This window comes from Chelmon rostratus, chromosome 23 (assembly GCF_017976325.1).
Source record: "Chelmon rostratus isolate fCheRos1 chromosome 23, fCheRos1.pri, whole genome shotgun sequence".
In the NCBI taxonomy this organism is placed as follows: Eukaryota; Metazoa; Chordata; class Actinopteri; order Chaetodontiformes; family Chaetodontidae; genus Chelmon; species Chelmon rostratus.
Window position 1 is genome coordinate 15719910 of NC_055680.1, and position 101073 is coordinate 15820982.

The 101073-nt window shown below is 42.5% G+C and overlaps 3 protein-coding genes and 1 long non-coding RNA gene across 5 annotated transcripts; 1 reads left to right on the top strand and 3 right to left on the bottom strand.

Moving 5' to 3' along the window:
- Positions 1-8686: 8686 nt before the first annotated feature.
- Positions 8687-17895, bottom strand: rasl11a (RAS-like, family 11, member A). Its single transcript, XM_041965084.1, has 8 exons — positions 17366-17895; positions 15971-16027; positions 15733-15815; positions 13369-13409; positions 13160-13289; positions 12896-12971; positions 12177-12253; positions 8687-11089 (listed from the first exon to the last, which is right to left on the bottom strand). Exons 1-8 carry the CDS (start codon positions 17523-17525, stop codon positions 10943-10945), a joined length of 771 nt encoding a protein of 256 aa, XP_041821018.1. The 5' UTR covers positions 17526-17895; the 3' UTR covers positions 8687-10942.
- A 1674-nt stretch (positions 17896-19569) lies between these two features.
- On the top strand, positions 19570-35681 carry usp12b (ubiquitin specific peptidase 12b). Its single transcript, XM_041964711.1, has 10 exons — positions 19570-19704; positions 24927-25007; positions 25103-25186; positions 25984-26113; positions 27163-27452; positions 27662-27738; positions 27919-28002; positions 29291-29488; positions 30950-31028; positions 34564-35681. Exons 1-10 carry the CDS (start codon positions 19657-19659, stop codon positions 34663-34665), a joined length of 1173 nt encoding a protein of 390 aa, XP_041820645.1. The 5' UTR covers positions 19570-19656; the 3' UTR covers positions 34666-35681.
- Positions 34306-41297, bottom strand: LOC121626289. Its single transcript, XR_006007944.1, has 3 exons — positions 41194-41297; positions 41001-41039; positions 34306-34873 (listed from the first exon to the last, which is right to left on the bottom strand). It is a non-coding gene; the product is annotated as an uncharacterized LOC121626289 (long non-coding RNA).
- Positions 41298-41973: 676 nt separating this feature from the next.
- On the bottom strand, positions 41974-100763 carry arhgap36 (Rho GTPase activating protein 36). 2 transcript variants are annotated; one of them, XM_041965195.1, is made up of 12 exons: positions 100549-100763; positions 69208-69364; positions 62491-62559; positions 50402-50715; positions 47210-47435; positions 47067-47122; positions 46370-46520; positions 46106-46254; positions 45663-45839; positions 45231-45319; positions 44930-45156; positions 41974-43839 (listed from the first exon to the last, which is right to left on the bottom strand). In XM_041965195.1, exons 1-12 carry the CDS (start codon positions 100654-100656, stop codon positions 43517-43519), a joined length of 2046 nt encoding a protein of 681 aa, XP_041821129.1. In that variant the 5' UTR covers positions 100657-100763; the 3' UTR covers positions 41974-43516. The 2 variants fall into 2 exon arrangements, with proteins under 2 accessions (XP_041821129.1, XP_041821130.1); XM_041965196.1 differs by lacking the exon at positions 100549-100763 and adding an exon at positions 78688-78823.
- Positions 100764-101073: the final 310 nt, after the last annotated feature.

A 101073-nucleotide genomic window follows, 5' to 3' on the forward strand; every position in this document is an offset into this window, starting at 1 on the left:
CAGTGCTGCTGTGAAAGCTAGAGGGCAGCATGACACAGAAACACCGTCTGGCCTCTTCACGCTGTCTCCCATACAGAAAACTGTTGTGTGTGCAGTTTTCTGGAGGAAAACAGACATTTCTACTTGAATCAAGTCCCCTCTCCTTCAGTATAATGGGTGATATAAAGTTACATGCCGTTGCACAATGTGGCAGAAAAAACTGCACATTTCTGCAGGCTAAACGTCACTGTTCTGGCCTTTTCGTGGGTCTGAGGGATTTAATTTGATTATATGACTCAGCATTTTGCTCCCTTTTTTTACCAGGCTCACCCTCTCCTTTGGGCTTTGCTCGGCTGCCATTATTCAGACACATTTTAACATTTTCGTCCCTAAATGTCAAAAACAAAAAGCGATAGTCAAGAGATAAGAAAAAGCACAAGTAAAGGCATCAAAATGTGGACTTTCTCTGAGCGTCTACATGAGAATAAATTGCTGCCGTGTGTTTTATGTTCCTAGACATGAGGTTTGGATAACAGAGTTGTAACCTGTATCCTATTTTATATGACTATATCATGCTCTCTCCCACAGTCGGCCAACATTATGTCAAGACCAGAGACAGATCGGTCCAGATGTGGAATCCTGACCTGCCAGATGAACCATCTGACTCCACTAACGCTGCTGTGCACATGTAAATGTATGCTGCTCCAAAATCCTTTAAAACCATTGATTTGCTCAGTTGTCATAATGTGACCTCAGAATGGAACCAGTTGCTGATGAATGCCAAGAGATGTGATTAAAAGCTCCAGAAGAAATCAAGTCAGTGAACAAAGAGTTAAAGGGGAACTCTGCAGCACTGTGGGGGAATTAGAAACTAGAAGCAGCATTAATATGAAAATATGTAGGATAAAAGAATTACATATTTCATGAGGTTTCCAGCTGCTTCTAATTCCTGGTATGTTTGATTTTGCAACATCAAAGGAGGTTTTAGCCATTTTTCTGTCCATCACAGAGTTCATTTTGACTCTGCTGAAGCAGGTCTACAGCAGAGTTCAACCACAGGTGACTGTACATCCAAACGGTCTGCTTATATCCAGGTGTTGACAGTCTCTGCCATAAGCAGCTCTTTGAATTGATCACAAGCTCTTTCTTTTCTGAATGGCACTAATCTTTATGAAACGGCCACTTAGCGGTCACTGACGGAGGGCCCCATTCTCAAGACTGACCGGCACCGCGGTGCGCTGAGGTGGAGGCAGGGGGCTCAACGGGGCGTCAAACAGGACAAAACAGGTTTTCAAATTCCATCAGTGGTGACAGCATCTGAATACAAGGCGCCGGTAACGCTCCTTCTGGCAGCCATATTGGAAATCCACAGCTCTTGGGGATTAGCAGCTATGAAACGTTCAAGTCCCACAAACTACACAACAAAATACGGTGTTTTTACACAGGTTTAGTCAAGCTAATATTAGCAATCTGAATTAGCCAGATTGAGTGGGTCACTTCCAAAGCTACTGTCTGTTTTATACCTGGTAGAGACACTTGGCTATGATGAAGAAGCAACTCCATTAGGCTAACTGAGACTATGCTACATATTAGTTCTCTGTTTCTTACAGTGGGCCAGGGCCAAAGTGGATCAATTACTCTTTCAACATGAGCACGTGAGTATCGTGATAACAGTGAATATTTGGATTATATTCATCAGGTGGACAGAAAAACTACTCTAAATGAATGCTAACGTTGCTACGTGTCTGCTGGATGTGTAAACTGTTTGCTAGCAAGCTAGCAATAGCAGCTCCGTAAGGTATGTGAATGCGCCCAAGTGACCAAAATATCAATTAACACCTGTTTAAATGACATGTGTTTGGTCATTCTACCACTTCACTCTACATATTACACATTTTAATATTAGCATGCTCGTTTCTACTGATATTTACGAAGAGGTAACCTTTTCGCAAGAACTTGTGTGAGGCACCCTAGCGATGCTGTAATGTGCAATTAGTCAACACCTACTGTGGCCAGTTTTAACTTAAAAACAGCTGGTACAACAAGCATTCATTCGTTGTATTGCTTCCTTTACAGTACATACTGTATTTACCAGCAGTCAGTTCCACATTGACTTGTGTTGAAATGTCCGTTCGCTGCCTTTCTTTTCTGTTGCCGGCCCCGCCTCAGTCAGTCTACGAACTTGCCTTATCTGATGCGGCCTGTAATTCGACCACACATCAAAGGAGGAATGATGAAAAGTCAGAAATGCAGAACGAAAAATAAGAATGAAAAGGGTAAAGGACGGAGGCCGCCACCCAGAAACACACAACCACACACACACACTTCCATCACCTCAGACTGTCAGAGGTCACAAGTTGAGGCTGCAACACGAAGTCAAGCTCCGCCAGAGGCATTTTTTTTTGTTATGTCAGTTTCGTGAACTTCAGAGCAAACCTCCTCTCTCCTGTAGGATGTGTTTGTAATGCTGCAAAATCATTAAGCATGACTCATCCTCCGACTCCCATCTGCCTGTTTATCTTGGACGCGCAGGAAGAAAAAGGCGCTTCGAAGTGTTTCTGACTGAGACCTCTCCGTTAAAGCAAAACCTTTTGCCACTAAACTCCCGAACTCGCAGCAAAATGCCGAAGATTTAAAAGAGAGAGGCAGACACATGGTTTCTGTCTGTTCCGGCCATGCTGTGATGGTTGACTTTCTTTGGCTTATGAAACTGTGTCACAGATAGTGTCCAAGAGGCAGCGAGTGTAAGTGGCTGCTGAGCACACACACACTAACAAAGTGGCTGCGGTTGCTGTTTATTTGTTATGGCAACTAGAGGATCTCGAAAAACCTTTACAATCTGACTCCTTTCGTGGAGCCGCACCGAAACATCGACGGAAAACACAGCAGCAAAGCTGACACATATCGTAAACTAAACGGCCATCTGAAAGATCTTTTTGATCGAACTGTGTTGAAATAACATTTCCTGCTTTGGGGATCACATCATGCAGACGTGGTATTAATGCTCAGGAATGCCAGGCACTGCTTTTAGTTTATTGATAATCTCCATAGAGAAAAACATTAGCAGGAAGGCTGGAGGTCATGCATAACAATATGTGGATGATATTATCCTAAAATAGGCATGTTAGCATATGATTGGATTGAGTTTAAATTATAAATTAAACTCTCTCAATCCTAATTCAAATATGCTCATTAAATATGGCAATTCACTTTTTTTAAACCCACACTAATGTTAGCCCACATGAAGCTACAGCCAGCAGCCAGTTAGCTTAGCTTGATACAGCTAGCGTGGTTCTGTCCAAAGGTAACAAAATTAGCCTACCAGCACCTCTAAAGCTTAAAAATGAACATGCTATATCTCTTTGGTAAACCCAGAAGAAAAGCTGTTTCCAGTCTTTGTGCTAAGCTAGCTAACTGGCTGCTGGCCCTAGCTACATAGCTAACATGCAGATATGAGCACAGGGTTGCAAACTTCTCAAACTTCTGGTGTGAAACATGCTTTTACCTTCAGGCAAAATGTATTATGGTAAAAGCATTTCTGGAATAGCAAGCTAATGGTTAAATCAAGCAAACCTTGGGTACGTAGGCTAATGTTAGCTTAGATTCTGAGTATAGGCACTTAAATCACTCTCTGGCTTGTGTGCGATGTTTATCATGTTGTCTTGTTTCATACGTGTGGCGGCTCACAGATTTCAATCACTGACTCACAAGTACTAATGGTCATCTAATTTTAGGAATTCGTGTTACTCAGGGTTGGTGGCAAGCAAATATAAAAACACGCTGATTACATTAGTTACGGGAGCAAAGGTTAAAAAAAAAAAAATCTGGAGAATATAAAAACATGCCTTAGATTAAAGTGGTCCAAATCTTAATTACCCTCTTAAAGCAGCTCGTTATCCATCAGCTATTTCATGTGGTTCATCAATTAATCAGCATTCAAGAAAGAGAAAGTGAGTTGCTTATGTTGAAAGCGTTCCAGCGAGTTGTAACAACAGAATTTGTGACGGTAATCAAACCATTATATAAAAATCATCGGCTTCTCTTGAAAACATGATGCAAGCCAAGATGAAGGCGGAGGGGGTCAGTGGGTGGTGGAGAGAGCAGAGGCAGAGGCATGGTTGGAAATAAGCTGTTGATAAGACTGATAGGATTGGAAAAGGACTTGATTGTAAGCAGAAATCCCATGTGTGGAGACACTGAGTAAGAAATGCTCTCCTCTCCTACGACAACTACAGTGTGAAGCGCGTATGGGCAATGCATCGTTGGTCTAGTAAATCCTTGGCTTTGAATGTCTTGCTTAGACTCGAGAAATGCAGTATGAAGAGGGTAAGAGTTGGAAAAGAGGCAGGCGGGGAGAGAGGGGAAATGGGAGGCTAAATGGGTTGCCCACTGGGAGCTCTGGAGCCAAAAATAGAGACAGACCTCAGATATTGTTCATGCATTAACTCTATACTTCCAGCCGTTTATCCAGAAATTAAAGGAAGAGGCTGAAAGGCATAAACAAAGATTACAGCTGCAGCTCAAGCCTGGAAGCAGCTAAAGTAGGTATATGATAGAAGTCTGATGACAGTGGTTCTCAGAGGCTGCAATGATTGTTTGCTGCTCCAGATCGGTTACACCTAATTGCCTCAGATGGCAGCGTAGTTTGAGGAAGATTATCACATCAAGAGGATCATAGTTGAATCCAGTTTGATTACAAGGTTAAATTGTGTTTTTATTATGTAGAAGCAAGTTTCCCTGCTGACAGAGTGGTTGTATGTCCAATAGGAGTGTCTGATGTTTTTCACAGTGGTGGGAGAATTATTCATTTAAGTAAAAGTCGCAATACCACACTGTTAAAATACTCCATTACAAGTAAAATCCGACGCAAAACTCTGATCTTTTTCCATGCAAGCTGATGAAGATAATGAGATATGATGAAAAGGACAGAACATCTACTCAGTGGACCTCGTGGTGAGATCGTTTTTTCAGCTGCTGAAATTTATCTATCTGAAATTCTTTGACATCTGTAGATAAAGCTCATTTGATACAATCAAAAGCTCAAATCAAATGGACCTTCTGGTGAGATGGTGACTCTACCTAAACTTCACCTAATTAAACCTTAACCATGGATCAATCAGACAGCAGTGACGGAAACATCCAACACGTCCTCATTCGGAAACGACTGAATAGTTGAATGCTTGCAGTTTGCTTAGGCTCCAAAACCTATTGGTTAGGTTTAGGAAGAGAACGTGGTTTAGGTTAAAAACCTTACTGTTATGTACGTTACGTAACTTAAGTATATCACATGAGTTAAAATAAGTTATCCATGACTTTTGCTTATACACTGGACACAAATAGCGGTCTTCCGGGTGGAGGTCCTGTATCTAACTCATCGATATACCTCACCTTCCTCCATATATGGGCTTTCCTGTCATGATTACTACAGCCTCCAGGGGTCACATTCTAACGATAACCATAAATATGGGTAATAATAACCTAGCTGCAAAGACGACCTACGTATACAGTCATGATTCAGATGAGGACAAGCTGTAAAGCCACAAGTCTTGATAAGATAATTGCAATCACAAGTCATTCAAGCCTCTGAATACAAGAAAGTAAATATTCAAAATGTGTCTTCGATCTACTTCCTAAAAATGTTATCATTGTTTTAAGTCTTGAATCATGAAGCATTTTTTTTTAAATCATCTTAAAGCAGATTTGGCCTTTCGCAGTGGCATTTAGCTGTCACTCACGAAAGCGCTATTGAGTTGGGGAGTTGAACATTTAGTATCTCGTCTTGTGCTGACAGCTTTGCTGAAAGCTGACATGTTAATTTGTTTTATGTCCAGGCGAACAAGCTGATAATCTTCTTGTTTCTATGTTTTATCTGTCTCTTTTTTATCTGTCTGACTCGGTCTCCCTTCAACAGCCGCTATCTTATCTTTTTCCTCTCCTTCCCTGTTTCTGTCAGCTGTCTCCATTCCATTTATATGGAGACATAATGACTCATCCTCTCTTTCTTGTCATCAGTTTTATTTATTTCATGTTTTGTTTTACTTCCTGAAGTCTTAGATCTTCTCACAACCGTCCGCTGCTTCCTTTCTGTGTCTCTTCCTGTCTCTGGGTTTGAGGTCTTGACTTCATCTCAGCCAGGACCTTAACTTCCTGCCGCCTCCTTCAGATAACAGAGCTAGACATTAACACACACACACACACAGCTGGTTTATGTCCTCCACACTGCTGTTGTTGATGAAGTGCTTTCCCATAGTGCTCTCAGGAACCAGAACACCCACATGTTTGCGTTTGGTTGCTTGGGGGGGTTTGCTGTTGATAAGCTGGACATTATTTGATCTGTCCTAGTCTGCTAGATGTTTAGCATGTTTAGCGTGCTTTTATACTTTTATACCATCCAAAAAGAAAGTCAACTAACCACACTGACTCCATTTCCCCATAGACCACCATTATAGAAGAGACGCCTGAATCATTGTTAACAGGAAGCCCTGAACTGCTCAGTCATGCCAAAGTCAGTAAAAACATCCTATAGAACTGGAGTTACCAAGTAACCACTGAGCAAGTCTTTCTTTCTTCAGTGTTGTCGTCACCAAAACGCAAGCAGCCCAAGCTGACCAGAGTTCTTGAGTTGTTGTGATGTGTAGATGCACTTTTGAGGGGGTCCATGTCAGCTTTCATGTAGCAGCAGATACATGCCGAGACCCCTTTTGCCATTAACAGCAAACAATTCTCAGCTATGCAGATGACACAAAATTCTATTTTAACCAAAAACAAATGGATTTCATCTCTAAGCAGCCATTATTAGTTTCAAAAGGGGGATTAATGTTTTCATTATGCCAACAAGACAAAGTCTGTGCATGTCCAGAGTCAACAGATTCAGACTAAACAACTCAGAGGAGTTGGCATCAGGGAATTTTAACATCTCTTGCTTGTTTGTATTTTTATGTGTCAGAAAAGTTTGCTATTTGGGGCACAAAAGTATTCTGCCAAGTGAGCTCACAGGAACATTGACTGGAGAGGAGCAGATACTAATGAACACGTCATGTGTTATCGGCTCTTTACTGCAGTTCCACATCGATCAAGCAATGTGACTGTGTGACTAAAGGCCATGAAGGCCGTTTAAAGCAGCAACGTGAGAAGAGAGAGCAAAGGCATGTGAGTGGAATAAAATCACATATGGTGCTTCTCCTGTGACACATATTATGGAAAGTCCATGTACTTTATCTTACCTGGAAAAATGAATGGCTTCCATATGCTACTGTTTTACTAACTGACATGTGTGTGTGTTTCCATGAACTCCAGTTATTTGGGAGTCCAACCCCTGCCCTGAATACTCTCATGGATTTTTCTGTTCACATTCATAAACAGAACAATCTGCCAACTCAAACTAATATTAAAGAACGATAACAAACACAAATGTCACAAATTATCGCACTTTAAAAACTGGTTTTGGTCATATAGGTTTTTAAAGTACACTTGGGTGAGTAGTCGCAAAATGAGCTGCAGTCCTGCCGTCACCTCTGGGTTAATTATTGTTGTACTGGCTTTGGCAGCCTCTCATTGAGCCTTGTATTTATGTTCATGGTGCCTGAGTTGTTCATCTATATGAATTTGACCTGATGAAGGTCTGAACTGAAATGTCGCTGATAAACAGAAAACTATAGAGCAGAGGATCAGAAGAGTTTCCAATCCTACACAGCTTTTAGGAGAATTTTCTGGTTCGCAAGAACTTTCTGGTTATTTCTGGAAAATAAAATATTAAATGAAGATAAAAACGACATGTCTGCAGCAGAGCATCAGGTGTCATAGATCCTATCTTCACTTTTCTTTCTATTCTTTTGGCATAGTGTTTAAAAAAAAGGTAGCATGGTCTGCAACAGATCTTTTTTGTCATAGCTCATCTGATGATACACTAAGACATTATGTAGTTACTGCATATTACACTATATTTATGTTTATATAATTATCCTACTATTTTTGGTGCTTTTTTTCTAGATGTGCAAGATTTCTGTCAGGGGTGTTTCTATCATTTTGATTTACTGAGTTGTTTCATCTTAACTGCAGTTGTGAACTACATTTCCCATGTGTACTTGCATGAATAAGCAAGTGTGCTCTATTTGATGCCATCATAAGCTCAGACATTCCCCTGTGTCAAACATTTGCCCCGATAAAGGTTTAAAGACCGAAAGCACGGCTTTTGATTAAATACCTGCACAGATTTGATGTTTTTGGCCTTCCTGCACCGTTGCAATGTGCCATGAAGGTTGACTAGACAAATAGAGTTAACTGCATGACATACTGCTCAGGACGATTATGCTGCAGAGCTGGATATTTAATTTAAAAAAGTCGATGTTATTTCCATTTTCTTTTGAAACAGAACCCAGAAAGTTCCCTTCAGCTGTCTTTCTCCTTACCGAAAAAGGGAACACTTAGCAGAGGCTCCATTTTCTAAATCTGTCCTCGTAAATGTCACATTAACTCTTCGTCCATCAAACAAGCCCACATTAACATCCATGTTAGAACAGGTCGTTGGCTTCGAGGAAAAAACGGGAGGAATGCCTCATTTGATCGTTTGAGAGCGTAGGAACACTTGTTCCAGGGCACACAGGAAGGACGTCTTTAAGAGCGACACAGCGAGTGTGAGAAGCAGAGTGGCGTCTCAAAAGAAATCACAAGAGGAAACTGGACATGAAGTAGCTGAAAATTATCCCACCCTCACACACACACGCACACACACACACACACACATATTATTTATTTTTATCTTGGCATTCATCAAATGGCATCTCAGGATTTTTGCCTCAACACACAACAAGCGAGACGACTGACTTTATCTCAACATTTTTCCAGACTCTGATGGAGTCCTGCTGCTTTTAAAGGTCAAAGGCCAAAAGGTCTCGAGTTGGGGTCAGCAAACAATCTTTTAAGGGTGTGTGTGTGTGTGTGTGTGTGTGTGTGTGTGAGTAAAAGGGTTAGAGTGGCAGTTCAGTGACCGAGAAAGAAATTCCAGATGCTGAGGAATTTGTCTTTACTGGGAATTTTGTGTGTGTGTCAGTGAGAGGAGAGGTCATGAGAACAGCAGAAAACACAAACACCATAAACACTCATCCCAACTTCCTTTTACATACTTGAACAAATTCCCAATTCGTTATAGATAACACAGGCTGTAATTGACAGCTACAGCAATTCCATTCATTCGCTAATAAAGAGTTTGGGATTTTGACCCATGAACACAGGCAGTCCTGAAACTGTTCAAGCTCAGCACAGTTTGTTTCCTGACACCACGAAGCTGTGACTCGCCCAGAAATTCCTCCTTGTTGGGAAGAAAAAGCCTCTGAAGCAACATTAACCCACAAGAACACTAAAACCTTCCTTTAAAAACAATAGAAATGACATACTCTGCAGACTGCGAGCCATTTAACTACAGTTTGGATCCTTTGGGCTGAGCTATAGTGGAAAAGTTTACTTTGCCACAATTACAGGCAAACCAGGGCTTGTAAATGAGAGTCATGTGGATTCACAAGTATGTCGTGTGTTGGGCAGAGTTTTGGCAGCCTGTCACCTTTGCACATTAGACTTTTTGGGGGGTTTAAAACAAATCTAACAAAAACTCCTGTAACTTCAGCAAAGCATGAATGGACTCTGGTGTTCATAGCAGTTAAACACATGAATTGCGGAAGTCTATGGCTGCCATTAATAACGAATTATAAATAAATAAACCATTTTTGTGAGTGTGTTTCGTAACAGAACTGAATAAAAAAAATGTAAAATCCAATTTTCAGTTTTAGGCCAAACATTGTTTCTCATTAAATGTTACCTATTGTGGACTGTGAACGAAAATAACCTTTTTTTTAGTTCATAATGGTTTATTCTCCAATTTTAGTTAATTGGCACCTAGTATCCCTAATTGGCTATTGGCAGTTTCTGTTTGCAGTGTACCGATGGATGTACAGACAACTATCACTGGATTGCTTTGATACAGAAGAAAACTTTAAAATGTGATGATTCTTAGGCAAGTTCTGTAGGTGTATGTTCTATGGCTTCTAAGTGAAGTAAATTGCATTTAACATTCAATTTTATGATTATTATGTCAAGGTTGTGCTCTGGAGTACACTGATTTTGTCATAAGTTTTGTAAAAATGAAACAAAAAATTTCAATTTGATTAAATGTTTGCATTTTATTATTGGCAGCCATTGTCTTCCATAGATATCAGCGGTTTGTTCCTGCTTTGTTTTGTCCCTTCCTGCTGTCAAATGTCAGCATTTGTCTCAGTGTAAAGCCTTGAATGCTTGCGTTTAGGGGTCGTTTCCTGTTTTGGTTCAGACCACTTTCTTAATAAACTCTAAGTCTGCAGCAGGTAGGACGGAGACTCACACTTTTATTTGGTATCAGCAAAGTTGAAATCTGGCATTGTTCTCACAACTGTGAAACAAATGCAGCGAGCAGTGAGATTCATTTAGTTGCAAAGATGGCAAAGAAATCTCAATCAAAACCCAAACTTTTTTTTTCATTAAATTGTCCCGTCAGTTATTCTTTAATAATCTGACGTATTCACTTTGGTTGCGGTGTATGAGAGTTTTTTCAGCAGTCTTTGCATGTTCACTTTGAGCAGCGTCCTCGTTGTACTCGAGCCTGTTCAGAGGTCATGTTGACCATGAGCGTCATCCAAAAAACAGAGGCGCTTAACTGCCAGAAGGCTTCAGTGTTTGTCTTTATCCATCCGCCTGATGAGGACTGCTTGTGATCTTTAAAATGCTTTGATCACGACAGAAAGGGCCAGCCGTGCCTTTTCATGCCATTAACGGCCTGAATTCCCAAACTTTAAAGTAATAAGTCTTCCATATCGAGGCCTTTTGCCATGTTCCTTCAGCCTTCCATCGAAGAAGGACTAGAATCTTTTTATTTCCATGGAAGCTTTTATATCTGCCACGTGCTCAGCTTCATGTTGTTTTTGGTCCCATCCTGCAATCAGAGAGTTGTGGCTGACTTGACTTTGGATGAGAGGACCTGCCTGAACCTCCTCTTCAGCTCCTGCATGTTGGGAGATTTGGGTCTGGCCAGGTGGAGGCCTCCTCTTCTTTTCTCCCCATTCCCACCTCCCAGCGCCCGGATCACCTGGAACACAGAGACCACAGTGACTCGCTGACATAAAACCAGACCTGTGACCAAGTCTGGAGGGACGAGCATCAAGTCAAGTGTAGAGAAGTCAAGTCCAGTCTCAAAGAATAATAATCTTCAACTAGTTTAGCTTCTGAAATCAAACTAAAATCTTAAAATTGGAACAAGATAAAACAACTATTTACTATTAGCTACTATAATATTTGACACTACGCTTGTATTGTACATTTCATATTCTTGGTACAGTTTAAAATAGGAACAGATGTATGTATAATTTATACATTTATTTTTTGTTATGACTAATCACAGGTATCTGCGTGAAGAAAAGTGTTTGACGTATGCTTTAAAGCTGAATTTAATGATTTTGGACCACTAGGGGCAGCAGAACAAGCTATAAACACGAGACTGAGATATTATTCTATTCTAAAATTTGTTGGCAAACATTTTTCATTCATTCTGAGACATATTATGCCCATGAGATGAGATTAACTCCAAGTTTATACTCCTCTTTGGGCTCTTTTTTGGTCTCCACCAAGTCTTGAGGGAAATATCAGGCTCTTCGGCTGCTAAATGCTGCACTACGTTCACCAGCTAGTTGCTAACTTTGTCTGTCTGCTGTCTGATGCTGGAGATGAAGAGCACAGGTGATTTATTAGACCTTTTTCGCTGAAACACCTGCACGTTGATCGTAAACGTGATTGGTGAGAGCTGATTTGAAGGTCGTACAACCAAAACAATGAGCTGAAAGATGCTAAAGCGGATAATTCTATGTGGGTTCGAGGTTTGAAGATCTGCCCTCTTGAATGCCGGAGAAGGAAACATACAGTCTAAAAACGGAAATGAAATGAGCCTGTGGGCAAAAACTCTTATTACTCCACAGGAAAAGCAAATACACAGCAAGACAAACATGTGGTATTTTTGTATGTTTTTAGTGACTCTGAGCATCAGTGGGAAATGGCCTGTAATCAGAGTTCCCACAGGAAGTGAAAATCCCTGAAAGCAACGTAAATAACGTCATGATATCTTTCTACAAAAACGTCCCCGTCCTTAACGAACCAATAAATAGAAGAACAGAAGGTCCCACCTCTTGACAGAGATGTAGGAAGGCGGCGTGGACTCCCTCGTGGTTCTCTCTGGCCGAGGCCTCGAAGTAAACCCCTCCTGTGGGCAGAGGCACTTTCAGATCAGGGCCGCTCTTATCTGTCAGATAGTGCTCAGCATTCCTCTTTCATTAGGCAGCGCGCAGGATATAGCGTGGAAGGAGACAGAAACGTGTGTGTGTCCACAGCGGGTATAATTGGACGCTGCTTTTGGAGCTTGAATAAACAGCTGCCAGATGTATTTACAAATTGGCTACTGTGGGAAAAAATCGGCCTGCTGTGCTAGCTGCGTGTGCAGGTCTCTGATCGGGCTTCTGCACAAAAGCAAAACATTGTCAAGGAGTTGAATGAAGGATAGATAACTGAAAGAATGAGTTAGTAAAAGGATAAAGGAAGTATCAGGGGTAAAGTAAATGAGGAATATATGACTTAGCGTGAGATGTGAGCAGGTTGTAGCAGAGGCTGCATGGAGAAAACACCAGATTTTAGGGCATTTTCTCGGTTTTGAGCGACGGGATCGCACATGAGAGCACAGCTTACTGCACAGTTTCACACGAGACTTCTGTTTTCGTGTTCCTCTCACTGACTTGAAGTGGGTGGTGCAAAACCTCTCTGCACCAATCAGGATTTAGCAACATGAGTTTAATCAGAAGAAAAAGAAAAGAAGAAATAGGAGAAGAGGAGGAAGAGGAGGATGTCCCACCTAGTGATGCTGCTAACGTCTCGCCCTCGTCTGCCGGCACTTGTCGGGCTCTGAGCAGGTCGCTCTTGTTGCCAACCTGCATCAGATTACAGATTATAGGACAGATTATGTAAAGGGGATTAGCATTAGTAGGTAACTGTTATTGTCCGAGGGAAAGACTTCGCTGAAGCAACTTGAAGCAAAACCAACTGCACGGTAGAATTAAACCACCTCCACTTAACACCTGCAGGCAGGTTATGTTGTGCTTTGAAGACACACACTGACCAGTATAACAGGTATGTTCCCAGAGGGGTGAATGCGTCGGACGTGTTGGTACAGCGGCTGGATGGTGCGGTAGCTGTTGTGGTCTGTTATGGAGAAAACCAGCACGTAACCGTCTGCCCAGTAGATTGACCTGGAAGAGAAGTTATTACCCAGTTACAACAGGATATTACTTCGTTATCTTTATTAGTGTGTAAACAAACGAGTCCGACCTGTTGATTTGCTCCTGGCAGTAGAGGCCCTCAGCATCATCCTGAAGAAGAGCACAGACAAAAAAGTTTACAACTTTCACATACTTGTACTTTACTTCAGATTTTGCATTTTATGCTTCTTTATACTTCTACTATTGCACTTTTTAGTCCACTACACAAATTTGCCTCTTAAAGTTACTTTTTACATTTAAAAATATTTGATTTGTTGTAGTACTATAGTAATAATCTACCCAGTAGTAAATGCAGTATATAAAATTGGGCCCATGTTGACGAATAATATTATATTCTATACTAATATAAGACAGATGAAGGAGTCATTCTCCATAATGAGTACTTCTACTTTTGATATTTTAAGTACATTTTGCTAATAATATTTCTGTGTTTTTACTTATCTAACTTATCGTATTGTCATTTGTGATATTGGGGCTGTATAAATAAAACTGACTTGACGACTAAAATAAAGGATCTGAGTACTTCTTCTGGCGCTGTAATTTCCCAGCATCTTCAAATCACTCATTTCGTCCGACTGTCGGTCCAAAAAACCAACAGATGCTCAACTGACCATGGTGTGGAAACAGAGAAAAGCAGTAAATCCTCACATCTAAGAAGCTGCAACCATCAACGTTTTAAAGTGTTAATGTTGGTTTGATGTTTTCCTGACCTAAATGTCACCGTCATTTCAATGCATCATCCTGAGCAGGTTACAGTGAGCAAGCAGGAGGTGATTTTACTGGCCCACACCTGCCGGGTCAGAGATCCAACCCACCAGACCACCCAGGTGTCCTCCCCGGAACAATAAGCCGGGCAGCTCCTTTTGTCCACATGACTGTGAAGATGAGCTCATCTAAAACTGTTTCGAGTTTTAAAAATCTCTCCTGAAGCAGCTTTTAACGACCTTCCAGAAGCTCGGGAGCTCCTCGACCTCGCTGCCACCGCACACCAATTATTTCTGTCTAATCTCTGGAAGCACCGTCGCCCTGCCGGGGGGAACTTCCTCACCCTCTGTTATCTCCCCCGGTGGAGGAAATGAGCGGCTCTGAGGCCTGGTTTTGTAAACAGGCTGCCGGCGTGGAGCAGGGTGAGCCGTATGGCACGTTGCACTCATTACGCTCATCATGGGCGAGGAGATGGACTGAAGGTCACTTCCTGTCACTTCAAATACATTCCTGAAACCCCTTTGAGATAAAAACTGCCATTTTTTGCAATTTGATGAGTTCAACTTTTAGATGGGATGGAACATTACGCAACATAGGGCGACTTTTTTGAATGTTCACACACTTTATCAATTGAAGAGGCAAATATTTTACATTTTTCTAAATGCAATATGGATGTTTGGCTTAGATCAATCATAAAAAATGTAACTACAGTGCATTTCAATAGAGAAAGCATCTAAGAAGTCTTGTCTGGTGCTAGAAGCTCAGTGACATACTGACTACTGGCATAGCTAGTTTGAAAAGATTTTAGCTACTGAGCTAAAATTGCTAGCTAGCTGCCAACAAGCAAACTATGAGCTACACAGCTCTCCAAGCTAACTTGCTAACTGTCAGTTAACGAACGGATGGATGCTAATAGTCAGCTAGCAAGCAGATGGATGCTAACTCTCAGTTAGCAAATGGATGGATGCTAATATTCAGTTAGCAAGCTGATGGATGCTAACTGTCGGTTTTAAGTTAACACAGTTATTTCAAGATACGTATTTGCACTATCAATGCCATTACTTTTACTTTCACTTATTACTATACTTTTACTATTACTTGTACTGATTACTACAAGCTTTTTTGTGGAAGATTTTATACACAACAAGAAGAGGGCTAACGCGCTAACAAGAGTTAGCAAGAGCCAGCTTAAATTAGTTTAGCCCAATATCCAGCAACAAATATGAAAAATAACACACATAAGTCTAACTTGTACATACTGGCAGACAAAATTGTAGAGAATGAAAAGGTTTTCTGCTGACCACAGCTACAACTAGCATGTTAGCATTAGCACACTAACCAGCAGTGAGGTTGGTTTTGGCTCTTGCACAGTTAAGTACACATTGTATGTTTAATTGAATCATTTAGCAACTCAAAATGCCTGATGTTGGCTTTCTGTTCCCTGTCTTGCTTGGACTGCCACACAAAAGGTGAAAGCAAAGGTTGTTTGTAGCCTTACTCACTCAAACCACAACAGTCCACTAATCCCACGCGGAAGTTAACACTATGACCTCTCACCTGTCAAGCCCTGTGATTACTTCTTTGTGCAGGCATTAAATAACAACACACACCGGAGGGCACACTTTGGCTGGTTTCCATCCAGATGTTGTGCTCATAATGCACCTGAAAGCTGTGGGCTGGAAACATGGCCGCTGCCTTTATGTGTTACCTGGAGAGCGACGCAGGGAGTATCCTGGATCTGAAGTGACACTTCCTCCCCATCCAGCGTGACCTTTCTGGAGTAGAGCGCTCCTGGGGAGAACGAAAGAGACAGGATGGATGGACGGATGGATGAATGGATCAATAGCGGGCTTTTGCAGTCAGTCAGTAAATGCATCTGTTTTTGCCGCTTACGCTGCTGAACGATATTCTTATCTTATTTGCTGACGGATGGAGGTAAAACTCACCGGTGTTTGCTTCATAATCCCCGATGAACCTCTTGGTTAGAAACCGGACAATCAGAGCTGAAACGAGACAAGGAAACTCTGAATCAGGGAGGCAGAAAATGAATTTAAAGAGAGTAATGACAAAGGAAATAAACTCTTCTCAACCTGCACTGCAGCGTGCATGAAGAGAAAAACCTGCATCCAGAGCTGCTGTTTGTTGCTGTTGTCTTAAAGTTGAAATAAATAGATCAGAAAACACCCTCTTTAACATTTGATTTTAACATGTGTGGCTGGAATTTCCCTTTTCTGTGACACATATTTCTGCTGCAGCAGAGAAATGTGCTAAACAAACAGGCCCAAAGTCTGAACTAAGAAAATGATTCACCAATGCTCAGCATGAGATGTTGCAATCATGCGTCATCTTATGCTGTTAATGATTATCTCATCCATCTCTTGTTGTTTTGGACTTGATAAGGGTTTGACACAAGGTTTCATATAATTTGTCTTTTAGGATCCCTGTTAGCTTCATCAGAATAAAAGCTTTTCTTTGCATCAGCATTAATGGATAACTCCATGGATTTAACACATTAAATTAAATTACATTAAAGGGTGTACAAGTGGTCCAAATCAGAGCAGGAAAGGCTGAGACATCCTGACTATCAGTCCCCAGTTCCTAGTCCCTGTATCCTACGTTTCCCATAATGCAACTTGATTGCATCTTTCATTAAACCTGCCACTCTGCTATGTCTTTCCAACTTCCTCCGACATCCTCCAGAGACATTGAGGATATTATACAACTGTTTTCAAGGGTTGAGTTGTACTCGCTGTGATGAGTAAACAGACTTTAAAGTACAACTACAACTTCTTCTCTTATTACTAATAGATAAAAATAAAACTTGCTTCTGGTACTTTTTAGCACACAAGTTGGCTGATAACTTATTTGCTAGTAAGAAATATTATAAATGCAGGACTTTTGGTTGTAGTTTTTACTTTGACACGTGTCTACTTTGACTTAAGTAAATAATCTAAATATCTCTAATCATAATGAATAAAAACTAACAAATAAATCATTAAGAAGAAGAATATTTGAAATTGACAAAACACAGAATGCAAAATGTCTCCCCCTGTCGTTCAGGAGTGGTAGTTCACCTGAAACATTTGCACTGCTTTCCTTCGATATATTCCCACCTCTATCAGACAAATATACCACAAAGATATTAATAACGGCAAGTTGCATTAATCAGATATTATTATCACATTGAGGTGCATGAAACGCCAGCCTCCATTTTCCACATTTTAATCTCTGTTGAATTACAGTCCGTCAGTTTAAAAACTTCCTCATTCAGCTGACTTTTTTTTTTTTTCCCATTCTCCCTTCCTGTGAACGGCACCTATAATCCTTCCATACATCCATACCGGTTTTCCCGACGTTGCTCGCCCCCAGCACCACGATCTTCACCGTCTTGTTGGGCACACAGTCCAGCAGGGGATACTCCGGTATGGGGACCAGCAGAAAGTTGCCAGACCCGCTGCTGCTGTTCATGGTTCCCGGTGCAGGGTCGCCAGTCAGCCGCATTTAGCTCCCCTCTGCCCCCAGATCAGCTCTGGAATAACACTGGCCGGCAAGCCCCTCCGCTCGGGGGAAATCACTCCAGCAGTCCCAGAATGCTCCTGCAGAGACAGCGCGGAGGGCTCGACCGTCTCCGAGGGTGTCCTGCAGTTTATTCTAGGTCTTTTTAAATAACTAGCAAAAAGCAGGTTTTCCTTTGTGTTAAAGGTCCAAAATTCCCAAATTCTTTTCAAGTATTCCAGATCAGAGTCCTCCTCCCCAGGAAAAGTTTTAGCTCCTCCGAGGATCTTCCAGCAGTGTCATCATTAAAAAGAAAACACTGTAATCAGCACACAGGTTGAAATCTAAGATGCATCAATAAGAAGAAACAGAAATGTTCTGGTTCGCACAGATTCCAGATGCTTCTGACTGCGGACAGGGAGCAGAGAGGGAGGCAGGGGGAGGGAGGGAGACTTTGAACCATCCCCTCTAATATTCCCGTGAGACCCGTCTAAACTGGGCTCCTCTTCCCAGCCTTGACCCAGATATCATTAAGTTTCTTGGCGCTGATAAACGTGGAAATGTAGATTTGTTGTAATGAAGCTATTAAACAAATTGGTCATAGTGGACTGGACGTGCCAATGCAAGATGCCACAATTTAAATATTATTATTCCACTACTGTTAGAAAGAGAAAAAGGAATCAATTCATCAGTGAGCAATAAAAAAGTATGGAAGCCCATTACTACCAGGAAAAAAATAAGATCAAATTTAATAAGTCAATCAATTTTGATGATTTTTTCTGTCTTGCTTATAACACAAAATACACATACATACTTACACATGGAAATTAAAAAGTCGAAATCATTGGATGAGACATTATGAGATAGTCGGCCGGTGCAATGCTGAGATGTACTAATTTACAAATCTAAAATAATAAGTCATGACTTTGAAAATGTGAATTATGAGATTTACAGTGAGGATATTAAGTAAAATATCCTCACAAGTGTTAGCATCAAATATACAAAAAGTAAAGTTTGCAGATGGTCCATGCCTTATAGTATTATGTATTGATGAACAGAATCTGCAAAGTAACTACTACATAAAGCTTTGAAATAAATGAAGTGTAAGAAACTCAAGTAAAGTAAAAGTACATCAAAACTGTATTTAAGTTCAGCACCAAAAAAACGTTCCACTTTTCATCCCGAAGGAGGCTAAGTTTGGTTAATAATGGAATAGTAAGAGCAAAATGTTGACCTGAAGTTTCCAGTTGTTTTCTCAAAGTTTTGGTATCTCCATTTTTAGAAATAAAATAAACATAGACATTAGATAAAGACATCAGTTGTGGCTAATTGGCCAATTTACCAAAGACAGTCAAGTCGCCCTCTGCTGCTTTTTATAGATGGACAGTAGCCACTCTTTTTACTCCTTAATCCAGGTGGTGTTTGTTTTTTGTATCGTTGCTTTCTTCTCCTCTCAGAACAGCGGTGTTGTTTGAACCAGCACATGCATACTCACCACATTACATGTATTACTCGTTCTGCTATTCTATTAAACTAAAATGACCCACAAATGAGGCCCCACACCATGAGCGACTCAAAGCACCGCCCACCGATTTTAGCACCGTGTAGAAATCGAACGAATCGAAGTTGTGCGTCGGCGACACTCCCTCACAGCTTCCCCAAGCTGGACGGTCAGGCAGCCGCCAGAGACAGCGAGTGATACCGGAAGCTGCGTGTTTTACATTCAAAATAAAAGACATGCTACAAAGACTTTTATGACTAATCATTTAATTTTCCGGAGCTTTCAATAGTATTGGTTCCCCCCTAACATTTCATCTGTAATTTTCAATCAAATTGAAATACTTAAGTATCAGTCAAGTGTAAAATTTAACATTTTTATTATTATCATTATTATTTTATTTGTACACATCGAAGACTAATATAGAAAATAAGAGGCAAAGCATGAACTGCAAAACATCTAGGTTTATTTATTCGCTATTATTTTGAAATACCTGACCGGAAGTTATGCATGCGGTTATATGCGTCTTGACACTACTAACGTTACGAGACAGGGGTAGAAGGCTCTCCCGGAACTCTGCAGCCGCATCGGCTCTGATAATTTCAACATCGGGGTTCGGTCCAACATGGCGGCTTACGGATGGAAATACTGATGACAGTCCGAAAGATCGCCTCGATTTGTACGATGGTAAGGAGCTGAGATTCGGCTTTGTCGCTGGTATTTGCGCGCGGCGCCCCTGTCCGGTGCCCGGGCTACTGAGCCACTACGCTAAGCTAGCTGCTTTGCTAGCCTGTTTGCTAACCTCTCAGGGCAACATGATAATAACACACAGGGTTTCCAGAAAGTTGTACAGCTCAGTCTGTTAACAGTAGCTCTCCAGCCCCGCGTGTAGTGTGTTTTATGTTAAAAACAGCGTTGTATTATGCACAAACCGAGCTTGTTTGACAGTTAATTAGCCAGCTGTGGTTTGCTTATAGTTTGTTTATGCGAGAAGGGCAGGGTTGACCAACGGGCGAAAACTAGCTAGCTTAGCCTGCTAGCCCAACGGTAGCCCTCTTTGGCTGTTGGGACAAAGTTGTTTGCTCACTGGTCTTCCTGATGAAACCCCAGCTCGGGTCCTTGTTGCGTTGTATTATTACAGATACTTTCTGTAGCTGTTGCACATGAGTAGCTAACCGTCTGTGCGGTCAGCGATTGTAAACACCTCAGCCAGCTGACATTGCTATATCTTCATCTGTAACTGATGGAGAAATTCAGCATTTCCTGTCATGGGATACACCCTGAATGTTTCCTCTGACAGGAGACTTGCCTGATGTTCTGGTTTTGGGTTCAACTCAGTCTTGTACCTCGGCCAAACCCTTTGTGGTGTGAGGATTTGTGAGGGCGAATAAGAGTCAGTCCATTCAAAGCGAAGTGTGGCGCTTATGCTTCTTTTTCTGTCCCATCTCCTCATGGCTTTAGGTCCCAGCTCACCGTGAAAGCCCCTTGCTGGGTATTGAGCTCCACACATTTAAAGCTTTTAAATAATTAAATCTTCAGCAGTCCTCTGCTCCTAAATGGCTTTTTAGAAGGCTTGGATAACATGATACTTTATTGATCATTGTTTAGTAACTCTGGGAGGTCAGAGGTCATGGTGAACAGCCCTGGAGTGCCTTGCTCAGAGGCACATCAGCTGTGGAGCGTCAGCACAGATTGTCCGGCTGAAGGACAGCAACCTGTGTGCCAGGTTGTCAGAGACAGGTCAAGGTTAAAGAGGTCAGACACCGTTACGCTGCTACATTTGGTCTCACTGCATTTAATGTGACAGCTCTGTCTTTGTTTATTCTGCGGCGCAGCTAAGTCTCAGAGGCAGACAGCGGAGCTTAAAGCTCGAAGATTAACTTCTGACTGTAACTTATCCTGTTTCTGCCCGCTGCACCTTTCAGAGCTGACAGACGGTCAGGCAGATGCCACAGAGAAGTCTGCTGCAGTCTTTTAATTTGTTGGCTCCGGCTAGTATGTGTATTTCTGCGTGTACTCTGAAGTAAGCTCTTACTTAGCCAGCGTGGCTTGTACGTGCACGCTGTTTTCAAGACCACACACCAGGCTGTGTAACCAACTTAAGTGTGAAGGCCAGGAATCATTGTGGCAAATTACCAGCACCTGCCAGACAAATACTAATGAGGCTCAATATTAGCTGTGTCTGGCAGGTTTGCTCAGTGTGTTTGCCACTTTGGCAGCCTACCAGTTGCTGCCCGGAAGGTATTTGTTTTTCAGAAAATCAATTTTGCTGGTGGAACCGTGAAAGTCACTAGTAGGGCTGCACAAACCAGAACTGGACAGTTGCACTTCAGTAACTATAATGTTGCAGCATTCTGGGACTGCCTGTTAAAGTAAACAGACAATAGAGATGTGGATGATGACCAACCTGGTTGAAACATATAGTTTTTATTTGACACTGGACAGTCTAATGAAGGTATATCATCCCAGGTGATATCTAGTCTCATAGGCCTGTATTTCTCTGCTCTATGACAACATTTGCATCACAGCTTTAGCTTCTAAATTTGGAGAATATAGAATATTGGAGTAGCAGATTATCTAACATTTGATTAGGGCTCAATATTCTTTAAGTACCAACTGAAGTGGGTCTGTACTGAAATTTGGATCACAACCGTGCGTAATTATTCTTTGATAAAATAGTTCATAATTTAAATCTAAGCATGTGTAATTTCCGCTGGTTTTCTGTGTATGCACAGCATGTCAAACACGAGAACTGTGGCTACTTTTGTGAGATATTAACAAAGGGCTTAGTAGATCTCCTTTTCTGTATTTGTCAGAGTGAAAAAAATACCGCACTTGTGTTGGAGACTTTCAATGTCAGTTCTTAGGTATTGTTTGCTTATTCTTTTATTACATATTTCAAGGTTTAAATCAAAGTTTGACATAGAAAACAGTCACGCCACAAGGTCCATTAAGTAGCTGTTCTGGAGGTTTTGATTCACATCACAGTCTTCCTCAGTTGCCCAGTTGTTGAATTGAAATGTTGGCATTTATATTCTCCTGAGCACTTAAGGAACTTCTCGTCCATGTTGCCTTAAAACTTAAGACCGAAAGTTTGTTTCTGATCTTAGAAACAGTCGCTGACACAACAGTCTCACCACGAGGCCATCATTTCACTGATCTTAGACAGGTTTTTGGCATCCTTGCACAGTCTATTTTGTGAACAGCAACATGCTTCTCTTCGTGTGATCTCTAGTCTGACATCAACAATGAACCTGATCACAGCTGTCTGGAAACTAGTCTTCCTGTGTGTATAAAGGTTTTCAGGCTGCTCGACCTGCTCGACATCAACTCAGGAAACAAGAGTCATCTCAAAGTTGTCTGTTCAAGCCGGTGCTGAAAGCATATTTTAATTGGAGCGTGTGTTTACTGCACACAGCGAACAAATCTTTCTGCAGACAGATATTTGCCTTCATCTCCGTTTGCCTCGGCGACACCGGAAAGCTTGTTTTTGTGTGCACTGGCTTTGTTTACAACCCGGCGCTGTTTGGACGCTGCGGCGTTCGATAAATAACCTCATTTGCTCGTCTGTTGTTGGCTTTGCATGGACTGCAGTGTGATGATGAGTAACAGCGGCGTGCCTCCACTTATGTAGTCATTCACCCCTGAAGGAAAAGCTGCATCATCCTTATCTTCATCATCATCACAGCCCTCCTCTCTCTGGTTCTCTCTCTGCTGCTTTAATATAACGTGTGTTTTGTACAAACTCAGACTGAAAGACATCCAGACACAAAAGCTTTTATGATGACTGATGTCAAATTTCACAGCTTTTCACAATAATAAACTCTCATTTTGGTCAGATTTTAGTCATGCTACACATATTTATGAGTCACTTACCAAAAAGACTGATAGATTTGGACAGCTCCAGTTATTCTAATAGTAAAAGTTTGAACGGCTTCAAACCGTGAGTTCAAGTGTTTGAGAACGATTCAGAAACCTGCTGCAGAAGCTGTTCAGTACGTTTAATCTGTAACGCAGGAAGACTCTGTGTTATTGCTGATAGATGATCCTTGGTCGTTTCAGCCTCTACAAGACAGATTTTCATTTTAAAAGACTGTTCTGTCTTGTTAAAGTTTCCAAGTCCTGCTTTTACAACCTGCTGCAGGGCCAGAATTTGTATTTGAATGATTGTGTGCCAGAGTGATTTCACTGTAAACCACAGTGTCAGCGTCTGACTGCAGACTCACACGTCGACAAGTGACTTCTCTTCTCTTAGTTCAACAAGCTTTCGATAAAACTCGTGCACAAATTCAGCGTGCAGGATATGTCATAAGAAAACATGTTGTGATTATTTTGACTGATTAGTGGGAATGGTCTTTTTTTGCATCAAATTTTCACTGAAAAAACAATTTCAATGAAATTATTTAGAGCTGCAGTGATTAGCGGTTTAATCCATTACCAGATCGAAAGAAAGTTATTAATGTCCAAGCAAATGTCAAAAGTTTTCTGGCTGGTTTTCCAGCTTCTCAAGTGGAAGGACTCGCTTTTCTTGGTCATTTCTGATTCTGTTATTTCTGTAAACGAGGAGTCTTTGGGCTTTGGATTGTTGGTTGGACAGAAGACGCAGTTTGAAGTCGTCACTTTGCCCTCTGGGAAACTGTGATTTCACTTTTTTTTTAACATTTTACAGACAAAGCAATCAATTAATCCTTAAAGTAATAAGCATATTAATCGATAATGAAAATATCGTGAGTCACAGCCTTAAATGATGATGTGACATTTGTTGGGGTTGGTACCAAACATGTTTCCTTACGTCTGGCGAACAGGATTTGTGGGCCAGAGCATCTCTGCAGCGCCACAGCACTGAGTTATTACGCTGTTTTGTCACAAATTTGATCTTTGTCAAAAGAAATTGCAGCTTCTGTGATCTGGATTTTGCACTTTTTGCCATATTGTGATTTCGATTACTTGTCCATTCCTTGCATGAATTTCATTCTGGCATTTCCTTTCGACACATCCACAAACTTTAATTTCTCATGCAGTTTTTTTCACTTGTTTACAAAAGTTGATCCACAACCACAGGCTTTGATATATAGTTTTTATTTTTGTCATCATTCTACAAGCTCAGGATCTCATTGACCTTTATTTAGTCCGTGTTTTAAAATCTAAACGACCTCTTCAGGTTTCTCTGTTACCTGAAGTAAAAATGAGATTTTGTTCTGCAGTAAATAAACAGAAATTCACGCCACCTGCTCGCTGTTGGTGTTTTTAAACTTCGCTCGGTTCACAGCCGAGTCATGAGAGGAAACTCAGATATTTTTGGGTAATACAACAAAATCAGGAAGTGGTTTTCAATAACACACTCACCATCCACATGTCGAGACAGCGGGATATATGTGGCATGATGGTCTGATATTGATAAACTGCTAATGTTTCTCCTCATCCTCAGCCTGTACTGTCAATCTTAACCTGTAATGATAAACCTTTAAACAGAATGTTCCATATTTTTTCAAACCCTGGAGTGAAAAACGCAGCCGAAAGCACAAAAACAATCCACTTTTTCTGATATTTCTGCAACGATGCACCACAAATGAAATCATCTCATGTGTTGTCTGGTAAAAGATTGTACTTTTCAACACAACGGTGCCTTTTAATTACGGCTAAAGTTAGGAAACCTTCTCGGAGAAGCACCGAGACAGACGCGGAGAGATCCAGAAGGTAGAAACGGGAGAAATGAAGCAGGAAACACAGCTGCAACAAACAGATGGTTGACAGTCCAGCAGAGCAGGAAAACAGAAAACAATGAGGAGGAAACCAAAGACAAAGGAGTGATGCATCACTTTACCAGAGTTTAGAAAATTATCATAAGCAACAACAAATACGTTGAATAATATCCATTAAATGTTTCTCTTCTTCTTCTTCTCCTCCAGGGCGCCAATGCCTCTGCCTTGGAAAAGGAGATTGGACCGGAACAGTTTCCCGTTAATGAACACTACTTTGGATTGGTCAATGTAAGTGTCGGTGGAGAACACACGGCCGCTGCATCGTGTCGCTCCCTCTCTCTCTCTCCGTCTCTCATTCTTGTCTCTGTTCTCTGTTTTTCCAGTTCGGCAACACCTGCTACTGTAACTCAGTGCTGCAGGCTCTGTATTTCTGTCGACCGTTCAGGGAGAAGGTGCTGGCGTACAAGGTGAGTGGTGAGAGAAACTTCATAGCCGTGTCCGCCGGCGGCGTTTCCGTCCTCGGGTTCGTGCAGCGGTCTGGCCGCTCGCACGTAAAGAATGCACTTACAAACACTGGATGTTCCGATTGAAAGAAAGGGGGCTGTGCTGCATTCAAGGACCAGACTTTCAGGTATTCAGCAGATGTTCTGTTTGAATGGAGCCAGTCCCTGCATTACAGGGTGAACTTACTGTATTAGGAGTGTTGCATTATGGGTTGTTTGCGGCTGTAATTTTGCTGGGAACGCGTGTTTTTTCACCTCTGTTTATAATGTGTCTTTAGAGTTAGTTCGACTTAGAAGAGCTAAAGGAAAGATGTGGTTTATAACAACAAAAATAGGAAGAGGAAGAGCCTGATGGGTGTTTGTGTACTATTCTTACCTTTTGCTTTTATATTATTTTCTATATAACTTTGAGCAACCCAGGGTTTGTTTTCACCATCTGATTTCAAGACATTACATGAACCAATGGCGGGGGCCACAAATATAACACTTGTCTTAGAATTGTCTATAAAAGAAAGACTTGAAAACCTCCTTTAACTGTTTTCTTCTTTACTTACCTCTCACCCTGATTCATGAGTTAAATATAAATCCATAGCTCGTCCATATCTCATTGTGTGTGTGTGTGTGTGTGTCGTGGTTTTGTGATATCGGTGCGGTAGATTAGATAAAATGTCAAGGCTCAGGCCGGACGTGGCCTCACCCTTCGGCACGTTCCAGTTCTGCACATCAGAGGAAGTCAACAGGCGTGTGTGCTTGTGTTTCAGGTGCAGCCGCGTCGGAAGGAGTCCCTCCTCACCTGTCTGGCCGACCTGTTCAACAGCATCGCCACGCAGAAGAAGAAGGTCGGGGTCATCCCTCCCAAGAAATTCATCTCGCGGCTGAGAAAGGAAAATGGTGGGTATCGTTAGAGCGTGATGATTTTCTCTCTCAATTCAAATTCTAATGCAGAAATGTAGATTTTGTTCAGAATGTGCAGCTGTTGCTTCTGTCAAAAGCTCAAAACACGAGACTTCCTGTGTTTTTGCACGTTTCCAACACCAGGTGTTCAGAAGTGTGAAATGTGAAACGCTCTTTCATCAGTTGTTTGCAAAGACGCGTTTCGGCCACGCAGACGAGTTAACAGATTGGCGAGGGGGAATGAGAAAGAGGCCGGGGGGGGGGGGGTTATCTCAGCTGAGACGCTAATCTCGCAGCTGAGGAAATAAAATCGTCAGCCAAATCCTGCAGCGGAAAAGTGGATGAAAAAGAAGCGGGCATCTTAATTAGCGGCGTTTCTCCTCGCCAGCACATGCTGATGTCGTTTATTTTCTGTTCTCTCTTTCCTCAACACGTCTTCCATCGCTGTCAGTCATCAGGGGTCCTCGACCACATGCATCCAAAGGCCAGAATGTTTCAAAGCCAGAATTAGCCATTTATTGTTTCATATTTTCACTTTCTTACTAAATTAATGTTATTTTTTTTAGCTTAATCAGTGTGAACAGACTCCTAAAACTTCATTCTGATAACTAGACACTGGAGTAGGAAATGCTCTCAGTCAGTGCTCCAAACAAAACCCACAGTTCAACAACCAGTGAGTCCTGATCTCAACAAAAACTCTTTTAGGATCCAGGAAGTAAAGAAAAATACTCGATTTTAATTTCAATAGACAAGCTCAGTGGTCTGGTAGTCTGGCCAGCGTTGCCGGGTCCAGGGCTCTGCAGGGTTTGATGGAGGGTCCACGGAGCAGAGAGGATGGAGGTGGAGAATAATTCTGTGGAACAGGTGAACTATGAATTATGGGTGATGTCCGTGTTTTCCGAATTTATCTTCTGCGGGGAGGGCATGTCCCACAGCCGCCGGTTATTCATCCACCGATTTCCATCCTTCTCTGTTTTCCGCTGTATATTCGTTTTCTCATGCCGTGTTTCTGTCTTCCTACATCTGCCCCCCCCCCCCCCCCGCAGAGCTGTTTGACAACTACATGCAGCAGGACGCCCACGAGTTCCTCAACTACCTCCTCAACACCATCGCAGACCTGCTCCAGGAGGAGAAGAGCCAGGAGCGCCAGCAGAATGGAAAACTGGTGCAGAATGGCGGAGGGGGAGGAGGTGGAGGAGGAAGTGCAGGAGGAGGAGGAGGAGGAAGTGAGGGAGGAGGAGAAGGGGAAGGAGGAAAGGAGACGCAACAGACTTGGGTCCATGAGATCTTCCAGGGAACACTGACCAATGAGACGCGCTGCCTCAACTGTGAAGCTGTAAGTGAGACAGAAGTCTTCTTTAAGTCATTATTTATTATTATTCATGAACTTTAGGAAACAAACGTGCCTCAAGCTTTAAGACAGTACGTGTTCACCTGGTCAGACCGTCCATCCATCTGTTTTTAATAAAAATACACAAGAAACCTTCTTGTGTCCCGTGAATAAGCGAAACCATGTGACCTTGAGTGTCTTCACGTGCATTGCAGGTGAGCAGTAAAGACGAGGACTTCCTGGATCTGTCGGTGGATGTGGAGCAGAACACCTCCATCACACACTGTCTCAGGTAACAGGTGGTCTCACCACTCAGCCGCGAGAAGTCTGTTATGCTCACCTGATGTGGAAAGACATGGAAAACAGCTTGAATTCAACATCAGGACTCTTTGGTGTCTTAATCATTGTGTGTGTGTGTGTGTGTGTGTGTGTGTGTGTGTGTGTGTGTGTGTGTGTGCGTGTGTGTTAACAGGGGCTTCAGCAACACAGAGACATTATGTAGTGAATACAAATACTACTGTGAGCAGTGTCGCAGCAAACAGGAAGCCCAGAAAAGGTGGGTGACATCATCAGCTCTTTGATTCCTGCCAATCAGATTCTTTCTCTCTTTTGTCTTTCTTTATTCTTATCTATATTTTGTCTTCTTTTTCTTTCCTTCTACCTCTTTCTTTGTCCTTTCTTTCTTTCCCTCTTTTCTCTCTCTCTGTCTTATTATTTATTATATTAGTATTATTATTTTTTACCCAGAAACAGTCAGTCGATTGGTTCTTGTTCCGCTTTTCTAAACTTTTCTAAACTTAATATTATTGTAGATCAGAACAAGGCGTCGCCTTAATGAAAACAATATTTTAATCAAATTCTCATATTGTGATATTGTCCAGTCGTCTGATCTGAATGAATAACAGGTTCAGTTTTACCAAAATGTGTCTCAGAGTGAGACCTGAACACAACTTTTGTATCTTGTGGTTTTAGCAGCTAAATTAAACTCTGTTAGTTGTGATCATCTTGTCAATATTCATTTCATCCTCTCCTCCTGTCAATGTAACCGCAGCCTCATTTGTTAGTTGGTCGGTTAAACTGGAGGTTTCAGACCGTTCAGGCCGTTTTTGCTTCGACCACATGAGCAGATTCTGGGTGTTTTTGAAAGCGGTCGCTCTTTGCTGTGAGGCGCCGTCATCTGAACTACCCCCGAAACCACATCTGCTGTCACTATAGCAACCAGTCAGGTCCTTCCTGTGGCATTCTGACACGTTCATCATGAGTAGTTTGGAGCTGATGTTTGTTATTGACCGCTGCACGCCGGACGCCGTTCCGTCTGTTTAGCAGCGTTGTTTCATGTAAAAGTTTCGCCCTGCAACCAGCCGCTAGAAGAGCGTGCCTCTGCTCATGAGTGCAACTGTATGTATTTTTATACGAACCCGTCCGCTGTGTCTGAGCGCCTGCTAAGTGCACCAAGGAAATCCATTAGCTTGAAAGGGCCACACTGCACCTCGCATCAGCACGGAGAAGAATGCTGCGAGAGCGCCAGACAAACGAGCGGAGCACAAAGCGCCTGAAAACACACTTCTGGTTCCTGGTAGGGGGTCTGGAGCGGGGATGGTGTCAGCAGGGAAAGCTTTTAGCCCTCCGAGCTTTTCCTCTGGACACGTTGCCCTCGCTGCCGGCCTCTTCTTCCCTCCTGGTGTTTTTCCACTGACCTTGTAGAAGCCTTCCTCTTCTTTTCATTTTAAGATTTAAACTCCTCTTCTTCTGCAGAAAGCTGCCCCCAGAGCATCGACCGCGCAGTTCAATTTCCGCTTCAAAAAAACTTCTCACCGTTAAAAACCTCTGTGTCTCTCCATCAGGATGAGGGTGAAGAAGCTACCCATGATCCTCGCTCTCCACCTGAAGCGCTTTAAGTACATGGACCAGCTGCACCGCTACACCAAACTGTCCTATCGCGTCGTCTTCCCCCTGGAGCTCCGCCTCTTCAACACGTCCGGGGACGCCACCAACCCCGACCGCATGTACGACCTGGTGGCTGTCGTTGTACACTGTGGCAGGTAGGAGCTTCATCTAACTGGATTTTTACGACTTTTTTTTTAGATATAGCATCAGGCATCATGAGGATTTACAGCATAGTGTTAGTAAACAAAGACAAAGCATCTCTCTGCATTCATTAAACCTGGACTTTTATTTTGAAAATGACCAAAACCATTAATCATTTATGAACGACTATTTCTAGTTATTATTTCCACTATTTTCATTCTCCGCCTTATTTTAGTGTTCAACTACTTTAATCTGCTTGAAAACACAAAAATGGGTCGCTCAACGTGCTCTGACAGTGATTAAAACACCTGAGTGGAACACCCCACTCAGGTCTAAACAGCGTCATGTGAGGCCGGCAGCTCTGACAATCCCAATCAATCAATAAACCAATATGTGGCGGGCTGTGTTGATATTGTGGTGAGCTGCCACAGATCAATGAATGTCGGGGAAACCTGTCATCCTCTCTCATCTTTAAGCAAAGGCGTCTTTCAATCAGTCGAATTTGCAGACAAGCGATTGCAAATGAATAAATACATCATATTGTTTATTAATGGATTTAATTTTTAGTTTTTATATATTACAGAAGTTACAGTTTAGTTAATAATTCTGTAATATCTAAGAGCTGCAGGTCAGACTGCTGCAGGCTGATTTAATGTGAAGGCTTCTCAGTGTGTTTCTGCTTTGTGAGCGTGTTAACGAGGCGCGTCTCCCTCATTAATGCTCTCATTAGCTTTGTCCCGTTCAGCTGCATTCATGAAATCATCCTGTCACATCTCTGACATTACAAAAAGTCCCTGTATGGATCTTCAGATCCTTCATAAACTGCAGTATTATCACAGTAAACAAACTATAACTAAGTCTCGCTGCCTTTCTCTCTATTGATCAGCACTGTTGATGCATCTTGTTTGGATAAACTTTATGTGAATTGTCAACAGACAAAACTGTCGAACCAAGAACAGCATCAGAATGTACCCAGCTGATCTTTGGACCAATTCATTAATGAACAAAGACGAGTTGAGATCATGAATCACTTTATTTGTACAGAACATGTTAAAGCTTTATATTCAAAATTCGACAGAAGAAAATGACATGAAGGTGGATCATCTGACGTCAGCTGATGGAAGTGAATATATGCAGCTAATTAGCGACGGGACTGTTTTCAGATAGCAAATGAGTTTAATGTAATATTCTAGGGGGGCTTTTTCCATGTGGATAAACTACAAAAACAAAGGCTGCGAATATAACTGATACCACAGTGAAATGTTTCCACTTTAGAGATCAACCTAAACGTCTCTTTATCAAAGATTTAACACTAAATAAGGATGGGTTTATAGCAGTTATTGTCTGCTTATTCATTCAAGTTTCAATTCTTCCTTGGGAGTTAAATTGAACCATTAAACCACATTCAGCCACGAGTGCGATGCCTTTCAGCTGCTGCCTTCTCAATGTGTCTCACCTGTCGTCTGTCTCCGCAGTGGTCCCAACCGCGGACACTACATCACCATCGTCAAGAGCCACGGCTTCTGGCTGCTGTTTGATGACGACATCGTAGAGGTGAGAGACGTTTTTTTTTATCCTCTGTTTCCTCTCTCTGATCGACAGAACAGTCGAGTGTCGCGTTCTGCACAAACGCTCAGATTCTCATTTAGCTTGAGTTTGATTATTTACATCAAACAGCTGGAAACTGAACAGAAAAAATGCTGACACGCTGTGGGCTTCTCATTTTACACATTTTCAACTTAGAAAGTTTTAATAGAATCAAGAGACGACATTGATGGTAAAAGATTAAAGATTTTAAAAAATAAGACAAAGCAATAGAAATTAAGAGGTATAAGATATGAAAGAACAGGCTGATCTCAACTCAAGAACAAACAGGTGACCAGTGTAAACAGGCTGAAACAGATTTAATGTGACACATCCTGCAGTGAAAGCTCAGGACTGGCTGTCATGTCGCCCCCCCGCTTTAAGCACAACGGCCACAACATTAACATTAAGAGAGGTTTAAACCCCCATCAGCCGTCCAGAGTTTCCCACCTCGTTCTAACCAGACAGGAATTCCAACCAGCCGTCCTTCCAGACTCTGTAGATCCTGGCGCTCCGAATGTTGTGTCTGGATTTCCTGCGCAGCCTGACCCACATACCTTCGCTAAATAATGAGGAGTTAAAGCGGCCTTTAACGATCGGGGATACGATGAGAGGAAAACGCAGGTATTAATAAAGGAGAAATGTAAGAAGATGACAGGGGAAAGAAAACAGAAGTAGCTTGAGGTTGGAGCGCAGGATTAGCCCGAAGCCTCCCTCTCTTCTTCCATTCAACATGTCCCCGCTTCGAAACATTATTCATCCCAGTTATGCAATTTTAAACCGGCTGTCAGTCCGATCTGGAAGACCTGGACGGCACAAAGTGTTCAAATCAAAAATATGCCGCTCTGTCTGCCCCGACCCTCGTTCGTCTTCTTTTAATTTTTACAATCTGCAAGCGGGTGACGCTGATGTGGACGCTGACACGTCCTCTAGCATGTGCGATAGCGCTCGGCTAATGGTTTCCCAGCTCGCTGCCCTGCACGCAGCAGCAGTCAAAGATGTAACAGTCTGCAGAACCAAACTGACGATAACGTGATGATTTCTCAATCCAAGCCACTCAAACCCTCCAACGTATGTGAAGTGTATGAAATCGGAGGTCTAGCTCTACTGGTGCAGCGTTAGCCAGAAGCATGATGCAGCTCTTTAGTCACTGGCAGTCGACCACATCAGAGCGCGGCCAAAGCCTCGGCACGCCGCTGCGTCTCAGCTGCAGCCCAGTAACCTTTCAGTTTGCTATTTTTCCTTCTTCGCGCCAGAAAAAAGAAAAGAACACTATGCCACAGCAATCAAGCTATCAGCGGTTAGCTGGCCGTGCAGACGTTACGGTTGAACGTTCCAGGGTTTGTGAAGCATAAACTCCGTTAGAGACACGTGCACAAACAGGGTTCTGCATGTTGGAATACAAAAGAAGCTTCACACAAGAGCCGATGACACTTTATTTTACATTTTTGCACGTTCATCTGCAGGAAAATCTCTCTTTGTTAACAAAGAATTGGAATCAATGAACTATACCTATTGAACATTGTCTCGGTTTGCACATTATTTATAATAAACTACATACAGTAACCTTTCTAGGAATCATCGCAGGAAATGAGTTACGAACCTGTCATAATAATAATCAATAATCTTTCAGACCTTGATTAACAGTCTTACAAAATTCATATTGCAGCTAAGTCGCCCTAATTAGAAATTAGTGTCCTGTAATGTTTGTACAGTAAAGTGCATGATCAATAATATCTTCAAACATTGATTTTATTCATATTCCTGCCATATCCTGAAAGATTTCACCATTAGAGCAACTGCAAAATACTCAGATCGCCTCTTAAAGGACTCCCACTCATCGCTCTTTACAACAATCACATCTTTAAATGCATACTTCACTGTTTTTATGTACCTTTCCCATTGATTTCAAGCAGACTCTTGAAACTTGATTGATCCTTTTCAGTAAGTCTGCATTCATGTTTGTCATTGTGGAGTAATGCAGTTTAAAGTGCTCATTGATTTGAAAAGTCTGCACCGCGTTACATCACAATGATGTCGTAACTTTGACAGAAATCAATGCAGACTCGTTGCTCCCTCTAATGTAATTGTAATTAATGGAAGTGAACGGTAGAAAAACACTCAAAGTATAAATCAGCGTACTTCGGTTGTTTGTTATGGAAAGTAGAAGTGAGTCGTCGTAACTTTTGCCCAATTAAAATAGTTTTTTTTACTTGAATCTGACCAGCGGTGGGAGAAGTCACCCCGCTGTTTGACCACAGAGGAAACTGCTCAGTCACGAAGGACCGATGTTTAAAACCGATCCGGCGTGTTTTTCCACTATGATGGGAAGGAGGCCACTGGAACATCTGGACCAGTGCAGAGAAACTGGCCGACTTCTGTCAGAATCTGCTGAGTTTGCAGAGCAGAAACACTAACTTATCATTCTTTATGGTTTGTGGAGATTTACTCTCCCCGTGCGCCTCACGGGTTTGCATTCTCACTTTCGTTCTCTCGCTCTTCAATGCGCCTTTTTTTTTTTTTTTTTACTGCTTGTAAGTTATATCTCTCCTTTTCACCACCAATCCAAGAGTGTATAACATATACGGTTTGTTCCCAGCCACATTCTCTCCCTCTGCGCCAAATGGAAAACAGTTGTGAGGACAGAGTCTCAACATATCCACCAGTTGCTTGTTAACATGCTCGATTTTAAATGGAGATCTGGTGTGAGTGAAAACAAAAGCCCCTGCGAAACAGTTACGCAACAAAGCTCGACAGCACAGCGGCGAAGTGAAGGGAGGGATCTCATGTCGCGCTGACTGACCTCCTCAAAGACCCGCCATGTCTTCAGGTCATCTTTATGTAAAGGCTGCGGAAGAAGAACAGAAACATGTTGTAATCTGAGATGCGGTGTTCGAGCCTGAGGATGTTGACTGAAGACGCTCCAGTGAAAAAATGTAAGACTGCTGTTGTTCTACAGCCAGAGTTTTAGCAATATGCATATTTTTCACGTGCAGTTCAGAGTAATTGAGGAGTAATAAGAATAATTCCTGTTTATTTTAGGATGTACTGATGTGAATTTGAGGCATGATGGTTTGAGACGCCGACGCTAAGTTTTGCTCCAAGAAATAGTTTGTGAAATATATTAATTTCTTTCTTTTCAAGAATTGAGCTGCATCTCTCTGGTCGTTATGTTAGCTGAGAGTAAAGATTGGAAACAGGAGAAAAACTCACCAACTGCTCTTAGACAGACATTTATCCTCGCGCAGGGTCGTTCACACCTTGTGAGTCGCTGGTGTCACATGAGTCACAGTGGGAACGGGTGTCAAGCTGCCTGGGGAGGGATCTCAGGACTGCAGAAGCCTCTTGGATGGGAGGCGAAAGACGTCTTTGGAAAGCGCCGAGAATGATGAAGTGTTCGCTGAAGCACAGCTGTCATCAAATTGTCACGAGCGAGCTGTTTTCCTGCAGAGCTGGAGGAGAACGCCGCACGTCTAATCCCGCCTTTTATCTTCTTTTCTTGTAGAAAATCGACGCGCAGGCGATCGAGGAGTTCTACGGCCTGACGTCGGACATTTCCAAGAACTCTGAGTCAGGATACATCCTGTTCTACCAGTCCAGAGACTGAACCAGCCAGCGGTAAATCCCCTGACAGACTGTCACTCAACAGAGGGGGAGGCGCTTATGGCTGCCACCGACTCCGCCCAGTACGCTCACATAAGTATCCAGGCTTTATTCCCTGTAGGCGGAGCTTTGCACTGGAGCGCCACTCGGATCGGTTGAGACGTGTTCAGGTCGCGTGCCAGCCTCCTGGATTCAAACCCTCTGAGCCCACACTGCAAAAAAAAAAAAAAAAAAAAAAAAAAAGCACCTTAACAAAACAAGATGGCCGAATCCGTAACATTCGCTTTGCACTGGGGCATCAGCTGGGAAGACTGAGCAACGCCAATCCAAGAGGCTGTCATCACCGTGTGCACAGCGGGCCACTTCGGAGGTAAAAGCAGTTTGAGACGATGCAGAGTAACCAATCAACTGTTTCGGACGAGACGCTTAAGCAACCTCTGATTGTAATCCTCCTCGTCACGGTAACCATCAGTGTCCTCACAGTCTTTAGTGTTTTTCGTGTGCATATTATACCGTGCTAAATTAGCCTTTACGCTAACACACAGGTAGTTTTTTTTGCAGAGTTTTTCTGCGTTCACCCCAGAAAACTCCCCAAAAAAATCATTCCGGAGACGGAGACACTAACATCTGACGTCCCACCTGACACAGCCTTTAGGGACCGAACAGCCTGGACGTGGACATGGAGCGCAGCGCGGCGATGCAGTTGCTAATTTGCAGTGTTTGTATCATGGAGTGGTGCTAGCAACATATAGTGTTAAAAGGCGGAGCCACCAGAGAGATGTTGACAAATCTGTCAGAGGGGCTCATTATTTCTGTATTTTATGTACGAAAAAAATCCAATAATTACTTTTATTCTGAAATTTGGAAACAAGAAAATTGGGACAAATCTAATTCAACTTTTCTATGTTAAAGCTTCTATCGTTTATCAAAGAGGGCCTTGTTTTCTTTAAACTTAAATTTATAAAAATCGACACGATTTTCAAGAAAAATTGGTAAAAAAAAAAAACCCAAAAAAACAACGAGCCCTAAAGTTCACCAACGACCCTGTTCCGGTTTTAGACGGCTAGCTGGCCGAGCAGTGAGCGAAGGTTTCAGTTTGAACGTTGCCGGCGTGTCGCGCCATTACGGGTCAGTGTTTGGTGCCACAGCGGAAAAGCTCGGCGAGGGAAGACACTGAACGAAGGCGCTAAACGGCGTGAGCTAGCTTTTTTTTAAGCCCGCTTTTTCTGCGGTTTTGACAATAAGCACAGTCTCCTTTGCAGTTTGCTTTCAATCGTTTGTGTTGTTTTAACATTTTTGACTTTTTTTTAAATATGCACATTTTTAAAGGGACACACACAGAGAAAAGAGCTTCTTTCCTTTAAGTCCGCTCTGACTTTCAAGCCGTCACACTACCTACAGGCTGAGCGTCGTCTTCAGTTCGTCTTGTCCTGACTGAAGCTCTATTTCTGAACTCTAACAGACCTCACACGCCTCATCACATCAGCCACCAATCACACGCTGGCAAATCGACTCTGGCTCGAGCGTTTCTCCTGCAGCTGCAGCTCTGGCAGCCAGTCAGACCTTTTACATAACGTGTTTTTCCCTCCACCACCTTACTTTGGAGCCCTCGGTCCTGTCGAGTGATGCTAGCGGTCGATGGCTCAGTACATTTAATCCAGTGAGACTCTCACGTGTTTGTCTCAGCACTTTAAAACAGACTCATCATGTCGACTGCTTCAAGAATTTAAGATTTTAACAAATAAAACTGATTTAAAATTAGTGAATAGTGAAAATAATAAGAGGCAGACATATCATAAATCCATTTTGTCAGCTGCTTAAAAGCTGGGACGCATCGCGGAAACATTTAACTTAATTTAAAATAATTGTCTGCTCATCATCCATCAACTGACCAGTTAATCGACTCGATGGCGAGGAGGATTTCTTCTGCTTCCTCCATCATCAGAGCCGCAGCTTGTACGTGCTGTATATCCTTTCACTCCTGAGCTAAAAGAGTGTAATTAATGCTTTCAGATGGGTTTTAATTGTGCTGAGGCAAAGAGAAACCTGAAGCCTGCACTCGTCCTAACCTCTAACTCGAGCCTGCTGACGGCCGACGACTTCCCTTTTCACCGCCGTCGCTTTCCTTGTAAAGCCAAACCAAGTGTAGGCTTCTTTTTTTTGGTTTCATGTTGTTTTATGTTGGTATGTTTTACACTGCCGAGCTCAAGAGGCTCCACCCGACTGGGCTGTCCCGGATTACCAAGCAAGCTAACCCCCGTCAGTCTGTAGCAGAGCTGCAGCAGATGGACGGCGGATGGAAACACGGCGTCTGCGGCCGTTAAGGTGTTTATATTCTGCAGCAGTCGAGCGGCCCGGGCAGCGGGCCAGTATCATCTGAATGTTCAAATGTACAGTGACATAAAAACAGAGCTGCTGCTCGACCTGTAAAACACCGTCTGGAGTTTGCTCTCTTTCCTGCTAAGACAAGAAAAGCACTTTTAACAGCATCACCTTGTAACAAAACTACTTTAATCTGAAACTCCTCAACTTCCTTTCACGTCTTTTATTTTGATGCCCAAGAGCAAAAGTAATGGAGGTTTGGATATTGCACGGTTTGCTCACAGTGTTAAGTACACATGTGAGCTTGTATCTGATTGGCCAGCGTCAGCAGAGTCCTCTACAGCCCCACTGCGCCCCATAAAATCGGTCTTAACATAGCCCTGATCCGGGATCAGGTCTCATCAGGCATCGTGGCCCTGCTTTACTGTCTCCTGAGGCTCGTAAAATTAGTTTTGTAAAGCTGCAAAGCAACAGAAATTCTAATTTACTAAACCCCAGGAAGGTGCCTGGTGGCACTGAGCTGCTGCCGCGCTCCGGTTAGCTCCACCTTTTTGATTGACACGATTTGTATCGACGATGAAACCTTTCTTTTAGACCAGAGCTCGGTAACGTTAGAACACTGCCAGCAAGCCGACCACATCCAAACTCCTAGAATGTCCCATTTCTTTATTTAGCGACTAAAACCTGTTTATCACAACCACAGAAGTGTGCGTACGAGTTTAAAAGCCTTCAAAACGTCGCAAACGACTGAAGGAAAGGAGGTGACTTCAGACGGCGAGTCCCCGACACTCCCCTCCAATCACTGACACTTGAACTTCTCCCGTCTGTGCTGCTCTTAAACCGATCTACATGAAGGGAAGCCGAATCTGTCGGGGGGTCGAGCCACCACGCGAGTTGAAACGCAGGTTATAGCCAGTCACCAACAGACACCGTGGGCTCCTCTAAATGATGTGTTCCCATTTTAAGCTTTGAGTATAAATGAAGAGAAACAAGCACAAAAGCGCATCATTGTGGGGGGGGGATCATTGATCCACAGAAATGTAAATGTCATCAACAAGACCGGTTAAAAGTGTTCAAACCCCAGGCTCTTTTTTATTTAAATACTATTAATATTATTATTACGAATGTTTATGTTATCTTCTTTTTCTTAGATGTTTCACTCTTTTTTGATATATTTCACTAATTTGAATTTAGTCTACCATTCTTGTGTAGGCAGCTTTGGATATTTGAAGATTATTTTGGTCTCATTTGGGAGTATGTGACGAGAGATGTTGATGTGTACATAAATACAGATGTTATTATTGGAATATAAATATTGCTCGAAATATTCAGCAGACTTAGATCAAACATGTTAGTCGACGTTAGATCCCGAAATGCTTTTATTCTGAAAATGAATCCCACCTATCTGGCGTCCCAGGCAGCCCAAAGCTCACGTTACCTGACTGGCCACCCCATAATAACAATAATACACAGAAAACTGTCAGATTTCAAGAAGATACGTGACTAGAAGAAACTGCTGTGCAGAAAATAACTGACTAGAAACTCTGTGTGTCGCTGTTTTAAAGGAAAAATCCACTTTCAATCACGACAAAACAAAAAACGGCCGAGTTCCTCTTTTTTTGTCTCGGTCTGATTTATAATTGAGGGTTTTTCCTGTGAAGAACTGGTCACATGACGATGACAGTCACAGCTGCAGTGACATTTTGATGATGATCATAACGTTGAAGAGCAGGAAAAGACGGCTGGGTCACACCATTAACTAGTTGTTCATTAGCATATTGGCTCTTTATTAGTCATTATATAAATTATTAACGTCTTATTCTGGGGGTTATTAAGAACGACTTCCTTACTCGCTCAGTAAGCAGTAATTAGGAGGTTATTGAGGGAAACCTGGCACTTGTAGTTGTAGAATACAGTCATACAGAGCAAAGCATTAATAAAAGCTTTTTACTGATTAATAAAGAGCCAATATGCCGCTAATAAGCATGCTAATAAGCAGCTAGTGAATGGTGAACATGTACCTTAATATAAAGTGCGAGTGATGACTATATTGGCTCAACAAATACGTTAATTTCAGGTTAAACGAAGTCTGTTTCAGATTCAAGCTTCAAAGGTTGTTCACTGTTATATCTGAGTTCATCTTTGTTGTGATCAACAAAAACAGTGATGCTGTGACAAAGTTTGTTAGCTAATGTTGAAATTGTAAATTGAATTGAATACTGGGTCAGAGTATGTCGGCAAATAAATTGTTATTGTATTTTAAAAATCTAAATATTGATATTGATATCAAACAATAGACTAACTTTTTTTTTGCTAAAAAATGTGTTTTCTTAAATTATTCAACAAATAACACAGAAAAAAGATTAAATTAACTAAAACTAAACCTAAATTGGTTACAGAACAAGTAAATTTATGATGCAAATCAAATAAAAAGTGACCAATAAATATACTGATCATCAATGTTATGATTATTTACCCTGTCAGTCTTTATGACACTGCTCCCTGTTGACTTCTTTATAATGAAAAATATGACATCATCTGCAAAGAATGACAACTTCTTACTAGAGCTTAAATTTTAGAACATTATTGATCAAATAACACAGGAAGAAATCCACGAAGATAATTTCTCTGTGGCCAGATGGTGCAGAAAATACGCCAGGACGTCGCCTCAACTGTTCTCACAGCCAATCATCTGTCAGGATTGTGATGAAGCTCCTGTTCAGCTGATCGGCTGCAGATTCAAGCCCCTGTTCTGAGGGTTTATGGGAAAGTAGATGAGAAAGCAGCAGCGGCAACATTTTGTGAGGAAATAACAAAAAGCGATGGTGGATTTTTCCTTTAACAGCATTAGTCGTCCTGTGCTCTGAAAATGTCCCTCCAGGACTTCGGTCGTCCACGTCACTCCCCCTTTTCAGACTCACCAAGAATGTAAATGTTTTGAACCCAGTGTGTGACGGGCGAACACTGACTGAATGTGTCATTAACACTCCGATATTGTATGTTGCAACCAGTGTGCAAAGTGGCAGCAGCCCCCCAAGCGACTGAGCGACGGCTCAGAAGAGCTCCACGCCTTCAGACAACACTCAAACTCCTTGATTTGTTAGCATTTGGCAAATTTGTGACGCTGATTTTTCCACTTTAAGAATGTAAATTCTGTTTTCATGCATCGATTTACATAAAATAGTCCGTTATGGAGGAAAGAGAAAGGCCTTGTTTGAAGTCAGTAAAAGATCAAGGTGGTGGAGTCTTCTCTGAAACGTCTGGCCTCGATCACACAGACACAGAAGTGCTTTTACTTGGTTTTCGCGGCAGACATTTAATTGGCCGTGAAAACGCCGGGAGTCTGCGGCGCTACGAGCAGATCTGAAGGACTGAAGCGAATCCTTTACCTGTCAGTCGTCCTGTGGGGCTGCCGCCGCCGCACATGCTGCTGTCTGAAGTTCATTCTGAGTACATGTAGATGCAGTGAAGTTTGGGAATGACGGCTGGTTCTGACGGCGTCCAAACTGTTTGAAATAAAACATAAACTGGTTTTGAAGATGGAACAATCCACAGTCTCCTGTGTTTTATGGGATAAATGCGCAGTTTGTGGCGAAAAATCATTCTGTCTACATCAAAGTTCAAGAGAAAGAAGAAAGGTTTCTGTCATTATTGACCTGCAGCGAGGGCCAGGTGTACTGGAATTTGCCTCATTTGAAGGAGTCAAACACATTCACTGGAACACATTCGAGATTCATCTGATCAGTCATAAGATAATATGACAATAATTAAATTAAAATATATTCTTTGTCATTGTAAAAAACTGAAATTTGCCTCTTAGCTTCTTTAAAAATCACTGATGTGAAACAATGTAGGAACAATGCAATGCTAATAAGTAAATATCTAGCAGCCAGAAGCTGTGCTGAGGCCTCGTTTTGAAGCCTCTACTGTGCTGAAATGTGCTTCACTTTAAGGACTCACAAGCATAAAGAAGTCCTGAACCACAGCTTCGAGTGAGCAGAGTCAGTATTAACTTACCAAAGAAGAATTCGGGCTCTGATGACGTTTCCAGTCCAGCTGAAACGTAAGAGATGTAAAATGAAACAAACTGAGCATATCATCAGAACAGGGAGGACAAACGGCTGCTGAAAAAGTTTAGAGAATATCTGCAGCATCTAAACAGTGAGCTCATCTTCCCCCGGAGGTTTTTTTTTTTGGTCTTCTGACTCACCTGATTACTCTTCAGATGCTTGTTGCTCCGCCTGAAGTCAGACCGAGACTCCCCCTGAAACCAGATGGTGACTCAGAGGACGGATCCCTCTCCTCTCCCTGCACATTGAACAAGAAGCAGCCACACTCTGGCAGTTTGACATTTAATTCTGTGCAGGTGGGTGGTACGGTCTCCGGTTCAGGTCTCAACACGCCTTCATGGATTTTACAACGATATAGAAAAACGCATCACTGACATAAAAAAATTAAAAAAAGACAACACGTATTTCGTTTTCCCTGCAAGTAAGCCAAAGAGGAGACGATACGTTCACCTGCTGAGGTGAGGGACGGACTCTGTGCAACATGTGGTGAAGAGGAACAACGTCGGGGCGCAGGAACAACAATGGAAACACAAAGAGGCCAGAAACAAACATGAGTACAGTTTCTAGTTGTCTGGCTTTATTTCCAAAGCTTATACATTTTATCTATGATGTGAAATGAGTCTGGAGATGTGGGGGAAACCAATGAGAGGGTTAAAGGTTGAGCTGATGTCGCCCTCCTGTGGTTGAAGGGAAGTAATGCTATTTTACCCAGGTCAAAGAGCTGCTGAGATCTACTGCGCTGCTTCACACTGAAATAAAGTCATATGTAACACGGGGGTCAGGTTGTCATTAGTATTAGGATTAATTGTACAGATGTAAATAATATGGACTTTATGGCAGAAACAGGAAAATATTTCAAGGTTTAATTGTTCGCACTCTTTTCATTGAACGACTCAAGTGAGGGCTAAAAACACTGAACGTATATTTATTATATGTGGGTTTATTTGGATTGAACAAAAGGACTGTGGCTGATGGGAGGCTTACATTAAAAAAGGAAAACCCTCGTTGTTATTATGACTCAGATACTGACACAGATGCTATTTACAAGATGGAAACTGCTCCCAAAAGAAGGAAAAATCAGCTGATCCTCGACAGGTAGGAATAAACTCCGACATGTTAACTGACGGGCAGCTACAGATAAATAGAAGCAACATGGAAACATTATCTCACACTGCTAAAATCAGGCATCATGAAACTTGACAAAGAGCAACTGAGCTCGACTCATTTTTAACCTCGACTAACTCTGGGAGGGGAGGCAGGTCCAGCCTGACACTCCGATGGTCTAAAGAAACCTTCATCCTTCAGAGGATCCAACCCCCGAACTGGACCACACAGCTACTGTTTCCTGCTGAGGCGCCAAAGATGAATTTTAAAAAATGCATTAATAATAAAATCACACAGACGTGCTTCACACTGAGCGCCACATTTGGTGATTTGCAGTTCAAAAGACGTCTTGGTACACATATGCACATATATATATGTATTATTGCCTTTGTGCTGTTTTTATATAAGTTATAAAGAATTAGAAAGTTTCACACACACATTTCATCATGAAGCCGGTCTGAACTACATGTTGAAAGTCATTTAAATGCTGCTTGAACAACAGTTATGTTGACCGCACTTACAAAATTCAACATTTTCAACCAGACTCAGGCCAGATTAAACCTTGATGCCTCGACGTCTTTTAAAGTGCAAATCACCAAATCGATCTACTTTCTGCCTCCGATCCCTCCTCCGCTCAGGTGTCTGCAGGTGTTTTGACCTCTTACTGTTGTTCCAGCTGAATGTTGGCCAGCTGGTGAATGAGTTGCAGAGAGAATGTAGCTTATTGCAGGTTACAGGAAAACAGCACAAACCAAAGGGAGTCTGGTCTCAGTACAGGTAAAGACGTTAGTGGAGTCCATGCAGCTGCGGTTAGTGAAGACGGGGGCTGTGTGTGTAAAATCACATTATGTACATCACAATTATTATTACTGCATCCACTTCCAGATAATCTGTACATGTGTTTAGTCTCTTCTTCCTCATTGACTGATGTGTCTGTCCGAGCAAACAGAGTGTGAAAGTCTTCATCAACACGAAGCCGAACTGTCTATTTTCTTCTTCTTCTTTTCCTTTTGTTGGTTTTCTTTGCGCTTGGACGACACAGATAAACATGCTGCGTTCCAGAGCTGCAGGAAAAGTGGGGAATTCCAGCTTCCGACTAGGAAAATCTGCAACAGGATGCTGCCTTAAAGTTCACGTAGGAAATGTAGGATTCATCATCGTTCTTCATCAATCATTGAGACATGTTTATAATCCAGGAAAGAGACTCAGCTGCTGATTTTCCAACCAGCAGTTGTCTCTTTGAACGTGACGTTCTTTGACCAATTTTTCTGGGGATTTTTGATCTCGGACAGCAAAAAAAAACAAAAAAAACCCCACACACACTCTTTCCCTTCATGTTCCTCCTCTTCTCGCCCTTCATCATACCATCGTCTCCGAGCCCGACCCTTTCCCGGTGAAGAAGTCCCAGAAATTAGCGGCCGGCGACGGCTTGCTCTCCTCCTGCGGCGTCTGCCTCACCCAGATGCTGCTCTCGGTGGAGCCGCTCAGGCTGGAGCAGCTGCCGACGCCGCCCAGGCTGAAGCCCAGCGCAGAGCTCAGCGTGCCCCTGCGGTCCTGGCCGTCGGGGTCTTGACCGTGGAGTCTGGAGGCGGAGGACGAGGAGGGCTGGGCCAGGCTGAGCAGGTTGTGGTGGGAGTGGAACTGACGCATGTGGCGGATGGATTTACCTGGAGGGACCTCACCTGGAGGATTCAGACAGGAAAAGGATCAAACATGCGTTCGTTAAATGAAGGTCAACGTTTGAAAAAGCTGTTTCTGTGGGAACATTTAAAAACAGCATTAAATGCTATTATTCTAGTAATTTTACTGTTCACAGCTAGGTGGTGCTGTGGCCTCATTTATCATCCAACACACATTTACACAGTTTGTGTGTAGGCCAACAGTTTTCAGTTTGTTATTCACACACACACACACACACACACACACACGATAAAAAGTGTTATTTTAAAGATGCCTTCATGCACTGTAGTAAAACCACACGTCACTGTTTCTGGTGGTGTCGGGATCTTAAAAATAATCCGGTCATGAGTAGAAAAAACATTGAACATCTAAAATATTTTACTTATTTAGATATTTCATAATTAGATCTTCAGTTATATTTTGTTAATCTGATCGAATTGGAGCAGTTCTTTGAAGGAAAGACAACAATTCAGACAAAAGTTTCAAAAGTTTGTCCTCACTTTCTCTATAATTGGTGCCAAATAAAATTGTTTTTTAAGTAAAATATGAGCATTACATTTTATTTCCAAATATAAAGATATGAATGCTGTTTCTGTGCTGCTGGAATTCAACTTCTGGTGGAAAAAGAGCTTGAATCCTGGTGGGATAACACTGGATTCTGGTGTTTTTTTGGTATCTGCAGAGTCCCTGAAGGTTCCTTAGAGTCTGAACTGTCCAGAAATGACAGAGCACACGACCCCAGTGTCCTCAGTGTCCATCTAACATCTCACAGCAGAATGTCACATAAAGGATGCTGCTCTCTGTCATCAGTTTGTTGTTCTCTTTGCTTTTCACTTCTTTCATGTGACTGAACCAGAATCTCTGTTCTGCTCTGGAAGAACAGCGCCCTCTGGCTGCTGTACAGTGCTGCTCCAGCTGTTTTCTCAGAGCTCGTTGAAGTTTCTTATATTTCTGAAATTTTCTTGGTTAATTAAAAGTGGAATAAAAGAGCAAAAATGTTGAAATCAGCCTTTAAAGAACACAGAACGTGTAAATTTAGATGAGAAAAGACATGAGCCTGGACCATGTGACAGAACGCCACCCGGTGAGTACCGTATCTGTTCTCCTGCCGCTTCCTGTTCTGGTTCAGCTTGAGCACGTTGAGGAACACCTCGCTGGTCAGGCTGCCCTCGCCGCCGCTGCCGTCGGGCGGGAAAAGCGGCGACGGCGGCTCCAGCGGGGACAAGCTCCCGCTGGAGGCTCCCACGGAGTCCAGAGACGCCCCCGTGTCCCGACGGCCCCCCGACTCACCGCCGCCGTCCACTGTCAGGTGACTGCCGCTGTGGAGGAAATGATAGTCAGAGCTAAACACCTGGTTCTCCTGGATTTGACTGAGACCGGTTGTCATGGTTACCTGAGTTTCCTGCGGAGGAGATAGTCGATGATGTCGGGGTCCGTCTGGATCAGGCTCATCAGGACCTCCTGCTGCAGCTCTGCAGAGACCTGGAGGTACATGAGTGCACACGGAGGTCAGGTCCTCTGTGGTTTTCTGAGGGTTTGCAGGCAGGTGACGTGACCCCAGATCTGCTGAAGTGGTACTTAAAGGTTCTGGTTTCGTAAAAGCTAAAAACCTAAATCCAAAAAGGTGCAACCAAAATTACCCATCAGGTGTTTTACTCTAAAAACTATAAAAGTTAAATAAGATGTTTTCCACTTTAATGCTTTGAAGTGAGTACCTCAAAGCCTCATGGGACCAGAACTACCTGCAGGACTAGATGCCAATAACCAGGTGGACTGCCCCCTCAGTGTGTGAGCTCAGACCTGAAGGCGGAACATGTGACTGTACCGTGAAGAGCCTCCTGTAGTTCTGTATGAGCACCAGGGTCACGTTGATGATGGCCGTGCTGTCCTCGATGCCCACGGCGTAGATGTGAGGACTCGCGTCTCCTCCTCGCTCCCCCTGCAGCAGGTTGGGCCCGAAGATCACCGCCAGGTTGGCAGCCGTCATCTTGTTGCCGGGGATCTGGATGGAGGGAGGAGGAGGAGAAGGAGAGAGAGGGTGTGAATGGACTTTTTCCAGGAAGCAGATGATGTTAATGATTTAACTGTTCAAATGTTCAGAATTCACAAGCTCTTACTGGAGACTACGTTTCCCAGCATGCAACTCTAACTTTGTTAAGAACCTCTGTGGCAGTAAAAGGCCAAATCTTTTTAATATCCAGGTTATTGATACTCTGTTTATTAATATTCATGTGATCGACGCTCTTCACGGCCTCCGTCATGGCCTACCTCCTCGTCGTTGGTTCCTACGCTGTCCTGGGCGAAGCTCTGCACGGTGTGTAACAGGCTGAGGAGGCGCAGCAGGGTGTCGCAGTTACAGGGAGGGAGCACGTAGAGGAGGTGCTGCAGGTACTGAAGCTGGTCTGCTCCCCTCAGCACTACAGGAGGCGCAGAGAGGAAGAGGAGGAGATTTTTAGCTTGATGAATTCAGGTGTTGCTGCGGTTTAGTCGCTGTGTGTGTGTGTGTGTGTGTGCGCATGCACGTGCGCTCACGGTTGGCGTGCAGGAAGGCGGGGTAGAGCTCTCTGGGCAGCAGAGGATCAGGCATGTCTCTGAGAAACTCTTTGAGGAGCGCCGCCACGTCATGGACGCTGTGCTCCTCATCCAGCTGGACGTCCACCCCCATGTCGAAGTCGTCCCGCAGCTGAGGGGTGTGCACAAGCACGAACACACGCACACGCACACGCACACACACACAGAGGTCAAACAGGAGTCGCTTTCCCCCTGATGGACACCATTTCTCCAAAACAGGATGTCACACATCATCAACTTTTCACTTGAGGATTATTTTTATATCCAGCGGACAGTGAACACTGGCTGGAAGATTAATCTTCATACCCTTCCTGTCCACTGAAAACCACGTATCTCCAGCTTTCCTTGCTTTATGGCTCCTCCTTCTTCAGCTAAATAAACTCGTTAAAAAGCCTCTTGGATCAGCAGCAAAATGCAACATCAGACAGCTGCAAACACATGATGATCTTATAGAATATGATGCATTGCTGTAGATTAAACCAGCCAACAGTATTTAAAGTAGTTGAAATGAGCTCAACCTGAAACATTTGCAGCAGTAAAATGCAGCATTGATGCAGATATGATAGAAAAACACTGACAGGAACATTTTACTGCGACATGAGGGCAAATTAAAGTCAAACAGACATTTTATTCAGCTGTAGGTGTGTGTGATTATCACCTGTCTCACTCTCTTCTTGGAGCTGCCAACTCGGAAAATTCCCACAGTCTGAAGACCTGAGGACAGAAAAGAGTCTCATTAAGTTTCATTTACTGACGTGGACCTTCAGACTTGCAGCTCTAAGTTAAAACAGCTGGTCCCACCTTGGGTCTCGATGTGGCTGCAGCACCTCTCCAGCACCCGGGGCACCTGCCTGTAGATGGGGTTGAGGCTGAGCTTGGTCTGGGTCCTCCCCTCCGACGAGCCGCCGCCGCCGCCGCCGGCCGACTTCTTCAGCTCCAGCTCGGCCGGGTGAGAGAGCTGCAGCGCCTCCAGCAGGCGGGACTGACTCTCCACGAGGTCGGAGATGGAGTCCACGGACAGACCGCCCTGCGGGGGGGTCAGATAAGTAAATGCAGACATAAATACGTGGGATGCTGGAAGGCAGACAGACGACACAGTGTCATGACAGCAGCGGCGGAGTCACTGTTCAAGCAGAAATACCAAACAGTTCCTCGTTCCAGCTTCCAAACTGGAAGGATTTTCTGCTTTTCTTTGGAACAACATTGGTTTTTGGACCATTGTTCAGAAAAATAAAGACAGGAAGACGTCACCTTGGATGCAGGGGGGTTGTAATGGGCCCTTTTTTTTACTATTTCCTGACATTTTATGGACCAATCAATAATGAAACTAACTGCTGGCCCACAGAAGTTAAGAGCACAACAAATCAAAGATACTACTGATGCTGGAACGTCACACAACTTTAGAACTTTCTTTATAGACAGAGACTTAATATTTTTGTCTGCCAGCATCACACACACACACACACACACACACACACACACACACACACGTTTCCAGAGTGTGATTAGTGTGCACACAGCTTAACCTCAAAGCCCTCCATCAATCTCCTTCCTGGTCCAAGTGACGGAGGTCTGGCCTGCTTCACGGCTCTCATCCGAGCGCGCAGAGAAACGGCGCTAATAATTCAAAATGTCCTCACAGCAACGTCTTCCTCCAAGTGTTCTCCTGCTCCTCCATTCGTCTTGTTCCTGCCATTAATTTCAACCTTTACTCCCGCTGCGTATCTGTCGCTGCGCGGGACGCGACGCTGCGACACCACAGCGCCGGAGCCTCATTCGTTAAGCTGAAGATCTCCAGACGAGTGTGTGTGTGTGTGTGTGTTTGTGTGTGTGTGTCATGTAAACAGCGAGCTGCGACAGTCCAGACGGCTGGAAGAGGGTGACTCAGAGTCCCATTTAACTGGAGACGGATGGGAAAAGTCGTCTTTTCCTCTTTTTACCAAACAACCGCTTCTGTTCTGCCACCACTGTTTGGAATCACTGCTGGGAAATTATCAATACACAGAAGTAAAAGTGGGATTTTTCTTTGGAATTATGCACGAAGATCCGATTTCTATACATGAAGAGTCTACAGTGCAGCCACGATAGCGCCCCCGTGAGGCTGCACTGAAGCATAGCATTGCTTTGAGCTAAACCACAAATATCAGCATGCTGACGAGCTGCAGCACACAATAACATCCTCAATAAATATGAATAAATAATTGATCAGATTACAACCACAAAACCTCATCAAAGGAGCAAAACGTTTGTACAATTGTACAATTTTAAAAGTTTTCAATAAAAGTGTTCAATCACGGTTAAAACAGATTCATTATCCTGAACAGACTCGCCTGCATTTTTAACGTGTTGTTCTGTTTTGCCTGTATTATAATCCCTGATTACAACAAATACCCACATGGTCACTCACAGAAACTGCATTTTTTTACATCTTAAAACCATCGGCTGAATTTTAAATGAAAATAAACTCAGTTAATTAATACTTTCAACTGCATGTTGCTGCAGTAAACAGGACATCTGTTACGCTGCCGAACAAGAGCTGATTACCTGATTACCTAACGTCCGTTAGACGTAAACAGTCATTACGCACATCTGGCTGCCTGCTGAGTGTGAGAACAGCTCCATTACTTACCGGCAGCGGCCGAGGAATCACACCAGTGATGAAAAGACGAGGAAAGTAATGGATTACTCACCTGACAGAAACCTATACTGGCGACTCGCAGTAAGAGCATTAAAGCAATAATACTGGTCCAGTCAAATCACTGGAAACTGAATATCTGTAAATCAAATAATAAGTATAATAACTAAATAAAATAGTGAAATAATTGATCAATTATGATGATAATCATTGTTTGCCTGTTGACAGCTGTTTCTTCTGAGCTGCACCTGATCGCCGGTTCAGGCTTGATTACAGCCCTCTGTGGCTGCGATGATGCTCATTACGGGCTTAACATAACCACTGTTTCCAGATCAGCGTGGGGAGGATTACTGGGTGTGACGGCTTCAGGCGCAGAGGGCTCGGACACATGAAAACACACACACACACATAGGAAAGCAAACACACTCGCGCCACCATCAAGGCATTTTTTCGTACAAACACGCGACTGTGGAAACAAATAGAAGAATTTGTTGTGAAAATGTTTACAGCTGGAGATGCAGTCAGAGATTAGCGAGCTGCACGGCGGAGGCCTTCATTAGCGGACACACACACACACACACACACACAAACGTACACACACACACACACACACACACACACACACACACACACACACACACACACACACACACACACACACACACTCCAGCTAAACCTTGCAGAAACAAACACCAGCCTGCCGGTATTCACTTCACCCATTAGGAGACTTTTGTTCCCTTGAGTTAGAGATCACAATCTCTCTTACAACACACAAATGCAAGCACACAACAACAAACATTAAATCCAATCCATTAAATGTGGAATTTGGTAAAAGCCGGGAAGAAATTCAAGGCTGCGAGACTCAAGAGGAGAGAGGTAAAAGGTGAAAGTTCAGTGAGCATCAGTCACAGGATCAACTGTTACATGTTGGTGAAGACGCCAACATCTGCACGAACATGTGTGTGTCTGAAATCCTCAGAAATACTAGGAAAAAGCACAGTTTACTTGTTGTCTTCAGTTGAAGTCTTGTAATATCTGAACGCATCAGTAATTCAACACCATGAAGGTGCAAATTCTTCAGAATAAATACTTTCACTTTTCATAAATATGTGAATTTTACTGCCTGACGCTTGGATTTATAAAGGATGCAACTAACAACTTTCTTATTTTACTTTGATTTGAAGTTGAATTCTGCTGCTCATGGAGGGATTATTTGGACAACAGTATAATGTACACTATTTAAATAATGTAAAGTAACAGAAAATCAGTTTAACTGGTCGATTGCACTTCTTCATGAGTTCACAAAGTTAAATGACATCTGGAGTTTCCTTAAGATACAAAGAAAGTTGCTGTCTCACCCTCCTCTGTCCTCGGCCGGTGTTGTCCAGAAACGTAGGCGACAGCGGTTTGTTCTGGGTCTCGAAAACGGGCGCCGGTGCCACGGAGTTCGCGGACGGCGAGCCGGGACCTCCTCCCGTGATGGACGAGGAGCCGACCAGCGGCTTGTTCCCGTTGAAGAACTGCCTCTTCTCGGCCCTGAAGCGCAGGATGCTGGCCTCCAGGTCCAGACAGTCCCGCCGGCTCTCCTTCAGGGCGTCCTGCCGCCGCTTGTAGGCGCGGTCGTTGGCGATGACCTGGGAGAGGGGGATGCCGAACGCCATGGGGTTCGACTCTGAGGGAGCAGAGGATGGCACGGGAGTTATTTTGTGGCTTTCTTGTGAGCAATGTTGAGTTGAGGAGCAATTCTGAGTTGATAAATTAGCATGTTAGACAGAAAGATATTAAGAGAGATCCTGAACAAATGAAACAAAAATGCTATTATTTCACTTCCACCTTGAACAGTAAGGATATTTCCATCCAAATACATCACAAATGTTCAGCAAATAATACGAGAAAATCACCAAAATAAAATGCAAATGAATGATTGTTTCAATCCACGACTGTCATCCGATTAGGAGTTGATGGAAACGTGGCTTTTGTTAACAGATGAGGTCCACGCTGAGCTGCCAGGTTTGTGTTTTCTGTAAAAAGGGACGATTCACACATTTTAAATTTAAAGCTGAACATTAATGAATATTTTCTATAAACAAGGAATCAAATTTTTATGTTTAATGTCAAAGTGGCCGTTTAAAGCGTCAAACATCGCGCAACTTGTGACTTTTAGCCTCTTTTGTTTCGATTGCATTGTTTTGGTTCAGTCCCTCTTCCCTTCGGCCATTTTTGGCAAAAAAAAAAAGCTCCGACATTCTCAACTAGCTGGTGAACGTTTTAGCAGCTGAACATCCAAACATTTCCCTCTGGAGTTTGTTGAGACCCAAATGGAGCTCAAAGGAGAGTGAACATTGGACTCGCGCCGTCATGTGTGTTTTTGATATGCTCCAGAGTGGCCACAACAAGCCCTGTTCATGCAGCTTTAACAGGATTTGATGCCACAGTGTGACTGTTAGAGACTCCTGAGCTACATCATACAGAGTTATTAGATAAGGAGTTCAGAGGAGACTGTTGGCTGGATCAGAAAGTGCATGACTTTACTTCAATCTGAGGAACAAAATAACAAAATAACAAAACAAGGAAGAGCTTCTGGTCAAGAAAAACTGAAAGCTGCACCCTTCACACAATAACCTATTTCCTGACACTGCGGGTGGAGACATCTCTGATGGATCTCAATGTCAAGGCTAACATGGAGGCTTTAGAAAGAAGCTCCCGTCTGGAAAGCGACAGTCTACATTTGATCAGTCATGCACTGGAATAAAAAAAAAAAAAACACAGAACATGTGCAAGATAAATGATCAGCAGATGTGTTTCTAATAAGAGTTTTTTGAAGTGGGTGATTTAGAAACTGTGTATTACTGTTTGACATCCTTCTCAACGGTTACCAGCACAAAGCAATCAACGGGCTTTTCTGGTGTTAGTAAACTGTGCAGAAATCTGGCCTGCAGGCCAGAAGCATGTGAGCAGTCAATGTGGCTCAACAGTCAGAGAGTCGGTACTGCGAACGTTTGCCTGATATGGTGGAGAGTCTCTGAATCCCTCAAAGAGATTCACACAGAGGGAAAAACGCACTTATTTGGTGTCATAAAAACTTCTTTTTTTGCAGAACAGCGAGGCTGCAGCACTGAAGTATGTGCAGAGGCATCATGGAAGGAACAGATGGGAAAGTATTCGTGTTAAATGTGAAATATTAGCTTGAATGTCTGCGGTGTCACTCAGCGGGAGATCACGTCTGTAATGGAAAGCTTTCCCCTCTTTTTTTTTTTTTGAACTAAATCTTTTAAGAGCTGAGCAAAAAGTTCTCAGAATTGAAAGCGGCACTCGTCAGAATGGGGACTTCTTCACTATAAAAACAGCTCTGCAGATAAATGAACTTTGCCTGAACGCACTGATGCTGTAAATCAGCGCTGGGAGCAGATCTGGAGTCCTGGCCGAGTCCTGTTTTGTTTACAGAGCACGTTCCTCTCTGCCGATCCCGTCTGAACTCCAAACAGGAAGGTGATCGGACCTTTCATCGCCAGGGTGACTCTTTGTTCACAAGAACGAACAAAGTGGAGCAAAAAAAGAAAAATCAGCAACAATTTGAGCGGCCGGTTTTAAGCGTTTCTCAAATAAAGCGGAAAGGCTGTGATGCAACATCTGATATTAATGGTGTTGGACGCCGTTGGTCAGCTGTGCAACGGCCTTTTGCCATTAACACTTCTGTCCTGAAGTGTTTATACTAATATATTCTGTATTTTTACACATTTGTAATGTGTGTAAATCACTTGTTTGTCACTCTGCCTTGCTCACAGCCGGTCTACATGTTCTTTTCATGCATAATAAACTCGACTCTAAACTAATTCTTGCTACATTTGCGGGTCTGTTCTAACGTCACGGGGAGGAGCTCTGCCATGGAGGCGATCATGTCACGTGATCGTGTCACATTCTCCGCTTTTTGTGTCAATGTTATCGTGGAAAACAATCGAAATTATTCCAACTAGACCAGATTCAGACGACGCAAGCGGTGGAAAATAACAGAACATAAAGTCGAGCGCCATTTCTGCGTGGCGTGGAGTCCCTCAGTGAAAACAATAAAAAACAAAAGTTGGGTAGGTAGATGACATCGTGAAGCAGCGTGGGATCATGGGAGTCGTTGTCTTCACTGTTAAACAATATCATTGCAGATGGAAATTATGTGACTCTTCCCGTCACGTTTTTCAGAGGGGAATATTACTTATATAAAATACATCTTTTAGCACATGATCATGTACTACTGTGGTACTTAAGCACCACTTTGATCTCAGAACTTTTACTTCTAATGAAGTAGTTTTATTGATACTTTTACTTTAAGTAAATAATAAAAGTACTTCTTCCTCCACTGGATGAGGCTCAGAGAATCAGAGTCGTCTCGTGGATTTCCTGATCTGGCCGTCTGCAGCCTTTTCTCAAACAAAGCTTACCTCCTTGTTGTAATAAACAACCACACACTGAGAGGAAAGAGCACAAACACAGTGTCCTCCATCGTGTTCTTGTTGTTATAAGAGTGCCGTACCTATGAGCATTTAGGTACATGTAGGTACAGGCTGGGTACAGGTTTCAAGTGTACTATAAAGGAGTGGGTTTCAAAGGTAGTCAGTGGGATATTCAAAATAAAAATCAAAAAAGACCCTGGCGTTTCCCTTCTAGGCCTTCCCTCTAGGGATCTACATCTCACAGCATTACAGTATAAGCGCCTTGAAAAACTGCTTCTAGCTGCTCGAAAGTGCATACTGCAATACTGGATTAAACCTCTCCCACCTAATATCACCCTTTGGTACAGAGAGATTTTTGGTATCCTCCCCCATGAAAGGAAGCTGTTGTAAAGGGTAAAGATGAGTATTTTTAAAAGTTTGGACACGCTTCCTAGATTATATACCTGTAGACCTTAAAAAATTGCTCTTGATGGGCAGACAGTTTTCTGAATGGAATAAGGCCTCTCCTATGCAGGGATATAATATGCAATAGGCTGCTGATGACTGGTTGCCCTTAACTTTCAATTACATACTATGGACTGGAAATAAATTAGAAATAAATTAGAAATAAGTTAGGACTGTAATTATTATTTTTCTTCTGTTAATGCATTTATTACTATTACCGTTATTATCATAGTAATTTTATCCATTTGCTTGTGTTTTATCATTATCATTGTTTTTATTTTAATTACTATTAATTTTCGTCTTAATGTCATTCATATAACCTTAGTCAATTTAACTATTTAACTATTTTACATTTTTTCTTGTCTAATTTTGTATAACATAAGCTGTCTGGGGGGCCAGGGGGTGTTTCTGTGTTTTGTATTGTTTGTTTTATAAAAAACGAAAATCTAATAAAATGTGTTTAAAAAAAAGGAGTGGATATACTGTAAGGATGTTTAGGAGGAGGAGAAAGCTGATGAGAGGGCTAAGATAAAATTTCTAGGTAATGATGACATGAATGTGCATCCCTGCTCATTTGTGAAGGCAGCGATCGCACAGCCCCTCGCAGGAGAGATTACAGGTTCAAGTAGACGAGCAGTATAAGAATAGACAGAATGGATGGAGAGAGCAGGTAAGAGAAGATGAACAGGTAATCCTGTTAGAGCAGCCGCAGCCACAAACCAGACATCACACTCAGACTGATACAGGCTTACAGCCAGCGCTGCAGGCCGCACGGGTCGGCGAGGTCGCCGTCATCACACGAGTTTCGTGCTCTGCCGCAGCACACGAGCACTCGGTCCGATCTGGCACGCCGCTTTGCAAAGATCCAGCGAGAGACGTGAATTAAGTGCATTAAGACGAGCGGCAGCAACAAAAACAACGGCTCGGTTTAGAGGGCGAGAAAGAATCAGCCTGAGGGTTGATTCAGGATGAATCTGCAAGGCATCTGGACACTGTGTGCACGAGAAAACAACATATGAGCGGCAAAAGTTCCCTCACTGCTGACCAAAACCAGGAGGTTTTAAAAACAAAACACAAAAACATACAAAGCATGGTATAGATTTCTTTGTATAACAAATGTAAAAGTCAGCGTCAGCAGCTCTCTGACCTGTAAATGACCCCAGCAGCCACATGTCCTCAATAGAGATGAGTAAACAGGCAGTTTATCACCATCCTCAATGCAGCAATAATAGCACCGCCTTGTCATTTGAGGTTTGGGCAGGGTAATGAAACTATTTCCCTTCCAAAACATCTTAATTATAAAGCTTTTATATTATTCATTGCTGTATGAGCAATTGACCATTCGCTGAACTCAAACGCTGCCAATGAAGCCTCATAAGTTCACGCAAATTCAAGAAATTTAAGAAAAATGTGTTTATTTATACATTAAGCTTTAACTTAATCATGTTGTCCCTGGTTTCATAAAGAAATTTCAACTGCTCAAATCTCCATCTTAACAAGTTTTGTGCAACATCTCATGATCTCTTCAGCGCAGTAGGATCATCCAGCCTGTTCCCACATCAGATCAACCTGTTTCTACAAGATAAAATGAGGCAGGCTGCTGCACTGAAGTCAAATGTCTCAGCTCTGACACAGTTTTACACCTTAGACGGGCGTCATTTGCGTCTTGATTCTTGGGGAGCTCGGCTACAGAAAAAACTCTGAAGAAGGATTTCCCTAAATGTCGTGTCATGAGGGAGGATGTTTGCCAGTTTGCAGTCTTGAACCTTTGAGCGTCCAGTTGAAGGACGCTGCTGTTCATCGACTGACACATCCTGCCAACCCCGAGTGTGAAGCGACTGATTCACTCTCCAGCACCTAAAATACACAAGCGTGCACTGACGCTGGGGAGGCCGGTGAGGCGTTCGAGCTCACTCTGCATGTGTCATTCACACGCATGAAACAGGAAACACAGCGCAGCTTAATCAGGGCCGCATCTATACTTAAACGCACACATTCGCAGAATCGTGAACGCAGCAGAGTTTGAATGAAGACACGTGGATAGCTAACAAACCCTCACGTGCACAGTCACACCTGGTAAGAAATGTCCCAAGCAGGTCAGACAGCCACAGCAGACTGGCAGGACGCCACATGAAGCCTTCAAGGTGTAGGATTAACTCAGCTGGAAATAACTGCAGAGCATCCTGAACGCATCATTCACAGGACGATCAACAGAGGAAACAAGCTGCTATCGCATTTTTCTGCATAATATAATGCAGAATGCAATCAGAAAGGAAAATGAATGAAGGTCAGTTGATTTATCTACAGCTTTTCAATACTGCACAGAGGATCAAAGTTGAAGCAGAAGCTACAGGACAGTTTGGGGAACATTTTGAACGTCTTCCTCCATTTTCGCTACCAAATCCATGAGGATAATTGTTTTATAATACCCTGGTAAAGGTGTTATCATGGTCTCTGAATGGTTGGTAAATAATGTCCCTATAATCCAGCAAGAATAACAGTTCTGGGGAAAAAAAGGCAGGCTTTCCCTTAAAGATCTGGTCATTTTCTTGTTTTCCAGAAGGAAAAAGATAAGTTTGGGAGTGTTTTCAGTTTAATTCACCTTCACTCACAACACATTTTGAAATTTTCCGCTTTTTAAATTGGGGCCGACCTGACCAGCCCTCCTCCACGTGCGCCGACATCAGATCAGGCACCAGGCTCGCGGATAAGCTCCTCGACAGGTGCCCTGTTGGCCAAGCGCCAGTTAGCATTAGCTCGTTACCACGAGTGCAACACACTGGCCCGATGAAAGGCTGCAAGCGGAGACGTGACGAGCTGAAGGCTAATGTGCACAACAGACGTGAAGCTACACGGTAACAGTAGATATCGTGAGACACAACGGCTCATAAACAGAGAATAATATCGAAAGCTGTCAACTGCTAGCTGTTTGCTAGCTAACACAACAGAGATCAGATCTCTTAATCCGGGTTAGGAAGCTGTTCCAATCACACAGGCTACCACTATAATGGTCATTTACTACGTTAGCGCTTGCCTTTGGTTATTTATGTTTTACGGTTATTTCTGCTTTAGTAGTTTCGTAATTGTCCTGACACAAATAGCTCGTTAGCCCTTCTTCCCTTTCCATCCCCTCCATCATTCTCTCACGTTGTTATTGTTTATTTATGTACTTTTCATGGACATATGGTGGTTTTTTCTTTGTCGGGTAAAATACTATCCCCAGAACAGGGACTTAGCAATTAGTTAGCTGCAAGCTTGGTACGTCTACAGATGGGTACTAAGGGTACCTTGTGTGTCTGGGGGGCGCGACAAAGCGTTGGTATTCGATGACCTGTGAACGAGGCCGGGCTGCTAATTTCTCTGGTCAAAACACAGATAAAGTGGGATCTTGCAATGGTTCCTGGAGCCTTGGAAAATTTCCCGCAGCATAAAGAGGCCAATCTTGATGATATTTATTGTCAACTATTGGGACAAGCATTTTGGTTGGTTGACCAAACACCACATTTACCTCTTATGAGCACCAATGGCTGCTTGCCGTTTCTCCACCTTATTCTGAGTTCGCACGCTGACTAACAGCAGGATGGACGATGTTGAAAGATGTTGTCCTCACACGCCACACCACCCTGCGTAACCCGGTACATTTCAAACAAACATCACGCCTGCCAACAAGGTCTCCATGCACTGAATAGATGTCATGTGTTAATGAGTTGTTACGCACAGCACTTAACGGGCCCGTTCGATCAGTAAGCTCGCGCTTCATCCTCAGCCCTGACGTCTGTTGGCAGGCGCGGCCGAGCTGACCACACCATGCTGCCGCCGCCTCCTGACATTTGGCCACGTTTCCCGGCTCTGAAAGCCAACTGCGACAGTGTCAGCTCCTTATTCTGGAGGTGTTCGAAGTGTTTGTTTGCTTAAAGTAAATAGTTGAGGATTGAATAGTTGGCTGTGGCAGCTTGGAAGTGTTGGACAGCACTTCTCAGGCAGCCTTTAGACACCGAGGTGTCCGAGGTTTTACTGCTACAGAGTTATAATAAAAGTGAATAAAGTCTGCAGGTTTGGGGGATTTGGGGGAAGGAGTTTATACTCTACAATTACACCAAATTACTCTTAGTAGTTGTTGTAAGAATGATTCTGATTTGATTTGACTTGTCATTTTCGTTCTTGCAGAGGTGACAGACATTCCTTTCATACATAAACATCACCTTTTTTTCCCCATTAATACTATTTCAATATATTCTTTCTTTACAATTATTGTGTAAAGTTTTTAAATAAAGGGATGCAGTATTTCTCTACCAGAATTTTATTTCTGGGAAGGAGATTAAATCTGTGAAACTGCGTTCAGACATGTCATTCGCGTAAAGAGATAGAGTTTACGTGAAATATATTTATAGAATAAATGAGTGTAAGAAATCTAAGAATTTAAAAATCTAGAGAAAGGAAAACATTTGTTGGAGGTCTATGAAAATTTAGCAAGCATTACATTTGTTTTTACACTCACTTTTATTATACGACTCATCTGAAAATCTTTTACTTTGTTTTGTGGCTCCATAGGGGTTGTGGAGCATGGGGGGGATTAAACTCATGACCTCTTTTTAGATCACTGTGGGAAAAAAAAAAATCCCATTCGAACCAGCTAGCATTCCTCAGTTCTTACCAGAAGTCATTACTGCACTACACTGCTGCAGTTAGTCCTTCTCTGATGAGACACGTCCTGAGTTAACGGCAAAACAAACACTAAGCCCTCGACAGGAAGACAGATGTGTGCGTCTGACTGGTTAACGCTTTATTGTTCACTGCTTTTCTTCTTTATTACTTCTGGTCCTCGGGTCATCATCTGTTACTGGAAGGCTGCAGGAGATATATTTATCACGACTGAACATTTCTCCTCCACCACACCAGCTGCTGGATGATAACACCAGTCCTCCGGGGCACTGGGAGTGCAACACAGGATGTCCTCTGTGTAAACTCCAGTAAGACAACACAGACTAGAGGAGGCGTAGTAACTTCTGTTTAACCTTTTCCTAAAAATACTGTCTGGAAAGAGCAGGATGGAGGCCAAAAAAAAGAGAAATAAACAAATACTGAAGGTAGATGGAGGGTCTAACAGGGTCTAACAGGGTCTGAACACACTGAGTTTGTGTACAATTGGCAAATTGCACAGCTATGAGTGCCTCCTAACCCCCAAAAGCAGGATTCATCACGTCGAGACTACAAAAGCAGACACAAGCAAAGCATGTCACACACTTTTTCCTTCAGATATGGCTGGACGACACGCAGTTTGATCAGTTTGATCAACGCAGCCTTCGAGTGTGGAACAGCTTGTGTCTTCCGGTGTGCTCAAACCATCATATGTCATCAAACGTCCTACTTTCTGAGCATATTTTGTCTTCATTTTGCTACGGACCGAACCTCCACCAGTTCCAAACCACCTGGTAGATTATGCAAAGTTTTCTCCTGCTGACAAGTCCCCACACTTTTGACGTGCTTACCGTCACCACGGCCGCTCCCTCCTTCAGCTCTGGCAAACCAATCATTGCTGGTTGATGCATCACTACTGCTGCGCCAGTGGAGGAAAGTCACCAGAGTCCAGATTAAAAAAACTCTGCTATAATGCAAACTACAGATGGACTGCCCTGGTGGTGATAGCTTTAATCAGCATTGTGTGCACTCGTTTGGGAAGGGCTTGAATGTAAAAGACGTTCACATATATGCAAAAGTCCCGCACTGCTGTTCTGAAAACACTGGTACATGACATAAAAACTGTCTTTGTATTTCTATTTCTCTGACAGCAACTCCGAGCAAACCACTCTGTAATCCTGTTGCATGTAATCTGCTACCTGCTGACCTCTGAAGGCCACACAGTCATGCCTTCATTGTAGGGGAGCAGCGCCCTGCCAAGTCCCAATGTTCTGTGTTTTGATTAGCAGGGTTAGCTTCAGCTAAGTCCCTGTGTGTAAGAGGCTGGAGGCAGGATTTACAGTCCTGCGCAGACAGCCTGGGAATGTGTGTTGTGTGTGTGTGTGCGTTGTGTGTTTTGGCTCGTATGTTGCACTGCTGTGATAATCACCTGAGAATAGAGAACATCTCTTTATGAGAGGTTGGGGTCACACTGGCAGCTGAGCGGCTGCATGGCTTAGAGGAGGAAGCGGAGGGAGGTAAAGAAAGCAGAGGAGGGAGGTGAATGTAAAGGAAGCAAACTAAAGTGGGGAAATTAAACAAGAGGAATCCGACGAATGAAGCTGGAAGAGAAGATCTCAGGGGCCGGAGGCAACCATCAGCAGCGTGATGGACCCGTTTCCTGAAGACCTAACAGGACCAGTCAAACCTCATTTGGTTTTTAACACTGACACACTTAATGAGCAGCAGTACATCAGTCTCAGAGCTTTAGTTACTTGTTACTTTTCAGATTACCAGTTTTTAAACTCTTTCCATCCAGTGAAAACCATGTATGTCCAACTTTCCTGATGGGTGGAGAAAATTCTCCTCCTTCTTCAGCTAAATCAACTCTTTAAAAAGCCTCTAGCGGTGATGTTGTGATTCGCAAACAACCAAATTCTCCTCACCTGATTGTTAAAATCGCTGAAAATGCTAAAAACAAAAAAGGCGCTCTCCGTGGAGGACGAGTGTAGATCATGATTCTTATTTTCAGCTGATTATAATCTAATGAAAACATACTGTACGTATGAATGTTACACTCTCACGCGCTGCAGCTTTAAAGGATAACTTTCGTTTTTTACAACCTGGACCTTATTTCTAGCATTAAATACGACCAGACACCCAGACAACTTTGTTGGCATTTGGAGTCGTTTTAAAGAAATTAGCCCCAGAGGAGCGGCGCGTATATCCGTGTAATGCGAGTACTCGGGGCATCCATGCGCAGCCTCTAAATAACGCATAATCTGCGGCGAAACTCGTTCATATTCCAATATTTTGTTATGATATGCTGGTGCTATTCCCCTCTGAGCCGGCGGTCGGCTAGTTTAGCTGTAGTTTGGCACAGCTATGGTTCGTTATTCCGTATTCGTAGCCGACCGCCGCAGAGTTAGCCGTGTTGTGGCTGGCTGCTCGCAGTGTGCGGAGTTCGGAAATGACATCATCCACGTCAGAGGTAGTTGTCTAGTTTCGCCGCAGATTATGCGTTATATAGAGGCTGCATATGGATGCCCAGAGTACTCGCATTATACGGATATACGCGCCGCTCCTCTGGGGCTAATTTCTTCAAAACGACTCCAAATGCCACCAAAGTTGTCTGGGTGAGTAAATGGTCGTATTTAATGCTACAAATAAGGTCCAGGTTGTAAAAAACGAAAGTTATCCTTTAAGTAAAAGATCTGCTGAATATAAATAATGAAGGAGGTTGTCTTTTATTTTTATACCTCCACTTTAAGATTTAGATCCAGTAAAGAGCAGATATCATGCTGTTAGAAATGTCGAGATACACACTTTTCTCCTTCACATGAGTGTGTGGTCTGTATGTGAACACATGTCGGTAACTTACGGCCCAAAGACGAAGTAGATAAACGTCATGAGGGGAAATGCTACTTTTCAGGGGGGTGAAAGTATGAAGTCTTACAAAAGCGACAGCACAGAAAAGTAGGATTGTTCGAGTTTGTGGTTTGTGGTGACCTGTCAGCACCGAAAACATGGCGGTTTTAAAACTACATTACGACACGGGCCTCGACAAGACAGGACCTCAGTGTAAAAACACAGAGTCTTTGAAGCCTTTATAACCTCAGCTGATCTTGTGCTTTGGCCCCAAAACCAATTTCAAACTGATCAGATTACCATAAACCAAGTGACACACAGAGACTCCAGAGGCCTTCAGGGACCCTGAGGAGTGTTGGGCCAATGAGGCAGCTGCCTCCTTTTACTTGGAAAGCTGGAAAAACGTCAACGAGAGCTTTTAACTAATCGACAGATTAACTTAAATCACTTAAGATGCCATCTCAAAAAAACACTTTAAACATACTTATCAAATGAGACTGCAGCCATAAGTTTATTTCAAGTTCAACCACCCATCACATCCCTTTGAACAACGTAAATGTTAAGAGTAAAACATGACTTTAAGCTGGCTACTTCCAGTAATCAGGGCACTGGTGTGCACAAAAACACTCTCGCTGCTGATGGAGATGCGTTTTTATATGGAGGGTGACACTGCATGACTGTGGGAGAGCACGTTGAGGGCGTTTGCGCTCATTCATTATTAAGTTTATGGTGCAACAATGCATAAAAGGCGCCGAGACAATGAAACACAAGCCTGACTCACTGAATGCTCCATGAGTCAGCCGGCAGCCCTGAGACACTTGTGCTTTATAAACACAGCGTTTCAAGTATGTAAGTCCATTAGCGGTAAAAGCTGCCGGACGTCAGCGGCGGTGATGCTGCTGTAATGGACAGAGGGGACATTGTGTGTTGTAATATTTACCGTAGCAAACACTACAGAGCCTGTGGGTCACACGGGGACTTTGTGGGAACGCAGGTTATGAAAGCAGACAAACTGTGGTCGGAGACGGTTTCACGTCGAACCACACGAGACTGCGTTTGTGTGGTGAACTCACCTCGCTCTTTCTTTTCCTTTGAAAAGGAGTCAAACTTCCTGCGTAGAGATTTTCTCCGTTTGCGTATTTCTGTGAGGGAGGAAAAAAAAAAAAAGACATAGTCAAATAAAATGCTCAAGAATGTGTGGATGTGTGCAGTGTTAGTTCAGGGACGCCTGTCGCTGACTCTCCGGTCAACACAGACGAAGGCTCCTTTTATCAGCCTCAAATTAACTGAAGAAACTCAACCATCTCTTCTTTCTCTCAGGCACACACTCGCAATCCCAACCCTCCATCGTTACGACCTTTTTCCCTTTCCTCTCTTTTTCACTTGTTATCTTTTTCTCCTGAGTGCTCGCACCTCTTCCTCAGTCCTAAGAATAGAGCCGAGCATTTCAATGGCCGAGGCCTTGTTGTTTGTTTGAACAGCCCTTTGCTTAATGGCTGCACAGCCCCAGACAAGAAAGACAAAGGCAAACAGTGTGTGTGTGTGTGTGTTTTATATGGACATGGAGAGAGAGAGAGGTAAATAAACAGCCCAAAACTGTATTACTGGCATGACACTAAAGGGAAAATCCACATTTTAAACAGTAAAGCTGATGTTAAAGTGTTACACTGAAAAAACTTCGTGCAGTTGAGTTTAAGATTTAATGATGTGATTGAGCAAAGAGCTCACAAAGCATTTACAAAGAATTCCTTCATTAAAAACGCACAGACATGGGATGCAGTGACAAAAGCAAAAGATGTAAAATATGAACATGTAATTTACAGAGCAGACCTGAATGCCACACTGCAAGAAATGCGATGTCATTTCATTTGCATTCTCGCACCCTTTTTGTTTGCTGTTTTTCTCTAAATTCACGTGGATCACTCGCCAAACATTGAAAGAAAAAACACACATCAGTCACTTAAAAATATTGCTGGTGCAGTAACAGAGTTCGGCAGCAGAATACACTCGATGTAAATCCATGCTTATGTGCAGCAGAAGCTCTCTGTCTGTTGTATGTTTTCTTTTGTGTCCAGTCCTCTGTTTTATGACCTCTACCTCCCCCTCTGACTGGATTTACATGGAAGAAGCCGTTGTTTGGGTTACTAAAGCTGTTGTTTAGAGATCACCAATTCAAGGTCTTTTCCCTATTAAGGAACGATCAGAGACCCCTGCATCACAAATGATGCCGTCCAGAATATTTGGAACTGTAAAGATGGAAATTCATTGCTCATTTCCCCCTCAAACACTGGGAAAAACCAGCAAGTAGGGAAAAAAAAGAGTATCTGTGTCTATGTGAATGTGTGTGTATGTACTTATGTGTGTGTGTGTGTGCAAGACGGGATAAAAGGGTCAAATTCCCATGACTGCAGGAAATTAAAGTTTATTTCCAAAGTGCACGGCCCCGCCCACCTCACACACGCCACCTCCATCTTAGATAATCTCTCAGCAACGCCCCTCAGATGTCCGTCTGTGTGTGTGTGTGTGCGTATGTGTGTGATTACATAATGCACATTCACAAAGAGTTAAGATGACAGACAAACACAGAGAAAACAGCCCGGGCTTCCAAGTCCAACAGACTCGGATATTTTCCTGCAGTTTTGCATCATTACTTGTTGTTGGCGGAAAGTTTTGGTGAAAGGCATCATTTCAATCGATTACAGGATGCTGGAAATTGTACAAAACTGCTTCTTTTCTGCTTCTATTTAAACACAGATGAATCATTGAATGGCTATAGCAACAGCAGAGGATGCACGTAGCTGCTCAGTGAAACCTCTGATGATGAATAAACCGAGAGAGATCGAACATATTGGTGATGAAGGACTGATGGACTGTTAAAATTAAAAAAAATTTTACTTCATTCATTTTGTCTTATGTCTGTCCTCTTGTGCAGGACATCAGATTTCTTGTTTTATCCAGTAAACAAAATCCAATTTGCAATAATATAAATGGAGAAAAACAGCAAATTGTCAAAAAAGCTATTTATAAAGTGCTATTTTTGCTTGAAAATAAACTTGAACAGAAACACTTTGCCATTAATTCTGCAATTCTGTCAGTCGAGTGATTGCTTCAGGTACAGCCAAGACACTCTTTAGAAGGGGCTTTCCTGAATGTAAGAACAAAAAAGTGGAGATCAGGCAAAATTAGAGCAGAAAAAAACAAGTGAAAGTGAAGAAGATGAGAGGAAGGAGAGAGCGAGTTAGTTCGGAGTCCCCGCAGAGCAGCGATTCAGAGAACGGGCCTTGAGAACGAACTCGCAGCAACACCAAATAAGAGCAAATCAGCCTCAAAACTACTGACACGTTTCGCAAAGAATTCACAGGACGCTGCCAATAAAACTGAGAAACACATGCACAAACAAAGACAGAGGTGCACGCACACGGATGCCGGCACACACATGACCATACATGTTCATGAAAAAGAAGCATGCGTGCACAAAGAGCCCGGAGAGGTTTTAATGGCGTGGAGGGGGAAAAAAGAGAAAAAGAGAAGCTGAAGATTTTTGTGATGGAAAGAGTGATGAAACCGGAGGAGTGAAAGTGCAGAAGAAGAAACAAAACCAGCAGAAAGCCTAAAGCCAGGGAGGGGAGGACGGAGGGAGGTGGTGCAGAGACCGTGACGGGCCGGGTGGACTGCACAGATATCACCCCAGGGGAGAAACCGAGGACGAAAATTCCCACACTTACTCACAGAGCGCTGAGAGTAAGACTCAGACCAGCCCTGCAATCATGCCTGATGTTATTAACTGCACACAAGAAACATCTACATCTCTCCTTATTTAAGTTAAACTGGCGCGTCGGTTCATGAGCTGTTCGCAGGAAGCAGAAAAAAAAGGGCCGCTGCTGATTAAACTCCCCGTATTTGCCGCCACTGCTTCATCACCCAACAAGTTCACTTCCAATGGGAAGCGGGAATGTGTGTTTTGTTGTGTTTTGCAGGCTCCACGTCCTTCCTCTCCGGCTGGGTTTGCGTGGGCTGAACGTCTTGTTTCGGTTAAGTGGAGCTGCTGTTTACAGATTACTTAATTCAAGGCCGGGTCCGTTCTGTACGTCCCAGATTGTTCCATATGGAATATCTGAGAAGTAAATCTGTAGCACAGGTTATCATGATTGACTGCTGGCCCAGATAATGTAAACATTTAAACAGGCGCAAAGCAGTGAACGCTAAGTTTACATTTATCCTTAAAGATCAGAAATTAAGAAAAAATAAGTGGAGGAGATGAAATGCAAAGGCTTCCCAAACATGAGGAGGGCAGGGGAGAGTGGAGTCTCACAGGATGTGTGTTGTTCTGACTCATATGTGACAAACACACACACACTTTTCCGTCACTTAAGGGACGATTCGTTTACTTAAATCCCCTGAGACCCGAAACCAAAGCCAAGTCTTAACCCTAAAATTCACATTGTTCCACTGTTCCAAAAATGTGCCAAATAGATTTATGTCCTCAGAATGAGAGTTATACACGTTCACATAGGCTTAATTCAGAAGAAAGCAGTACAGTGTGAGTATAAACATCTGATTGTTAAAGGACTGAATGAACAAGATCCAAACAGAGAAAACAAGAACACTGAAGCATCAAAAGTAACTGAAAACAGAAGAAATATTCATAGCAGAAAGTAAACGAAGAAATAAAACCACACGAACATAGTCATCAGCATAAAAATAAGAAACCGCGATGGTTTTAATTTCACTTTTGCTCTAATTAAAACAATCTGGACTCATCAGGATTAGCCTCAAGAAGCTTCATAGTGAGTTTTAGTCCAACTTTACTGCTTTGGTTCACTCTCACAGTATTTTTTCTGCAGCTGTTGTCAGTGAAACACCTCTAAAAACCCACCGTACCCTACCTGCTCAGCATTTAGCAGCTAAAGAGCCAGGTATCTCCCTCAGGGGTTGATGGAGACCAAAAGCTGAGAGCAGCTTTGCTGCATGGAGGTAAATTAAGTTAGTAAGCAAAAGGATTTTTGATCTCAATGGGAATCTGTGGATCTGTTTATTGGAGACCATGCGTAAACAGGACCTGAAGCAGCAGCGCGGTCAAAGTTGAGCAGGTCGGGGGTTAATAACCCTGAGAGGGGACAACAGTATGGGAGAAAGCGGTTGAGTCTGAGAAAATCAGCTTACATGCCGACCGGTCTCACAGGAGAAGGGCTGCACACACCACTTGTACAGTCAGCTGTGTTTGTTTCTGAGCATCAGACTCTCCGCTCTGTGATCCTCCTGACCCTCCAGCCCCAATAAATACAAGGGAAACCTCCCAGGCCGCAGTCTATGAGGTGTTTGTAAGATTTACGGGTTATTTGTGAAAACGATCCCACTTTATTGGCTGGATTTACTACCTCAGAGTTCAGATGGATAAGATGATTGCACACAAACCATATTTCAAAGCAGGGAGAGGTTCAGTGGCGAGAGGAGGAACGGCTGTGCAAGTAAACATCAGCGGAGGAAAAGTGTTGAGGTATGTCCCGCTGTTATCAAAGACTATTCAAACACACAGTCCAGGGCCTGACGTAGCCACTCATCCAGCTGTTAAGGTAGGACAGCAGCCTACGTAGAGGCTGTATCTTCTTATTTAGGGTGACGAAGATGATATTCTGCATGGAACAGAAGCTTACATTCATGACCCAACATCTTTAAGCCTTGCTGTTTGTCAAATGTATTGAGGTTTCATGCAGCTCCAACAGCTTTCACCATTAAGCAGCCTTTAAGTAGCCTGAGAGGAGGAAACCAGGGCAAAAAGAAAGCCAAAAAGCACCACTTGCTGCAGCTTGTTGAGCTCATTGCTCTGACTGCATGCTAATAACCGGTGGCTGCACAATAAGAGGACCATAGAGAGGCTTTAGAAAGAAAACGGATCAGAAACGATAGATGTGAAGGAGACAAACATAACATTTTGAAAAGCGAGGGAGACATTTACCGCTCCCATCCCCAGAGGAAACTAGGCCCTTGGCAGAGATAATGAAAACAGGCAGAAGGTCAGTGGGAGTTTAGTCTTGAAGCTGCAGTCGCATTGCAGCCTCACTAACAAGTGATGAGCAAACATGTTTTAAACAGACCTGCTGTGGAGGCAGAGACACCTGCATGTACCTGCATGTACCTGCATGTACCTGCATGTGAAGAGGCCCCAACACATCGTTTGACCTCATTTGCAAGATAGTGGAGAGTTTGCGTTGCACAGGGCAGAGCAGACACCTATGCGGTCCTGGCTTTGGCAAACTGAAAGCAATGATTGAACCATTAGGCCTGACTTGAGTTTTTCAGCAAATCAAAGTCTGCTGTTTAACTTCCTGCTTTCCCAGTCGGAAAACTAACAGTTTGTTTGCAGGATTAGAACTGAGGATATCATATTCCAGTGCCAGAGCCAGAAAGAAAACAACAACACAATAAAGGCCACAAAAAAAGGGCGACTGGTGTGAATGAGATTGACACAGCTGTGAATTCACTCTGATTTATCAGGCTACAGCCAAGCCGCAGAGCTCAGGATCGTGTCCAGAGCTGAGAAAGGCACTCGGCCTCGTATCATATTCAGCCCCAGCAGTTTTTTGGCTCCGGCTCCACATGAGATTATTTTCCTTTCGATAGCAGATCATCCTTTTAGAAACCGTCCTCGTCAGAGATAGCATTAGCCATCTTTCAACTTTATTAAAGTTGAAAAATGGCTAAAAACGGCATTTGTTCAGCCGCCGAGCAGGAAGGAGCTAATCTAACCCACCTTTCTCTGATATTTCACTGACAAGTTTGCACACTTCTCATTTTCTATCCACAAATATTGCCTCACATTTTTTAAACCCACCCCAAATCCCCCAAGATAAACTGCACTCCAAATCCAGCCAGTGGTATTTCAGTTATTGAGTGAAACACGCAGATGATTAAACACACCACACAGCATCCTTTGCCCCGTCTTATCGTAGCTGACAACTCGGACTGCTCACACATGTGGCCGAGGAGAGCTGAATGAGCGTGCAGGCTCATCCTCCACGTCTTCCTGCTTCACGCTCATTCCTCAGATTCCCTGACAGACCGTTATGGCTCCCTCGACAGTCGGAGGCTCGTCCTCCCTCAAGGACAGTTCAACCTCAGCGGTCACCGGACGGGGCAGAGTCACTCGTTATCAGCCACTTAATCTAAACTGGCGCCGGGTTGACCATGTCACCCCTTAGCTCCTCCAACCTCTCGGCTCCCACTCGTCTCCACAACCCATAATTGAAGACAAAAAGTCAAAATTCTCTGATTCCAGCTTTTGAAATGTGAATATTTCCTGTTTTCTTCACTGTTCTGTGACAAATAAACTGAATATCTTTGCGTTGTGGACAAAACAAGACATTTGAGGACATTATCTTAGGCTTTAGGAAACAATGATTCATGTCTTTTCTGACATTTTATAGAGAAAACAATTAATCAAGAAAATAATTGACAGATCAATCAACAATGAAAGTAATGGTTAGTAGCACTAATGTTAATTAGGGAGCTTTAGAGGTGCTGGTAGCTGGATTTCTTTACTTTTAACAGAGGCTAAACTAATTGACTCCAGGCTCTTGCTTCATATTTAGCATGAAGATGAGAGTATGAATAGTCTCATAAGACTCTTTGCAAGACAGCAAAAACGTGCTAAAATGTTGAACTATTCCTTTAAATCATGTTCATAGGTGCAGCCAAATCAATGCTTTAAAAGAATGAACTCAAGAAGAGAAAACTACCCTTACTGGGCAACATGTTGAATCATGACCATCCTATAATAGCTATGTTCGTACCTCTTGGGATGCTGATCTTGAAGTCCAGGTCCCTCTCTTCCAGGTGGTACAAGGCGACTTCCTGTAACCGGGCTCGCTCCAGCTCTGACAGGCTCTGGATGGGAACCGGCTGTAACCGCACACTCTGACCCAACATGGTCGCCCACGTGTGGTCCCCCTGCCGGGACAAGAGACGAGGGGTTAGTGAGGAAGGACCGTATTAATCACGATCGCCACTTATCCTCTTATCCATTTACAACTAATTTTCTGCCAAAGCCTCACAGTCTGCCATTATCAACCAACCATCAAGCTCTTTAAGGGCAAAAAACCCTCAAATGGCACAAAAGCTAGAAGATTCAGTTACAAACAGCGACTCACAAGTCCCAAACTTCGTCCCTGCTTTCATCTTTAAGACTTCAGGCTGTAAACAACAAGCTGACCAGAAGCTCGGGCTGGATGTGGCTCAAAGAGTTGATGTCTCACTTGTATATTGGAGGTAAACACAGCCAAATATTCACAGAAATAGGAAAGTAACTAAGTACATTTACTCAAGCGTTATACTGAATTATAATTTTGATCTACTTTACTTGAGTTATTCCATTTTCTGCTCCACTACAGGAAATACTTTTTATTCCACATTACTGATTTCAAAGCTTTAGCTACTGCGGAAATTCAGATCATTAATACAAAATCTACTCAACTAATAACTATGACACATTATTTCTTAATATTTATTAATCATCATATATTAAACTACTTAGCAATTTTAAGTAGCAACATTAAAGTAACAGAAATGAATGCATTCATAATTATAATCTAATAATACACATTATTCTGAATAATGAGTTTACTTTTAATACTTTAAGTATTATAGATGCTGATAGTTTTGTACTTTTACTTGTACCAGTATTTGCAATGGTACTGCTACTTTTACTGAAGTGAAAGCTGTGTACACTGTGAGTGCAGTTTTGTGTCAGGAATCAGTCAGATATCATGTGCTTTTATTATCACTCCTCTCATTCTCTTCACATGAACAGGCTTTTGATTGTATTATTAGTTTACACATTCAGCTACCGACTGTGGTTTGTTCAGGCTTTGTCTCTCACCCTTGAGATTTCTCTACAATGGCTGCTAATTTAAGTCTCTCTCTCTCTCCAGCCACAGCCGTGTTGTTTCAGTGGGGAACTCCACTGACTGAACACATGAGGGGCCATGTGTTGGTTAATTTGTTTGAAAAAACCTGGACGTCATGTCTTTACCTCCAGTGTTTCAAGCTTTTTCCATGCAGAACATGACACTACCACAGTGGACCTGAGGGTCAATCACAGGCTGGAGCGTAATATTGAGTTGGCTTTTGATTTGATTCTAGTTCTTCATCATCTATTTAATCTTTTATTCATTCATTTTTTTAATGCATTCAAAGGACGACATGGCTAATCTAAACTTGATAATAAGCTCAGAAATCTCCAAAATTTCCTCCTTGAATTCTTCAGGCATCCTTGAAACTCTCGTAACTGTGGTAAAATGATCTGAACTCAAGGGTCACTTACTGTTTTCTTCAACAGAAAGCATGATAATAAAGTATAATATTCAAATCAGTCCACCTCGACCACACAAAACACTAAAATTACACACAAATGCATCAGAAGCAACAATTCAATGATACAACAGTAAAACATTTTTCAGCATTATGAGCACTTTCTTACACACACACACACGCACACACATAGTTTCATGCTCCATTGTAAACTGCAGGGCTCTGGGGTCTTGTGAAATCCATTTATCGCTGCTAAAATGCCGCCATGCAACACGCCGATTAATAAATAGAACTATTGTTAGTCCAGTAAAACTTTTTCAGATATTCCCTCGTGAACAGCTGGAATTTCTTTTCCTGCAGTCTGAAGCAGATGTTTTATTTAGCGACTTCCGTTGAAGAAGCACTTCACTGTTGCACTAAACATCTGAGTGGATACATCCATCCGTGCAGGCGAGATGCTGAGATAGGCCGAGCTCCAGCTAATAATGTCTGGGAGACTATCTGAGACATGGACAGACAAATTTGACCCCGCTTTCATTATACAATGATCCCACCTCCCCATGGAGATCATTTTAATTTAACCTCAAAACTGGACTTTATTGGACACAAAACATCTGAGGCTTCAAATGGACCCACTGGTCTCAAAGTAACGCCAGTGGGGGGGGTGTAACTAAGTATATTTACTCAAGTACTGTCCTTAAGTACAAATCTTAACCTTAATTAGCCAATTTTTATAATAAATTATAATTTTTCATGCTAAAAACGTTCATGCTTTCAACAAATATGAGGATTTCTTGCTTTTCCTCGTAATTATGTTAATAATCTGATTTATTTTTCATTAACATTTAATTTTGTGTCATTGGTTGGACAAAACAAGCATTGCGAAGGTGTCACTTGGGCTCTGGCTAATTGTGACAGCTCACTATTTTCTGAATTTTTACAATCGATTAATGGAGAAAATGATCACAGTCACAGGAGACATTTTTCTGCATTGACTACTGTTACTTTTAATAATTTCAGTACATTTTCTGTATTATACTTAGATTTTTTTTACTTAAGCAACATTTTCAATACAGCACTTTCAGTTGTAGTGTGGCATTAGTACTTTTACTTCTAAATACTTCCTCTTACTTCCCCAGGAAACAGGAAAAACAAAATGAAGTGAAGAGTGAAGCTGAGGCTTGGTGAACGACTGAGGGAGGAGAGGCAGCGGTTTGATGGAGGGATGCAGCGACCAGGGGTTAACAAGAAGCAGACAAACACACTCTAGATCTGAGGCCCCTGTTTCAAGACTGGCTGACCCTGTCAGACAAAAACATGTTTGTGATGTATGTGTGCAGTGCCTGCACGCTGGAGGAACGCCGCGTGAAAGTATGTCAATCAATCAGCTTCTAAATGACTCAATGATAAACAGACGCACTGCACTCAGACTTCCTGTGTCTCCCAGCACAAACCAAGATAACCTTTACGACATCGCTGGGACAATTTCCTCAGACTTGACAAAGCTCCTCTTGATCCACAGAAGACATTACGCAACTGTTTTCGCATGCTGACGAGACGCCTCGTGACTGGTGAAGTGATCTCAGTGTGTAAAATTGACGGAGTCTCCATTTATGTCATGCATGGTTCAGTTATAGTTATGTCACACAAGTCAGAAATGTTCAAAACCTGCATTAAAATGTGGAGCGTTTCATACATTTACAGCCCATATTTCCAAAGAAGCCTGCACGTGCTCTGCGTCATTTTAACTGTTGTATACACAGAGTAATAAACTCTGAGCAAGACCACTTCAGGCTTCATGCTTAAAGTCTAAAGCTCGCTGGTTCCTGCCTTTAGCGCCGTGCACTGATTGAACTTTTACAGACTATAAGAACAACATGCTGCATTCCCCTATATGGCCTTGACACGTACAGGAAAATGCTGAGGCAATCAACCGAGAATGGCTGCAACTACAAAGCTATTCAGTGCTCATGAATTCAGATTTTCCTTTGGAAGACAAACATTGTTTTATTTCCTCTTTTAAAAAGTTGCACAGCGTCCACTTAAAGGAACCACTGAAAGAACCCGACCAAAGCTTAGAACTTGACTTTATCTGAGTACTATACACGTGTATACATGCCTTTATATAATCATCCTTTTGTAAGCAATCTGCCTCCAGCCTTATCTCATCCTGCCTTAAATTATGCAACCTTTCATAATCATTTATAGTGACCGCCTCGCTCCGTGTGGCGTCTCCTCTGTGCATATACATTTACTTCCACATGTCTGTCTCATGTCTGTAAGTGAGCCGGCCTCGGCCCACATGGCACAGCGTGATTGGAGAAAATTGCTTTGGCCTTAATGCTAAACGCAACCAGACAATCCCACTGTGGTGAAACTGGATGACAGCTGCCCACAGAGGTGGGTGAGGCCTTGTCTACTTTTTGCTAAAAAGGGTGACACACAGCGTCTCAAAGCAAACATGGCTCAGTGGCAATAGCAATACCATGGGAACGTCCAATGGCAGGAGCTGACATTTAGGATAAGCGCCTTGACTCATGCTCAGTGTGTTTAGAGAAAGTCAGCCTATACATTATCTCGTATATTTTCTCTCTCTCTGGAACAGATGTGCGTATTTATGTGTCACAAAATAAAACGTTCGTCACATTTGCCTCAGTGCAGTCAGTGTTTGTTATTGCACGGCAACAATGAGATGCACAACCGCACATTTACTCTGTGACCCACGCCATCCACGTTCAAGTTCACGGTTTCTGAAATATACGATACGCAGCTTCTGTAACCAAACAGCCCGGACGATCCCAACGAGGAGCTGGAGGTCATCAACATATGAAATGCATCATTCATTGTGAATTTGTCTCATTTGTCTGTTCCCACATGTGCGCAGTCATAAGTGTTCATATGTGTCCAATCATCTGTGCTGGGGTCAGTAAATCCCTCTGTTGCCGATACTGAACTTGTTTGCTCATGTGTGGATAATGTGCTATGTCCAGTGTTGTTTGGCTCCTTTGATTTGTTCATTCCTGTGGTGCAATATAAAGTCAAAACTGTAATTTAATACAATAATATACCACATCATCATCATATAACCACATAAAATCTGATTGTGATCAGCATGTTTGACCAGCGAACTCTGCATGTGGTTTTTGGTGGCGTAAACATAAGGTGTCTCTTAATGTTGAGGCAAACCAAACATAACTTGTGGTGAAGAACTTTAGTCCGATTTTAAAGATCAGACTCAACCATTATGACAGATCAATGTTGTGTTTGACGACACAGTGACCTGGCCATCGTTCCAGGACTAGGAAGGGCAGATTCAACAATTCCCATTCTTCAGATTTTCTATTGAATCATGGATGTCATCGATTCCAGGAACCAGAAACCAGGAGGGGGGACTGTGACTACGGCTTAGATGTCTAATTCCATTTGTTACACAAAGCTAGTTCTTGACTATTTTAAAGGTCTAGTGTGCCAGATGCAGCTTTATCTATTGGCAGAAAATGGCAGAAATGGAATATAATATTCAGAATTATGTTTTCATCAGTGTATAATCACCTTTAAATAAGCTGCAACCTCACCACCAGATGCCACTAAATCCAACAACTGGTCCTTTAAGTATTGTAACAACACAGTAGAGACCTCAACAGGCATAGCAACACTAACAAAAAACCAAACCCTACTTTGAGTGTGTGTAGTACATTGCTTTTCCCTTTGAGCTGATACTAATATCACATTATTTTTCACAATTTCCAGATGTTCACCAAGTCCTTTGTGATTTCACTCTCGCCTTAAGAATACATGAGAATGAGATGAGATCTGGACTGAAGAACATCACATCAGGGTGAACATTTTTTAAGTTTTAGTTACTTATTTCATGAATCTCTCATCTCATCATCACAAAGTGTGTAAATAAAATAAAATCAGGCAACCAACATAAAAACAGTTCTAAAAAGCCTGGCTTGAGGAACAACCAACAAACCCTGAGCAGAGGACCTTAACGACCTGCTGTTAATGTAGAGCTGTAGTAGACCTCTAACGTAGGCAGGCACCTCACCACACAGGGCTCTATAAGTAATCACAAGAACTTTAAATTGGATTCTGAATTGGATGCTAAGACAAAGAAGAGAAACCTGAATCACGAGACCTTTTAGAGCTGAAAAGCTCTGAAGCAGCATTTTGGACCACATGTCAACAATCCTGAGGCAGGTGAAAAGGTGGTGATGACATGAAAAGCATGAACTCCATCATCTCCATCCCCATCTCCGCTTAGTAAACCCAGAAAGAAGCATTTCAACTCTGGAGATCAAACAGGACGAAGGCATTGCCAGGAGGAGTGATTACAGTCAAGAACATACCGTACACAGAGCAGCACCTGCTAAAACTTTCAGATTATAACCCTCTTAAAATGCCAGAAAATGTGTTTGATTACATGCATTTGTATGTACAACACAAGGAGTGTGTTCACATGAGGTTTGTGTTTTCCTACCCAGCCTGATGAAGTGATAAAGTAAAAGAAATGTTCTCTGATAGCTAACAGATGCTTCTTGTTTTGTTTGCCTTTCACTATTTTCTCCCCCCACACCAGATCCCATTCACTTTTTTGTCGTTTTTAAATCTCTCGCCCCTCTGCCTCTTGTTTCCCCGCCTTCCCTCTCTCTCTCTGTTTCTATTTCGTCCTCCCTCAGCTCTCCGTCGGGCTGCTGTTAATGCGACTGTGTGTATTCGTCCCTCCCATGGGCGCTTCTGTTCCTTTCTCCGTGTGCTATTCATCATTAACCTCAGCCTTTCATCCTTCAGTGCATATGAGACAGAGATTAATGCGACCGCTCGCTCTCATTCATTAGCAGAAAGTGACGAGATTATTTTCCCCGAGTAACTGGAAAGTTTGAATTGTTTCCATTGACATTAACATAATAACTGCACTTCATTACTGAGAAATTTCATTTTTTGCTTCACGTCCCGGCTAGATCCTCACTGTGGGTACGGATATGGTCTTACCCATGATGCAACAGTGTGTTTGCTTAATGACATGAAGGTGTGATGCATTAACATAACATTAGGTCTATATAAAGAAGAGGAACCAAAGTTTTGTGTATTTCCCCAGAACGCTGCATATTTAGATGGATATTTGTGTTACTCCATACTTTGATGCATTAACTCTGGGGGGAAACTTCTGGTTTAATCCACCCTTCCAGTCATCATTTCAATCTAATGCCAGGATCAGACGACAGGATATTTTTGTCTTTCGAGATGTTCGCTTAGTCAGATTAGTAAATCATACAATTTAAATCCTTGCCGAGAGACATGGTGGATTATGTGGTGGGCCCTGACCAATCACAGCTTCCTGTCTAGGGTCGTGACTTGCGTGACATACACCTAAATATCTACTGCAACTCCCCCTGCTGGCCAGAGGCAATGACTGCTATGACTGCTATTCTGCTGTACTTTAAGTTTAACTTTTCATTAAAAATCATTATGTTGATTTCTGACAAAACATATTTGCTGTTGAATTTCTAGGAGAAAGAAAACTTCGTCAAACACAACGTAAGATAAAAATGACAACTGTGGCACCTGACGGTCATTTCCCAAAGCCCTCCAAAATGACAGATTTTGGAGCATTTAAGAAGCTCATATTAAGTCTAATTCAGCATTAGAGCTGAGTTTCATATAATAAATCATCATTTTACATGTAAAAAATAAAAAAATAAAACATATTGCATCCTTACACTGTGTATATTCCTATATATATATATATATATATATATATATGTATACTTTTACGCTATTAAAATACTGATAATACAAAAGTACTCTTTATTCTATATGGTGCTTCTGCGCTGATCAAATCATTCATTTCTTACTCCAATTTAGATAAGAAACCTTGGCTAACTGAGAGAGCCACATCTTGCTGACCAGTGATGATTTGTGTCAGGACGTTGTTCCACTGGACAGATATTTGGAAAAGCCCTCTCCTGTGTAAGCGGCGGGGGCAGGGTATTAAATTCATGTGCCGATCAGCTGTGTGGCATCTTTTCTTTCTCTTTTTGTTCACACACAGTATGTTTTCCCAGCTCTCTACATCCCTGCATGCCGCCCTGGGGGCTTTGCTGCTTCATTGGTGAGGTACAATACGTTAACAGTTGGCTCTTCTATACCAACTCTGTATTAGACTAAAAATAAATCCCTAATGCATAAACCGTGACCTAAAGCTTTACTTCTCCCATCAGTACTTTAAAGGATCTCAGGAGTAGAGAACAAATGAATAAGGCTTTTATATACGTAATACATACAGCATATATAGTTTTACACAAAGGCTGGTAGCAGAAAGAGGACAAACTCACATAAAAAGCCAGATTTGATGAATCAAATTCAATTTGACGTTTGTTTGAAAAAGCTTTCCAGTATAAGAAGTGTTTAATTTAAATCATTTCTTCTCATCCCTGGAAATACAACCAATTTATTGTGTTTTTCCCCCCAATCGCTGTATATGGACACAGAAATAATGAGCTCAAACTTCTGCTGTGGCTCCATGATTCTTTCTAATGAAGGAACATTATCGTCACATTATTCAGCTCCACGCTGTGTTTTCATCAAAGTAATCAGGAGCGGCGGCCGGTCTCATTAGGATGCTCTCAGGAACACATCACAACTGAGCCTGGCACTCATTAGTATGCAAAGGTACTTACTCATTCACACCAGCACTGACAAGAAAGAACACACACACAGAGACGCACACACACATACGTAAACAGACAGGCTGCACTAATAGGCCCCTTGGCAGTGCTAAGGATTGAGGCTCAGCCACAGAAACAGGTCTTACGTCGTCACAGCAGCCCTATTGTGTCAGTTCTGACTAAACTGGCATGTTACCACACACACACACACACACACGTGTACACACACACTTTTTGGGGATCACACAGACTCCCTGCTGTCTGGAATTGAATGTTAGGCCAGTAGACGAATACCAGCAGAAGTGGATTAGTTGGATGATGCCAAAACCTTGTTTATGTATGTGCAAGAGGTGCAGAGTGTTGGTGTGTGTGTGATTGCTGCTGCATACATCACAATGCATGTTGTCTAAAGTGATGAAAACACTGACGAAAGCCAGAAAATGTGAGTAAATTTCAAGGTTCTTTAGTTGTTCTGTGTCAAAATATAATTTCCTAAATTGTGATGTTCAGAGATATTCTCGCCTGCTTTCAGCTCGTGTAAACCACGTCAGAGCATGAGATCCAAGATTCTCGCTTTTTCAGCCAACAGCTTGACCTCATTTGGGGGAGTTAATTAAGTAACCTTGTTTACCATCTTTTAAAAGCCTGAATTAACGGTGTTTACAAAGTTGCTCACCTGCCTAATTTTAGCGAGCAGAGCTCCTCGGGGATCCATGAGTTTTAGGAAACATCCGCTGTTTTCCAGAACACATAAATAAAAAAGTCTTATTGTACGCATAAGACAAGACTTTTCAGGAAATACTGGACAGATTCTCAGACAAATAAAGGTCTTACTACTTCAAACACATGTTTAATTCTGGAGAGCTTTCCTTCACTGTCATTTTATAACGTATGTAATAGGTCTTCCACTCAAAAAGATCCCAATAAGACATCAACTTCAGTGAGATTTAGCATCATTGATCATAAATCACCAAAGTATTCTCTGCTGTACACACACTTAACACACACACTTACCACACACAGACAGACAGACACTGAAAACACAACTTGAGTTAAATCCTTCATCCATCAACTTCTGAAAAGGCTGAAAAAGTACAGCAATAACACAGCTGACAGGTGGCTTTTGAGATGTCAAGGTGTGCACACACACACACGCACACAGAGACACACACAGACACACACAGACACACACAGACACATACAGACACACAGAGACACACACAGAGAGAGAGAGAGAGAGAGAGAGAGAGAGAGAGAGAGAGAGAGAGAGAGAGAGAGAGAGAGAGAGGGGACCTGTATTGGGGTGTCAATTCAATTAAAATCCCCTGCAGTCAGTCCTTATAGATTTCTCAGACCTGGTTATTCAGACTTTGTTTAGGCACTAAAAAGCATTTGAGCAGCTCGGAAGGTCGGACTTAAAGAAGCAAGTGAGTGAGTGTAAAAGAGAGGGAGGGAAAGAGAGAGAGAGGGGAGGGCTGAGAAGTCAGTTAGATTAAGAGAGGAGGAGGAGGAGGAGGAGGAGCGCCGCATACTGAATTGACTTCCAGGAGCTGAGAACATAAACACAAGAGAGAGGAGAGAAAGGAAAGGAAAGGAAAGGAAAGGAGGGAGGGGAAGTTGTATAGGAGGACGATGCACGATGGAGGGAAGAGTTTGAGAAAGAGTGAAGGAAGAAGGAAAGGGAGACTAGGAGAGAAGGAGGTAGCAAGGAGGAAGAGAATGGGGGGCTAAGAATAGAGGGAAGAGAGAGAGGAAGCAAGGACGGAGGGAAGGAAAATGTAAAGCAGAAAATTGGGCAGGAAGGATGAGAAGGAAGTAAGTAGGAGGTATAGGGAAGAAAAGCAAGAGCAAGACAAGGAGCCAACTGTGGATATAAAGGGGTAGGATGCAAGGATAGGAGGTGAAGAAGTAGAGAAGGGAATGAAGGAGCCATAGAAGGAAATAGGGTAGGGAGCAAAGTAATGGGCTAATATAAGACATAAAGGAAGGGAGCATAAAAATAAATTTATAGAGGAGATAAGGAGGTAGAGAAGCACATAATATCTAGGAAATGAGGTATAGAAAAGAAAGGATAGCAAGAAAATGAGTTAAAATGGGAGAGAAAGATGTAGGAAAGGAAAATAGGAGGTAAGGAGTGAGAAAATTAGTTAGGGAAGCTGAAAAGGATAAAAGGGACAAAAGGAGGTATGAGGTAGACAAAAAAGGAGGGAGCAGGAGCAGGAAGTGGGGGAGCAGAGAAGGAAGAAAAATGAAAAGAGGGAGGTCTAAGAGGAAAAGGAGGGGTAAGGAAGGAAAGGAGGAGCAAGAAATGAGGAAACAAAGGGGAGAGGAGTTAGGAAGTGAGAAAATTAGGAAGATGAGCAGAGAAGGTTTAAAGAAATGAGGAGAAGCAGGAGGTAGAGAACAAGAAAAGGAGCTCATACATGATATAAGAAGGTGGGGGGGGGGGCAGGAGGTAGAAAGTGAGTGAGAGACAGGTAGGAAAGGAGAAAATAGGGTGGGAGGTAGGGGGTAAGGAGAGAAGAAATGAAGGTAATACTGTAAAGACAGAAAGGCAGGAAAAGAGTGGAAGGAGGGAGGAAAAAGAAGGTGGAAGTGGAGAAAAGGAGGCAAGGAAGGAAGAAAGGAGAGGAGGGAGAGAAAGGTACAGAAGGAGGAGGTAGGATGGGAAAGGGAGATTGACAATGAGGTGAGGAAGGAAGAGAATGAGGTTAGGAGGGAGAGAAAGAAGGAATAGAGGAAGAGATTGAAGGAGAGGAAGGTAGAAGCCAAAGGGAGGTGAGGAGGGAGGGAGAGAATGTGAGTGGAAGGAGGATTACAACAGGATAAAAGCTCTATAAAAAGGACAGAGAGGAGAGAGAGAGAGAGAGAGAGCGAGAGAGAGAAAATAACAGATGAGAGAAAGAAACTCGAGACTGTGAGGAAAAACAAAGATGTTTTATTAGAAGAGAAGAAAGGATGAGAGAAAAGGGGAGAAGAAGAGGAGGAAGAGTCCACAAACTGAGCATTTCTTACAGCAAGACTGTTCAGCAAAACGACCCTTTATGATTTTTGAAGCATAAATGCAATCACCAGAAGTAAGAAGCTAAGAACTACAGCACGGTCACATGACTTCAATGTCTTTAGCCACCGGTTTACAAAAACCTTCTTTAAGAAACATAAAGACTTCAAAATGAGGGGGGTGTGGTATTCACTGATATTATATATTGTAGAGCAAGACATGGAAATCTCTTAATCTTAAAGATTTCGGGCATTCAACCAAAAACCTGCTCGAAAAGCCTATTTACTAGCAGCTTTAAAGTGATTTTGAATCCGATTCTGCATGGCTGGTATTAGAGGTTAATCTGTTCATACCCGTTATACTGCGGTTTTAACAGGTTTCACATTCATCTTCCTAAAAATGACTTGATGGCTGCTTCTGTAGCTGCTAAATGCTCCTTTGTGCTCACCAGCTAGCTGCTAGCGTTGTCCGTGAAATAAAGAGTAAAGCTGCAAAACCAAAGCGAGGAGCTGAAAGAGTCAGCTGATGATTCCCTGTAGGTTTGTCACTTCATGCAACAACTTCCACACATAAGCACAGTAGATCTATTGTGAACATGTAAAAGTTTGATATGTGCAGCTTTAACAACGTCTAATTGACGGACTAAAGAGCTATCAATGACCTCATCCCATAGACAAACCCTGATCTGTTACTCTTGAGGCATTTCCGCATTTTGGTGTGAATGACATATATTATAATGTGGGGAGTTTGTGTTGCTATGTGAATCAATAAACTGATAAAATCCTGCAGAAAACTCCAGCCTGTGTGCGTGTGCGCGTGTGTTGAAACGAGCCTGGAAAATGTCCGTCAGCGCTCCAGCTGTGGGGCCCCAAAACAACGGCATCTAACATTGATGACACCGTGACCTTTTTCTGTGGTCGACCCCCAGCAGAGTTCAGATTTCACGACCCCGATCACCTAATGCGGGTGGGCGCCAATAAGGAGAGACAAACAGGCCAAAAACGACTCGACGGTCGCTGCACAGGGGAAACATTACAAACAAACATCACCCTGAAGACAGGGGCTGAAGACTAAACAGACGAAACCCAGAGCAACACAGCTCAACAGCTACAGAGAGGAGGAGGATTTATAACATCTGATATGAAAGCTGTTCTTGAGACTCTTTTAAGCTAACTTGCATCCTCTTGCAGCAGCAGATAACACCATATTCATTTAAAGACAATAAAATTTATTATATTTACATAATTACACTGATGATGATTGGTCGACATCCCCGTTCTTCCTGTTACACCCAAGGGAAATGTCTCAAAATAAAAAATGTACACACACACTACAGGAACCAGTGATGGAAAGTAATCAAGTACTTAATACTTAAGTAAAAGTTGTGATTACTTCTCCCACCAGTGTTAGGAACAGCAGGCCCCCCTGTGTGAACACTCATCTTCCTATTGCATAATGCTGAAATGTGCTTGTTAAAGTAGAAATAGTCTTGACCTTTGACCCCTGGCCTGTCCTTTTCCATTGATCTCATGGATATCACACAACGGCCAGTGCGTGTGTCAGCTTATTCTCCTCTCATCTTCCGGCTTCCCCCCCCATCATCTTTGATCCTCCATCCTTCCTGTAACGCCGCCATACATTTCCAGGTCAAAGGTCACGAGTGCCGTTGTGTGGCGATACGACTCGTGTCCTCAAACTCGAGTGCTGACTCTGACCGACGCTTAAAAACAGGATGGATGATGAACAGGCAACACACCCCCCTCCTGTTGAACCAGGATATCCATGTCAGGACAACCATGTTGAACTTCATTGACTACACCGCCACCTACAGTCTGAACGGCGCACAACAAGACAAAATGATTAATTCATTAAAACGTGCCGAAAATGTAGTGGACGTTTCCAGCGTGTTTTTATAAGTCTGGACACCAAATTAAAGCTGTGATCCACTCACAGATCATATTCTGTGTGCATCCTCTTTACAAAGGAAACCTTCTTTTCCTGCCCAGACAGTGTGTGAAAATAAACTATAATAGCTAAGAAACACGGAATTCAGAGTGTTCAACGTTGGGATGACGAACAGCTACTGGACAACAAGCTGTAAAACCTGCCAACACAGAAACCGCTGCTTCAGGGACATTTCTACATGTGCAAATCTCAGAGAAACATTCAATGTTTTATATGTATTGGCAAAAAATGACAACCGTTTTAGTAGTGCATCTATTACAACTGAACACTGAATTTTGACAGTAAGTTAACAAACCTTTTAACTCTACATCTTTATACATATCTTGCATCTAATTAAAGGCTGTAATTTAAAAATGTAATCTGCACTAGCTGATTTTTGGCCTCTTTAAGGGAAGCACAACAAACTGTAAATACTTGTTATATATTCACTTATAATCACTTTATGAAGTTGATATGCCGGATGTGTTGGCCCACAGTTTACACATCCAGCAGGCACAGATTAACATCTACTCATTTGTAACCTTGCTTCTGGCCACCAGAATGAATGTGAGGTCCAATATCTACTCTTGCCTCAGCTCTGTTTTCCGCCGGCTCATTCGGGAAATATCGGTGTCTTTAGCTGCTAAATGCTCCACAGTCACTCACTTTCCTCACTCACTGTCTGTCAGCTGTTTGGTGCTGATGAGACACTGATGAGAGTGAGTCCAAACAGAAAAGTTGCAGGCCGGAAAACAAAAACATTGAGCTGCTAAAGTCAAGCTCGATTGTTTTCAAGTGGGGAAAGAGGAACCAAAGTTCAGAAAGTGGACAGGCGACTCCTTCACCGACTGAACTCCACAACTTCAGCTAATAACTCCTGGAAAATTACTGACTAACAAGCTACTCCTTACAGGAGCAGGAGTAGGTGTAATTACCACCACACTTTTACAGACACACGCTCACGTAAAAACAGATATTTAAGCAGGCAGTTTGTGCCAGCTCCTGACTCGATGTGTGCAGAAGCGTGAAGCTATTACTGCTGCGCACAGACTCCCATATATATATAGTCGCAAAACACACCTGGGGCAGTGGTAAATGTCGTGTTCTTGCATATAAAGTTACCTGCGCTGACGCCTGTGGATTACTTTTTACACGCTGCTACGTGACTGAGCATCCAGCCAAGTACTGTAATGCATGATCAAGCAGCTAAAATAAAAAAACACTTACAGAGTCAGCAGCCCAGAACTCTGTTTACTCCTGTTACTTCAGAAAAGAGTTTAATTTTCACGGATTTTCATTATTTTGGCAACACATTTCATGCCATCATTTATTTGGCTAATAAAAAGTCTCTGGATATTGTTTGAAGGCTTATGGCTACAGCTCAAAGTGCTCAGTTTCTATCTAACAGTTTCTTGGAGATGAAGAGCATTACTCAATCACCTTTGTGGTTATTTCGCAGACGGACAAGCCTGGATAGGCTGCAGAAGAGTTCTTCCTTGTCAAAAGATAATGGTGCATGAGATAAGAAGAGTTATTGGCTTCAAATCTACAGTCCAATAGGGTAAATTAATGTCATCTGACTGCATTTACCACAGAGGAGGGACAAGTAGGTATCTGTTTGAGATGTGAAATGCTCTGTTGTTTGCAGAGATGTCCTGATGTCTGATGCTACTTTGTGCAATTAGACATAAGTGTAGAAATTATGAGAATATAAGATTTGGCTGAGACTGAACGAAAGGCCTGGCCTTTGAGGGGGACGACAGATTTAGCCTGTTGGAGCAGACCTTTAGTCTGTCTGAAATGTGCTTTTTATGTCATATGGGCACGTTATTAATATAACACTTTATAATTATAATGAAAAAGTCTGTTGTTTGATGCAATAAATCCCAAATTTAACAGATCAAGTGCAATGCACCTCTAACCAAAACACCAGACACAAGCTAGCCAGTTATTACCACCTAATTCTTTCACTTCTCTTTATCTTAACTGAATGCATGAGAGTAAAACATGAACCTGGATACTGCATGGCATCATTAGCGTTTTCATTTTTTCCACCTTGTTAATAATGAGGTTTTATTCTTCTGTCTCTCGTTACTCTCGTCCTCCAGCACACAGAGTCTAGGAGTCACTCATTAAAATATCACCATATTACTGTTTTCCTTTCCATCATCCTGTGGTGTCTCTCCCTCTATCTGTTTCCCAGAGGAGTTTGGGAAAGGAGAAGAGGAAATGCCAACGCCGACAGAGGAAACGAGATTCCAGCGAGGATATCGATAGCAAGTCCTTCTTTCTGTCTCTCTTTCTTCTCTAAACAGGACGTTCACATCCACGCCCATCATCATCATCACCACCACCACCACCACCACCACCACCATCCCTGTCTGACACCCTCCTCAAAACAGCAACAACGGATTCAGCGACTTCCTGCTGGAGGAGGAAGTCATATTAGGGTTTAGTCTACGATGACGTCAGCCTCTCTTGTTAGATAACACTACTCGGTGTAGGCTTTCTGCCAAAACACTTAAAGGTCCATGAGTGTGGTGTATTTAGAAGTCAGCTAATTGAGGTAATTTTCTAATTAGCGCTAAATAGTGCAGCTGAGGCTGATGGGAATGCCGTTCGTTTTTCAGGTATTTGGCAACAAACAAAATTTTGACTTGACTTGAATACGGTCACAATGACCCCTTCTCTTCCTGAGTTATGGCCACAAAACAATGATGTCATAGTGAAGTTGACCTTTGACCTTTTGAATATAAAATGACATCACTTTTGAGACAGTTGTGTAAATTTGTGTCATAATCAGCTTATGAATTCTGGAGTCACGCCCAAAACGTCGACCACCAAAATCTGATCAGAGTTCATTCTAAAGTCCGGGTGAATGTTTGTGCCAAATTTTTTTTAAAGATTTGAGAAAAAGTCACCAAAGGCGGTACGGTACTGAAAAGCACTTTATCCTTCTTACCGACAGCTTCCTGCCAATACTTCCTGTTTCTTTGATCGCTTGCTCTTATCTTCCGTTTCCCACCTCAAAATATTTCACATATTCTCTCCCGACCTTGATCACAGAACAAGGAATAAAGAGCAGCAACAGAGACCAGAGGAAAGACAGAGAACAGAAGCGAGAGCATGTATAAAACTCATGTCGACAGAATTACAAATAATAAAAGGTGATTCATGTTTTCTGCCTCCTGCAATTTAAAAGACGGGCTGTTATCTCGTCTCCCAAAGGTCCTTAAATCAACTCGGCGAGTCGATAGAACAAAGAGATGATCTTATTTTGAAGAAGACTTTGGGGAATCTGGCTCGGGGAAAAAATATATCAAAGCACTTTTTCAGTGATCACATTCTCATACTGCTGTCCCAGAAACAAAATATAAAAGTTATCTTATTGCATTTTAATTCAACATAATAACGCATGTGTTAGTGCATCTCATTCCTGTTCAAAGAGCCTTTGTGTGATTCCAAAAATATGCACTATGAAATACAGCAGACGCAGAATGCACTGTGTGTGTCTGCTGGTAAAGACATATCTTGCACATATTTCTTTTCACTCTGATATTCTGATGATACATCTTTATGTGTTTGCCTTTACATGAGATTATACTTGCATTTTGCACTTTGTATTTATGCAAATGCCAATACAACAATACAAGGTCGGGGTTGACAGATGGGGTCAACATTTCACATTTTAGCACAGGTGACCACAGTTTGTTGCTATGGACAGTCAATACTCCTGAGGTACTCATTGGCTCTTTAGCTCTTAAACGCTCCGCCATGTCCACCTGCTAGTTGCTAACTTTGTCTGTTTGGTGCTTGATGTTGGGAAGGAAGCATATAGCAGCTTTTTCACTGTATATAACTGCCTGCTGTTGCTGGAAACAAGCTTTATAAGAGTGGAGTTGCAGACTGAAATATCTAAAACTGACAGTCTCACTAAAGTCCAGACAATTGCAGAGCTGGGTGATAATTCAAATTTGCACCATAACTAAAAAGGACTAAAATACAGACCCACAATGCACCATCAGGAAAGAAGGTCAGATTAATGGATTAGGGGAGAAGAGGAAGAGGAGGAAAGAATCTGCTGATGCAGCCTCTATTAAAGCATCACATAGTTTCTGCTGTAGCACTGTGCCACCTTTGGCCAAAGATGGGTGAGGTGTTAAATTATGACCCCAACCAGAACACCGGGCAGCTGTCACAAATGTTATTCTATCATTATTAGATAAGGAGTGAACGTCCCTGCTAACCCGTCTGCAACACAGACATTCTTCATCATGCATTCGCTGAATTCTTACATGTAATGACTGCTCTGTGAGGTCTGCACAAACACACTGAAAAACAAATCTAAAAATACAAACACCTGCTGCTGTGCCTCTTAGAGGACGTACTGGAATCAATCGTTAATCAGCCGCAGGTTCGTTTGTTCTTGTCTCGTTCTCACTCCCCCCAGAGGACAGCGGGGAGCGAGAGAAGTCTGCCTTTTCAGGAGACGTGATGTAACCACCATCTGCTTTTGGGGCGCTCATAGAGAATGCCCATGTGCAGGGTGCAGAATGCTGCGCTATGCCTAAGCAGTAAAATTTTGTGCATTGACCCTTTAAAAGAGCAAACAGCATACAAGCCAGACTGACCTCTGCACTGTAGACATACCACAGTAATACAGAGCTGATGAGATTACACACGCACGCACACACACTCACTCACACACACAGATCATCTTTAAAGCGCTCACAGGTCGTGACCTTTACTAATATAAACAGATTTAAAATGAATATCTGTCTATACACACGCTCATAAATCCCACAGTTCTGAACATTTCTACACATGATGAAAAAAAGCTCTGAAATCCCCTCAAATTATGATGTTCAATTAAGTTCTGTACTGATTTAGGCATGCCATCCAATATTGCTTTTCTGAACAGTTCACTTAAAATCATAGCTGGGATGAACAGAACCAGTGTTACTGTTTCTTTCAGAAGTCATGCTGTTAGCGGTTGAATGATGCTCATTTGATGCAGGTCGCTGTGTTTGAGGTTCAAGTGAGAAATGCTGTGCAGTCACGCTTATTTCAGCTCAAGAAAATCTCCAAAATCAGGTCATTCTTGCATAAAACTGATTGACATTAAAGGAAGAGATCTGTTTTTTTGATGCTGGGGAACACAAAATGAGCGATTATGACAGCAGGAACAACAAAACAGAGTGTACAGGAGAAGGACGGGCTGAAAGACGGAGACGGGAAACTTCTCTACCGGCTGTTTGGTTTGGTCATTTATTTGTAGGTATTTAGTCTATCTGGAGTATTTAGCCGTGGGCCGGTGCAGTGCGTGGAATGTTGTTTACTGTTGGGAAAGCATAGTGCCAAAGGAAAGAGCTGTCCGACGAGAGGGTGAGCAGTGAAAATACTCTAAAACCAGCATGTATTTAAACTGATATTAGTTACTTTAGCTTGGCCTTTTTTTAGGTGGTTAAAATCCATTTTGCCCGTCCACAGCAGTGCATGCTGTGCTCCTGTCTGCCTCTTCCACCATTTACTCTAGCTAATACACCGACTATGAATAAGCAGCTCATACAACCCGACATCAAAAACCCCACTCCCTCCCTTTGAATCATACTTTTCACGTCTTTCCACCTGGTCCGCTGAACCGCACTTCATGCTGGTATCAGCCAGAGCTCCCTTCACCGACTGCAGCCGGTGCAGAACGCTGCTGCATGAATTTTAACAGGCGGCACGAACATTGATTTAACTTCTACTGATCAGTTTTAAAGTGTTAAGTGGCCTCGCTCCAAATTACATCGAGGATTTATTAACTAGCTGAGATCAGACATGTTACATCATTAACTGAAAAAACCTTTCAGAAGGAAGGAACATATAATGTGCTGCTGGTTTAAATCAACCTTCTCCTGCTATTTTAACATTTTGAACGTTATTTTATCCCCTGGCCTGGTGTTTTATGTTCTTGATCCTGTGATGCATTCATTGGTTTCTGTTCTTCAATGCTGTTTTTTTTCTGTAAAGCACCTTGTTAAGAAAAGTGCTTTATAAATAAAATATAATCATTTATTATGATATGCAGCAACCCTAAATCATCTACACTCGAGGAGAGTAAAGTCAAACACCTACATGTGTTCATTCTTTTAATTTACTGTTTTTTGTAACAGGGTGAATCAACATTACTAAACTTCACTTTGAATCTGCCGAGGCCATTTTTCATCCACAGACAGATATTATGGAGCGAACGAGGTCAACAACCGAGACGATAAGAAAAGTTTGTTGTTGTTTTTCAAAAGTTTAGGCACAAAAAACAGTTTTAGGGAAAGGCAGTGACAGGTAAAAGAATATACTTCCTATTCGCGGGGACGTGAACGGAGATTCAGCGTCAAAGCCGAATGTTTCGTACATTATCTCCACGTTGACTTCTCAGAGACAACAGTCATTAATCACACTTCCACCTTCAAAACAAGCGGCGAAATAGGAAACCGGCGCACAGAGTAATTAGAAAGTGCCTGACGTTATAAGGTGTCACCGATGACAGAACTCAAAAGGTAAAAGGAAGTGTCGCCGTGGTGACAGCTCTGACCCCGATGACCCCGGACACAGGCATCCATCTGAGGATGAAAGGGGTGTTGGGATGTGGGTACAATTTTGGGGCGGGCGGGGGATTCCTCTCCAGGGAAATGACAGGAAATGTGGAAAATGCCAACCAGGGCTTTGATGAAGGAGCCCTGCTGTCGCTGACATCCTCTGAACAGACGCTGTCATGTTCAGGTGTCACGCTGTCAGGTGACACCTTCAATGTACAGAATTCACAGCTCATTATAAAATTTCTCGTCTATATTTCATTCTTAAACTGCTTTTTCTACTTCAGCTTAGAGATTTCCTTCATTTCCAAAAACTACTTCAGGGACCTTAGCTTGTGTTCTGAATCTGTGTGAATGAAACGACTCTCTGGTGAGTTCTCCTCCTCCTCCCTCTTCATCTTTGACAAGCTGCCTGCTGCTTGTGTAACTGCATTAAGTCACATTAAGAAGTGGATTTTTGGACAGATAACATTAACTTCAAATGGCAAATCTTCTTAAAACCAAGAAAACTGCTCGCAGCAGAGTTTAGGAAGCGCAGCACGGAGCTGGATTTGAAACGTGACGTCAAACAGCGAGTCCATGGAAAGTCTTTTCTTACTTCATTTTCAAGGTACCTCAATCCTAGAAGAAATAATACATGAAACATAAGTAGAGTCAGTTTAGTTTATACAGTCTTCTTAAAAATTGTAATACGAGTTTGATAAAAAAAAAAAATCAATATGTGGGCGCCTTATGTGCAAAGCTGAAGTTTGCAGTGATTAGCCTAGCTTAGCATAAAGAGTGTTCCCAGCATCCCTTTAAACCTGAAAGGTGGCCTGGAGAGGTTTGCAGCTTACTCCTTTAGTGGTCCAGCTTTGGCACGACCCACTTCTTTCCCTTCATATCAGTGCTGACCTCAAAAATCCAGTTTTGGATGATAGGAATCTATTGTTACTGCTGTCAGTGTGATCTGATCGCTCTTTTCTTAATGAAGCAAACTGCTCAGAGTTGTCTTCCGAGCGTAGAAGCAGGAAGTAACTCGAGATGGATATTCAGCGCAGTTTTCTTTCCACATTTACTTTTCAGAACTTCTTCATCTTTCACTGCTTCACGCTCGTGAACTGCAGGTCAGGTGGAGGGATGTAACCAAATACTTTTTCGAGGTACCTGTACTTGAGTATGCAACTATCTACTCTTACTCCACCACACCTCAGAGGAAAATATTGTACTTTCTACGATGTTGCATTTGTCCGACAGTTTTAGTAGCGAGCTACTTTTCAGATTACAATTTGAAATGTCCTTACAAACCCTTCCTGAATACTCGCTCCACCACCGCCTGGCGAGGCTCTGTGACCGAACCCTTGAAGCTACTCGGCTAAGCTGCTGCGAGGATCTCAGGGAGTGTCAGAGACAGCCTGCAGTGTGAGATCCAGGTCCAGAACGATCCCCCAGTAAATCAGGCAGACGCTGACGTTTGTGGCCGACCAGCAGAAGATCCATCATGAGGTCTAAGCGCTGACTTGCACGCAGATGCACACGGGCGCGTAGAGGAAGATGGATGCGTGCAGACAGACAGAACGACAGTGCCTCTCTTTACCTTGCACTGTTTTTCCACATGTGAGTTAAGAAGATCGAGGGGCAACACAGAGATGCCAACAGTAATATCAGTTAGTTACAATTTAAAGGTAGACACACACATAAAAAAAAATGTCTGGCTGTCTTATGACTTAATTTCTGACTCACTTCATATAATATAAACACAAAGAAACAGTGAGTCCATGTTTCCACTGTTTTCTTTCTCCTCGCCTCAGACTTCCATGGCTGAGCAGTGGGAATCCTGCGGTTTTCCTGTCATTATTCAATAAAGGTCTTCCCAGGACAGAGGAATGGATGCAGAAATCGCGCACTCACCTCCGCGAACGTGAAAATGTGGCTCTGTCGTGACTGCGCCATGCGTCCGCCAACACATGCGCGCTCACGTCACAAACACACAACCGCAGATGTTATCCATCCTTTCCAGAGCAGAGCGTGATTACTGTCTCTTCAGCTGCTGATTAACAATCATCTCGACCACATCCCCGACTCTGCACGCTGGTAGTTGCTCTGATCGCTCATCTTATTTTCCTTTTTTTTTTACAGAAGCAACAGCGAAGAATTTTAACAAGCCAAAGCACTAAATGATCTTAATATATCTGCGGTGGAAACACCAACAATGCTGGGATTTACGGCTTTTTTTTCCCCCTCTGGCCTGAATAAAAGCTCTTTGCCAGAAGTGGATAAAGCTTTCATACACTCAGAGTAAATGCATCACATCGCATTCACCTTCCAGAATAAGTGAGTGAGTATCAGCAGTAAAATCTGCACAAGTATCAACAGCAGAACAACAGAACGGACCGTGAAGGAAAATGTTTAGATTTGCCGTCAGATGAAAAAGGAGATCAAGAAAAGACGGCAGTTAAAAGACAAGAGACTAAAAGGAAGATGTGGACAGAAATTAATAAGGATTATATCGTTAATATTTTATAAGCTTAAAGAATAAGGCTGGTGTTCTATAATTTATTTAGCGAGAGTGAATCGAGTGAAAAGAGCAAACCGAAGGCCGGTCTCAATACTTTCTGACTTTCCTGCAGCTTCCCACTCGGCCCCAAGACCACAGCTTCATCCGTAGAACATAAATCTTTCGAGTTGGCATCATAAAAATGTAGATTTATCTTTGAAGACAGGTGGACGCTGCAGTTTTTAGACTAAAGCTGGAGGACGTGTGGTGTTTGTGGGCTGCAGGATGGAGTACATGGGATTTGACTCATAGTAAATAATGCATTATTAGTTCATAAGATTAAAGGAAAATCCAGCAGCTTGTTGTACCGTTTGTTAATAGTTGTAGGAGTATTTGGGCTCTGTGGCACAGAGGAATATGATGCATCAGGTGATAAAAATATTAAATATTGTCAGCTTTACCGTTTTATCTGTGTTACGAGTGTAAAATCTTGAAGTTAGAAACTGCAGTGGAGTAAAACATGAAACCAGTGAGTGCTTTTTTTTAATATAAGCTAAATAACTCTATCGTGCAGCAACGCAACTGGCAAGCATTATCATTATCTGCAAATTCTGTTACTGAAAAACAAACATAACTGACGATGGACACACAATCGCTGAAGGTTTTCTAGCATGGCACAGTTTTCTGCTCTGTCAGGCTGCCACTGCTGTGAATCCCAAAGACGAACTCTGCTCTCCATGTGGTGAGAAAATCCTCTCGGAGAAAACGAGCTGGAATAATAATAACAATAAAAACTTGAGCCTTAAACTCAAGCGGTTTAACCTTCCATGCAGAGTACAGAATCTTCCAGATACAAGAGCAAAAACACTTCCTTAGATCACGCTTACAATATTGCAATGGCCACAAAAATGCAGGTTTAGATCATGCGTTCAGATTAAATGCACGCAAAAGTCACAAATGTTCTGCAGCCACAACTCAACAAGAGCCCAACTGATACACCAGCATGGCATTTTTGATCTTAGATATATTGGTATCAGCGAATACTGCGTGAGCCAACAGTGGAAGAAGTACTCAGATCTTTAAATTGATTATTAGTAGCAATACCACAGTGTAAAAACACTCCACAAGTAAAAGTCTTGCATTTAAAACCTTACTAAAGTACAAGTATTATCAGTAAAATGTACTTCACACAATCAGTGTTTTACTATTATATCTGATGTTTATGAATTCAAACTGTGTCTCACATTAGTAAAAGTCCTCATTTTGCAGAACAGCCCATTCCAGAATCACGGATATTGTATTTCTGGATCACAATTATTGATGCATTCATGTGTAAACATCACTTTAATGTTGCAGCTGTTGAAGGTGGAGGTCACTGCAGATACTTCGTACACTGCTGTGTAGCTTGACCTCCAACAACATATCATGATTTATTAGTCCACTTAGAAGTGGTATCAATTATCTCAATCTGCAGCAGGAACTTAAATTATCCAATAAATGCAGTGGAGTAAAACGTACAACATCAACCTCCAAAATGTATTGGAAATACATACTAACGAATCATCCCCAGTTAAGTTGAATTGCATGCATTCTTTATTTTTAGTGCCATCTAGACCCTTAAAGTTCAACACAGAGGACCACTTTCCTCTGTCCCCAAACCGGCAATATTACACTGACACACTCTGTTCAATAAAAAAAAAATTATGAACAGAGTAATTACTGGACGCTTACGTTCAGAGTCCATTAACAGACACCGGCACATCAGCTCTCCAGCTGGGAAGTACCCACTGTACGCTGGTTATATAACTCTGAGCATGACTGATGGGAGATTACACACTGTTTATGAGGACACCCTGAAGGTACGGGCACTCGCTCAAACCACTGCAGCCAAACACACACACACGCACACACACACACACACACGGAAGACTGCATGCACCAGATGCCACAGAAACCTTGAAGGCATCACCAGAGAGAGGAACAGAAAGCACAAGTGGAGAGAACTGATTCATATAAAGGTTAAAAGACAAGTGCTATTTTTGTGTCCGTCAGCAGTGTAAAAATATGGAAAACTGGCTGGAGATGTATAACAGCGTGGCTGGAAATCGAACGCACATGTCTGAATTTGCACTGGAAATGAAAATGTACTAAAAATGGAGCTCAAAAACAGGAGCCCCTTCATCCCACATACAGCCTCTAAAAAACATTTAAACAGCAGCTCAGGTGTTTCAACCTCAGTGACATTTAGGAAACAGCTGAAATGTGAGGACAGGGAACAGAGAGGCACAGCATGAGCCAATAAAAAGTATGAACCAGCATCAGGTTCATTCTGGATAATATTAAAAGTCATATCTCTCTCACTCACTCACTCACATTATTGCAGTTTTCATGAGAATCCATGACTGAAGTAAGCATCTACTACAGTGGATCTAAGATTTGATCATTTTGTTATTTTATTAACATTCAGCAACTACATATCCCATGAGTCTTTGCCACCGACATGCTGTCAAAGTTTAATGAGACTTGAATGCTAACAAAATAGCATGAAGCCAGACAGGTCTGCTCCATTTCATTAATCATTCATATTTAATCTGTATTTAAAAGCTAGTGCTGGCAAAATTAATTCAATTTTTTTTCCTTATTGTCAACAAACCCCATAAAAACACCAAAAGTACAAACAAGTATCATCTGTGTAGCCAAAGCCTAATATATCTTATTCCTCTGTGTCATAGAGCTCCATTATTTTCCAGAAACAATTAAAAACACTTTCGCACTGGCTGACATGTTCCTTCACCACCGTGAACACTCATACTGTAATTCATTCTGACTCAATCCTGCACACACCGTCCTGCTGCAGGAAATACTCATTAGAGGACTAAATGTGGATTCATCCGCCGCTGAAAATAGTCCCAACAAATGTTTGTCAAAACTACAGCCACCAGCTGTTTTTGCACCTTTCTAAATTTTATTTTTGCATTTTTTCATACTTTAAACTGCAGCTGCTGCACAGCAACAAATCATCTAAGTGATCTTTTCTTGTTTTAGGAAACTGCTGTTGGTTTTTGGTCTTTTCATGGGATTTGTTGACAATAATAAAAAGAAACACTGAATATTGAATGTTGCAGACTAAACAAAATCGGTCTCACAGACAAAACAGTACTAAAACATACAACAACACCTAAAGGACAGAAAGAAAAACTGCCAGTGAAGCTGTTTACCCCATAATTTCACATGAAGCCAGATGTATCAGTTTCCTTATTTTAAATTGTTTCTGTAAACTATTTCGAGCGGCAGGGGAGGGAAACACGAAAGGCTTCTTTCCCATCTCTGCACGAGTGTTAGGGACCGACAGCAAATATAAATGATCAATTCAAAATGTAAAAGTTTATAAAGACAGGGTTTCAAAGTTTACCCAGAAAACCAATGCATGCAAACAACAATTAGTTAAATATATGAATCTATAATTCAGTTTGTTTGTAATTCAGAACAGTTGTACAACGCGAGTCCTACCTTAGCAAGGCTGAATTTCATCGCGGCACACAGGGCTGAAGTCTTTCTTTTCATGCTTTCCTGACTGTGTGGTGGTAAAAACAGAAATGAACTCGGTAAGAAGTACAGTCGGAAACCTGAGAGAGGCTGGGGGTGACACTGAAGACGAGGCTGTGGTGGGATCCGATCCGAATCCAGCTGAGACGCATGTGGCTCCAGAGCCCGGGGTTGAAAACGAATACGCCATCTCTGAGGGAGTCACGCCCTCACGTTTCTTCTCAACATTAATCTCTGTCGTCCTCCTCCTCTCCATCATCCTCTAAATCTCCAACAGCTCCACCTTGCCCATTTTGTGCCTTCAACTTTATCTTTCCTCTTTCCCTCTTATGACATATGGTGCTCATTATTAGGCAAAGCATCCAAGATGTGAGGCAACGTCGTCAGCAGCAGCATCAATCATTGCACACGCAGGCTGCAGATCATTTGATTTCTTAACACTTCTTCTCCAAGTATGAGTACAAACCACAAAAACAGACGCATTTTGACGAATACGTCACACAGCGTGCAGTAAATTAGCTAAAAGCTAAATCAAATGCTATCATGTTTTAAAAAAAATACAACGTCCTGATGGAATTAGAGCACAAAATACTCCTCCCTGATGCATTTAGTGATGCAGTAATACCACTTTAGCCTCTTCATAAAACTAAAAAAAGAAAGTGACTGATCGTGAGGGAAACACGGAAAGACAAGAAAGTCTCAGGCTAGCCTAAAATGTAGCATCTTTAAATTGCAGAACAACGTAACAAATAACTTTTTCCTCTGTTTTTAACCTGTTTCCAGTAGTTTTATTTATTGTAGCATTTTTGGATTGTTTTACTGTTAAGCATATTGTAACCTGGTGCTGTAAGAGAGGAATGTGCATTACAGGCTCTTAAAGTCATGCAAGTATAAGTAGCAAAGTAAGACTGGAGTTCAACTTAAAAGCATTTCTCCTGAGGCAGAGCTGCTCAGATAATAATCTCGTTTTCTCTTTTAAAAACTACAGTATGCACACCAGCTAACTACCAAACCCAGCATCAACAGAGAGAGTCTGATCAGAGCTTGTGTAAACGTCTTTCCAGGTGAACATGTGCTCCCCTGTGCAGGCAAACATCAAACATGAGCATGATCTTGTGATGTGGGGATTTCTCATCTCTGTCTTTTTCTCTTTTATACTGTTTCACAGAAGAGAGGCACAGCAAACACGGTGAGATAGTCGTCATGTTGGCTTCCGTCTCTCTTATCTCTCGGTTGTTTTTATGAACATTAATCTAATTCAGTCAGGGGAGACAATTTCAGCGATGCAACGGCTTGCTGTTAACATGCAGGTTGCACCCGATTTAGATAACATCTTGATGGTGGTGGTGGTGATGCAGGTCGGTGGAGGCTATATCCTTGCTGAAGCCAGGAGCTGATCTAGTGGCCTGCAAGGTCAGACACGTGTTACCACCTTGGTCGAATAAACAGCCATTTCTCTCCACCGACCTCGCAACTTATCATTGGCCAAATCAGTAGCTGCTTCAGCAACGATAGTAGTTTTAATTTGGTTCCTTATTCTGCACCGTAGTGGAGGTGGTGATGATAAATTATACAAAAACACATTTCCTTACTCACAGCTGGTGTTACCTAATCATGAATATGGTTTTGGTGTTTGGTTTGGATTTCTCTTTTTCGCTCTTCACCTTTGAAACAGCAGCTGACAAAACAATCTCAGCTTAAAGTCCATTTCGTAGATATTCCAGGGCTTTCAGTCATATCACAAATCGTCATCAGCAGCTGGAGTCTGCTCAGGTGTCATGTATTGTAATCATCACAATTATATAGATACAGGACTTTAAAATGGAGAAGAATTCTGTCCCGTCAGCCACAGAAACCCTCAACAAGCTGCCTCATTCCACCTTAAAAAGCAACCGCAGCAAGACTGGTGGCTATCAAATCAAGTATCCTTTACCTGTAAAGGAGTTACTTGACATTTGATCACCTCACAAACACGACAACAGCATGAAAACCTACACCAGCAACCTAACAGGCGACAGCGTCAGGTGCAGAGGTCACAGCCGCCGCGTCCAGTGCATAAATCCGACCAAGTCTTTAACTTTAACGAGATTTGGCGACTTCGCGGAGCCAAACAGAGTTCCAGCCTCAGATCCACAAATCAAAATGACAAGCGAGAAATATGATTGAGCCAAACAAGCTGCACGTAACCGTGGCAGAGGCTGCGGAGACAGATGGGGTAACAGCAGAGAGAGGGAGAGGGGCTTCTGCTCAGAGCAAAACAAGAGATGGCAGATGGGCAGATGCACAAATAATAGTTTGAGAGAAAAGTGATGCAGCTGTCTGGTAATGTCTGACAGGAGGGAAAAACAGAGAGAGAGAGAAGAATTCATGCGATGAACATTAAGATTTAGCTGGACTCGGTTTTTGTCAGTCGCGGCCAAGTGACGACGCTTACAAAAATGCACCACGGTGTTACGACTCGATTCCAAAAAAAAGCTGCTGTGTAAAATACGGATAAAAACAGAAGACAATGTCCTCATTTCTGTGACTTCAGTCTGACTCGTCTTCAGCTCTTTGAAAGGATGGAAAACCAGGGGCTTCTCCCTAGAGCCATTTTGCACTGATGTTCAACAGTCACATTAATTCATGATAGAGGAGGCAGACACACAACAGAAAAGGCTGCAACACGGACATAAGACACTGGGAAATTTGGGAGATTTAGGAATCAGAAGACGACAGGTTGAGAGTGTGCTGAACATCACAGCTGGACACACATATTTCAGTCTTTGCAGGAAATGCAGAACTAAACATGAAAGCAAACAACTCCTCTGTGGGAAAACAGCCTGCATTTGAAAGTGGATCCTCTGAATCTGCACACTTACTCACTGTTTTCAGTCATGAGGAGAAACCTCTTGGCAGCCCCTTAGTGTTACCGCTCTGGTTCATATTCAATATAAACGACAGCACGTCCAAATGTAGCGCGACACGCCGGTGATACAACCCCCTGAAATCAGAGCTCACGTCTCAGCCTGCCAAGCCGATAATAGCTGTCGAACTTGTTGAGCGAGTCTGCAGTAAAATATCAGTTTATGTCTGACTTTCATTGGGAACACATCGCGACACAGATTAAATGTTTGAGCTGTCAATCCTCAGTGTGATGCTCTTTGTTGCCCTGCAGAAACACACACTTACTGTACACACACACACTGTAGAGTCTGAAAGGAGGTGACTTGGCTTAACAAACGGTGATCAGCTCACAAAAGGTGTTGTATCTCAATGTTATGTGTCACTTCCTCTCACGCTTCACACAATCCTCTCAGCTTTCAGCACTAATGCATGAGGTGATAACAACAACAATGACCCTTTTACATTGCATCAGACACAAGATGTGAACACTGACATATATAGATATAATCCCCTTGCTAGCAAACATTCATTTACTAACATTCATTTGTAGTTACGTGCCTGCCCACCTGATCAATAGAAATGCAATATTCACCCTCTTTTTAGCTCTGTTTTCAGTCTCCGCCAGCTCTTAAACAGCTTTGAAATCACACCCAGTCATTTCATCCACTGTTAATATCAAGAAGTGTTAATCAATGAGGCTTTAAAGTGATTTTGAGTCTGATTCTGCATGCTGGTGTTGACTTTGACATGTCACAGAGGTTAAACAGGCCACAGGGTGAATGCAATGGTGAGTTTGAGCGTTATTTGTACTGTGCTGTGTCACTATAAGATCAGTTAGCTAAAAATAATGAGGAAATATGAAGAGGAGAGTTTACAGGAAGCAGTGCAGACAAAATATCAAGCTGTGCAGCCGTTATAATTAGTGTAGATTTAGACTGTAATGAAGATAAATAGTCTGCACACGACTAGCTAACGTTAGCTAGCTCTGAACACTCCCAGGGCCCGGTAGCGGGACAACGCAGCTGCCCATTGATGTACACAACTGCTACATTAAAATTTGTGCTCACGCTGTAAGATTCTTCAAACCATTTCAAGACATAATCACACAGGTAGAAACAACGCCAACAACAAACCAAAAAACGCTAACAAAATTGAGGCAACTCACCGATGAAGTCTCATAGTAATCCAACAATCACACAACACTCGGCAAAAAACGGACTGGTGACACTGGTGAAGGTCCAGATGATCCAGTCTAGTAAAATAATTAGTCCAAAACACTTACATAATCCACAGAATCATGTTTTATCTCTAAAATTAGCCGGCAGACATGCTAATCTTCTACATTTCCTCTGTTTTAAATCCAGCAAGCGAAGGTGACATATTGGTTTCAAAATGGCCGCTGCACTCCGACCTGCAGCTTTAATGGAAATTGGCAAATCAGCCAATAATTGCATTGCCGCCACCTACTGGACTGGAGTGGTGGTGCAGTTGATAGGCAGGAAAAATGTTAAAATATTCTTGGTGCTCTGACATTAATTAGGTTGTTTACTTTCTGCATTCTGACCAGGAAGTGCCTGCCCCCCTTCTCCGATTGTGCAGATGACTGGCGCTTCATACAGCCAATAAGATTATGAAAACAAGTTTATGTCGCTTCGGAGGGTAATTTACAGTTAAATCACAGAATTCAGTGCAAACAGGGATATTACAAAGGGCTTCAAACCATTAATATTGTTAATGGCCTCAATATAAAGACATATAGCATAAACATAAGCAAGGATACCCGTGATTCTGACTGCTGGAGTCAAACATTCAGTGTGTTTTAGGGCTAATTCTGGAGGGATTTAACGTAAAGATGCCTCAGATTAAAATGACCTCATCAAATTCACTCAAAACATAGCCCAGAGTTATAATTAGATTATTTTACTGCGGCTTCAGATTCCACTTCTGCATTTAGGGAATAAATGTAGTCGACAGATGAGAAAAAGGGGAAGAATTACAAGATTCGGGAAATTTACTCCAGGTTTCCATGCAACCACGAAACAGTCGCCATCTGTCTTTACATTTGTAAGCAGAAGTAATCCTAATTTTCCTCTTGTCTATTCCAGTTTTAGGGAACACAGTTACTGTTTTTCCACCTTTGGCTGCGGCTGTGTTTCCTTTCCTTCCTGCATGTTTGTATATCAGACTTTAAAAAGCTCATTTCCACCACTTTGGCGGGCGGATACGCTCCGAGCCGAGGAACAGCTGATTGGATATTTCGGTTTCCTGGGACCACAGCTATGAAAGAAACACAACCTTGATTCCAAATCTGAACCAGGACATTTCTAACGTTCACAGGCCAAGTGAGGCAAAGTTATTATGCACAGAAATCACTTATGATTACCAGGAGAGACGTCCAGCTGAGTTTAACGGCTGCACCTAAAACACTGGTGGTCAAAAAATGCTGAATCAGAGACATTTAAATGGCAACAAACATGCTGCTCTTTTATCTTGAATGTTATGTTATGTTGTAATTTCATTTCTTTTCATGACTCAAGTGTATTTAAAAAGGTGAAATTTATTAAAATGAGCCAGTCTGAGCAGAAACAGCTGATATTCTTCTATAACTTCACACACAGATTCGCAGCCTGTCAGCAAGTTCCACACAAAATAAGAGAAACGGTTGCACGGCAACGAGAAACACTACACACACATGCACACACGCAGGCCCACGTGTTACCCACCACATAGTAGAAATGCATGTCTGGTCGAACGGGTCGATCTTCTATGCCCACAGCTGGAGGTGGAGGAGGTGGTGATGTGAGAGGAGTCGGTCCATCCAGCAGGAGCATCAGTCAGGAGTGTGTGTGTGTGTGTGCGTGTGTGTGTGTCCTCGTCCTCGCAGGTACTCCAAATAATCAGGATGTTCTTTTTTTAAAAAAAAAAGCCTCAATGAAACGTCTTCTTCTCCTCCGCTGCTTCTTCTCTTTTCTAGTGTTGCTGCTTTCTCTCTGCTCTCCTGCACTTGACATTACTCCTCCCTCCTCTCTCCTCCCCTCTTCCTCCTCCCCCCACATGACTTCAGTCACTCATCCCTCCCTTTTTCTGTTTTGGTTCCACTTCCTCTCTTTTTTCCCCTTCCAGTGCAATTTAATCTCCTGTCTCTGTTTCTGTTTTTTTTTTATTTCTTTACCCTCCTTGACTTCCGTGCTTTTCTAAATATCTTCATCTGAGAAACATCTTTTAATTAGAAAAGCGGGAGGATCTCA

Excerpts from the sequence above, each read along its gene's own strand:
- usp12b (XM_041964711.1), top strand. The coding sequence starts at position 19,657 with ATGGAAATACTGATGACAGTCCGAAAGATCGCCTCGATTTGTACGATG. Across the intron at positions 27,453-27,661 it reads GCTGCCTCAACTGTGAAGCT|GTGAGCAGTAAAGACGAGGA; the intron begins GTAAGTGAGACA and ends CGTGCATTGCAG. Across the intron at positions 31,029-34,563 it reads TTGATGACGACATCGTAGAG|AAAATCGACGCGCAGGCGAT; the intron begins GTGAGAGACGTT and ends CTTTTCTTGTAG.
- arhgap36 (XM_041965195.1), bottom strand. The coding sequence starts at position 100,656 with ATGCTCCTGCTGGATGGACCGACTCCTCTCACATCACCACCTCCTCCA. Across the intron at positions 62,560-69,207 it reads CAAGATCAGCATCCCAAGAG|AAATACGCAAACGGAGAAAA; the intron begins GTACGAACATAG and ends CCTCCCTCACAG. Across the intron at positions 45,840-46,105 it reads TAGGAACCAACGACGAGGAG|ATCCCCGGCAACAAGATGAC; the intron begins GTAGGCCATGAC and ends CCCTCCATCCAG.
- rasl11a (XM_041965084.1), bottom strand. The coding sequence starts at position 17,525 with ATGCGGCTGACTGGCGACCCTGCACCGGGAACCATGAACAGCAGCAGC. Across the intron at positions 13,410-15,732 it reads CTCCCTGCGTCGCTCTCCAG|GATGATGCTGAGGGCCTCTA; the intron begins GTAACACATAAA and ends GCTCTTCTTCAG. Across the intron at positions 13,290-13,368 it reads TGCCAGGAGCAAATCAACAG|GTCAATCTACTGGGCAGACG; the intron begins GTCGGACTCGTT and ends CTTCTCTTCCAG.